A 144179-nucleotide genomic window follows, 5' to 3' on the forward strand; every position below is an offset into this window, starting at 1 on the left:
GCCGAAGCAGAAAGTATTGTTGAATGTATTGGCACATGTGAACTCCAGTTTCCAGGTGAAATGACCAAAGAGGTTCACCAAAGCGAACACATATTTTATAAACTCTAACCTTAACCCAGACCCCAACCCTAAACTTAACCATCAGTGCAGTAAAACTTACATTTTAGAGAAAAAATGCAACCACCGAATCATACTCACCATTGTTTATGTGAACATGGTTTCTTCCTGGTCACCGTGGGATCAGAAATTGTGTCACGAAGGTTGCTTGCGCTATCAGTAGCACTAGGGGAAAAGTGTGTTCACACTTCAATTGATGAAAAAATGATATGGCGTAAGTAATTTGGCAGAATGGGGTTGATCTCAGGGTACATGAACTTTTGCAAGCTACGTGTTGATTTCCTGTGTGATCAAGTTGGAATCAAAATAATCCCTATCCAGAAATCAAATTTAACCTATCCAGTAATCTCTTATTCTACCTAGTTCATGAGATTCGACATCTCCTCTCCTGAAACTCTGCATGGTGCTTTGGCAAGATGAAAGTCTAGCGTCCACATATCCTCAGTTACTCAGACCCATCAGGACCTGTGACAGCACCCTGGTCTCCTGGTCTCAGCTGATTAGCACCTATTTATCTGATTCCTTGACATGGATTTTCTGAAGACAAGCTTGTGGTGTCAGCCTTGGTCCTCTTATTTTGAACTCAGCAAGAGATTCCTGGTAATCAGAGGTGAGCCAAACCACGTTTTTTGAAGAAGTACCGAGGTGCATGTGGTACATGTGGACAACCTCAGCTGCTGAGGGAGCTCGCCAAGGGCACTCGTGGCTACACATGCTGTCATTACACCCAATCAAGGTGAAATCCACGGAGGGGAACATTCCAGACCTATTTGTGTCATGTCTGCATAGAGAGAATGAAAAGAAAGAATAGACAGTGAAGAGACAGGAATGTATAATGTTTATTAGTAGGGAAAAGGAGAATTCGATCTTTCTGCTCTAACAATGTCAAAGTCAACCCAGCAAAGTGGTTGTGTTTATATTATATAAACTTTCCTGGACCAAATTCATAATCTCATCTTTCTTTTTTCCATTTCTCTCTTGCCCAATCTTTCTGTCTCTCACACACACATACAGTAAGTTTTCAACTCCTGTATAGGTGTGTATCCATTTTATTTGCTGTCTTATTAGTGATGGTTGCTATCATTATTACTATTGCTCATACTTGTGCTATGAACATGAATGATACCTCAAATTGTGTGGCTTGTTGAAGACAGGTGTACTTTTAGTAATCATACTAACGATTTTTGCCTTTAGGTGATAAAATGGGCAAAAAAATCCCATAAACTTACATTGAATGAGAATTGTGAGCCATACTGTATCTAGGGATCAGAATATTACAGAGACGTTGGGGTGCCCATAGAGCGCAACAGTGTCCGCCCACTTTTTCTAGCCCTCTGGCTTCCGAAGTATTTTTTCCCTTCATTAAAGAGGTCTTATCCATGAACCAAACCAGCTAGCTCCGAGGTGAATCACAACATAACAAACTTTGATTAAAAGCAAAAAGTATTTGAAAATCTGACAAAGGTACAAGACTGAGTACTTCTTTCACGAGGGCACAAACTACAATGACGTAATTGAATAAAAAAAAATTATGGAAATATATAAAACTATTGATTTTAGGTTATTGATTATATGTATAGAAACAATATATTTTTAGTTTACTGCAAAATATTCTGATATATACAAATATTGTATATAATTATTATGTACTGTAGTTTGAGGGTGTAGGGAGACTGGAAGTGCACGGTTGGCTGCTGATGGAGTTGTTTGGCAGGCTTGTTGGCCACGGCTCTCTGATTGGTGGTTCTCTCTCTGCTGGATCACGGATAGTGCAGTTGCTCACAAGGAATTCCATTACTAAACAAAAATTTTAAACAAAGTTGAAGTAAAGTGAACTGATAACTTCAGCTAGGGCATATACCAACGATGAGCAACTTCGGAGCTAGTATCATGGTGGAAAGTTTTGCATGGGTAGGCGCCACTCAGATTTTCTTCAGAAAGTGTAAAAATCTAGTTGTTTATGTTGCATCCATGAGACAAACAACCATCAATACATGAGTCTGTCTTACATGCTCTTTCTCTGTATGTTTCTGGGACAGTGTTCCTGTGATTCCAAAAGATTATCAGTCACTCCTTGCTGGGCCTTCTCCAGGGAGTGCAAACATCTCTATCCAAACCAATCACACAGTCAAACCTCCTGCTCGAAGACACACTCAAGTAGCACAGGAATCAGACCGTGTATGTGTGTGTAACCATCTAGAAACTTCACACCCTGTGAGAGCAGAGAATGTGAGAATGCATCCGAGTTCTGGTGGGAGTCTGCCAAGCAAAGATAGACATGTAAATAATTGTGCATATTATAACCATGCTGGCTTCTGCCGCACCTTTTGTTTATTGCCATTTTATCCCCTGGTTGCAAACAGTCTCAATGATAAGCATTAGAGTGATCTCTCTCTCTCTCTCTCTCTCTCTCTCTCTCTCTCTCTCTCTCTCTCTCTCTCTCTTTGGCTCATGGGGATCCTTTTATGCTTTTATTAAAAAAGTCCATGGTGGCTGGAATGAGGGACTACAGATTAGCAGTAACATATTCAAAATCTCTCCATTTGTTTGTCCAAGGAGCTGTTTGATGACTGCGCAGGAGAGGGCAGTGTGTGTGAGTGCATATGTGTGGCTGGGAGCTGCATGGTTGTTAGCAGTTAGCCCTACATGCTCAATATTACTGGTATCAGAGCATGCAGACCCCCTAGGGGGAAGTCTGATTTGTCAGTAACACACAAGCTACTGTAGTGCGGCCAATCCAGAATCTTGACCTGCTAAAATAACACATCCTGATGAGGTGTGGAGGATCACTGGACACTCACTTAAGAATCTTCCAACATATCTTGGATCAGCTAAGCTTAAATGTTTAGTATGGACAAAAAACACTAGTGAAATGATTAAAATAATCATAACAATAAAAAAATAAAAAAGTCTCATAATGCTTGTATTATATTTATATAAGCATGCCCAATTTATGGTAATGTATTATTGGTAACATGCTAATCATTTGAGGTGTACTATCAAATGTTGTCTTTTAATCTTGCATCAAAAAAATTATGTAATGTAGTAACAAATGTATTAATGGAGTTTTATAAACTAGGTTCGGGAGGAGCAAGGTCATTTAATCTGACCAATCACATCACCAGGGTAAGCGTATATAAACAGCCGCTTACCTCTGCATGGCATCTTCATGGCTGAGAAGTTAAGTTCATTTACAAAAAGTAAATTACAAAGTAAATTTGATTCTGTGTTACTAAAGGTAGATGATTCATTGCTCTCTGGGTTGTTGGCAAACATAATATTAAATATCTAGTTTAAAACGTGTCAATCTTTGTGTCCATGTTGGTTTCATACATTTATGAGAAACATTTATAGCATTTTAATAATGAAAAAGAAAGATTTAATGACATAAAAAATGTCGTGTTTAAAAAAAAAGATATTTTTAATGTATTTTTCATGTAAGTTTTGATTCACATATTTCAAGAAGTTTTTTAATTGATTACTCCATTTGACCTGAACAAACATGTGAATTTTTCATAAACATTTTGAAATTATATTTAACGTGTGTTGAGCTCCCTTTTGTGCATTGTCTTTCCATGTACACTCTTTGAGGAATATTTCAAGATCTACTTATCATATTATGTTGTGTTTGGGTGCGTTTGAATGGGGATAGTCTGCTGTAAGTTACATTATGTCATTGTCTGTGTTATATGTATGTTACAGGAAGTAATAAGGAAAAACGTGACAAAAAGACACTCCTGTTTATTACAGTATATTTATGTGTGTCAGTGGGAATTTCATAAAATAATACTCACTGCTGTGGTGAACAATTGGACCAGATGACATTCCAGGAGCCAGTTTATGGCAGAGCCCCTCCCTAACTTTCAAGGCAAAGAAGAGTGGCTCCATTTTGATTGCATCATGGCAGGACCAACACAAACAAATGTCAAGCACAGTCATCAGATAATCTGCTCAGACAACTGCCATACACCCCTCACAAGGAAGTAAGGACCTACACATGGAAAGAGACTTCTCATTGGTTCATGACTGATTTTCCAGCACCAAAATCTGAAACCCCATCCTAGCTAAGATGGTCATAAAAATTCCAGAGGCAGCGTTTACGTCCTGTGTGTTAGAAAAGGCTGAGAAAAAAAAAGAAAAAAAAAAAGAAGCCAAAAAGACACATTTTTACACACAAACTTTACTCCTAAAATGGACTTCAATTGCAAAACATCTACTCCATGTTTGTTCACAGAACTGTTTATGTAAATTGTAGTTGTTTGATTAACACAATAGTTCACATAACTTGAACTATTAAGGTATATATGAATGCATGCAAAATATTTAATCTTTCAATATCATGTTTGGTCTCTATATCTTAAGAAAAATGCCAAGAGTATTTTTGAAGAAGTTTGAAAAAGGAACAATGCATAGATGAGACTTTAAAGACATTGGTCTAATTATGTGCTTTAAAATATGCAAATGTTCCACACAGAGAAGGGAAGGTGAGCCACACTGTGTCTCCAATGTTTGCAGCCAATCATAACGCTGAAACAAGAAGCACCAAACTGAAATCTCCTCCTCATCAGGAAGGTATAATGCATCCTTACAACAGCCACACCTTTGTTCTTGTATCAATCTATGAGAGAGAGGCAATAACAGAATAATGATCAATGTTTTGAGTTCCTAGCTGTTCGAGTTTGGGAGCAATAACAGAATGATAATCAGCGTCCTAAGTACCTGTTCAGAGGGTCGTTAACAGAATTCAAACCATCCAACATGCTAAGTCTCTCTCCATGAGAGAGAGGACAACAGCTCATCCAACATTCTTAGTGTCCATCTGAGAGACCAAATCTCACTACAACAGACTATTGCAATGCCAAGTTCAGAATCCCTATACCAGGGAGATAACTACAGCAACAAGGTTTAGATCTGACGAGCAAACCCTCTCTTCAAGTTTCGTGCATCTCTGTGTTCCAGATGATGAATCTTGCACCAACATAAAGGCTGTATATCTACATGTTTCAGATGGCAAGAACCCTCTCTGTGCTTCCAGGAGATCAGCAGTCCTCAGCTCCTTCGTGTCCAAGGCTGTTAAAATGGAATCCAGCTCCTTCCCCACTGTAACGTGGCTCTAAGCCCCAGTGGAAGATGTCGCTATCATCGAACTCATTAATTGATCAAGGAGAATGTAAATATCATTACTAAACCTCTTTCCAGAGACCTTGGCATTAGTGTATACTATCAGTTATTTAAGTAGAAATAAGGTTTTCACCTTATTAATTAACAGAGAAACAGCAATGTATCTTTCCATAAGATAATAGTCATATTCTTCATCCAGTTCAACCTCTTGCATCTTTCTATCCTATGCACTTTTATTTACCTATTCATTTATATTATTCTTTTAGCATATTAATACCATTTTATAGTTTTGTACGAATCTTTCAGATTAATCAGATAAACAACTCCCTCCAATTTACATATTTATTTTACTGTTAAGGTGAAACTCCTTAGCTGGTGCCCCGAGGATGGAGGGAGGGGCCGTTTGATATTAATAATCACACACACATACACCTTAAGTGAAGTGTGATAAAAAATCCCCACATACTTCGGTGTCTTGTGTGAGGCCCAGTACACTTCATTTGGTGCCATCGTGATTCAGAATACACTACAGTTTGGCCTCTGAGTGAAACAATTTGCTCATTGCATTTTACCAGTTTTGCTAAATGAGGGCCATATATTTGACAGTGTCCTTATACAAAACCTCTAAAAACAGGCCCTAACTAGTAAAAAAGATTTGTGCATGAAACATGTTTTAATTAATATCTAAAAATACTAAAAGGTGTCTAGGGGTGAGTTTAAGAACAGGGTGTAGTAGGATGTAGTCATTAGCATTAGCTTACTTTAAAGGGGTCATGTCATGAGGAATATAATTTTCCTTGATATTTTGACATATAAGAGGTCTTTCTACTATAAAAATACACTGTAAATTTCAGAACTCAAAACTTAATCCCCAATTCAATAAAGCATTTATTTAAACCAAGCTGCAAAAACGCCTCGTTCTCTACCTCTGGGACTACCCTACGGCACCAGGGGTACATTAATTCATGACTGCCTCTACAGTGAAAAAACATCAGTGCCTACTAAAAATCATGCTTGTGAACCAGTCATCAAGAATGGGGCAGTTAAAAACACTTGAACTCTATCAAAGACATAAGTAAACTGTTTCATTCATGAAAACTTCAAATGTCATGACTGTTTGATAGTTTATGGTGCTGTGTGTTAAGAGTTGTGCTTGAGATGAACAGTTTAATATAATCTGATGCAATGTGTTGGGTGTGCATTATGTGTAAACCCTGAAATGTAGTTTTATAATGTTTTGGTGCTTGTTCATTCTCTTCCGATTGAGTTTAAAATATGGCTGATTTCGAGGGGCAGTACGATGTTAGCCAGTCGTAAAAGTGGGCATTTACGTTGAAGTTTTAAGATGGCGCTTAGGCCAAAACTGAGCATTTCAGACAGAGTGCCAGAGACAGTGTGAAAAATTATCATATATTACAAAATTATGGTTTTGGTGCAAAAAAAAAAAAAAAAAAAAAAAAACCTTAATAATATTATCAGTAGGGGCCTGGGTAGCTCAGTGGTAAAATACGCTGGCTACCACCCCTGGAGTTCGCTAGTTCGCTAGTTCGAATCCCAGGGCATGCTGAGTGACTCCAGCCAGGTCTCCTAAGCAACCAAATTGGCCCGGTTGCTAGGGAGGGTAGAGTCACATGGGGTAACCTCCTCGTGGTCGCTATAATGTGGTTTGTTCTCGGTGGGGCGCATGGTGAATTGAGCGTGGTTGCCGCGGTGGATGGCGTGAAGCCTCCACACGCGCTATGTCTCCGTGGCAACGCGCTCAACAAGCCATGTGATAAGATGCGCGGGTTGACTGTCTCAGACGTGGAGGCAACTGGGATTCGTCCTCCGCCACCCGGACTGAGCGAATCACTACGCCACCACAAGGACTTAGAGCGCATTGGGAATTGGGCATTCCAAATTGGGAGGAAAAGGGGAAAAATCCCACCCAAAAAAATAAAAAAAAATAATAATATTATCAGTAGACCTCAGGGAAGATAATAAAACTATTAAAAAAAAGAGCATTTCATGTCCCCTTTAAGCACAATACAAGTGCATGGGAGGTCCCCACAAGTAAATTTGTACAACTTTAAGAGTGGCATGTGTGTGTTTTGTTCACCTGCACTGTTGTCAAAGCTCAGGCACACCTGTGCTAAAGCGTTCCGCCTAGTCGCCGCCACAGAGGTTTACTGAGCAGTCACTACGCTAATACCTGGTGTCACTCTTACATACAAACACACACCCTTTCATTCCTCCTGCATCTCTGTCCAACACCTGTAGCACAGTCATTCCCCTCTAAACGTGCCGACACAGGGATTTCACTATGATCACACACTGACGCTAATCCTGCTGTTAGGATGAAGCACTCCATTGAGATGCTATCACATTTGTAGAATTGCGTTCATTCCCTCGCATTAGCAATCAGACATGCCATTAGTCTAGTGTTGTCAGAGGATTAGATTCAAAGGCAGACTGCAGTTCTGTGATACTCTGTGGTGTTTTAAAGTGATGGCAGCCATGACGTGACACCGCACACACTCAAAGTAATGCTACTCCAGCAGGCCTAATGGATTTCAATGGCGACCAGGAACGTATTTGAAATGTCTGCCAAAGACGACGCCAACATCAAAAAGCTATAAGCCATTACAGTAATCTTCCATTTTGTCATTCTTTTCCACTGCATGCTTGTTTTGGGACTGTTTTGAAAAGTTAAGGAGTTGAGGACTAAGTGGACTGTATACCTACAGCCTAATGCATCTCTCCCTCAATGACTATCTATCATTCCACACTTTTTTATTTCAGTATTGAGTTGTTTTTCTATTTGAGTGCGGCCACGTCCTTGAAAACCAGAGGGTGGAACAAGCCAGTGATCAAAACATAGCTTATAAATCATTTCAATTGACTTTTGGAGTGCATTACTCTCTTTCTTTCTTTCTTTCTTCTCTATCTATCTTTGCATTGTGAGATGAGTACAGTTTAATAGCTTTTTAATGCTTCACTGCAAGAAGAGTGAGAGTAGGAAAGAGTGACGTGTATAGGGGCGTCAGAAAAGCCCCGCAGACGAATTTGTCTGATCAACAGTGCAGGAAAGGTTATTACCCATAATGAAAGCGCAGAAACCATTCCAGATGAACTTCTGTAGCTTTTTCATTCTATTTTTCTTTCTTTTGTTCTTTCTGATTCTCTCTCCTTCTCTTCTTATCTCTATAATAGTTTCTTTCTTCCTTCCTTTTATCTTTCTTTTTTCTTTCTTTTTCAAACATGCCGATTTCAACGGAAGCAAAGCAGAGATCACCGCTGGTGTGAAATGCCATCCACGCACATCCATTCACACTCTGGGGACTGTACACAAAGAATGTCCTCTCCAAACAATGCCACATGACAAACAACTCTCTTGGTATCAACACAGGATGCTGCAACTGTTCAAGCCGATCATCTCATCACAAAGGGAAGATCCACAGCTGTGTACAGTTACCATCCAGCTCGATATAAATATTCTACCTGCCATAAGATGACACTTCAAGGAGTCTACCTGTTCTTAACCGGTTTGACTTAGCCTGTTTGTGCATTCTTTCTCACTCTCTTTCTCATACACTTACATAAAAATGCACACACAAATCTAGGAGTAATTGAGGATGGCAGTAAACAGATGGCCCAGATGACTGAAATGACTTATCATAGCAGGGTGGGAGGGGTGTTTACAGGGATGGGCACAGGAGACAGACCCACAGATAGTGACAGGAACACAGACAGACCTGCAGAAAGTGTGTGTGTTGATTTTAAATATGAAGTTTGTAATTGCTATGCCACTCATTCTCTCGAATGATAATTTTTTTCTTCAAAACATTAAGTTAAAATCTCTGAACAAATAATTTCTTGTTCACACCAGATTTGAATTTCTTATTCAATTAAGCAAATTGCATGTGCTTTGGCACATAAGTGCAAAAGAGTAAGTACAATTGTCTACAATTTGCACAATAACTAAATGCACATGGCTTGCTGATCGAAACTGATGAGTTGATTCTCAGTGAAACTGTCATACTCTTCACAACTTCTAAAAAATTTTTCATCGTGTGAGCCATCACAAGCAAAATTATCCATTCAATTATCAAAATCTGTCGGACATACATGTATATTCCACAGATATCTATGACATGGAATGTTTTTTCATTGTTGTGTTTTTTTTTGTTTTTTTTTTTTTGCATGGATGTTATTATGTGGCAATTTTCTGTTCACTATATATGACTTTACATGTAAGAAATGTGTAAAAGTGGACATGCAAATGTGAAATTTCTGTTTACATTGCTACAAAAATAAATTTACTGTATATATACAAATGTGCATATCCTTTTTCTGTGTACCACAGTATTGTACAGTATTGACCTTTCCCAGTAAACTTTTACCTACTGTTGAAATCAGTATCTAAAAAGCTCAGTGTGACACACAACAGCATTCAGCTAGACAAAACTGACATTCTTGTATAGTACAGTAAGCAGTCAGTGACAACAAAATGTAGAACAAAAATTAAATTTATATATAACAAACATTTCCAGGGTTGACTGCCATGGTGAAAAAACATCTAAACATTTTGACCAGTACGGCTCTCATGATGACTTTTCATTTTGGTGCCATTGGCCAAATTACTGACACAATAACTAGGTTTTGAAGCATTAATTAAATGTTTTGGGTGAGTTACTACATTTTGCAGACATGCAATAGAGTTGTGATGTCCCATAAAACAGATGTGACAAATGCACTTACAGTTTAGAGAATGTTAAGACTATTTCAAATAATTAGCCAAAGCTATTGAGAAAAACTGTAACTGGCTTCCCAAACACTCTTCCCTTCTTCAGTTGGTTGAACCAACATGGAGTCCCATCCAAAACTCATGCCATTGGTTGAGCTAATGTTGGGCTGGTCGTGATGCTCAGACAAACAGAGCATTGTTTTGATGTTTCGCTCTATTTACAATTTTCAGGGAATACAGCCTACGAATGTCTTATTTATAGTTTTAACTCTCTGAGAGATTTAGCATGTTAATGTGGGTATAACATATTGATAGGATATTAGTCTCGGCGAAGTAGATCTGCTACACTTCTGCACAATTAGAAAAACACAAGACATGCTGCATCAAGCATATATAACATGCTGCTGCACAATTAGACATAAATGCAATCCCCAAGTAGCAGATCTATACAGTTGGAGCTCGGGAGGTGGAGGGGGTCTGAGCAGCGTTGAATGTATAGCAAAATACAGTAAAATAGGAAACAATAGTTTCCAGATGAAATTTTAAATAAGCATTTCAACCTGGCATGTGGGGTCCTTAGCATCCAACACACAAACCACAATGACAATGACACTCAACAACCACATATTCATGGAAAGAGATGCACGCTAAGCAAACACCACATGACACATAACTCAGAGTAACAACAAACACAACACCACCAGGGCATATACAGCAATAATTTGCAATTTTCATGCTGCGGTGCACTGAACATCACCGGTTCCCACAGGATATCACATGTTCATCTGGTTATGGCCAGTTATATTTATGTTGTCCCAATGCAAATGGATTAAGAGAACTTCCTTTTTACAAATTTAAATTAACAACAAAAATATTCAAGAATTGTTTTACATTAGCTAATTTTAACAGTTCAACTTGTTTAAAAAGTTGTACCATTGCTACATAGTCTCAGCTTATTAAGCATACGGTAACCTGATTCTTGAGTATACGAACTCAGTGACAGGAAAACAGACAAAAATGGCCAATGACAGCAATGCAGGAAGACAGACGCATGCATACATGTGACTAGTGGGAGGTCAGTAATTACTTTCACCCCCTCTTGGGGGCAGGCGCTTCGGTTATTGTACTTTGCTGGAATTAGTTATCAGTCTTTGCACTCACTTGATGAAGAAACAGAGTGACAGAGAAAAATAGAGAAGAAAGGGAGGGAGATGCAAAACAAAAGACGAGCTGTATGCACTGAAGTCACAGGAAAGGAAAGAATAAGTCTAAAATACATCATGTAAATAATGACTGTTCTTTTTCAGCTGTCTGCACAGAGAAACGGTCACATTTCAGCAGCAGTGTGAGGCATCTGTCACAATAATAATCAGCCTTTCACAGACATGAAAATCAGGTGAAAATTCTCCTCAGGACGCACTATCACTTTAATTCCGAGCAATCAGACCCAGGAGGGAAAACAAGATAATAGGTCTGCTCTATTTGAAGAGAAGGAAACGCTATTTACTATTTAGAATAAAGTGTACAGTTCAGATTCTAGCAAAATCAGTAATGACCCCTAAGAATGGCTGTGCGATCTTGGAAGGTATCAAAGTGTGCATTAGACAACCAGAGACATAGAGAAAGAAGGAGAAACAAATTGATTTCTAATGGAAGGTTGTTTTTCAGTGATACTGTGAATAAAAAAATAATAGACCTAAGTTCACCTATGTGAGGGAAGTCAAGGTGGTTTATTTGTCACATTCACATATACGTAGTGCATAGATAGATAGATAGATAGATAGATAGATAGATAGAGAGTATTAAATTAAATATATGACATATTTCAAGCTGCCCTGGTTATTTAGCAACTGTTAAAAACGGATTGTTAAATGAAAAAAGGGCCATGCGTGAAATAAACAGATATGTACTATACTCTATTGTTAGTGTAGAACCCCAAATCTTCTACATGGATCCAACAAAGGGCTATCATCTTTCATTTCACTTCCATTTGGGCAGAGGTCAGAGATCATTTTGCATTGAATTATTGCTGTTTACTTGCACAAAGCAGGCCAGTCTCTTCTGAAAACAATGTTCATTAAGTCTCTTTGATATATCTGTCCTAAAAAGTGGAGGTGGATGGGTCAGAGTATGGCATTGTGGGAGGATCTATGTGGACACACTGCACTTCATCTGGTCAGTTGGTATCTTGTCCCAGTGACCTGTGACTTTTCCCACAGGCATGCACAGATACACACAAAAAAAACATATACACACACTGTCAGCACCTTTTAAGTGCAATCAATCTCTCAATTACTACTCAGGTGGAGCCATTCATCCATACAATTAAGGCCTGTGGATACTGTCTCAGTGATCCACCTACACACACTCACCAAAGGGGCAAGGGGATGTTCCACATGATTGGGTTTCCTAATGTTGGGCCATTCCATTGTGCATTGAAACAACTGAACTGCCATATTGTTCTGAACCAGGAAAAGGGAAAAATCCCCGGGAATTACAAAATTTCTACCTGTGAGCCGTCCTGACCATCGTACGCCCATCCAGTGCCAATAGAGCTCCTAATCCACAAGGCCTGGATAAGCAAGTGTGTGTTGATGACTTTTTTTGCACCGTCATTAAGACACAACATCTTCAGTTTGTTTGTGTGTGTGTGTGTAATGTAATGGTTCAGAAAATGGTGAGCGATGCAGTATCAGTCAGGATTAAAGAGTAGCAATGAGGTTTTGGCCCATCACAGACACAAATTTACAGCTTCCTTTAGGAGCATCCAAGAGACACAGCACTTTCAGCTGCCAGCATTTAGAATGGTTTTACTACCTTCATGTGATGTGTGTTTGATGATTCTGATGACAAGAGAGAGAGAGAGAGAGAGTATGCGTATCCTTATGTGCAGTGTTGGGGAACATTACATAAGTAATTAGTTATAATAATTAATTGCGATATTCTTGATAAACATACTTTAATTATGCTAGTTACTTTGTTTTAATACAAAGTAATGGGTTAGCTATGTAGCTTCTGCATTACTTGTTCTCCCCATCGGTTGGCTGATAATTAAACAAATACCATTTTTAATTAAAAGAAGTATTTTTGCAGTTTGCATGCAATGACTATACATCTGTATACTCATCTCTACAATTACAGTAAAGACAGTAAAGTTTCACTGATAATGAAAGTGATCTAGTTTTGTTGTGTCGTGTCGGTCACTTCCAGCATAGACACGGGGTCACACATACTGTGTGGACCTACTTGAGTTTGTTAGGTTGAATTGAAAGGCTTAAATTTTATATTTGTTAGTGAATAAATTAAATAAATAGAAAATAACCTGTTTACTTTAAAAATAATTATTTATTATGTATTAAAATGTGTTTGGTGTTGTGGTGTAACAGTACCATATATCATATGTTGTCACACAAATTGTTTGTGTGTATGTGTATGTTAGTGTCAGAAACAAACTAGAATTCGTTTTTATGAATGTGCAATATTTGGCCCCGGAATTGATTTTTAGGGGCATTTGTGATTTCTGATCATATAAAACAAAGAATGTTTTCCAATTATGTCAAATACTTCAATTTAATCAATTAATTGAAATAAATTCTGGATAAATCTGGATCACAATAAACCCTCTGCTAAGATACAGTACATTTAAAATCATTGTCCAGTCCTTATGTTAGAATATACAGATCTCTACAGTCTACCAGCACATTAGATTTTGATAAAAAGATTTTGAGTCATTGGGAGTGTTTTCAGATATTTAGTGTTTTAGAGCTGATAGTTTAGTTTCAATTTTGTTTATATATATATATATATATATATATATATATATATATATATATATATATATATATATATATATTGCAAGGGGGGCGCGGAAGACTGACCTGTCCTCAAATCTCGTTCACTTTCACACATTCAACAAAAATAGTGAAAATACACATAAGAACCGATGTGCGCAATTTTGTTTCCTCTGCCTTTTCTCCTGCCTTGTTTAAACTTATGCCAGGCACCACAGCGTGTCCTGCGTGCACAGCTCTCGACAGCCCAAAGAGTTGATGTCAGGTGTGCTCATGTAAACAAGGTCATTCTTGCACGGCACCAGTTTCAAATGAGTAGTTTGACTGTAGTGTACAACTTTGTATGAAATCTTTTTCAAGCATTGTAAAGCCTTCATTCCTCAAAACAATGACTGACTGACTAGTTTCTTGAGAAAGCTGTTTCTTTTTTGCCATTTTTGACCTAATATTGACCTTAAGACATGCCAGTCTATTGCATACTGTGGCAACTCAAAAACAAACACAATGACAATGTTAAGCTTCATTTAATGAAACAAATATCTTTCAGCTGTGTTTGATATAATGGCAAGTGATTTTCTAGTACCAAATTATCAATTTAGCACAATTACTCAAGGATAAGGTGTTGGAGTGATGGCTGCTGGAAATGGGGCCTGTCTAGATTCAAATAGTGATGGTGCTGTTTTTTACATCAGTCATGTTCTGACTATACTTTGTGATCAGTTGAATGCCACTTTGGTGAATTAAAGTACCAATATCCTTCCGAAACAGCAAAATCTGTACATTATTCCAAACTTTAGGCCGCTAGTGTATATATATATATATATATATATATATATATATATATATATATATATATATATACAAATCATATTACCTACATACACCTAACAAAATAGTTAACACCTCTCAGACATTCAGTGCATTCAATGTAATGAATGAATGTGGCAGCTATGGGCTCTATTTTCGTAAGCACACAAAGCACAGTGCTACAACTGTGCACTACATCTTATTCAATTATCATGAGAGTGCTAATTCTAAGCGCAATTTTTGTGCCAGTGCAAAGCGCAAGTGGGTGTGGGTGGGAGTGTTTGCACCAACTGTGGGTGTATGCGTGAAAACTGTGGGTGTATTGTATGGTAATGAAGTGCCGCAAAGCGCAGTTGGCTATTTTCCTGAGAAATAGGTCATTGCGTTAAGACGTTTTAATACTACGTCTGTTTTACAAAGTCCAAATTCAGTTCCTGCATTTGCTATTTGGAGATTCCACTAGAAGGTGGTAATAAAGTTCATGTCCAAACTCTGAAAATATGGTGGAACATCAAATTATGTTTCTGACAATAGTCATTTTATGAAAGAAATTTTTATGAGATTTGTGTTAAATTATCTCTAGGTCTTGGTTTAATTTTCAGTTATAATTATGTTTATATTTACAATTATATTTATTATCTAATTTGTTTTGGTATTTTTCTAGATGTTGTCATAGAGTGATTTTTAAGTCACTGCAAAAGGGGACATTGGAAGAAGTTGGAGAGGGTAACATGTTTGGATTTGGTATGATTTTTTTTTTTTTTAACACTTCGTTATTTTTATTATGTTTTAGTTTGATTTGAAATTGTATTTAAATTTAGAAATATTTTTGGTTTTATGTTTTTGTGTTTTAATAAATACATTTAATTTTTCAAATCCAAAATCACTTTTATTGCGCTTTTCACAACACATATCGTTTTAAAGCAGGTTTACAGAAATTCATGCTTGAACAGAAAATGAAACTGTAATATCTATAAAGTCTTATAGAGTCATCATTGTATAGTTTGATTAAATATGATTGTAAATTGTGTATAAAAATAAACAATTAAATAATAATTGTATTTAGAACCCCAGTGATCAAGCCATAGTTGACTGTGGCAAGGAACACAAAACTCCATAAGATATTGGTTAATGGAGAAAAATAACCTTGGGAGAAACCAAGCTCACTATGGGAGCCAGTTTCCCTCTTGCTAAACAGCATAAATATAATGCCAATAGTAGTTATTTGTGTGCAGTGCAAGTCATGGTTTAAAATTTGTAAACTAAGTAAGTGTTAAGGGCCTGTGTTAAAAACAAAGATTTTGTATGAACTGTAAGATTAATGACTAATGTCTTTGAAGTACATCCTGAATTAGCTGCAGAAGTTCACATAGATGAATTGTCCTTTGTTAGTTGGCTGATAAAGGCTTTTGTTGGCAGTTAATTGATAGTATATGTTTTCCATTTCAAGAGTGTAGTCCATAAATAGAAAAAGGTGATGCAGGCAGAGATCAATGAGGTGCATCACAGTTCAACCTGCAGGTCATTTTGGTTAGGTTCGGTGGGGTCCATCCTAAGTCCAAGGTTCAGGCAGTGGCATATGAAGAATCCGATGTCTTACAGTTGGAGTTGGCAACTGTTCATCCTCTGAAGTCCATCATAAAAGACTGAAGTGATGTCTGGCTAGTACCTGCTGTAGTTTGACATCATCACTCAGCGGCATGTAGCAGTGGAGTCCAACACCAAGCAGAAACGGAGCTGGATCTGGCCAGCTCTGTTAACATCGGGATATGAATCCCGAGGTTGAGACAGGGAAACAAATAGAATAATATTAGCATAGATGCCATTCAATTTATTGCAGAGTTATAGATTATGAGAACTGTTTCTGAGAAATGCTTCTGATTCCGGCAGACATAACTAAAGTGGCCTAATTATGAGTTGATGGATAAATTAGGTGTATGCCTGGCTAAATAGATAAGTCTTTAGTCTAGTGAGTGTGTCTGTGTCCCGAACAGTGTTAGGGAGACTATTCCATAGTTTAGGAGCCAAGTAGGAAAAGGATCTACCTTCTTTTGTGGATTTTAATATTCTAGGAACTATTAACAGGCCAGAATTTTGTGATCGTAATGAACGTGATGGAATATAGCATGACAGAAGGTCACTTAAGTACTGTGGAGCTAGACTATTCAAAGCTTTGTATGTAGTTAACAAAATTTTAAATTAATAAGAAATTTAACAGGTAGCCAATGTAACAACGATAAAATGGGGCTAATATGATCATATTTCTTGGTTCTATTCAGCACTCTGGCAGCTGAATTTTGAACCAATTCAAGTTTATTTATTGAACTTGCAGTACATCCTCCCAGTAATGCATTACAATAATCTAGTCTTGAGGTTATGAACGTATGAATGAGTTTTTCGGCATCGGCAACAGAGAGCATGTGTCGTAACATAGCAATAATTCTGAGGTGGAATAATGCTGTTCTACACACATTGGAAATGTGATTTTCAAAGGACAGATTGGTATCAAATATAACACCTAAGTTCTTTGCTGTATAATACAATGTAACAGTACATTCGTCGAGAGTCAAACTATATTTTAGCGGCTTATTTTTAGAGGTTTTTGGTCCAATAATTAATACCTCTGTTTTGTCGGAATTGAGTAGAAGGAAATTTCTGGCCATCCACTCTTTGATTTCATTGATACACTCTGCTAATTTGGAAAATTGTGAAATTTTGTTGGGTTTAGAAGAAATATAAAGTTGGGTATCGTCGGCATAACAGTGGAAACTTATTCCATGATTCCTTATCATGTCTCCCAGGCGAAGCATATATAAGGAGAAAAGGCCCTAAAACTGATCCCTTTGGCACTCCATACTTAACTTTTGTTTGATTTGACAATTCCTCATTTACACATCCAAAGTGGTAGCGGTCTGATAAATAGGACCTAAACCATGCTAATGCAAGTCCACTAATACCAACATAATTCTCCAGCCTATTCAAGAGAATGTTTTGATCTATGGTGTCGAAGGCAGCAGTAACATCTAAAAGTACTAGAACAGAAATGTGGCTACGGTCAGATAATAAGAGCAAGTCATTTGTAACTCTGATAAGTGCAGTCTCTGTACTGTGATGGGGCCTAAATTCTGACTGACATTGTTCATCTATACAATTTCTCTGTAGAAATGAACATAGTTGGGAGGACACTACCTTTTCTAGTATTTTAGACAAATGGGAGATTTGAAATCTGTCTAACAATTAGCTAATTCTCCAGAATCAAGCTGTGGCTTCTTAATAAGCGATGTGATAACTGCCATTTTAAGTTTCTTGGGACATGTCCTAAGGATAGTGAGGAGTTAATAATATTAAGAAGAGGTTCTGAGATTACAGGGAATACCTCTTTTAAGAGCTTAGTTGTTATTGGATCTAACATACATGTTGTGACTTTTGATTTTTTGATAAGTTTTGTTAGCTCTTCATGACCTATGACAGCGAAGGATTGAAGTTGCTCATGAGGAAAATTATGAGACACTGTTTTCTGAGGTGCTGTGACTTTTGATTGCATAATTCCAATTTTATTTCTGATGATTAAAAAAAAATAATGAAGACATTACTATTGTGCTGCGACGGAATATCTGGTTCAGTCGAGGCTTTATTCCTAACTAATTTAGCCACAGTACTGAATAAACACCTAGGATTGTTGTGGTTATTTTCTATGAGTTTGCTAAAATATGCTGGCCTGGCAGCTTTTAGTGCCTGTCTGTAGCTACAAACACAATCCTTCCATGCACCGCAAAATACCTCTAATTATGTATTCTTCCACTTGTGCTCTATTTTCCAAGCTGTTCTCTTGAGAGCGTGATCATTGTACCATGGTGCAGGGCTTTTTTCTTTGATTTCCTTTAATCAAGGGGGAGGCAACACTATTAAGAGTGCTAGAGAAGACTGTATTTATATTTTCTGTTATTACATCAAGTTCTTCTAGACTTTTTGGCTTACTGAGTGTGAGACAATTCTGGAAGATTTTTAGTGAAGCTATCTTTAGTGGTCGAAAGAATAGTTCTACCTGAACGATAGTGTGGTGTAGATTGAGTGACACTAGCAGATCGCAGCAAACAAGAGACGAAGTAATGATCTGAGATGTCATCGCTCTGTGGTAGAATTTTTATAGTAGCAACATCAATTCCATATGACAGAATTAAATCTAGTGTATGATTATGGCGATGAGATGGTCCTGCCACCTTTTGTCTGACTCAAAAAGAGTTTAGAATATCGAAAAAATGCTAATCCCAATGTGTCATTTTCATTATCTATGTGAATTTTGAAGTCACCAACAATTAAAGCTCTATTTACAGTAACTGCTAAATCAGAATATGGCCCGGGTGGTCTATATACTCTAGCAAGTGCAAAAGACGACAGATTTTTTATTTGTATCTAATGGTGTCACATTAAGCATTATTAGTTCAAAAGACTTAAACTTATACCCTGTCCTCTGAGTAACACCAAATCTTCACTGTAAATTGTAGCAACTCCTCCTCCTCGACCCTTCAGATGAGGCTCATGTTTATAACAATAACCTGGGGGAGTAGATTCATTTAAACTAATAAATTCATCCGGCTTAAGCCAGGTTTCAGTCAAGCAGAGCGCATCCAAACTATGATCTGTAATAATTTCATTTACAATTAATGCTTTGGTTGAAAGAGATTTAATAATTAGTAGCCCTACCTTTATATGAATTTTATCTTCATTTTTTCTTTTTCAAGTTTGACCTTAATCAAATTTTTTCGAAATGATTTAGTGTGGGGTTTGTGTTTGGTAGTTCAGGGAACAGACACAGTCTCTATATGATATCTAGGTGATACAGTCTCTATGTGTTGTAGTTTATGTGACCTGTGTGACGTCTCAAGGCAGCTAGCAGACGTTTGGATTAACCAGTTTGTCTGCTTCCTGACCTGGGCCCCAGTTAGTCAAATACTACCACTATTAAGACTATGAGCCAAATTACTAGAAAGGAGAGCGGCACCTTCCCTGGAGGGATGGAGTCCATCTCTCTTTAGCAGGTCAGGTCTTCCCCAAGAACTCTTCCAATTGTCTATAAATCCTATGCTATTCTCCAGACACCACTCAGACATACAGCCGTTCAGTGACACTAATCTACTATAAACCTCGTCACCACGACAAGCAGGGAGGGGGCCAGAGCATATTACAGTGTCTGACATAATTTTTGCAAGTTCACACACCTCTTTAACATTATCTCTAGTGATCTCCAACTAGCGAAGCCAGACATTGTTAGTGCCAACATGAATAAAAATTTTAGAAAATCTATGGTTAGCATTAGCCAGCACTTGTAAATTTGATCTGATGTCAGATGCTCGAGCCCTGGAAATGCATTTAACGATGGTGGCTGAGGACAATAGAATCACCTATGACCAAGGCTCTTTCAAAATTATCCTCAGTGGGTGCATCACTGAGTGGAGAGAATCGATTGGAAACCCTAACAGGAATGGGAGAGTGGCGTTGCTTTGCTGAGCGAGTATGCCACCGAGATGTCACCCAAACACCCTGCTGTGTGGGCTCTAGAGCCAGAACCAAAGTGTGTGTGTTGCTCGCTGTACTATCCACATACAAAACAGTATCTACCGGCTTCTCTTTCTCACTGACCTCCACTAGCATTTGGATACGTTTCTCTAACTCATTAACCTTCTCCGTCAATGTAAATGCCTCACTGCTGACGGAGGAAGCTATAGTAAACATGTGGCATGCAATGCAGGAAGAAATAACATGAGCGGATGCCATGACTTACCGCAATTGTTTGTTGTTGTTGTTGTTATGGTTGTTCTTGAGCAGCGAGGGTTTGAGATAGATGTGGTTCGATGTCATTCCTGATCAGCAGAGATTGATGATGCACGAATGCACGCAGTCGAGATGTGAGATGTAGACAAGCAGGAAAAAATAAAATAAAAAAGAGAGAAAACAGGTGCGCAAGGTAAAATACACGCAGTTGAAACATTGGAAAAGCAGGAAAAACCGAAGCACGCAGTGAAATGGTAAAGGATAAAACGATGATTTATAAGAAGTATAAGAAATGTTAAGCAGGCTAGCAAGCTACAAACAAAGACTCATGTAGTGTGCCAGGAGCAACCGGGATTTGTGTCAGTAGATGAAAATGATTAATAAAACTTAAATTCTCTATAATTTAACGTAGCCTTCATCCATATCCTAAACCTCATTTTCCATGCGTATAAAATAGTGTTGGGTTTGAGTCCACCTTAGTCGAGTCCGAGTCAAGTCCGAGTCTTTAAACAATAGAGTCTGTGTCGAGTCTGAGTCCAAAAGGGGCCAAGTCGGACTCAAGGCCGAGTCCATAGCAGGCCGAGTCCGAGTCGAGTACGAATGAATCTGTTCATGAGTCTGAAATTTGTAACCGTAAACTCAACATCAATATTTTAAGCTAATTTAACCTTCACGATTAAGAAAAACTATTTGTCAATATAAATGTAACAAAAACCTGACAAAAACAAACATTGACTAAAAAAAGTGAAAGCTGCATTTGTCATTACAACAGGGTTATTAGTGTTTCAAATTTTAATTTAGTTATATTTCTATTTAATTTGTCCTTTCAATTTAGTTTATTTTTATCTGAAATTATCCCAACCTAAAGAAATTATAGATAATAGTCTATACTGATATTTATACTGAGTCTCTATCTGCCAACAGGTTTGGGAAAATATATACAAATGAGTCAACACAGTAGTAATTAGCACGCTCTAAAAGTTACATCTCATGATTTGACTGCGAATGCTACATCCACAAGCCCACTGCTAATATTAGGGCCATTTAACATGGACATAGTTAATTAGAGGAAAACAGCACAATGTGGGGCAGTTCTGCACACTGCTCATGCACCTAAAACCGTGATGCGTCCACAGCAGCTGACGCAGAACATATAAAAAAAAATATTTGATATTTGCTTGAGCGACAGCCACGTTCAATCAAAATGCAATCTTTAAATACCAAAGAAAATTTCACCGAGCTTTTCTTTAACCGCAAAAACATGTAACATAATCGTCCTTCAAAAGTGTCAGAGATATAGGCTAAAAAAAAATATGTGCATAAGTTACCAGGTGGTTTACAATTAAAATAAAAACTTTACAACTAAAGTTGTAATCATGACCATCTCATTACATGAAGTTTAGTTTCATACACAAACTCTGCCATCGAATAATAGATTTTACTGCCTATAATTAAATTATTGACAAAACTTTTCCTAACAGGAGTGTGGCCGGAAGGGTGGCAGCTTCCACCCTAAAAATGAGCTTTGCCACCCCACTTGCCACCCCAACTCGGACCCCGCTTGCGTCCTGGAGACGGTGTGCAATGGGTTAACCCGTCCGTGTCGCACATGGTCCATAAAAATCACCTCTAACCGCTGTTTTGTGTTGCAGTGAGAGCTGGAAAGGGGGAAAAGTGCAATCCAAACCACCAGAAGAGAGAGAGAGAGAGAGAGAGAGAGAGAGAGAGAGAGAGAATGAGAGAGACACGAAGCTGTGTGTGTACAGTGGATGGCTGAAAAGCCTTATTTTGTGTGTTTACACTGAAAAGTGTTAAAAATAAAGATTTGCGTGGAGTGTTCACCTGGGCCCGCTTCCTCCTTCATAGAAGAGCTAGAGGCTTGTCACAGGGTGACTTGACTCATTGAAGTTCTTGATTTAATGTTCTTAACCACGATGAAACCGAGATGTGAGCACCGTCTTGGCTGCACAAATGGCACGTGCAATTTTACAAGTTGTTGTTTCCCGTGCCATGCGAAACTGCCTTGTTTAGTTTCTAGTACATTGGCTGCATACCTGTCTTAATGTTTTCGTATTGCCAGCCACCTCAGTAATCGATGTTATACAGTAGTCTCCGTAGGAAGATTCAAGTGTATTAGTTGACTGATGAGTGTGTCTGTGCGCATGTGTATGTATGTGTGCTTGCTTAAACATGGTGAAACAAACTCTGGCTACATCTACGACATCAGGGGGTGCTACAGCTGCATGCAGACAGAGATGTGTTCATTTATTTCTGTTTCATTATTTTTTTTTATTGCATCACAAATACCATGGACAAATCCTGAGTCCCAAAGGCTCGATTACGAGTCAAGTCAGAGTAAAAATGCAGAGTCTGTGACAAGTCCAAGTCCATTAAAATTGGACTTGTGACTTAGACTCGAGTCCGAACTCGAGTACCCCAACTCTAGTATAAAAGGAGCGTGTCCCATTTAACAGAGATGCAGTTAATGCACAAAATAATGTAAGTCCATATTTCTATCACTGGTGTTTGACAGGGAATGAGTAAATAATTGGATAACCAGAGAAGAACCCGGTTAGAACCTTGCGTGCATGTTTTCGCCAAACCCACTTGTGCCTCATCTCGAATAATACCAAAACTTCATGGCCATGCCCACTGACTTTGCTCTTATGACTTATGACATAACGCTGCATTTAGCGCTAGTGCTCTTAAAATAGGGCTCAGTGTCTGCAGAGGCACTAAACACATCACTTCATAGACCTGGAATAGAATATTATGAAATACAGTATATCAAATGCCAGATAACAGAGGAATTCACTACGAGGGAACGTTTTAAAATATCTGGGGCATTTTGGCCTTGGTTAATTTCTAAACCTGCTGCATGCATGTGTGTATATGTGTGTATGTATGTGTGTGTTTGTGTGTATTTGTGCAAGTGGATGTGCAGACTTCTCTCTCATCACACTGCTGTCAGAGCAGGTGACTGCAGTGGAAGTAATGCCCTGTGTCAGTGGGAGCAGACGGACCTTTCTAAAATCCATACTGAAAAGCTCCACTTTTAAGCCTCATCTGTAGCCAATCTCCCCACCGGACAGACCTCGCCATGAGCTCATTGAGTTGTCAAAATCTCAAACAACCCCAACTGGGTAAAATAGAACAACTGCATTAATGTCTGTCTTTCCTTCACTCTGGATCAGTTTTCCAAATCTCTACCTTTGTCATCGCCCGCGCAGCTCAGAATCAGGGTTGCCGTGGGAACCCCCTAAAGCCAGGCCCTGGTAGGAGCAGCGGGCATTTAAATGGAAATGGGCAGCAGAGGTAGCTTTTTAAAGCCATTTCCCCTCTCTCTCCTTTAGCTCTTCAGCACACATTTGGATATGGCTGGCCGCGCAGCAAAGACACCCCACCAGCACACTGCGATGTTCAGGCTTTGAAGATTAGGAGATCCTTTTACAGAAACTAATCTGGTGATATAAAGGGGACAATGTGAGGAAAGAGAAAGGAGAGTGGGGCTGCTTCATTTCAAACTGTCCCATTCGCTCTGCAGTCCAAGTTATTCCATTTGCCCACCCCAAAATATGCTCGTAATGAAATCTAGACTGCTCTTCTCCGGCTGATTGTATGTCGTTCTTGCATGTCACAATCCATAAGGATCAACAGCAGCAAGAATTCGGCACAGAGGTGAAGCACGCTCGAATCACATGCCGAGTGAGGAGCGAGTGACACAAGGAGAGAGAACACAAGGGAGGGGATGATGGTGCCTGGATGTCATAATAAAATGGGAAGAATGAAAGACTGCTGTGTCTAACGTGGTTAAAGAGATCAGCTCTTCAAAGCTGCCACCCCCTTCGTATCTCTCTGAAGCACCCTGCACCCAAAGGGTTGTCTTTCAGTCTCACAGCAGTCCGGTCCAGCCTCATATGGTGCAGCTGTTTCTAAATTTCTCAGTTTAAAGGGATAGTTCACCCAAAAATGGAAATTCCATCATTTACTCATCCTCATGATGTTACCAACCTGTATGACTTTCTTTCTTCTGTGGAACCCATGGCAAAAAGATGCCATGAAAGTGAATGATGACTGCGACTGAACATTCTACCATCTTCTTTTGTGTTCCACAGAAAAAAGATAGTCAGGTAAATGATGATAGAAGTTACATTTTTGGCTGAACTATCCCTTTAAGTGTATTTGTATGTGGGCTGGGTTGGTATGCAAAAGCTGCATTGCATGAGATTGTGCATCACAAAGTACTGTGCATAGTGTGATTTGCTTGTCGTCTCTTTGCTTCCAGGAGCATCGCACTTTATGCAAATGATTGGAAAATGATGGCTATTTGAATGCTTGTTACAGAGAGTCGTGGCGGCTGTCATTGCTGTGACAGTGAGGTTTTTGGGTAATTGGGACAGCCTTTGCAAAAGCATCATATTTGACATTTCTCCTTATGCAGCAACAACAAAGAAAAAAATTGTCTCGTTCAACATTCTGCAAATCTCAAAACATATGGTTGAGATGAGCAACGTTCCAAAAATCTGCATCTAATTTCACTACTGTTTTTTGTGCCTGTGCCTGCGATTAGTCCATTTGAATTGTGACAAGTGAAAGTTACTCTCTTTCTTTCCCTCCGATCTGTCTCTGAAACATTAATTCATTCATTGGTTCATTCAGAGAGCTGCAATCAGGCAGAAAATCAAGCTTAAAGAGAGGGGGTGCCAGTACAGACAGGGGTTCCTTCCCCAAACCTAATCCACTTTTTGTTGAATCCTACTAAATTGCATTCCTGCAGGCGAGGAGAATGGAGTGGGACTTTGAATTGGGCAATACAAGGGCTGAAAAGACAGATAGATGCAAGTTTTTAGCTGCTGGTGGCAGGAGATGTCTCCTGACAGTGGCTGTAAAGATATGCCAGCTCAGTAATGCTGTTTGATATACTGCATTTTGAGCCTTGTTTTATGAGACATTCTCAGCTTCAAAATGCAATATATAAAAGTTTAGATATCGAATGGGATTGAAGAACAGTGTTTTTGACATGTTATAAACAGATTTTTCATGACAACACAAAAGTGAGAGAACCTAGATAGATAGACAGACGGACGGACAGACGGACAGACAGGATAAGATAAGATAAGATAAGATTATAAGAGTGAATAAATGTTAAAATCAGAAGACATTTGCAGCAGCATTTTCAGACAATCCTTAATTTTGTATGCGTTCTATGTAGGAGATACATTAGGTACAGGGCTGGCTCTAATCATTATTGTCACGACTCTCTTTTCCATTAGTCAACGCTTACGTCCACACACATACACAGACACCGGGCCACACTGATTGAAGCTGGGCGCTTCGCGTTAATGAATGTATGCACAGTGAATACAAATAAGGTTCCTGCTAAAGTCGATCTAAACAACAAACAAACAACATAGATATACGGCAGTCCTTTGATTAGGGAAAAATCACAAGAGTAGTGAAATTCTTCAGATATTTAAAAAGGAAAATTTTACTGTTCAAAGGTTACTCTTTGAGAGCTCAGGAGGATTCATAAAATTATCATTTCATTAAGTATTAACTTTAAGAGGATGTAGATAGCATAGCCCAAATAATTTAGTCTCGGAAGAATTTGATGAGAAATGTTTGAGAAATGTTTCTCTTACTTTGATTGCAGACTTTAGTATCTTGGAACATCTGAGCACAGTATGAGATATTATTTCGTAAAGATGGCTCTTCAACTGTATCTATCAACGGCTTTGTTTTGGAGTTTCAGAGAAAACGGAAAAAATCTTGGAGTTATATTTGATGCGAGTTTGACATTTGATCTACATGTGCAGAATACTGTTAAAACATCTTTTTTATCTCAGAAATATTGCAAGATTACACCCTATGCTATCTTTCTCTGTCGCTGAAAAACAGATCAACACTTTTGTTTTTTCACATTTTGACTATTGCAATGCACTCCTTACTGGGGTCTCTAAATTTACACTAAACAAATTGCAATATGTGCAAAATTCGGCAGCTAGAATCCTGACTAGGGCCAGGACAAGTGATCACATCACATATCTTGGAATCCTTGCACTGGCTCCCTGTCAGGTTTCGTGTTGATTTTAAAATCCTCATGCTCACTTATAAAGCTTTGCATGGTTTGGCTCCTGAGTGTTTGTCTGAGCTTTTAACCCTTTACACCCCAAAATTTAATCTCCAGTCCTCCCAATCTGGTCTCTTGGTTGTCCCTCAGACTCGTCTACATTCTATGGGTGACAGGGCTTTCTCTTCTTATGCTCCTAAATTGTGGAACTCACTTCCAGCTGATATAAGGGAAGCACAGACTTTAGGCATTTTTAAATCTTTTCTTAAAACACATTTCTTCAGGATAGCTTTTACCTGACTCTTTTATTTTTGTATTCCAATTTATTATTATCTGTGTTTGATATGTATGTTTATATACTATATTTGTTTTTATGCTTTGTATTATTATATGCTTGTGTTTTTACTGTGTCAAGCGCCTTGAGAAGCTACTTTTAAAGGCGCTATATAAAAATAAAGTTTATTATTTCTACACTGTATCACAAAAAAATATAATTAATGTCAAAATCTCAATGGATAGGTGAATTTTGGAGATATAAGCTGAGGGACACTGAATCAATGGTGAGTTAGACGTCATGGCACAGATGACCTGCTGCACTGCGCCTGTGAGATGCTGTTTCAGGCCAAGAAACACAAATCGAATCTTCACACAGAAAGACTATCCATGGTGACCTGTGAGCTGAACTCATCAACTCTCGCTACTAGCAGAGGATGAATGAAACAGACCCCTGCAGATCACAGTGGGGGTTTTATTTGTGGTCAGCTGAATGTCCAAGTACACACACATACCACATACTAAATGGGGACATACCATACACCTTTGGCTTTTTTATATTAAAATATTGATAATAATTACAGACTAACCCAACCCCTAAACCTAAACCACTTAAATAATAATTTTTGCATTTGTAGATTTCCATGAAGACGTTATTAATATTTTTTATGTTCTGTCTGTTCTTTTTCTCACCCCTTCCTTTTTTCCGCATGTTGGTCTGGTTTGCATCGCGGTATGTTATTTTAAATCATACCAAGGGCAAAGTTTTTCAAAAGTTATGATTTTACCTCTGATAGCACAGTGAGAGTAATTGTGGCAGGCAGAGGTAAAGAAAAAGAGAAAGGGAATGAGATCGGTAATCTGTTTGCCTTGGATCAGAAGTTTGTGAATACTCACAGGGCTAAGTGAGCTGGTGAGATACATAGTGCAGATACTTCCTACTGTCCCCAGACTGGACTGCCCACAGGCTAACAAACCCTCTTTGATTACACACTTTTACTCACACCGCAACTGCTCCCCTCAAATTCCCTCAACTTCCTCCTGCACAGATCAGTTCAGTGTTTGTTTAGCAAGAGAGAGCTGTGCCTGCTGACTAGCTTATGAAAAATACAACAAAACTAATTTTTATGTTACTCAAAAATTATGTTCTGATTAAAGGAATAGTTATACACAAAAATGAAAATTCTATCTTTACCCAGCCTCGGTGTCGTTTCAAACCCATGTGACTTTCTTTATCCTTGGAACACAAAAGCAAAAGTTAGCATTAAGCTCTTGTTTTAGCACTATAAAGCTCAGAAAATAACAAAAAAGCACCATAATATTTCAATGCAGTTCAGTGTAACTGACATCAAACCTGGCACGATGCATTTTCACTTGCCATATTTAAATTGAACATGAGCTGTCAAGCTCTGAAAAAATAAAGCTCCATTGAAGTTACATGTGCGAAAACTTGAACGCAAGCTCTAAAGCTCAGAAAATAACAAAAAAGTACCATAAAATGTATGACATGCACAACAAGTTATGCTGTTTGCACAAATGACATCAAACCTGGCACGCTGCATTTTCACGTGCCATATTTAAGTTGAACATAAGCTGTCAAGCTTCGAAAAAAAAAACAAAGTGCCATGAAACTAATGAACTAATGCAGTTTGCGCAACTGACGTCAAACTTGGCCTGATGCATTTTCACGTGCAATATTAAAATTGAAAACAAGCAGTCAAGTTCCGAAAATAACAAAAAAATAACATAAAAGTTATGACACATGCAAAAAATAATGTTGTCTGGAATAAATTATGTCAAACCTGGTTTGACACCTTTTCACGTGCCATATTTAACTGTCAAGCTCTGAAAAAACAAAATAAAAATCTCGAAATGCATGAAAACTAATGCCGTTTACACAACTGCCAATAAAACTGGTATTACACGTTTACATGTGCCATATTTAAACTGAACACAAATTAAATTTGAGAGCTACAGAGGAAGAAAGAAAATCATATGGGAAAAGAGATGAGGGTGAGTTAATGAAAACAGATAATTTTTTGGGTGAACTAACCCTTTAAGTGTTTCAATAATCGGTTAAAGCACAACAGGTTCCTGAATCTGTGGTTATCAAGCTGTTGGAATGTGTTGAGAATCTAAATTAAGTGGCTTCTTCGAGCAGCGAAATTGTCAAGCCCCATGTCTCTGCTACTACGGATGACATTTACTAATGTGAGGCTACTTTAAGACATTTTTTTGAGGCTACGTGATTTGATTTTCATCAATCAAAGCATCATGAAATGCTTTTTTTCACTTGGTCTACCTTCACACTCCCACTCTCCATCAGCTGGTAACACGGGCACTGATTAGCCCCTGCAAGTGGAGGCAGAAGGTCACATGTCCAAGTGCGGCTTCCTGTTTCTCTCACGCACTTGCAGATGGCGGTGATTATGGTGAGCAGGAGCGTGTGTGACAGCAGAGATGGATCAGGGACAGAACAGGAGATAAATAAACTGGGCTGTCTGCGTGCTGATCCTGTCAGCAAAGCTACAACTACCGATCTATCAGCAGAGAGAGATAGAGAGAGGTGAAGATAAATGCAATGAGAGAGAGAGAGAAAGTGAGATATATTGGAGGGTGGAAGAGGAACATTAGAAATAAAAAAGCAGATTGGAAAGAAAAAATAACAAATGCGATCTCCTTCATACCTCAATTGTTTCTCTTCAACAAATGGAGACGGATCAAGTCTTCAGTCCCTGGACCCTAGCAAAGATGTAACCAAATATTCAAGACTGGTTCAAGACTTGTGGTGGTGCGGTTTCTCACATCAATCTAGGTGGCGGAGGACAAGTCTCAGTTGCCTCCGCTTCTGAGACAGTCAATCCACGTATCTTATCACGTGGCTTGCTGTGCATGACACCGCGGAGACTCACAGCATGTGGAGGCTCATGCTACCCTCCGCGATCCACTCACAACTTACCACGCACCCCATTGAGAGCGAGAACCACTTAATCGCGAACACGAGGAGGTTACCCCATGTGACTATACCCTCCCTAGCAACCAATTTTGTTGCTTAGGAGACCTGGCTGGAGTCACTCAGCACACCCTGGATTTGAACTCGCGACTGCAGGTGTGATAGTCAGCGTCAATACTCGCTGAGCTTCCCAGGCCCCCTAAGACTTACAAATTCTTGAACTTTTTGTAAAATTGTAAGAATTAGTAATTGAAGACCTACAGTATACTGACAGACCACTATGCTGAATGTTCCTGTAGCTCAACTGGTGTAGCATGGTGCTAGCAATGCTAAAAACACACAAGCTAATGTTAAAATGTTTACCTTGAATGTACTACAAGTTGCATTGGATAAAAGTGTATATAAGTAAATAGGTGTAAATCCAAGTCACTAATCAAGAGTCATAGATTCAGCCTGGTCTCATAGTGAAAACGTGACTCTATATACGTTTTTGCAAAACTTGTTATATGTGTCTCCAGGGACAATTCCCTGCAGTTTCCAGGTGAAATGAACATTAGAGGCGCTACAACAACTGTGTATTTTAATCACTTTCACTCAAATCATGACTTCAGATTATGACTTTATAAACACATTATTTTTCTCTCTATTACTCAGACCCTGCTATGTTATAATTTCGAAACACTTTTACTCTAACGCATCTTTTGAAAAATTATACATTTTAACACTTGTATTAGAGACCCACCTACATATATACACTTATTCCAATATGATAAGCTTGCGCAGGAGTGCACCTCACAAAGCGTTGGAATTGGGACTTGGAGGACCGCAGTTCAAAACCAGAAAAGAACTCAAGCTGACACGTGACACGAAAGAGACATTTTAGTTTAGGGTACATTTTTAGATTTGGGAGGTCCATTTTATTAAAACTTCCATCTAAAATTCACCTTAAAAACCGTGTCTGATTACAACCTTATTTTGCTCGGTTTTGGTGCCGAGGACATTTCACTCGAAAAGTGCAGCCAAATATGTTATGAAGCACATAATTTCAGTTTTGCAAAAACTTTGTAATGCTCACGTAAATTTCTTAAGACCAGGCTGCATAGATTTCAATTTGGTCTTAAAAATTTCTCATCAATTCTTCCAAGAACAAATGATTTGAGTTCCACTAATCCACAAAGCTTTCCACTAGTGTTGGGTAAGCTATCAGTTTGCAATCATTTTTAACATCACCTGATAGTTATATATTTAATTAGGGTGATATTCCCTTAAAAATTACCATGGTTTCACTAAAATAACCATAGTTAGTAAAGCTTTAGAAAGCTTTAGTAAAACCATGGTTTGTTTTCATAAGATTAACACAAATAGGGTGACAAAATTAAATTGATAATAATTTTAAATTTCATATACATTAAAAAAACTTGAAAACACTCTTTATTCATTTTTATATTCAAACTGAATTGAAATATAGAGGTAAACAGGAATATTTCTTTAAACCTTTAAGCTCTGAAGGTGTTTTTAAAGATTTCCTGTTTCAGTGGCATACCCAAAATTAAAGCTTTAAAAAAGAAACAAACATGGAGGGTCAATTGTTTGGTATCATTGTACAAAACTTTTCAATTTTTTAATGATATATATTATGATACATTCTGAGACTCTCAGCCTAAGAAACTGCTGACAAATCACACAAAAATTTGAGCCAAAAATGTAGTTTTTCTCATTTTTCTAATTTGACATTAAATATATCTAATGTAAAAAAGGTGTCTCAGAACAACTGCTTTTGTTTTGTTCCCATTCATGTCAACAGTATCTGAAAATGTTTGTGTTGATATGTCAAAGCAATCAAAAGTTATAGGATTACAAAAATAACTTATCCTAGTGTACAAAAATGCCTCCATGTGTCCAAAGGCCTCTCCAAACAACGAAACATAATAACTGTACATAAGAACTAATTACACATTTTAACAAAACAATGAATAAAGGTTTGCATAGCATGCAGACATGATTTTAGTAACGAGATTTCACAGAATGAGTGCATTTTGACTCAATGAGTCTGCATCATTGAGACTGTGTCATTTACATGCTGTCTTGTAGTCCTGCAGTCAGCTGTGAGTGGATCAAGCTGTGGTCTCTAGGTGGAGAGGAAGAACATGAGAGAACTGAAGAAGCAGAGAGAAGCCTCAGGCAAAGAAGAAGATTCTGAGAGCATAGAGATTAAATGCTGAGGATATTTATATCTCATATTGCAGTTAGTCTGAGCCCGGGGGACACCGACTCGAGAGCAGAAGTCTGGAGCAAAGCGGGATAGACGAAACTGGGGAGGGGCAGGGCCGTACATTCCAAGATAGTACATTTTAAATCAAAAAAGCTTTGTTATAAATTGGTCGGAGGAAATAATAGAGGAATAATAAGAGAGAAAAGCATTTAGACAAAGAGAGAGAAAGCCTTCAGTCTTCAAATGTAGTTGGCGAGGGTTAATTCTGTCCTCATTTTGTATGCATAATCTTCTACTCTAAAATGGAGAGAAGCACTCCTCAGCAAGTTTCGTTTGATGATGGAAAGTAATAGAACTCCGCCAACTCAACTGGACCATTTATCATTCAACAACACAACGTGTGCAGATTTTCCCCCTCACTCGACCAAAGTCAGCCCCGGTTCGCCTGTGCCTCAGTTAATGGGAGGTAGATTGGTATTCACTCACGTATGTTATCTTATCAGTAAACTTGAATGTTGAATCAATTTGTTTTGTGCGGGCAGGGGTGGTGAATATTTATGCCAGTTCTGGAGCGCAGCAATTGGCTCCGTATTATCTCTGTTACCTGCATCGAATGGGAATGTCAATGATGTACTCCAAATAAAGCCTTCCCCTTGTAAACAATGGCCTTATCTCTGCATTTTTCATGGTCGATTGTGCCGTCGGTGCCATGTCGTTTTGATACTGCTGATACAGGGGCCTTGCTGTGATATAGGCGGCTGTTTCCCCTGAACCGAATGACAAATGTTCTCATTGTGAAGTGTTTTATCAGCGTTAATAACTGAAAAGCGTTGTGAAGGTAATTAGCGGTCAAATAGATAGCGTAATTTTTATTTGATTTGATTGTTTTTCTACAGGAAAGGAAAAATCACATGTTGGTGGGGGTTGGGGGGGGGGGGGGGTTTGTTGCCTGTAGTGCACAAGTGGTATGGATGACTTTTATGGTGCTTTTATGTGCTTTTGGAGCTCAACAGTCACAAAATATTTCTTGATTCAAAGGGGGACTTAACTAAAAACATTATTCAGAACAACTGGACTACAGCATTTGATGCCATTCATACCAAACATCATGATGTAAAATCTGAAGCAGTGCATCAAATGGTCCCTTATTTGATCAGTGCAACACAATGAAAAACTAACTTGCCAATCAAACAAGAAATTTCAAAATAAACATAAACATTTCACATCAAATTCTTCCAGCTTTTATAGATCTTTACTTTTACTGTACGTGAACATTTGTCTCATATGTCTATTTTTCCCACTCAAAAAAGATTTACAATTGTATGTTTTGTTTCAGTTGTATGATGAAGTCCATCAGATTGAACTGAGTAATCTTTAAATGTTATACATATTTTGAAATAAATTTGAAGTAATTATAATGAGTAGTATGAACATTTAAAACAAAATTCAAATTCATGAGTTGTAAAAAAGCAGTTTGATAAATGGTAAAGCAAGTACATTTGCTTTGGCATTAATTTAACTCATTTTATATTTAGCAAAGTTAAAGCTTAAGTATGTAACTTTTTCATTGTTAAAATACTTCTATACCAGCTTAATATGCAGAGACAACTATAAGTAAGCCATTCATAGGTTAATTTTCTCGAAAACTGTAAACAATTATTTGTCTCGGTGGCGCTATAAAAATTCCTGTGTTTGTTTTGAGACCCACCCCAACAACGTTACTCAACCAATTGCGTGATTTTGGGGCGGGACTATCTGACTGTTTGAACAACTGCAGACATATTCATATTGAGTGGTGGTGGTGTAGTGGACTAAAGCACTGAACTGGTTAAGTGGAAGGTTGTTGGTTCAATCCCCACAGCCACCACCTTTGTGTCCTTGAGCAAGGCACTTAACTCCAGGTTGCTCCAGGGGGATTGTCCCTGTAATAAGGGCACTGTAAGTCGCTTTGGATAAGAGCGTCTGCCAAATGCATAAATGTATTCAGAAAGCTGCTTTGAAAACAATGTTTATTTTTGCAATTCCTTGCTGTGGCGCTATCATCACAGAAATTACATACTTCAGCTTTAAGCATAGCCTATTTAAAGTAAATAAACCTATTTTAAACCATTTGTTCAAATCTTACTTTTGCCAGATTTTTTTTTTTTCGATACTTCAATGGATCATAACTGTGAATTACATTAAGTCTGTTGAGCTCAGAAAAAGCAACCTGTAAGTAATAAAATATTCCTCTGGGATGCAGTCATCTTTCAGTCAGAGTGTGTGCGTATAAGTGCTGTTTTGGCTGCATTTTTGTCACCTGTTCGAAACTGTCCAGTAGCAGATTGAAGTCACTGTAGCAGAATACCGTGTGCATTTGTTTCAGTCCAACCTGGGTGAGATCATTACCTGAGGCTCTACGCTACCGTGTTCACCTCTCTCTTTCCTGCAGGTTGCTGTAATGCAGCAGATGGCCTCCCTCCACTGCTGAACGTTTCAACAGAACGGCTCACAGCATCCCTCTCAATCCCTCTCTCGCTTGCACTCCCTCCCTCTCTCTCTCCCTCTCTTTCTCTCCCTACATTTGCCCCCTGTCCCCGCAGTCAGACATGGACAGCGTCCAGACCACTGGAGACCAGCGCAGTGTCTCTTACAAACTTCCTTTCTCCCTTTCTCTCTCACTTTGGAAGACAAATTTCAACAAAAACATGGGATGGAAATGACATATCATTGTTGTGTTTATGTTTTGATTAAGTGATGTTTTGCATGCTGGAGATAATGAGGATGGTCTGTGGATTACTTGTTCCATGTTACGTGTAATTTGTACATATTTGTCCTTTTGCGTAGGATTTGTCTATAAATCCCATTTCATAAGCTCCTCTCGCCGAAGACTCTAGAAGTTGATAAATATGTAGAGTTTTGTAGAAATATTAAAGCGCGCTCCAGTATTGGTCTTGGACCATGGCGAACCTGAAGAGTCTCAAAAAAAAAAATGTGTTTGCACTCGGTGCAGGGGACTTTTGGCATGGCAGTCTGTATGAATTGTCCTGTGGTGCACATGCAAACCAAGGTAATGAGCTCAGGGCCTTGTCCAAACATCTCCCTCTCTCTCTATCATTTTCTCTATCTCTCATTTCTGATGAATCACACCAATGTTCTTTATATCACACTTTGTGGTTGAAAAGGTTCCAGGGCTTTGTTGCATTATAGAGATGGATCTGTTGAACTTTTCCTAAGTTGAGGATTTCAAGATTGCTGGCACAGCCCGAACCCCTGCTCAAGTCTGATTTATACTGCTGGGTTTTTCTTACACAATCTCATAAATACTTTTCAAGTGGCAGAAAAAATATTTAAGTTGACTGCTTTTTGGCTGCAAAGGTGTCTGCAGTGTTTTAGGCTAATAGAACGACCAAACTCCTCCTGGTGTATTGACAAAGAAGGCTGCATATTTGATGCTGTGGAAAATGGCTGGGTATCAGAACCTACCATTGGATTTGCTGAGATTGACTCGATTTTGTTTTGTTTTTTTTACCCAAAGAGAAGGTGATATCTGTGAGTATAGTGTAGTACTGTGGACCCACAAACTAATTAATCACCTTTGTTTCCTTTGATCCTACAGTATACTACTAGAAACCTAGCTCCAAAAGCTAGAGAGCTGCCTACCTAGACAACATTTTAAGACATCATATGTGCTCCTGGCGGTTGGTCTAAACAGTAAACAGCATAATTAATACCATAATACTTTCTTTTGGACAAATTCAGAGGCAGTGTTACACGCATTCTTCATGGTGAAGGCAACCCCAGCATTGCAATGACTTCAGTGAAAAAAGCTGCATTTACCCCAACCACTGTTGGGTGTTATGTGATTACATAGTAATTAGATGCTGTAATCTCAGTATTTTTTTATTCAAAAAGTAATTTAACAGATTATATTTTAAATTCTTGTAATCAGATTACAGTTACTAACTTTCAAGAGAGTTATGATTACATTACAATTACTAATTATTTACATGGAATACGTTTCAAACATGAATTACACTCATGTGTATGATGTGCACCCCATAACAAGTCATTGTATGGCAGAAACAGTGGTCCTGAGTGTATGACTTGTGTATGTCAATGTACGAAGATGAAATATAGATATTATTTTGAAATATTTATTATTATTTCGTAAATAGGAATTATTGAAAGTAACTTAAAAGTAAAGTTATTAGTGATGTGATTACTTATTTCATGAAGAAATTTGATTGCGATATTAGAGGAGTAAATAGTAATCTGTAATGGATTACTTTCTTGAGTGATTTACCCAACACTGTTCCCAACTAGTAAAAACTGTTCACGTCTTTGTTTAACCCGTCATTACAGATTGGAAACTGTGACTTCTCCCACCTGGACATGAATCCATTTGTAAAGGTTTACATATTTCTGTTCAACATTTTGCTAAGTGGATTAATGACTGAATATTTTGCTGTCATGACTTTGGCATTATTAACATTGCTATAGAAATTGATCATAATATTAACTCTGTGAGATTTCGAGGACATGAACAGCTCAGAGTAGAAACTCCAGCATTTGTGTTTGCTTAGTGCTTTGTACGGGATGCTTAGAGTATCACATCATTAGCTTAGCAACATGATAACACCAAACTCTGCTGGATTCAATTGAGAGACAAGTCTCCTGTGTATTTTTTTACACAAGGTTTAATTTCAGTTAGTATGTAGACGCTATGCAGAAGACAACAAAACAACTCTCTAGGTTTTGGAACAGAGTTTATATGTGTGTTAATGCTTGAGAGTTTAGTAAAAATGATACATCGATAGAGTGAGGAAAGAGGCAAATGAGATGTAGAAGTAAAGAAAAATCAGCAAAGAAAAGACTCACTGACTAAATAACATTCAATGACAGTAGTGGGGAGACAGTAGGAATGGAAAATAAATTAAAAATTTAATTGCGTTGAACCCCCTCTGCTCTCTCTCTCCATTAGATGTGTGGTTCCGGTAAAACCTGTGGGTGAGTATGACACTGTTAAGCAAACCTCATTACCTTTGTCATCTCTTTCTCATTAATCATGCAGAGCTGTTTGGAGCTCACCACAGCATGTACACACAGCCAGAATCAATCACTCACACTTATACAATTCACATATTAATAGGCATGAAATGTTGATAGTGTACTGAACTAGGGTGACCAGACGTCCCCGTTTTCCGAGGACAGTCCCGGTTTTTTGGTGGTCATTCCCCAACTGGAGCTGTCCCTGGAAATGTCCCCGTTTTTACTTATTGAAGCCTACAGGCAACAAGGTTAATCATGTGCTGTTTATTTTGAACAACAGAGTCAATAGCAATAAAGCTATAGCAGCTTTATGTCATTCGTCTTCCTTTGCTGATTACTTGTTGCAGGGTAAATTTTGACAGCAGTGAATGGGAGATCACAGCACATATTATTTTAATTTACCCATTTGCTCCAAGACCAAAAGAAAAAATCCAATATTACGTTTGAATGACTTCCAGAAGTGTTAAAAAATAGAGAGCGGTGGATTAAGACAGTCAGATGGGAGAAGATGCCAAATTTACTGTCACTCTCTCAGCAGCTGTAATAGAAACCCCCTCGCAGCTGTGGTAATTCATTTTTTTAAAGACTTCCAGGGTAATATAACACATGGCATAATGTTATAAATTTACAATCAATATTTAAAAAATGTATAATATATAAAAAAAAAAAAAAAATCAAGAGATTCACGCTGATATATAAGGCGGAAACGCGTCATCACAGACTGTGAAAAAGGTCTATTGAAAAGAAACATCATCATACTAGTTATGTTATAAAGAAGTTATATTGTTATGTATTAAATAAAATTAATGCATTTAAAATAAGAATACAATAGTAATACATGGAAAAATAAATGAAATATATAATAAAGTATCTGCAAAGAACAACAATAAATGTAAATCATCACATTACAGCAGGGGCTGGGCCAGAAGGGTGGCACGGGGTGTCGAATCCTCCGCAAGACAACACCGTACAACCCTACAATAATAGTAATAATTATTATTATACAATATTGAATATCTTTGTGTCATGACTACAAAGTGGAAAAAATCCCCAACAATATGAGGCATCTAAAGGGGGCAATCCCCCCTTCAGAAATGAATTTCAGGCCCTGATATTGTCCATAGTGTAAGTGTTTCACATGATTTCAGTTGTAATGCTGAGGGAAATGGTAGTCAAGTTAGCTCATTTCTTTTGAAATTCCTCTGCCAGTTTGCCAGAAAGCAAATTAGAAGCCTACCGTCTTACTTTTAGGAAAGTGCCAGGTAAAAGTGAAGGAAAAGAGGAAAAGAGAAGGAATTTTAGAAAAGAGTAAGAAGAGTGATGTAAAGAGTATGTCCAAGGGCAGATGTCCCTGTGCTGTGGAGTCAGCTGCAATAGTTCCTATATTCAGTCATTGTTTATATATGTTTTTTTAAGTTCACTTTTTATGCCACAGTGTTATCTGCTGTATACAGTGCAGAAAAGAATGAACTCATGTAACAGAAGACAATTAAAAACTTTACCTCTGTATCGGGGTTAGGGCTAGAGACATATTCAACAGAGTATGATATACCATAGTTCATCACATTATCACATTCACCATGGTCAGAATACATAACATCCGAATTGTCCCCCTTTTTTAAATCATTTATTGATTATATTATTTATTGAGGAATTTATTTAACCACTCCGAGTGATTTAGTGAATGAATGAGCCGTATTTAGACAGATGAGTTCGAGATACATTTGTAAAAAAAAATTGATTCATTAAAAAGAACTAGCTCATAGTCACACTTGTATATTTGTTGCTGCATGAAACCAGTGAGGACAACGCAATATAAATTAATTGTACTATTTCAGGGAATCAACAGTGCAGGAAACACTTATGCTGCTCCATCAGCAATGGAAGAAGAATGCAGATGTTCAAGAACCATAAATGGAACCAAACAACAGGAAAATCATTCGATTCCAGAATGTATTTATTTTTTTAACAGGAATAAGAAGCGGTTCTCGATTGCAGACCCTACTCCTGTCTGATTTCCGTGTCATTCTCCTTTAGGCTTGACAATAATAGAACTGCTCTCAAGGATTTCTATGACTTTGTGTTTTGATTTGAATTATTAATCTGCAGTTTATCTTTGAACCATGTCCTATATTGATGTCTTGATCTACAGGCTGCGAGTTTCCTTTGGTTCAGAAGGAGGGCGAGACAACGGTCTTTACACAAACCAGGAAAGCTGTTTGCATAGGGATTAAGAGACCAGAGGTCTCGAACAGCTTATGGCTGATTATGGAAATGCAAAATGCTGAAGATTCCACCAACCATTCATCAAGAGCTAACAGACTGTTGTTTTAATCACTTATATAAAATTTAATCAGTGGTTAACCCTAAGAGTCAGGACACATCCCCCAAAATATTCAGAATAATTGTCAATCAACACTGAAAAAAGGGAAAGCAGCTCTATTAAAAATACTAAACCAATACACTTGAAATCAACTTAATACATTTATGTTTGAGATGAGAACATAATTATTCTCTGTAAAGTCCAAGTGATATTCAACACAGTCATCAGAATGTGATAAGATCACATTGCTGTGAAATGATCAAATGAATTCAGACTTCTAACGGATGGTGTTCACTCAACGTGATTCTTATCGCTTGCTCAATTAACTTATTTAAAATGAGCTAATGGAACACAATTCTTTAGCACTTAGTCTCAAGTTAATTTCATTGTGTACAATCCATCTATGTTCACTATGTCCCAATTGTGTTGGGACTATGCTAATAATATTTGTTGCATCCATGTATTGCTGAAACCAGGCAGGGGATTTAATGTATTTCTACGCAAAATTAAATGAGTATGGAACCTGTTAGTGTTTAATGTTCTGTTCTGTTGGGATTTAGAGGATATTTTCTGTCATGTTTCATTTTTTTGGAGGTTACCATTGTGGAGAAGAGTGGAGCTAATGGTTAGCTTGAGGTTTGGTACATTACTATAATAATAATAAAATAATAATAAAAACAAAAAACAGTGTGTACTACTTTTCTAATGAAGCAAATACTGAGGGACCATCCGTGTAATGACTGTTTGGGGATCTGTAAACGTTTGGGAGCACCATATTTGTAATACAGTAAAAAAAATTTCTTTTATATATGCTAATTTGTTCATATCTAGCTAGCAACAAGCTGTGAGGTTTAGAGTTATTTGAACAGATCTATTTTAAGATAGGATAACTCAGTTCATTTAGGTTTTTGCTACACAATGTATTTGAGTAGTGTATACATTTTAATTTAATAGCAAAGAAATTCATTTTCATAGTGTGGAACCAATATCCACAGTTGAATTAAGTTAAACCAACGATTATTTTTTTTTTTTTCCAGTGAATATGGCTTTTTTCCACATATAGAATGACATTCTTAAAGGGGTCATATCATGAGGAATTAGATTTTACTTGATAAGCACTTTTGCTCATTTCACATTAAAAGGGCATGTTTCTTTAAAGCACTACAGCAAAATAAATGGCCCACTTTATTCTAAGACTCAGAGAGATGGAAGAAAATGGTCACACACACACTATATTATGACTGTTGGCCCAAATAAACTAACATTATATGAAAGTATGATACAGTATGCCCCTTTTAAAATTGTATCTTTGGTCCCCCCAATCTGGAATATTTGGTTACATCCTTGTTAGCAGCAACTCAAGACATTTTCCAAGCTTGCTTTGGATAGGACAAGATGAAAGAGAGGGAACGAGTTCATTCACTGCTGCTGCTGCTCCAGATTTCGACTGTTAATCTTTTCCCTGTTCGACTCTTTCCTACTTTTTGTTAAATCCATGTGTTGGAAGCTGCTGAAAAAACCTGATAAAGTGACTATTGAAAAAGATTGATATCTAACTGATAACAGACACCAGCACTACAATACACAGAGATAGCAAAGGACAGATACAGGACACTTGAAAGGATCCATATAAATATAAGACCTGGCTTGTGTCCTGATGGCTCCTGAGGATGATTGTGCAATTCCAGGGCTAAGATTAAGGATTAAAACTAAGATTTTTCAAGGCTGATTGTTTAGCAGAACTCTCACAGACTGCAGTTGTCTGTGTCCTCAGCCATCCTCAGTCCTTCACCACACGCTTACCATTCCTGTTAAACCTCATGGAAAGCTATCAAAACACTCTTGCCTGCTCTCTCTGCTCCCTTTTTGTAACGGGCTCAACAATAACAATTGCACTGGGCCAGAGTGAAAGAGTTTGGGCCAGTCGAAAGGACTGTCACATCCTATTGGGCCAGTATAATGTGTTGTCACAGTGTCTTATGTTTGTTGAACATGTACATGTGTTTTTATGCCTTGCAAACAATTAGATGTTGTTTGGTTTGTATTTGGTTGATTATAATGTTTCCAAGGTAACATTATCTAGCTCGTTAACATGAAGCGCTTTTCCACCATCGGGCTAAACAGTTTGGAGCACGGTGAGGAATGGTTCCAGAAGCATGTCCACTTGAATATGGCTCGGTAAGGTTCCTGGTCCCGATTTCTCAGCACAGTTAGCTAACCTTATTCAGGAAAGTGGTGACTCACGATTGATCAGTTGCCCAGTCAGTCCATGCTAATTCTGATTTAGCAGCACCACAATTGAAAAAGAAACCATAACAGTGTCAACAAGCCCAGATCGGTGAGGAACGATGCAGTTCTGCAATGAGAACCAGTGGAAAAGGGGCTATAGATATTGCTGAAATTGCGAGAATGACTTGTGATAGTTCAGGAAGCATCAGTTAGAATGGGTTGAAATGTATAAATACATTTTTAGAATTGCATAAAATGTTTTGCACACTGTATGATATCAAGAATTTATAATGTAGCTGTCACAGAGTTACATAACTGTATAGTTTCCAGCTGTTAATGTAAATGCATTTTTTTTTTTTTTTTAAAGAAGAATAAAAAATAAAAAAATAAAAAAATTAATTGAAATATGTTGCTAAAATACAAATATTTATTTATTGTGGGACTAGTGAGAATAGTGGCAGCTAAGAGCAAGATACAAATCTTAACTCTACTCACAGCAGAAAAATAAATAAATAAAAAATTGTTGAGCACTCTTGTAGAAATGCTGCTTCTCTTCCTCATTAGATATCAACTAAATGCAGGCTGTTGAGTCTTTCCTGTGTGAAGTTTAATTCCTCAAACTTTTTTTGCTCCATCCTTCCTTTTTCATGGTGACGGGCATCTAAATACATGCATAATGAATGCATCTCTCGTTAGAATGATTGTCAAAAGAAAAACATAGCTTGGCTCACGGCGGGGTTTTCTGGGATTCTGACATTACAGTTTCTCCTCAGTTTTTTTCCCCCCTCTCTCCTTTATTTTTCAAAGGCTTTCCACAATCAGCACTCATCGCGACCAGGACGTCTGTGGGAAACAGATGTTTACTGATTAAGCAGGCACACCGTGCCAAAGCGGCTGTATTACAGCCCATTCAAAGTGCAGAAAGGACAGGAAAAAAAAGTTTAAAGAAAAAAGGGAGAGAAAAAAGAAAAAAATGGCTGACGAAACGCAGGCACTCACGGGCAGCGAACGAGGCTGCCTCTTCTTCTGCTGCCGCTTCATCATAATACGATTTGATTGTTGAAATTGTTCTTCAGGGGAGCATTTTCACATTTTTGCTTTTTTTTTTTTTTTTTTTGATACGGTTTTAATGTGTTGGTTCTCATTGCCAAGCTGCTTTTTCTCACAATCAGTGATAGCGTTTACACAAACTCTCACGTCAAGCTTCGATTCAAAGAGGCAAGGAGTAGCAGAGAAAATCTAAATAATCTGAATGCTGCTGGCAAGACCAACAAACCTGTTTATACCACCAGACTTGACTCTTGCCACAGTTTCATTTCAACAGCAGCCAAAATGTAATATGTGACCAGCATCACACAAAGCCAATTGTCCCATCTCACCCTAAGAAGAATAAAGTGCAAGAAACCATTTCTCTCCATGTGAGAATACCTCATCAGACCCTTCCATCCACCTAACCTGTGTCATGCCGATTTCTGTCTCCCTAGTATGGTTATGTTTTGGGGTAGGTGTAGGAGTGGGCTTTAAGGATAAGGACCAATGACTCCCAACTATGGTTAGGGTTAGGGGTGGGCTTTTGGGATAAAAACCAATCAGGTAGTGTTGAGTAAGAATCTGGAGAGGAGTCAGATTTCAGCACATCGGCAGATGGCTAACCTTTCCAGCAATTCGTTTTGGAGAATTAGCATGCTAGCGTTTAAGTAAATTGCTCACATAAATCATTTTAGACGTTAATTACAATGCACTTGGCAATCATTTATTTCTCTCATAGCTCTATTTTACAATTTACAAACTAGATAAAAAAAGACCATAAATAAATGACGTTTCCTGTACCTACATTTATGAAATAAAAAATGGAAGAGAGGGAAAACAATGACAGTATTCACACAATTATGCACAATGTTAAACTTAAATTCTAGATCAGCTGAGAAAAATGACTTGTTAGAGTGTTCCTCCAGAATAAACTACATTAAGAGACTTGGCACGGTACAATCTATTGAATTTCTCTCCTCTCACATTCATTGCATATTCCAAACAGGTCCTATAAGGCTGACACCAAACAGTGAGGAGGGAATATAGAAGGATGAAACAAAAAATGACAAAAAGAAAGAAACGTATTCAAGGGCAGAGCAGAGGCTTTTCAGATGAGAATGAATCACATTAAAAAGAACCCCCTTGGATTAAAGAGTCTCTCGAGCTGGACGGAATGAATCAGGTTGACGTGAAACAGAGCACACTTGAAATGTTAAGAGTTTTTTTTCCCCCTTATTATAAACATTCCTGTAATAAGTTTATTTTAGGTACAAATAACGTGCCTCTCCTTGCAGTCCACTTTCAGACCATTCAAATTAGCGCAACTCATTCCTGTTTGAGTCAAATGGCCCAAATAAATGTGCCATGTTTTAGTTGCAATCCCCAGTCTTGACATAAGAAGCAAAAAACAACAGTGGTGTACAAAGCAAACAACTCCAGTATGTTTATCTTCAGCGATTAGCGACAACTCAAGAGTTCTGTAGTTTTAGCACACATAATGAGATTTTGTCCTTTGTGTATGCATCTCAAAACAAACTGTGATCCATTAAAGAGAAAACAAACACTGCACTGAGAATGAAGAGCTTGAAGATATTCTGTCAAAATGTCTACACTGTGCAGTAGCGAGACAAAATGAAAAATTTTCATTGTAATCTCTCACTGAATCTCTTAGGAGACAACCGAAGGGCCCTGCATGCTCTTCGGGTTGTTTGTCATTTGTTTCCAATTTCCCATTTCGGAAAAGTTTGGCATTCAGCGGGAATCATAGGAATTGAAGTCCTTTGTCCTAGTGTTGGATAAATGTAGTTATTGCAACTGTGCTGAGTTTGACAGAGGATATCGCTGCGGAGAAGATGTATGAAGGTGAATCTGAAGAGAGAGAGAAAAGAGAAAATGACTAAGATTTGGGATTCAAAGACTATACCATAAACAGACCAGGACTTGCACAGATATACAGCATTAATTTAAGTAATCCTAAGAGTATGGAAACTAAAAATGCTCTGTTTGCTCTGTTGCTGGGGAGCATGAGAGAAAAATACATTTAACATTTTTGGCTCCATTTTCATTTTAAGCTCATCCCAACAAATGGAACTGAGCTCTGCCAATATATTCCCCCATATTCAACTGTGCTGGTTCTAATCCCACCTAATGAGTGGATAAATAACTGCAGGGGACAGAGGGGAAGTAGAGCAGATCTCATAAACAGTGGGTCAAACTTGTTATTTTGTGCTTACCTTAGCTCAGCTATGATGGAACTTCCAGTAAGGGAGACATGTGTTGATTTCACGGCCCGCCAAAAGTCTCCCGAGACAAAGAGACGAGGGCAAGAGTGAGGGAGACATAGATGGAGCGGGAGAGTGAGAAAAGGGGGACCGTTGAGACCGAGGTGGAGAGAGAGAGATGTAAACCGAGGGCAGCATTTTCTGTTCCAACCGGTGCGCATGAGTTCCCAGCCAAGTGGAGAAGTATGGAGAATTGCAGAGTGGAGACAGATATTCCATTCGGAAGGGTGGGGAGACCTGGAGACCCTCCAGAACTGGCTGGGAGATGTCTTCCTTTGTGGACATTGGGAAGATGAACACCTCTCAGAAATCCCCAGAACAAAAGCATTAACAAGTGTGTAAAATCTTTATCTCTGATGCCTCCGTTTTGAGTGTAAAAAAAAAAACAATCCAGGTGCCGCTGACTCTAGTAACCGTGAAATGGCAGAAGCGGATGAAAAAATTCAGTACTATTTATAAATTTACAGTACTTACAGACACATACATACAAAATAAAACAATCGAAAAAAACAAAACAGAGAAACTCTTTTGTAGTGTCATTAAAATGAAGGAACCCATGAAAAGCTTCCTAAAATTGTATCCAGAGCATTAGTACAGCGTGGGTCAATCCTCTCGATGGGCAGGGATGACGTTATTTAAAGAAAGTGCTGCATTGTTTCTCTGAAATAGTTTTCTGTTTGTTTTCTTTTTCGTTCATTTTCTAGAATTTAATTTAAAGTGCATGGATGAGGTAAATGGATTTTCTTAGAAACCAAAATAAAAAAAAACTAAGTCCAAAGTATGTTTTGAGTTTGTGTTCTGATCCCGTGGGTTCAGACAGGAACCATCCTGTCTTGCATTTGTTGCATCTGGGACAGCATTCCCTGCACGCTGCTGAGGATCTTTTCCTGGTGTGCGGAAGAGGAGATTCCTATCCGAGCCATGTCTCTGTTCAATGAAACACAAGATAGAGGTGATGAGAACAGACAGTCGCTTTATTCTAATTTGCTCTCTGCAAACAGAAAAGTTATCCCTCTCTCCTTATTTGCTTTTAACATGAAATCTAAGAACTCTGGCTGTACATTTGCATGTCAGAGTAGAATTTTCTCAGGAACTTCTCATGGATTGCCATCTATAGGGTTTTTGCATGGAAATGTGACAACTGAACCCATATGTCAAGACTGTGTATCCCAGAGTGCTGATTTAAAAGCTGTTTTTCCATCTCTAGCATTAATCAAAAGCACACGCAATGCCCTTTATGTCCAAAATACACACATAAAATGTCTCCTAAAATCTCATTTTTTGTTTCACGGAAGAAAGTAGGTCAAATGGGTTTGAAACATCATGAAAGTGAGTAAATGATCATTTTTGGGTGAACTATCACTTTAAGAGTGCCCAGTATTTGCTCATGTGACTCACTCTAGTGTCATATGGACCACTGCTTCTGGGGTGGTGTAGCCAGCAGCGGTGAAGTTGTCCCTGTAACGCTCCATGTTTATGGCTTGCAGCCAATCGGCAACTGAGCCAAGGGTGGAAGTGAATTCTGGACTGCTGGGCTCCAAGAGGGTGGTGTTGGGTCTACAAAAGAAAGAGAGACTTACTTAAGAGTCCCAAAAGATTGGGCTGGCTCTCTGTTGCCCACTTTTAACTTATAAAAGAACTATAAAAGACTTTATAGGTGTATGCATCACTTCATTGGAACACGTTTATATAACAGCACCAGTCATGCATGTAACATGCACTTATGTACCACATCTCAAAATGCTTTTATAGCTATCCATCACCTGTAAAAAATAAGACTCGGCCTGACACACAGTAGAGTGGGGTCCAAAAACCTGAGACTACTAGTTAAAATGCTTTTATAAGATTGAGTAAAATGTTTCTATTACAAAATATATGATCAGGATTGCAATTAAAGGGATTGTTCAACCAAAAATAAAATTCTCTCATCATTTACTCACCCATTTACTATGCCATCCCAGATGTGTATGACTTTTTTCTTCTGTTGAACACAAAGACTTTTAGAAGAATATTTCAGTGCTTTTTGGACCTTTAACATTTTGGTACTCATTCACTTGCATTGTATGGACCTACAGAGCTGAGATATTCTTCTAAAAATCTTAGTTTGTGTTCAGCAGAAGAAAGAAAGTCATGAACATCTGGGATGGCATGAGGGTGAGTAAATGATTAGATAAATACAATTTTGGGGTGAACTATTCCTTTAACATGAATTTAAATACATGTCCCCCTTTAGCATTCATGATATATGCAAAATGCAATTATGGAATGCACAAGTTTGTGCAAAAACCGATGATCAGTGTTTTTCCAGTATTATTAGAGAATGTTCCAAAGAGCATCTTGTGTGCTTCAATGGAGGCAAGAAAATCGGACTTTTGTATCTGACTTTACCTCGCCATCTCTCCCCCTGTCCTTTTCAGGCTGTTGGGGTTACGGATCAGTTTGTCCAGCATGTTGACTATTTGACTAAACTTTGGTCTCTCTGCTCGCTCTTTCTGCCAGCAGTCCAGCATCAACTGGTGCAGAGAAACCGGACAGTCCATTGGTGGTGGCAGCCTGTAACCTTCCTCAATTGCCTTTATCACCTAAGGCAAACAGGACGGCATACAAAACAGGAAGTTAAACACAAAAATTTAAAACAATTACAAACATTAAAGTTTTGAATCAAACACGTCTGTTCCCTGATGGAACACTTACATCCTGGTTACTCATGTCCCAGTATGGCCTCTCTCCGTATGACATCACTTCCCACATAACGATGCCGTAACTCCACACGTCGGAAGAGGAGGTGAACTTCCTGTACGTAATAGCTTCGGGGGCGGTCCAGCGAATTGGAATCTTGCCTCCCTGTGATTGATAGGTTCCTGTTAATTCCTTCCAAAAGAGATAGCAAACACATGCATGGAGGTTAATCACACACACACACACACACACGCATGCACATACACTCGCACATACGCAATGCTGGGGTTAGTTTCTATATCTAAACTACTTGAATAGATACTAGCACTCCTTATAAGCAAAGCAGCCACATACATGCAGGTTAAATGCTTCAGCGTAACTGGTTAGAAAGCTTGCGTTTGGGTTGTAAACACAAGCACAAACAAATTTAGGTTGTTCAGCTTACTCTGGTTGTATAAGCAGCATCCGGGTCTTCCTCCAGAACTCGAGACATGCCAAAGTCAGACACCTTACACACCAGGTTACTGTTAACCAGGATGTTGCGTGCTGCCAGGTCACGGTGGACGTAGCTCATGTCAGACAGATACTTCATTCCTGAAGCGATACCACGCAGGATGCCAACCAGCTGAATTACCGTAAACCGACCATCATTTTTCTACAGCAAAGAAACAGTTAAATCATGTTTAAATCAATACACTAAACCAGAAGGCTTCAATGCTTAAAAATGGCATGCTGGAAAAGTGGCTGGACTCACCCTGAGAAAAGCATCCAGGGATCCGTTTTCCATGTACTCAGTGATGATCATAACTGGTTTACCTGTACAGAGCAATATAAAGGTTAGGAATATTTGTATACTTAAAGTTTAAATAGCATTTCATCAGTGTACCAAAACATTCAGATCAGTTGGAGTTATGCTAATCTATACTAATCTGTTTTCATTTGAAACATTTTCAGTTTCCTAACATCAGTTGAGAATGTTGTCTCCATTTTCGGTGAGGAAAACGCAGATCCAGTGAGTATGAGAGGTGTAAACATAGCAAAATCAATGTGTTTTAAAATGAAAATGTATTAGTGTGAAGGTGGCCTTACTTTGAACCATTCAGGGTTGGATAATCATGTTTCAGAACCAATCGTATGCTTTAGAAACTCTAGAAACTTATGCTTTTTTCTCCATGTTTTGGAGACTATGAAATATTTTAATAATCAAAGGTACCACTTTTCAAAAAGTGATTTATTACCTACAGTGTGTCAATGAATAGCAAATAATGGTGCATTTTTGATTGTTTGTTAGTAGCTGCATGCATTAAGGCAAGTATGTAATGAAATATTCAAGATTAGGGGGAACCAAATGCAAAATCTCCAGAATCTGTGGTTACGGCCCTGCACTTATCAGCATGTTTGAATGACACTACCTAATCAAGCCTTAAAATACCCGTTCTCTAGCCCACCCCCTTTTCTCACACACTCTCCTCTCTTCCTCTCCGCTCCTGTTTGCGAGTGGGATTTCTGTGTGCGTTTGCTTACTGAATGCGGCCGTTGCTTGAGGCTATCAGGGCTGGATTCCCACATTACCTGCCAGTCACTACTGAGACAAGGCAACTCTATGGCAACAAGGCCCCTTTCATAGAGCCGAAAGGAAGGAGAGCAGGGGCTTTACAATAGAGGACAATAGCATCCGCACACACACACACACACACACCTACACAGAGCCGCTCACAAATGCATACACACATACACACTTCACCTCCGAGGAATCATTTTAATGTTTGAGCGGTGCCTTCATTATGCAAATACAATCTTGAATTTAGTGCCAGCGCATAAAAGACTGCGCCCACCATGCCCGTCTGTGAATGATTTCTGCTGAGACGGCTGGCATCCTCTCTCTCTAACTCTCACTCACTCTCTTCGAGGCTTAGGGGCATTTTGTCTTTATTTATTTAGGACAATTTCTACATCATTAGTAATTTATTTAACAGGTTTAATTGGCCCTGTTGGAGGCGTAGGCTGCAATGAAAGGGGGCTGACATTGTCTGTTTGTAATAACAGTTATCCTGAAGACACTACTCCAGCCATGCTGAGGATTATGGGAAGGGCTGCTACTAATAAACAGCACAATAATAGTGTTCACTGAGCTAGCTATAAGACAGTAGCTCTGTTAAAATATTTTTTAGTATGCTGGAGAATGTGTAGTCATAACTATGCTGAGCACGTTCATATATTTTGGAGCTGCCCAAAAGTAACCTTTTTCTGGAATAGTATTCAGTTAGAGATGAAACAGATTTCACATCCCAAGGCAATTTTTAACGATGTACCTTGGCAATTCAAATAATACTTTGAAGAAGGATAGTATCTTATGGTGTTTAGTCCATGTGTGTTAGCTTTAAGGTTTGTGTACTCCTCAACGTTCAGAAAATCCACTTTTAGTGTATATATGCATTTAATTTTTACAGCCTTTCTCTTTTGGGAAAACAGAACAAAAATATTGATGACTCATCTTGCACTACACAGATTTTTGTCCAGTCAAATGCTTTCTAGAATGAGAATGTCCCTCCTCCTTCCATCAACCAACAAGTAGCAAAAATGACGAAACTAAAGCCTAAACTAAACAGAAAACTATGCTCATCAAGCGATTTCATATGGTTTTTAGTGCTGAAAATTATTTATTATGATACTTGAATGATTTATTACATTACTGGGAGAAATGGAATAACGCTATAAAAATTAAGAATAGGAACTAAATATAGTTAGTCTATAATTTTATATGCTTACAGTATGTAATTGTCTAAGCAGATACCCAACCTTCCTTTTTTTTTTAGGTTTGTTTCATGTTTTTAAGTAATATATATATATATATATACACACACACACACACACACACATACACACACACTCACTGAGCACTTTATTAGGAACACTATGGTCCAAATAAAGTGCCCAATGTGGTCTTCTGCTGTTGTAGCCCATCTGCCTCAAGGTTTGACATGTTGCACAGATTGTCAGCCTTTCTGTCAGTCTCCGTTGACCTATCTCATCAACAAGGTGTTTCCGTCTGCAGAACTGCCACTCACTGGATGTTTTTTTTTTTTTTTTTTTAAGTAAATTCTAGAGACTGTTGTACATGAAAATCCCAGGAGATCAGCTGTTACAGAAATACTTATACCAGCCCATCTGGCACCAACAATCATGCCACAGTCCAAATCACTGAGATTAATTTTTTTCCCCCATTCTGATGGTTGATGTGAACATTAACTGAAGCTCCTGACCTGTATCTGCATTGCACTACTGCCACACGATTGGCTGATTAGATAATCGCATGAATAAGTAGGTGTACACGTCTTCCTAATAAAGTGCTCTGTGAATGTATATATACATGTATTTATCAACTTGTAAATTGGCAATAAAACTTCCTCAGGACATACAGTGTGTGTCTTCTCTTTTACTTTCTGTTTCACTCCTACTCTCTCTTTCTCTGTAACCCATCTGTTGGCATTGTCTTCACTCATACATCACAGAAAGGTCAGGGATTTGCTGGGGCTGTCTGGAGAAAAGATGTGACTCAGTGGGATTGTCACATGTACGAAGAAGCACCTTCATATAGAAGCAAAACTCTCCCACCATAACAACTCAAAAAACATCTTCATCATTTTGTTTCTGTGGCTGAGTTTCTCACCAGGGCTCCTCAGCAGTTTAACAGCGAATGAGCCATCACCATGAGGAGACACTAAGAGTGTTCTTCAGTCCAGCTGTCGAATGCAAAGCATACTAATGCAAATCACTGCTCTGAGTTCTCCACTAACACACACACTGTACCGGTTTCTCTGCATATTATAAGCTGTTTTGCCGGGTGAGAGCCAACCACAACTGGACCCCTGAGGGTTTCTCAAATATACATAAGAGAGTCAACTTTCAATCAATAATGCCATATTAAAAGGTTTGATGTCGGGTCTGCCAGTCAGCCAAGATTCCATTCTGGTAATGGGAAGGGTGCATTACAAAAGACAGGTTTGATTTTCATCAAATTGGAAAAATGGGGAATGCGTCATTTCTTTAGCACAGTTCCAAAAGGCATTAAGATGCAAATAGGAAGCAGGCATCAATGGTAAAAAATTTAGGAACAAAGTGCTCCAATTTTCAATCAAAGGCTTTTGATGCACAAGTAAAAAGTTGAAATGAAAACCATTAGCTTGTGAAAGACATTTCGTGAAAAATGATAAATGGTAGATGGTAAAGCACACTGCCTGAATTGTGAGAAGGACATGATTTGCAAAAGACATGCAAACGTAAGAAAAAATTCAGGATGAAAGGCTATGGTCACCAGGGCAGATACTTCAAATTTTACATTTGTTTCCCACAATCCATATATATATATATACACACACACACACTGTATATACTGTATATATACACACACACTTAAAAGACTCACATTTGGTGACGACTCCCTCCAGTCTGATGATGTTGGGGTGGTCGAACTGACCCATGATGCTGGCCTCGCTCAGGAAGTCCCGCCTCTGTTTGTCAGTGTATCCTGCTTTGAGGGTTTTTATGGCCACACAGATCTCTCGCTTTCCAGGCATCTTCAGGCGCCCGCTGCACACCTCCCCGAATTCTCCTTCAAATGGAAAAATCAAGTTTGAATAAAAAGATTCTGCAGTACGTAATGACGCATGTGACCTGTCTGGAACAGTACGCTTACATTTCACTGTAACAGTTGTGGTCTAGCTACATTCACTCTGACAGACAAAAACACGGAAGGAAAAACAGCAGGTAATTTGCTCACCGATGCCGATGACCTTTTCAATCTTGATGCAGGAGGCGTCGATTTCTTTGGCGAATTCACGGACGGCTTGATTGGGGTCCTCGTAGGTGAAGGGGTCCACATAGATCCGAACCCCTGTTGGGAGAAGGAGAGAAGGAGAGAGAGGTGACTATATGTTATATGGGGAAAGGAGAGAAGGAGAGGATAGCTGGCTGACAGACAACATGATGAAAATACCACATCTGTTTTTCATTCTCCTCCCTTTCTCTTGTTGGCTTCTGTCTATCCTTCAGCACATTGAGAATGAGAATACCTCATTGTCTGTGTGTTTATCACTGCATTACCTGGATGCAAATGCCTCTCCTCATCAGAGTCCTGTTTGGCTTTGCTGTATTTGCTTCTCCTGTTAACACATTGAGATAAGAGAGATTTTAAAAATCATTAAAAAATATATAAAAAAACAGTAATCTCACTCCTCTAGAGATTGAAAGTTGTCTAGAGTCAAATAATGTGCTTAGATTACCAAAGTCTGCAATCAAAAGTCTCAATCAATCAAATTCTTCAAAGACCAAATCATCTGGGTTTTGCTCTCCACATTTTAAGAGCTATAATTTTGTAGCTCTTACTGTATGTCTCATTTGTTTCTATTTAAATTTTACATTTTAAATTTAAGGAATTTCAGTAGAAACATGTGAGATAAAGTTGATATTTAGATGAAACATATTTGAGTACTCCATTAAGTCTCAGACATATGAAAGAGCAACCTATGAGAAATGAATTCTTCCTTTGGGATTACAGCTGAAGTATTTCTTCACCCAGACTAACTGGAACATCTGTGAGACAATGTGGACAGACTCATATACTGTTCCAAGCCATTGTAGCAGGTCAAATTTCTGAATGACCTTTCAGCCTTTTCCATAAAAGTAGGGCCGTAAAATCAGTCAGGCTAATAAAGCTGCAGAGAGAGTAGACCTTCAAAGCGGAGAGAAGGTTTGTTCACGTACCAAGTCCGCTGGCATTTTATCTGAAATCAGGAGGGCAGCAATCATTATTCGTAACTGGAGGGACTTTAAGAAATTCCAGTTTTTTGAAGACAATTATTATATTTTAAGAGTTTCATTCTGCTTGGCTTCAGTGCGAAGAAATAAAATTGTAGCTGGATGTGAAAAACAAGAAATGTATAATCAACCACTTGCGTTGGTAGTGGACTTAACGAGGACTACACACAGGTAAGCAGTTATCATGCTATGGCTTTTAAGTCATACTAAGTTTTATATTGTGCCACCTGCCCCCACTTTTCATATTGTTCATACACCCCTGTCTAAAATAATTAAGAGACAAAGAAAAAGCAAGAATGAGGTAAAGGAATGGAGAGTGAAGATTAAAATTTATCAAGTGGCCAAAAGAGCAACACAATCTGTCCCTCCACTAAAAAACATTCCTCTCTGTCTATCTACAGTAGAAGTAGACCGATATATCGGTTTTATGATTAATCGGAGCAGATAGTTGCTTTTTGGAACTATCGATTATTGGCAAAAAGCTATGCTGATAGTTGCCGATAGTTCTTTTTATTCCTACATGTTCCTCTTTGAATTATTTTTAATAATTGATGCGATTGCATGCAAAGAAAAATGTGACTATGTGGAAACGTCCCTCGTCAGCACATACATCATGTCTTCAACTTCATATATTGTGTATAATAATAATATGTAGGCTATTAAAAACTTAATTCAGTAAATATAAAAAATAGAGCATTATAACGGAGCCAAGTCTCAAAATAAGAATTCCCGATGTGTTTTAGGCTTGTTTAGTGATAAAGTTCCCATGTTGTGCACGTTTTTCTGATCACTGTTGGGATTTTGGTTGAAAAATAAACTACATCTGAGATTTTATTAATTTTGTACTCTGGCCTCTTTGTCTGTACCGACTAAGAAAATGTTGTAACATTCTATGAATCGATTTTAAAAACTATCTACTGATCAATCGGTTATCTTAGTAATCAGTATTGGCAAAATCCACTATCGGACGACCTCTAGTCTACAGTAATATAAATGCACTAGTATGCGCAATCTTCAAAGTTCCCATTTCACCCAATCACCTGCTGACCCCTTGGGGCCAAATGCTGACCATTTTGCATGGGCACACAAGGCACAACAAAAGCAATGGAACAGATAACAACCCAGCCCAGGACGCTGCCCTAACCGAGGACTCCCTGCTGGGGATTGGGTCACCTGCCTGTATATGGAGAAGAGGGGTGGGTTAGAACCAAAAAAAACCTCTCTGGAATGCACAACTGCTGTTATTGTTTTTTTAGTGCGTTCTGGCGTTGACAAAGGCCCCCAAGGTTCGAGGTTAGTGAAGGAACAAAAAGGAGCGAGGGAGGGAGAGGGGCATATCCACAGGTTGAACAGGAGGAGAGAGCCAGGCTTTAATGCCTGAGTGCTCCGCTCAAGCTGGAAATAGCTCTGCCTGCAGGGGGCCATGCCTTCCTGGGAGCAGGCCCTGCCATCAGCCAGAGCGCCCAGTACACATTATTTTAGGAACAAGGATATGATCAGGTGTGCTATCCAAGTACTGAAGCGAGTAACCTGCGGCTTTGTGTGGGGTTGTACACCCTACACCCCCCACGATTGAGCAGTTGGTGTCTGCTCAAGGTAAGAAGAGCAGGGCAAAGGTGAGAGCTACTGAGGAGGTGTAGTCTTGTCTCCCACTGAAGGGATCCAGTGAGGAAGTGCTTAATGGCTGCTTGGCCGAAACAAAAGCCCTATTCATTAGCTTTGATTGTTATTTTCACTGTGAACGAGGCTGATGCTGCTTGAAGATTATTATCACCGCTGATAATGATACAATGTCAACAATTGTAAGAATAGAGACTTTCACCGCTGTTTGTGAAAGTGTAAATGTGTTTAAAAGTAGGGTTTTCAAACCTTTTGACTAATTTCTATTGCATTTCCAGTCGATCATAATTATGTAGTATCCTCAAGATTATTCAGTAAGGATTTTTTATATTTCAAAAAATATATAGTTTTTAATCATTTTACAGTGATTGCACTCGGATAATTTCTAACCAAGAGTAATTTCTACTCAGTTAAATATTTTGTATAGTTGAGCATTAAAAAATAAAAATATAAGCGTTGTTGAAATTTTCATCAGTTTTCCATGACTTTTTAGGATTTTATCAACTTCAATGACTTTCCCAGAAGTGGATATCACAATTTTATACAATTTTAAATCCTTTCATCATTATCATTATATCATTTTATCAGTCCAGGCCTGGCTATCACAGTTTTATAGTTTTATAGAGATTACACTCATAGAGGAGTTCTATAAACCTCTATAAACCGATCAGCCACAACATTAAAACCACCTGCCTAATATTGTGTAGGTCTCCCTCATGCCACCAAAACAGCACCAACCCACATCTCAGAATAGCATTTTGAGATGCTATTCATCTCACCACAATTGTACAGAGCGGTTATCTGAGTTACTGTAGACTTTGTCAGTTTGAACCAGTCTGGCCATTCTCTGTTGACCTCTTTCATCAACAAGGCATTTCCGTCCACAGAACTGCTGCTCACTGGATGTTTTTTTGTTTTTAGCATCATTCTGAGTAAATTCTAGAGACTGTTGTGTGTGAAAATCCCAGGAGATCAGCAGTTACAGAAATACTCAAACCAGCCCATCTGGCACCAACAATCATGCCACGGTCCAAATCACTGAGATCACATTTTTTTTTTTCCCCATTCTGATTGTTGATGTGAACATTAACTGAAGCTCCTGACCCGTATCTGCATAATTTCATGCACTGGACTGCTGCCACATGATTGGCTGATTAGATATTCGCATGGATGATTGTTTGTGCCAGACAGGCTGGTTTGAGTTTTTCTGTAACTAGGAGAGTTTTGCTTTTATATGAAGGGGCTTCTTCATACATGTGACAATCCCACTGAGAAACATCTTTTCTCCAAAAAGCCCCGGCAAATCCCTGATCTTTCTGTGATGTATCAGTGAAGACAATTCCAACAGATGGGTTACAGAGAAAGAGAGAGAATGAGTGAAACAGAAAGTAAAAGAAAAGACACACCCTGTATGTCCTGAGGAAGCTCTTTTTAATTTATTTTTTTACTTAAGTTTTATTGCCAATTTACAAGTTGATATACGATTATCTGATCAGCCAATTGTGTGGCAGCAGTGCAATGCAGATACGGGTCAGGTGCTTCAGTTAATGCTCACATAAACCATCAGAATGGGGAAAAAATTTTATCTCAGTGATTTCGACAGTGGCATGATTGTTGGTACCAGACAGGCTGGTTTGAGTATTTCTGTAACTGCTGATCTCCTGGGATTTTCATGCACAAAAGTCTCTAGAATTTACTCAGAATGGTACCAAAAACAAAAAACATCCAGTGAGGGGCAGTTCTGCATATGGAAACGCCTTGTAGATGAGAGAAATCAACAGAGAATGGCCAGACTGGTTCAAACTGACAAAGTCTACAGTAACTCACATAACCGCTCTGTACAATTGTGGTGAGAAGAATAGCATCTCAGAATGCTATTCTGAGATGCGGGTTGGCACTGTTTTGGCAGCACGAGGGGGACCTTCACAATATTAGGCAGGTGGTTTTAATGTTGTGGCTGATCAGTGTATATTTAGGAGCTTAGCATAACTAGAAAAAAATAAATAAATACAGTATTCACTTTTAAAATATCCATGACTTTTTTTTAAATATCTTATCCATTTTGAAGACTTATCCAGGCCTGAAGTCACAATTTTTAAATTCCCTGATTAATTCCAGGTTTTTATAACCATGGGAATCCTTTAAAAGAGGCTCACACAAAAACAGGAGGCCGTCGATCAGGTGAATGTATCTGTGCTCTGATAATAACTGCAGTAGGAGTGTGGCTGGCCGAGAGAGTGAGTTTGACATGAGAAAAAGTTGTTTGATTAAGGTAAAGCAATCGTGACATTTTGCCTGTGGGAGTATGACAACCGTTCTGATTGAGTGTGGCACATGCACGTATAAGTATGCACACATGTGGACACGCACACGGCCATTCTACCACCTGTCCCTGACTCCCTTAGGAAGGTGAGCAGAGGACATGTTTCCTATGGATTAAAACATACACGGCACATGGACCCACTGTAGCACAGCAGAGACTAATCAGGCTGAGCTGCCAATGGCATGTCACAATACCACCAGCTACACCACAGGGAAAAAGAGAGAGAGAGGAGGGGAAAGAGAAGGATGAAGAGCCGTGAGAACCAGCAAAAAGAGATTGATGGACAGGTAGGGAGAGAGAAAGACAGCAGGGGCAAGACAGATAGATACAGAGATAGAGAGAGACTGATAGAGAATGACAGATAGGGTGAGGGAGAGGTGATGGAGACGCCCACAGGGACAGAGGGAGGACGGTTTCCTGTTGCAGAGTATCTGATATGATTGACGCATGGCTGAGCCAGGTGGCTTACCTGCGGCTGATGATGAAGACTCCGATGAAGATGAGCAACAAAATCACGCTGCCTATCACAGACACCAGCAGGACGGTGGAGTTAGCGCCGTCTCCGATGATAGGAGAGGGAACTGAGAAGAAAATGATTAATAAACAGAAGTTAATTATCTGAAATGTGTAATTCAGGGTTCCAACACTTTTTAATCAAGAAATTTCCATGACCATTCCAGGTCCATTTCCAGTGGTTTGCGATTACTGGATAAAAACTGTAAAAAAAAATTCAATTTCAGACCAATTTCCGAATTAATCATTCAGACCAGTTTATTACAAAATCAACACTAATGATTTGCTGAAATTTATATGGTTTGCAAGCCAATTTTACTCTACACAAGAGCAATTTTTAGTCAATTAAATACTTTAGAGCAGAGCATTACCTGAAAAATGTATAGTCACTATATGAATTTCCATGAATTTTCCATGACTTTTATTACTTTTCCAGGACTGGATTTGTTTTTATTTATTTTTTTATTCTCTAAAAGTTTCAGGTTTTCCATGACTGTGTGAACCCTGATAATTATCATAACGTTGTTTATTAAATTTGTCTGCATTTTTACATATTAAAATTCGCCCCTTAATGTAGCAAAATGTATTTAGGTGAAATACATGATTCTGTTTTCATTAAATGTTTTATCATTACAGAGTTACACATGCCGTTTCATCAGCAAAGACCAAATCCTGCCTCTTTCAAGTTGCTGTTTTGAAACAGCCTAGTATCAAATCTCCAAAACATTCCATCCGTTTTGGAATTTACTTTAAAGTGCCTTTAAAAATACCAGAGACTTTGTACTGAGCAAACAAAGAAACTATCGTAAAGAAAAATAAAAAATAAAAACATACACAGAGGCTATAATTATGTTACTTTAGAGAAAAAGTTTCCGGATGAGTGAGTGATTCACCCTAAAACTTAACACTCCAGTCTCTAATTGTGTGAACAAAGACTTGCCATTGTCAGTTGCAATGCCATATTAGTAACACACGTACACGTCAACCTACCTGAGTTGGTCATGAACTCAAAGGGGGCGCTAAAGTCTCCATAGCCAGCGGCTGTGCGCGCTCGCACGTGAAACACGTAGGAAGTGAGTGGGCTCAGGCCTTTGATCTCAGCGCTGCGGGATGAGGTCTTCATTATGCGATAGCTCCGCTCATTCTGATCCTGATTGGATAAGAGAAACAGGAAATGTTAAACAAGCCTCTGGGATTGGTTGCTGGGGTTTGTTTTATTTAGAATCAAAGCCTGATAAAACAAAAACGGAAGAGGGGTTTGTTTAAGGTCTGACAAAGAAACTACAGCCAGGCTTTTGTAGGGAAAACCGCAGCTTCATTGTTCAAAAACAAGGCTGCCATCTTTGTTTTCGCTTTCTCCCTTGGGTGTAACCAGAATTTGCTTGTTCAAAACTCCCGTTTCATCACTACATCCAAACCACTTAAACGCTGTTGAATTCGGACCAAAACAAGCAAAGGAAACTAAGTTTAATTGTTTTTTCTTCGATGTCCCCTAATGCTTGCCTTATAATTGTTGGAGCACAGAACAAGAACCTTTGTGTCCTAGTTTTGTGTGAATGTCAAGGCATGTAAGTGTGTGCTAATGTGTGTGTTTGAAATGGAAAACCTCAGAGAATGAGGAAAAGGAATCTGACCACGGCTGCAATCTGTAATCAGTCAGTCAGAGGAAGACACAGCAGGGGTAGAGAGAGGAGAATGTTGTTATCCTCTCTCTATCCCGAAACCTACAAGCTCCACCCCAGCTCTGTCCATTCACCCCATGCTCTTCCAACCCACCAGTTCACTGGACTCCTGGGAGTGAGTGAGTGAGTCTGGTCTGTCTATGAACTAAAATGCAGCTCTCAGGGTTCCACCTGACCTCATATTGCTCATGTTGAGGACTTAAGTAAAGACTGCATGTTGATTGCTACATTTTAAACTACAGTTTCCAGTGAGCAGCTTACTCATTTGCAAACCTGATCTCATGCTGTTAGCGTGTGATGTCACCATGGCTAATCTTGAACTATATTCTCAAAAGTGCATATCTACTACTTATATAGCTTGATCTAATGCTGTCAGTTTCAGGACCCTGCTAAAAAGACCATTTCAGACTAGCATGAATTTCCATAAAAGAAAAAGCTTAACTGTGTTAAGTTGGTTTTAGCTGGTTTAGGCTGGTCTCCAAGCCTGGCCAAGCTGGTCTATCTTGTCTCCCAGCCTGACCAGCTAATATGTGCCCAAAACAAACCAGCCAACAGACCAGTCTGACCAGGCTGGGAGACAAGTTAAGACCAGCTTAACTGAAAAAAAAAAAAAAAAAAACATTCAACATGGTAAGCTGGACAACCAGCATAGTAATGCTGTTCACCGGCAAAACTTAACCAGTAGAAAGCTTAAGCAAGTAAAAAGGCCTGGTGGGGAAACCAACAAACCAGCATTAAATTATATGAACCAGCATTCAAATCATAAAATACTGGTGTTGTTCTCCCAAGTGAAAAACACAGCTTAAACAAGCCTAAGAAGGCTTGCTGATCTTCACTGGTTTCAGATGGTCCCCCCAGCAGAGCAAGCTGGCCATTCAGCATAACCACGCTGTTTACCAGCAAAACCTGAAGCTAAATGGTGAAGCTAGTCGAACAGCTTGGCTCTTGCTGGTAGTCTTGCTGGTTAAGCTAGTAAGAAGCCTGGTTGGGACACCAGCACACAAGTTCCAATGCTGCGAGCCATTGTCTAAAACACAACATGCTGGTGACTACATTTCCCGTGACTCGTCTCACCTTTTCGTAGTACTTGACCTCATACTCAAGGATGACACCATTGGGTCTTTCGGGCTGTTGCCATGCCAAAGACACAGCATGTCTGGTGATGTCCTTGGCCTGGATGGTGGTAACTGGAGAGGGAGCTGGAGGAGGAACAATGCAAAGAGAAAGAGCTTAGTGTTGCTAGTAGCACTACGACCACCCAATACAGCTGTTTCTGAGAAACATAAACATGCTAGTGCCATAAAGCAATAGAGAACTATGAGAGTGGAGATATTTGTGTAGTCACACAGAGAAAACCTGAAAAACAACTATACATTTGAAGCTATACAGGTTAATGTCTAAAGAAGTAGCGGTTTTAACCACCACGCAAACCACGCAATTGTGTGGGGCCCCGGACATTGGGGGGCCCCCCGGCCCGAGTAGGAAAGCTCATGTTGCTCATATTGAGGTGGTGACATGTCTAGGTACTAGGTACACACGTGAATACGCTGTCTCAGAGTGGTTCATGAAGCCGCCGGGTTCGGGTCAGTAGGACTTTTGGTTCGGATTTGTAATTTATGAAAAAATATACAGGCCTTCCGAACTTGTTTCGCCCACGTGCGCTCAATCACACAGATACGCGCAAATGGATGAGTTAGGGGCCTTTCACACCGAAGTGTTTTTTGCGTGCATCTACTCTGTTTTCCCATTGTTTTTCTATGTAAACACGCACTGGACGAATGTCCTTGATTGCTGTACCGTGTCTCGCTGTTTCTTCAGTGTCTCACGCAGGACCGGCACATTTTTAGACACTGTGTCAAGTTAAAAATAACTTCAGGTTTCAAAAACGCATGTCGAGACACCTGCGTTCTGTTTCATTCATTGCACTGCGTCTAGACTGTTTTTAGCCCAGGTGTCACAAAGATTTAACGTTCAACATTTAAAGTTCAGTCTGCAAAGAGGTGACTGTTACAATTTTAAACATTATCCCAGATTATTCTTACACTAAGCAAAGTTTCAGCGCTTGATAAATGACAGTTTTTTTAGTTTTTCTTATGCTCTAGTGTGCTGAGGGGCCGCCGTGGCTTGTATGTTTACTGTTACTGTAACGAATGTTGCCTACGATGCTTAGCCTACATAAAATACAGCTTTTTGCATCATGATGAACAATACACTGCAGCACTAGAATATAAGCTCCAGGTGAAAGTAAATAAGACAGAACTATATTAATACTGTATACAACAAATCCTCAAAGTAATAATAACAATACTGTATCATATTATTGTAATGACAATCTGGAGAACAATAAATAATTGTTGGGTTATAATATTAATATATACTGTAACAACTGAATTTCAAAATGTTACTGGGTGAAGTAGTAGGTTTTGCACACCCTGTTCACACACACACACACACACACACACACACACACACACACAGTGTTTTGTAAACATATATGTAGGTAAATATTGCTTTTTAATCACTGTATTGTGGAAAAACTGGAAAACATGCATTAATTATCTTTAACTAGATTTATATTTCATTAAACATTTTGAATGTACTTGGCTACAATGGTTGATAGGAAGAATTTAAAATTATGATTTAAAATAAATTTTGTCATTTTTTTAGCAACATTTTTCAAAATGGGGCCCTGGGTTGGTTGGTTGCTTGGGGCCTCAGAAATCGTAAACCCGCCCCTGGCAGTAATTATAGCAAACAACTGTCCCAAACCCTTTCAGAGAACGGTTGTACCGCCAAAATGATGTGCCCTACATAGCAAATATATCAGCATTTTTTATCCACAATTGGGCCAGTGTTTCCAATACGATCATAATTTCACTTTGTTTCTACAGAAGGTTCATTGATGTCATCATCTAGCCAGTACATGCTTATCTGTAATCTTTAGGGCTTTATCAATGACACTTTGCAGTTGCCAAAGGGAATTTAAGCCTGGCTCCAAGACAATTCTGACTCCATTCCTCATTGCTGAGGAAAATTATGATTAGAAGCATATCAGTGTTTAATATACTCCTCCTATAATAATGATTGGTTAAATTAAGCTGATCTTAGCTGATCTGGAAACAGTGCTGTTGGACAAGGTCTGCTCAATATATGGGGCCATAAAAACCAAGAACAGACATTCAGGAGTGAAAGTCTGTTTGAAGAGTGTACTGACAGATGTGACAGCTATCAAAACCAGAGTTCACAAAGACAATGATGTGAGAAAGACACTTGGAAGGCCAAATGGATTGTTAATGAGGTCCCTACATATGCATGCACACAAAACCTCAAAAGCCAGACAAAAAGTCCCTTCCTGTCTCATACTTTCTCACCTGAAATTAAACACATTGTTAAACTTAACAGTCCACTCAGAACAAACAAATGTGACCAGCCAACAAATGTGCATATGCACAGTTTGACCCTGACACATGCTTAGTTACTGTCATAAAAATAAATTCTGACACACATGGCAAAAAGCAATTAAAAATTCTTCTGTGGTGATAAAAAGTAGAGTACTTTCACAGAGAGGAAGTTGATTACATAGTTGATGACTTTAGTGACAAATTTTACACATCAGCCTTACACCAGACCACATGAGGACATCATTCTGGTATGTAAAGGCCCCATGAACTCAAAATTGGATTTTTGTGGAATTTATGCCAGTGTTTTGTAGCTTTTATATGCTAGTATATTCATAAAAAATAAACAAAATTAGCTTTAATATATATTTTATTTAATTATATGTTTATAATATATATATCATAATGTTTTCTTTATATATAAAATAAATGTTATTATATTATTTATATATTATTTGAAAAAAATAAATAATATATAATAATAATGGCTATTAAAAAAAGACACAAAGTCCATACTACATGTTTCAATAGGATATATGTCAACACAGGAAGGAAAACTGGGCACTTAATGTCATTTAGGGGTCTTAAATAATGCAATAACTGTGAGACCATAATTTTCAACAAGACAAACCCTGTATCAGCAGATGGGAAGAGCTTAATTACCATCATAGACAGCCATTTTACTTTATTGACATGAACACACACACACATAGACCCTTACCCGCCTGGTTGGTGGTAACAGTCACAGAAACTGCTTGTTCTGGTCCGGGGCTTTGCTTGGAGACACCGTTTACGGCCCAAATCTCAAAGGTGTAGTTGGTGTGAGCCTGTAGGTCATTTATGGACACCCGGGTGGCTCGCAGGCCCAGCTGCTGTGGGGAAAAATGAATGCCATTGCCGCAGGGCTGACAGCGCTGGCCATCTGAGCTGCACCTCTTGCATATAACATTATAAGCAAGGTCCTGCCTGCCACCGGACGAAGCTGGGGCCGTCCACTCCAGATTTACAGAAGTCTCGTTCACATTGGAAATCAGGTGCTGAGGAGCGGACGGGGGCTCTAAGAGAAAAGAAAGTTGAGAAATATGAGAAAACCACAGCTCTAAGATATTATGACAAATATGCACATGATTTATGCTTTACTTTTGCTACAGTGAAGTTTGGAACAAACAAAACAGGATTATGAGTGCAGCAGAGATTGCTCTCCAAATACACCCTTGGCAAGAGAAACTTCAGTGACATTGAAATGACAAACAAATACACATCCGTACACACCCTTTTATTGCCACTGCAGGCAGATGATGTTACAGGCTATGACACATCCAAGTCTGTTTGTATGCTTTGTGTGCGTGTGTATTTGTGTACGTTAGCCTTGTTTTTCTCTGTGGTGTTTTCGTAAACCAGGCGCTGCTGAATTTAAAGATAATTACATTTACGACAAGCCAGCACCACAGGCGATGCACAGTGCTAGCTGTGCAAAAAGGAAACACACTCAACCCGCAAGAGTGAGGGAGAAAGAGAAATGATTACATCTCCATAATTGAGCAACTTGCTGATAGGAATCTCATAAATGCTAATTTGGTTGCCCTCACTGCCATCTCTGGTATAAGCAAACCTGTGACGTTTTCATGATAAATATGGTTCTTTGAATCAACATTCCCAGGTTCACTTTCTCACAAAGCCTTCCCGATATAATTTTTTATTGGTCAGAGGTTGCTCTTTCATAGCTTGGGAGACCTTAAAATGAGATCTCAGTTCATTTTCAGTTAAGCATGGAATCAAAATCCCGTCAAAAGTATTGCAGTCACAGATCCAAAAATAATAAGCGCAGATAAAAAAATTATAAGCTCAAAAATTAATAAAAATCGCAGATCAAAATATGCGCAGATCAAAATAATTAGCGCAGATCAAAAAGTAACAAGCATGAATCAAAAATATATAAACATTTAAAATATGCTGCAAAAAAACAACAACAGCAAATTAAAGCAAAGCCATCAGAATTGCAAACAAAATCATGTTTTCCTTGGTTATATTACTGTTTTGTGTGCTCTCTGACAAATTTGCTCATATTTTCTTTTTTTTTTTTTTTTTTTTTTGTACACTTACACTGTATTTTTCTTTGCTTTTGTTTCCAAGTTCTGCGCTTGGTTTTCCAAAACTTGTGAGTAGAGTTTCATGTAAATCAAGGGGCATTTTGCATCCCTACTGGTCCACTAGTTCTTGATCAACAGCTCCTCCTCTAGCCAGTCATTCAAAGTGGGGAGGTGACATCACTCCAATGCAACTCTGATGGCTGCTGTTCAATATTATATTATTTTTGGTTGATAGATACGCTGCTTGTGTCTGTTTTGAGTATTTTCTGCCAGCTCTGTGTGTGTGTGTGTTCAAACAAAGTTTTTTTCTTTTTTTTGCAACATATTTTAAATGTGTTTATATATTTTTGATTCATGCTTGTTATTTTTTAATCTGCGCTTATTATTTTGATTTACGCTTATAATTTTTGGATCCGTGACCACAATACTTTTGACGGGATTTTGATCCCATAACTTTGGCTCAGATGTTTTTTCAAAGTCATTAGGAAAAATGTAATTGCAAACAATTGAATAAATTGTTGACATGCAGTAAGAGTACAGTGCTGAATAGCTGAAAGCTCTATATAATTTTATTTATAAAAATAATTCTATAATGTAGAATTATTATTCTGGAATTTACATACAGTCAGGGAGCATGATTAATTGTGTACATTTTTTAACACTTAATTTTTTATATATAATTAATCATACTGAATTAATACATTTAATCGACAGCCTTAAAAATAATTACTGTTTTTAAACAGTTTTCTCAAAGACTCCCCCATCTATTATTGGTCAGTCAAACAGATAGTCCCGCCCCCAATTTACGGCCTTGGTTGAGCCAATGTTGCTGTATCAGGCTGGTTGGGATGTTCAAACAAACAGACCAATGTTTTGATACACTCACAGAGGCACAGAGGGGAATTCACTAAGAATTACTTGTGCCTAATAAAAGCGCCACTCTTTGCATGTGCTGTCTGCATTGGTTTAGCACTGAATTTACTAAAGGAATTATGCAGATCAGGCAATGGTGCAAACACACCCACAAAATCGCTGCTGAACACAATTTGCACATGCATTTCCTTGCGGTCCGATTCTGAGTGCTAGTGGAGGATGCAGCAGACCACTGCTATCAGACACACTTTGGCAGGACTAAACTATCAATGACTACTGTGATCCATACACCTGAATCTTCTCTTCAACATGCTGAAAGTGTGCTTGACTACACCTCACATCTGGATATATGCCAGTTTATAACGCTCTTTTACATCACTTGATAATTATTTGATGAATTATTGCTGATATGATTCATAGAAAATGTACACTAACATCTTTTTTAAATAAATTACTTTCATCTGGCAGTGATAGCAGTAATAGTGCCATGTAAATTGGGCCAGGCAATTTTTGTGATATATATAATAAGCCTAATATACATAGAAAGGAGGCATGTTTGCTCAGGAAGGAATGACAGTTACTTAATTTAAATACTCAAGACTCAATTTTCAGCGCTTAAACTAGATTGAGGTTAGTGAGTAAGACGCATCTTTTTGAAATATCATGCGCAAAAGTGGTGCATCTGTTTAGTGAATTCACCCCACAATACGAATGGCTTACTTAAAGCTGTCTCAGTATATTAAGATGGGATAGGAGGAAGAATTATAAAACATCCAAAAAAATTACACACTTCACCTTAAAGGGGATGGGTGGTATCAAGTACCGCACGACCGACATCAAACTAAGTCAAGAGGACAAACATACTCAAACAGGATGTGTCACATTATCCGTCTTTGAGGTCTCCCCATATGGCAAATGCCATTTTCAAATATCTCCATATCCTCAAAATCATTTTAAGACTTCAAACACATATTTGACCCGGGTCTGGATTAGACTGAATTCCTCCTGGCTGAGCTTTAAGTGTAAATGGTCTTTAAACTCTGTTTAACCTGTATTAAGTATGTGGCTGCTGTACCCACCCTGTAGACTGGGGTGAACCGAGCGCTCTCCCATGGTGGCAAGGTGCCACATGCTCTCTGTGATTGACAGGAGCTGATTAAGTTGACTGGCTTCGCTGCATTTCAAAACGCTAAGGTGAGAGAGAGGTTCCGCTCCGCAAGTGTAATGGGGTCATCTCTCTTTCAACTCTCCACTGTCTGTCTCCCCCTTTATCACCATTAAAAAAATTTCTCCCTTGCTACTTTGTACCATTTTTACCTTGTTTTTTTGTGTGCGGCTTTAGTGTATTGGGTTTCAGTATTTTGCAAGTTAATGTAATCCTGCATAGAGGATAGTGTAAACGTGTGTGGAATGCTGTCCTGGGTGAAGGGCTCGAGGCTCGAGGCTTGACCTGAGCTCGAATACTCCCTCGGACTTAGATTAGTTATTATTAAATAGACAGGAGGACAAAGGAGAGGTGGAGAGATGCCAGAAGACTCAACGCCATGTAGAAGTAAGCAGCTGTTTATATACGCTTACTCTGGTGATGTGATTGGTCTAATTAAATGAACTTGCTTCTCCCGTACCTAGTTTATAAAACTCCATTTCAGTAGTTCACAAGTTAATGTAATCCTGCTTAGAGGATAGTGTAAAGTGTGTGTCTTGCTGTCCTGGGTGAAGGGCTTGAGATTCGAGGCTTGACCTGAGATGAAATACCCCTTAAAAGATGACAGCAAAATGGGACAGCAAGCTGTCGTCTACAGATTCAACAGGAGATAGACTCGAGTGGGGCTGCTAGCTGAGGCAGCCTCACCCTAGGGCCTGTGTCGGGGGATGGGATATTGGGAGGTGCGGGACAGGAGGAGATTGGAGAGTGAATTCAGGTTGAAGCACTGAAGGGACAGCGGCGTTATCGGCCACAGGGAAATTTGCAGAAGGACACCCCTGTGGAAGGGCAGGGTCACCCCGGATGGAGGCGTAAATCCTAACAGCCCAGATTGACCTTAAGTCTCCCTCCAGGTTGTTCGACTGGTGGGCTCTTGCGGCGAATGGTGTGAGCCCCTTAGGAGAAGACTCTGCAGCCACTCGAGCAGGTGAGCCCAACCTGTGATCGAACGGGGGCTCTCACTGCATTCAACCGGGAGAACTCTCGCTGTGGTTTGAACGGGAGAGCCTATGTAGATTGTGCTGGGGGAGTCAGGCCCGCCCGAGTGGGAATCCTAGTCGTTAGGGCAGGTCATCCCGAGTCCAAGGTGCTCGGGACGACCTCAGTCTCTCCTCTGGCAATGGGGAGCCCTCATGGCATTCAAACGGGGGAGTCCTCTCTGCACTTCAAACGGGGGAGCCTTTGAGTGCTTTAGGCGGGCCCGTCCTGCATTGTGGGGACCCCTGTTGCATCCGAACGGTGGGGCCAGCCTGGTGGTCTGACAAGGATAAGGCATGCGTCCCCCTGATCGTGAATGAATTTTGGTTAGCTAATGAGGGCTTGTTGAGCGTGTTCGAATGGAATTGGTTGATGCGGAGGTGCAGGCTTTTGGTGAACTGTTTAGAGAAGACCTGAAACAGCCCGATTGTTGTCAGTTGCTAGGTGGGTGATGGTTCATTTGGTAAGGGTGGCATAATATGGGTTAAGGAGCCATGGAGGCTGAGACACATGGTCTGAATGACGTGCCACGGTTGTGGCATGTGAACGGTTGCGGCACTTGGATGGCGCATTTGTGCTGTTTGCTGTGTAGTGGGAGTTTGTCGTATGGCCCTAAAGATGCCACGATTGTGGCATTTGAACAGTGTATTTGCATTGTTTGCAGTGCAGTAGGAGGTATAGTCCTACAGCTCAAAAGACAACGCATTTGCTGCACTTGAACAGCATGTGCACTGTTTGCAGTGAAGTGGGAGTTTGTCGCATGGCCCGAAAGATGCCACAGTTGCGGTGCTTGGACAGCGCATTGCTCTGTTTGCAGTGTAGTGGGAGGTTTAGTCGCACAGCCCGAAAGACGATGCAGTGCTCTGGTGGAGCACCTAGACTGCACATATGTGCTGCTTAGGGAAGTGTTGAGCCAATAGGAAACATGGTAATGTGGTAAACGTAGTGTCTGTGGAGGCATAAACATAATAGTTTGCTAGGTTAAATGTCGGGAACATATGTGAAACAATGTCAAGAAACATGCTTATTGGGGATACGAAAAATAAAACGCTTAACATGGTAGCGATCAATACTGCAATAACATATGAGCTGCCGTGGCAGCTTCTGTTGAATAGCGAGATTGTTTGGATGGAAGAGCTGTTCTGATGAATGCGAAGTTGCATCCGATGATCCGAGTCACTTCCTGGGTCTCTTAGTGGGCAATGGGCGGGGCTGAATGCCGGAAGACTCGACGCAATATAGAGGTAAGCGGCTGTTTATATACGCTTATTCTGGTGATGACATTGGTCAGATTAAATGGCCTTGCTCCTTCCGAACCTAGTTTATAAAACTCCATGTTGAGTATGTGACGGGGTACTTCTGGATGAACACATACACAAATATAAAAGGCTCAGTTACAGAAAGCTTCAGTTAAAGATATATAAAGCGTAATGTTCTGGTTATTCAGATTTACCTGAATCATCACTCATTTTCCAACCCTGTATCAAGAGCCCCAGTACACATTTTGGACTTCTCCCTAATCATTTACACCTGATTCAACTCATCAGCTCATTAGTACAGATTCCATGACCTGAATAATGTGCGTCAGATAAGAGAGACATCCAAAATGTGGACTGTTGGGGAGCATCAATGAACAGGATTGGGAAACACTAGACACAATATGAATTAAGAACTGCATATTAGCTATGAAGAAAGATAATATTGATGTATGATACTTGATCTCTACTCTTAAATGCATATATTTTAAAGATGAATGTGGCTGAAAATTTCAGCTTTGAAAATTGAAGTACCAGGCCAGACATGGTTTAAAAGTTTATAAAATGATGCAAACGGGACGTGGCAACAATGTTGCAACAGCTTGTCTGTAACATTATTAAAACATGTATTTATGACATTAAAAACAACATCTAAGGTATTAAAAACATAGAACAACATTAAATGCATATACATGCGCATTCTTACACCGACTATGCTTAAAAAGCTGACAACATGCAAGGTCATGTAAACGACTTTCCTTTAAAGCTGCACTATGTACTATTTTTTGCTTAAAAATTAGCAAACCATTATTGATTGAGTACATCAACAACCAGTGTTCAAAACAAAGTCCTTACTTTACCTCAATGCACTACTGTAAGCCTATAAAATTATTTGTATTTTGAGCTGTCGGGTTCGATTTGGCATGAAATTGCTGGTTTATGACGTTCATCCTTGAGTCATTACATCATATCCGCACACACAGGAAAGAAGTGCCTGCTGTCTCATGTTCCGGCTGGAGAAACTAACTATGTTGTTCAGCTCAGTTCAGTAACACTCACACAGTTCAGGACAGCATTATTGCAGTCTAGATGGATGTTTATCTGTTATCCATTTGGCGAAGTTGTTTACCTGCTATAATGCTTGGATATGTTGTCTGGTAGGGTTGTTGTGGATAATATTGCTTGTCATGCTTTTATGAATCGAAAATTACTCTTGTGTGTCTATGTTCGTGATATATCTACGTTGTCTAGTTGAGTTACTGTGACATGTTTAATATGTATGAATTCTGAAATTGACTTCTAGTAATTGCTATATTGCATATTTAAGCATATTATTTTTTATATTTAATAAAGTATATTTTATTCACGTCATTATTGAATCCTCCTTTTATGTTTTTAGTTTACGTGTTATTGTGTGCATTGCATTGACATACTATTGTAGTAAGTGAGGCTGGACAATATACTATAAAAATAAAAGTCTTCTTAAAATCGTATCAGCCATATCATTGTAGTACAATTCAAACATTAATAATAGATAAAACACTTGAATAATCATATTAAGATCTACTGGTGTTGGCTGAGGAGAGTCCCCTGTTCTCTATTTAAAAGTGCTTTGAGTGTAGTGTCAGAAAAGCACAATAAATGAAAAATTCAATCAAATATAGAGATAAATAAAAAAGAGTGTTGTTTATCTTCATCAAAGCAAGTAATATTTCTGTTTCAAATGTTTAATCATATAACATAATATCAACATGAAAATAGCACGTTATGACTCTGGCTCCAGTCATGATCACACAGAGGCGATGTCAAGGTAAGCTCAAACTGGGAGATTCATCTGCCAGAAGAGCAGTGCCATAACATGACTGCCATAATGTATTCTCCTGCAAATTGCTTGCAATTTTAAGTTTTAACCACAGATGTCGCTAGAGAGCACAAATTTACGTAGTGCAGCTTTAAATGGTTTATGCATAAACCGATTGGCATGCTTATATTTTTGCCCATCACACGTCAGCACCTTTACCTATGTCCCTGTGGGCTTATCCAGTGTGTGCATGACTGTTTACAATTTGACTACAAAATCAGAGAGTAATCTGATGATTTCAAGTCTCACTTAAATGCGGTTTTCTTGCATTGTCTGATTTTTTGTATAAGCTGATTTCTAGTTGTTATCAGTGTATTGGTGTTCATGTAAATGTGTTTATTATAGCAAGCTTTTCATGACTTTTGTTTTTACAACATAGTTGTGTTTGCTTGAATGACAGATGGAGATAAGGGAGGCTCGGGTAAAAAGAGCTCCAATTAATGAAGGAAAGCTAAAATGAGGTAGAAAAAAGAGAGTGAGTGCATAAAGCAGGTAAGATGGCGCACACACTAAACAGAGGCTGATGGAACAGTGAGAAAGATGATCTGATGCATAAAATGGAGGAAGCCCAGGCTAGAGAGCTCACATATGTCGTCCCCTGCGTGAGGTCGCCCGATAGGTGTATGAGCACCCTTCCCCCCCACCTGCTGTCCGGCTGATGATTCAGATCTGGAAAACCCATTAAATCTGACACCATGAACACATCTGGCCAGGGTCTCTCTGCTCCTTTCCCAGAGATCTTTAATATATTTATCACGTAACGCTTTTTATATCACCCCAGAACGAGTGTGTGTGTGTCTGAGAAAATGTGAGTGATTTGTATGTGAGTGTGTGTGAGAAAGACTTGTGTGTTCTTCTTTACGATTAACCCTGTCATCTCGGCTCAGAGCTGTGGCATGTCCACTGCCTGTGCAGGTCTCTATTTAACAAGCTAAAACACTGTTCTCAAGTCTATGAGTCACCTAAGGCTCTGACAATCTTACAGTTGAAGTCAGAAGTTTACACACACTTCGGTTGAAGTCATTAAAACTCAGTTTTTAACCACTCCACAGATTTCATATTAGCAAACTATATTTTTAGCAAGTCGTTTAGGACATCTACTTTGTGTATGACACAAGTAATTTTTTCCAACAATTGTTTACAGTCAGATAATTAGGCAATTAGCCAATTAGCTTCTGATAGGCTAATTGGAGTCAATTGGAGGTGTACCTGTGGATGTATTTTAAGGCCTACCTTCAAACTCAGTGCCTCTTTGCTTGACATCATGGGAAAATCAAAAGAAATCAGCCAAAACCTCAGACTGTGGACCTCCACAAGTCTGGTTCATTCTTGGAAGCAATTTCCAAATACCTGAAGGTACCACGTTCATCTCTACAAACAACAGTATGCAAGTATAAACACCATGGGACCACACATCTATCATACCACTCAGGAAGGTGACACATTCACAAAGATGAACATAGTTTGGTGCGAAAAGTACAAATCAATCCCAGAACAACAGCAAAGGACCATGTGAAGATGCTGGAGGAGACAGGCAGACAAGTATCTATATCCACAGTAAAATGAGTCCTATATCAACATAACCTAAAAGGCTGCTCAGCAAGGAAGAAGCCACTGCTCTAAAACTGCCATAAAAGTCAGACTACAGTTTGCAAATGCACATAGGGTCAAAGATCTTACTTTTTGCAGAAATGTCCTCTGGTCTGATGAAACAAAAATTGAACTGTTTGGCCATAATGACCATAATTATGTTTGGAGGAAAATGGGTGAGGCTAACAAGCTGTAGAACACCATCCCAACCATGAAGCATGGGGGTGGCAGTGTCATGCTGTGGGGGTGCTTTGCTGCAGGAGGGACTGGTGCACTTCACAATATAGATGGCATCATGAGGAAGGAAAATTATGTGTATATATTGAAACAACATCTCAAGACATCAGCCAGGAAGTTAAAGCTCGGTCGCAAAAGGGTCTTCCAAATGGACAATGACCCCAAGCATACCTCCAAAGTTGTGGCAAAATGGCTTAAGGACAACAAAGTCAAGGTATTGGAGTGGCCATCACAAAGCCCTGACCTCAATCTGATAGAAAATTTGTGGGCAGAACTGAAAAAGCGTGTGCGAGCAAGGAGGCGTACAAACCTGACTCAGTTACACCAATTCTGTCTGGAGAAATGGGCCAAAATTCCAGCATCTTATTGTGAGAAGCTTGTGGAAGGCTAACCAAAATGTTTGACCCAAGTTAAACAATTTAAAGGCAATGCTACCAAATACTAACTAAGTGTATGCAAACTTCTGACCCACTGGGAATGTGATGGAAGAAATGAAAACAGAAATAAATCATTCTCTCTACAATTGTTCTGACATTTCACATACTTAAAATAAAATAGTGATCCTAACTGACCTAAGCCAGGGAATGTTTTCTATGATTAAATGTCAGGAATTGTGAAAAACTGAGTTTAAATAGGAACACACACCTCCAAATGGATGTTTTGTTAGATTTAGCTTACTGTAGGGCAAACTTTTGTCCTCTAAGTATATCTAGGTACACACAGCACATACACACTCAGTCAAACTGGTTCTAACACTTAAGCGTTTCCAGAAAGTTTTGATTAGAAAATGTAAAAATAAAATGGACTGTTAAATAGACCAAAAACACATGCATTGTTAAAAAGAGGTGCAGGTGGACTTCCAATAATTTGTCACTGTCACGTGGGATTTTATCTATAACTTCTGGTCGTGGCCTTTAGGATAACAGCCCCACTTGTGTGTGAAGTGAACAGCTGCAGTCTGATATAAATCCTGGCAGTACTGGTTCTCTTGAGTGATATGTGGTTTCTCAGTGCTCACCCTTCAAATCCCTGACCCGGTCTAATGATTACTCATGTCCAAAGCAGTTTGTTTACGTCTATGTTTTTGAGGTTGGAATCTCCGGGAATCTCACATAGCCTGACTTTTGACTATTGGCATGAAGTCTGGTCCACATTATAGGTTAAAGTGGCCAAGAAATGCCAACTTAGATAGGAAAAGGCTTGTCTGATTGATGTATAAAGTGACCAACCACAGTTAATATTTTTTATGTGATGTTAAGGGATGGGAAAATCCAACATCGGACATTTATTTTTTAACAGATCAAGCCAGCCAATTAGATAAATCTGCCGAATTCAACCAGCTATTGCCTTTTTGTGTACAATATACATAGTTTGGTCTGCAAACGGTCCGTGGTGGTCCATGGGTGGCCCATGTGGCCTGGTGAGACTTGAAGTGTAGCCTTGTCAGAGACTCATTGTGTAAGGTTGTAATGTGGACTACACTTACGTGTGCAGGGCATGGAGGCAGGATCCGTCTCAGACCTGAAGAATCCTTTGTCACAGACACAGGAAGTTGATCCCTCCCTCCCAGAGTAACTGTGCAGGGGACACTTCGAACAGCTGTCATCCGTAGCTAACGCTCGGTAGTAACCAATCTTACAAGCTGTAAAGTGAAAGAAAGTGTCATTAATAATCGCAAACTATTCAACATACAGCTACATTGATGTCATACTTTGCTCCTGAAGTCTCTGCACTTCAAAAAAACATCAAAAACATGTTTTCAATCAGCATTTTGTCGTATTTCCCAGTAAAAATATCTAAACATCCTTAAAACAAGTCACATTTAATTTTGAATCAAAATTTCATAAGGCAAAAAGATTCAGAGAATATATCTTGAATTAAGTTTATTTTTCAACCCCTTGGCAAATATTTTTTCTTGTTTTAAGCACTAATATATTGTATATTAGTATGCACTAATTTAGTTGTTGGCGTGTTGTGCATTTTGAGATGCTGTTCTGCTCACTAGAATTGTACAGAGTTGTTGTCTGAGTTACTGTAGCCTTTCTGTTAGCTTGAACCAGTTTGGCCATTCTCCATTGACCTCTCTCATCGACAAAGCATTTCCGTCTGCAGAACTGCCACTCACTGGATGTTTTTTGTTTTTGGTGTGAAAATCCCATGAGATCAGCAGTTACAGAAATACTCAAATTGGCCTGTCTGGCACCAAAAATCATGCCACGGTTGAAATCACTGAGATCAAATTTTTCCCCATCCTGATGGTTGATGTGAACATTAATTGAAGCTCCTGACCTGTATCTGCATTATTGCATGCATTGCTGCAGACACACGATTGGCTGATTAGATAATCGCATGATTAAGTAGGTGTACAAGTGTTCCTAATAAAGTGCTCAGTGATTGTTTATACACATATTAGTTTTATGTGGAAAGAAAGAAAGAAAGAAAAACATTTTCCAGTGGAGTAAGAAAAATCTACTTAAAATTAACTAATATTCTCTAAAAACAAGTCTAATGATCTAAATTTGTTTAGCAAGTAAATGTAGCTTGTTTTATGCACGCATGTGGTTTTTAGGCTTGTGAAACACACTGTATGGGAGTGGTGTGGAATGTGAATGAGAGACAGCACTGCATGGCTTTATGACACTAATGAAGAGAGGAAGTGATACCAGAGGAATGCACTGTCATTAATCCTAACACCCAAGCCAAGCCCTCTGTTTCTCTCTCTCCCTCTCTCTGCATTTGTCCTCTAGCTCCATTTTCTCTTTTCAAGTTTGTCAGCTTTCTCGACCATTTTTGTCCTCCCTCTACCTTCTTTATTCTTTTCTTCCTTTGTTAGTTTGTCTCTACTTCCAGCTTTCTTTTTGTCTTGCTTACTCTAATATGCCCACACACACAACACACAGCATAATTTCCTATTTACAGTGACAGAGACAAAGGAATGCTCTGAGGTCTTTTATTGACTTTGTTTTTCTACAAGGCCATCGATACCCGTATAGCACACAGATATCATTTGAACAAGAAAAAAGCCGTGCTACTTATGACATTTATCAAAGAGTTTATCGATCTGTAGATAGTTTACAGATGTGTTTCCCTAAAAGGCCCTATCAATATAAGCGCTCAACTCAGAATATCACAAATCAAAGTAATGCCCTTAGCGATAATCATACATGCTCTTAGCAAAGCATTATGGGGAAGAAACACCAGGCTTTCATGTGACAAATAGGACAAACAAGCTATGATGTGCTGAGAGAAATAAAACAACCTTGTTCCTAAGAAAATAGAGAGCAAGCATGTCTCACCGTGTCCTAACCAGCAATGGGCAATGAGACATTTTGTTGGTCGCTTGGTTTCTACTTTGTTATTACACTGATCTCTGGAATACTTGATTCTGATTGGTCAACCACGGCTTTCTGCCCTCAACCAATCAGAGAACTGCGGCAAACAAACCGCATCAGAAGAGCTCTGCAGCGATCGCACATTCCCAAGAAGCACTGCGAATGATGCAGTCGAGTCGGTCTCTCTACACTCTCAAACTACTTGCTTATTTGTATATATCTAAATATTTTGTAGTAAAATTAAAATGTATAATTTATGTACTTACAATCAACAACTTAAAATAAATAGTTGTATATATTTCCATAGTTTTTCAAGTGCATCATTTGCAATGCTTTAAAGGATTCTAGTTCAGTCCTTAATTAAAAACGGTAAGTACACAGTCTTGTACCCTGTTATTTTGTCCGATTTTAAAATCGTATTATTTATTTATTTTTTATTTTTTGTTGCTTCAAATCAAAATTTGTAATGTTGTGATTCACCTCGGTGCTGGTTGGTTTGGTTCATGTCTTAGAAATCTTTGAAGAAGGATTTTATGAAATCCCTATGGAAAAAAACGTAAAAGAAAAATACTCCCGGAACCAAGACAAAGAGGCCGGGCACTGTTGCACATTGTTTAGCCCTGCCCACACTAACATCGTATTGGTCCGCAGTTGTATATTAAAAATAAAATATATAATCTGATTGGCTGTAATTTTGTCACTTAGCATGGCATTTTCACTTTCAGTGAGGACAGAAAAATTACTCAACTCAGAAAACTTTTTTTCTATGACAAAGTGTTATTCTCTGCTTTTCCAAAATATAAAGGACAGACAGGAGGCAGAAGGTCAAGAGACACTTTTAAACACATGATACTTCAAACAAGTGTCTCCTCATCACGCTCTCCCTCATCCTCTCTCTTCTTTTCTCTTGTTTTTTGTCATTCCTGACCAATTCCTGTAATCTCACATAAGTGGCAGAAACCCTGTGGCAGCATTCGAGCTCGTCCTGGGGAATCGCCACATTCCACTCTCCTCCATTTCTCCATTTCATCTTCCTCTATACCTCAACATCTCTCCCTTCATCACAGTCTGCCCAGGGGCCAATCACTCGCAATCAGCCGCAATGGCACGCTTGATCAGAGGGGAAAGTTAACGTGGATCCTCTAAAAGGAGATTAACCCAGTTTTGTCATCTTCTAAACAGGTTCCATAAAACAACGGTGGGAGGGAGAGGTTTAGAAAGATAGGATGAGCTCAGGGAGAGGAGATGTAACACTGCAGGTCATAGCCTCCATGGGACAGTGTGCTTTAATGAGGTGCATTGAGAGGAAGGATGGGAATTAGAGATGGAGGCTTCATCTGATCAGCTTTGGTTCATCATAATGCCTGGTAGAGGACAGAATTAATTGAAAAGGGTTCTTGGGGAGCATAAACGTGACCACGGTAGGGGTTTGGAGGTGTGATTAAGAAATCAGAACACATTTAAGGCTTGTTTATAAGCAAATGCACTCATTGACTTGTACCACTTTTCTCAAGCACTTGAGACATCTAACACCCTCCACCTGCTTAAGAGTGTTTTCTCAGTCCCAGACCCTACGGAGGACGACCAGCTGTCCCGTCCCTCCCTATGTCCTTCATACAGTACCAGGTCCCCTTGAGACCTTTCTACCAGTTCCTGGTCTCCATTCCACATACAGCTCTAGTCCCCCCACAGATCTGACCTTTCCACTCTCACTCCATGGAGCCTATGACCACTGGGCTGGACAATCATTGTCTCATTGTTCACAAATGATGAGATGAGCTTACTGCCTGTCACATAATAGGGTCGTAATTACCAGCCAATGCCCCAATATTCAGGGTCAGTGCTCTCGTCCTACCGTCCACCACCAGGACAATGTTCTCCTCAATGGAGACACCAACTCAGATGGAGCTTTGAATGCTTTTTATGGGCTTTAGACCTTAAAACAGTCACCTGTTGTCCTCCATATAAAGAAAAGCACAGGATGGAATTGAGGACAAAAGCGGATCGGGGGTTGGAGTGAATGAATTATGGAATTCCACAAGGTATGCACACCAGTTTCTGAGTACTGAAAGATGTACACAGGACAAAAGGGCATACATTGGATGAACGTAATTCTAAGATATTTGGTTGGAAACATAAAAAGCTTTAAAGATACTCAATAAATAAAGACAATAAAGACATAAATGATATCCATTTAGACAATCACAAATACATAAATAGTGTACAAAGAGGTAAGACTGAAAGAAAAATAAATAGCAATAAAAGGACACAAATCAGAGAGAGAAATAAGGAGAAACTGGGCTTCAGCACTGGGTGGTCTCTGAGTTGTCCGCTTAGAAATCCTACACTGACTTAAATCTGCCAGGTTACATTTCACCAACACACACACACAAACGAGGTGAGATCTTTTTCCTCCACCACCACATTTTCTCTTCTCACACCCTGAGCCTCAGAGCAGAGTGCAATGAAAAATAATTCATCCAAAATGCACAACAATGATTATATTACAGCTCAGAAACTCAGTTTACAGCATGGGAAATTTGACAGAGAAATTGATTAAAAATTGTAATGACATTTTCAGCATACTGGACAGTCTGGCTGTTCCCCCAGAACAAAAGAGGGAATAGTCTCTCTTTCACACACTCAAAAGCATCCACCCACATACACTCACTCACTTGCTGATGGCAGAGAAAGTGAAATCAAGATTTGCAGGCTTTCCTGAGGCTAATGGCTAACATACTGTGTTTATGACACATTTATTAGGCTGGCTTATCTCTGTAGCCACTGCTCAGGGGGATCAACAGCTAAATCCACCTAATACACACACATACATTACCCAGGTTCCATTATCCAGTCACCAGGTTCATTTTGAAATTTCAGGGTCTTTTCATTACATATGTCTTTTAGCCTTTTCATACCTCCCTGTTCTCTTCACTACTTCTAGAACAGCGTTGTCCCAACCTTTTTTTGCCAAAAGTACCCCCACAGCACCCTCAGGAAGGCTCAAGCACCCCTTCGTTGACACACGCGTGTGTGTGTGTGTGTGTGTGTGTGTGTGTTTGATTGATCGATTGATGTTGATCAACTGTATACATTTATGACATTTAAAACACGTTACAAACTGCCCAGACGCCTGAACCACGAACCAAGGATCATGCTCTGAACTGAATTTCATGAAAAAACCTTTGGCTTAAGAACACCTTTAAACCTTTTAGTAAAAATCTGCCTTCATAATATAGTTGACCCTTGCCTTGATGTGTGCCTGTGTGGATTAATTATGTTCGCTTGTTTACCCAAGAGCTGTAACAAAAATATGATAATAGTAAAAATGTACTTTGGAGGCTAGAATTCACAAAAGAAGGTTTTCAATTTGTTTAAAACCAAATACAAAACCTCTGCAAGAAAAAAAAACACATATTTGTGCAATAGTACTTTTGACTCCAAATCTTATCGTTACTGAGATAGAGACTTTGTGAGAATTTACTCATGTGACAAGTAGCCCCGCTCCCCCTTATATATTATGATCATACTGGTCATCATCCACCCTACTCTACAGATATCAGCATCAACCAATATGGATAACCCATATTGATAAATACAGAAAGAGAAAAATAAAAGATGATTATCATTTGTGCCCTCCAGCACGAACACGCCAATTCCCTCATTGATCGGTGCCCGCCTTCATCTGTTTATTAATTACGTCTGCAGTGACTAATATACCTTGAGCCACTCGCTGCATGCAAACATTGCTCATCACTGCCGTTTGTGTGTGTGTGTGTGTTGACTGTGTGATTGACAGTGTCCCTAAACCCTGAGAAGCTCGTTTGTCACTAAGGGTGCCAACCTGCGTCAAAGCTTACTGGCTTTAATCTCCATACATTTGCTCAGGCTTTATTTATCGCTCTCTGTTGTTGACCCTCTTCTTTTCTGTTTCTGCTTTTAAGTACCCTTTTTCTGCCCTCTCTCTCCCTCTCAGATCCCCCCAACCTGTCAAAAGTTACCTCAAACTTTTCTAAAGACAGTCCCAAGGTCTCACTGAGGTGAGGTATGGCGGTACAGCTAGAGGCGAACATGCGTTAACCTTTATATGCGAGAGTTCCACTCTGAGGTATATTATTATGTGGCCATCTGCCGTACAAAATGTGTGTGTGTTTGTATGTGCACAGGTTTTGCTTTACTTGTGAGGGCCAGATTTTTGAGAAAATAATAATAAGGTGAAACATGTCAAAAAGAGCACACATTCACACACACTTTCTGCGAGGGCATATGAAGTGTTTCTAACTATTTGAAATGCTCAAAAATCATGCATGGATAGGTTTCTCAGTGGGTTAGGTTTAGCAAATATCATCACCTCAATATAAAAACCATGACGTCTATGAGATGTTGTCACTAATATAGTAAAACTAACATGCGTGTGGCAGTGTTTTTAATAAAGAGCTTTGTAAAACAAGGAAGAAGGGGGCAGAGCAGCGTAGACAACATCTCCAGGGTTGGTCTTTCTGCATCAGACAGGAACTCCACCAACACACACAGAAGACATTTCAGGAAGTTCATTCTGGAGAGTTGGCTGAGGCAGGTGACAAGAAAACCCTCTTTACTTTCTGTCTGTCCATTGTGGGGGCAGGGACAGCACAGCTGCAGGGATGTGGAGGTAAAGTCTCTGTGAAATGCAGCTCATTGTCTTGTCTGCTGTCCTCTGAGGGGAGCATGCAGCTGAGAGAGGCAGGGGGCCAAACGTCTCACATTCCAAACAATTCCAGCATAGCAAACAAGGAGGAGATGCCTTCCAATGTGTGTGCATGCGAGTGCGTGTGAATGTGCGTGTATATGGGAGAGCGAGAGTTAACAGTATAGACCTTATTCACAGAAGTGCCATATTACAATTTTTGGTGGGAACGACAAAAAGCCTGTGAGGGATAGCCGTACAGTCTCTTCAATGGGTTGTACAGTTGTTTAAAGTGTTTTTGGATTGTTCCGCTGAAGAAACATTCTTTCCAAGAAATTTCAATAGACAAAAAACTCTTTTATACAGTTTTATCCAGTAAAAGCAACTGAAGAGACAGTAAATGGGGTTGCACACTGGATGATGCTGGTGGACAACATGACAGATTCTAAAATTCCAAACAATTGTTTTCTATGAACGTATGCACACCGCCACTGCCACTCTGCAACTCTGGAAGCTGCTCGAATTTCTTCCAGACCACAGAGCGCAACTTGCATAGTTTTCCATTCAATTTGACCCAAATAATTATCAAAGGACATAGATTATTTACTTTAGCAATCACTGGATGATATATTGTGTATATGTTTTTTCATATAGCCTACACAATGTGTTTTCAATTACAAGTATGTCGTTTTGTGGTTTGACAGCTTGAATGAAGCCCATTCAATGCTACAGATAGAGACATTTTATAATTAACGTAACCATTTCTAATCATTCAGTTTGTGCAGTTACACTAGTTTCATACACTAACCTGCAAACCCATCAATGTTACTTTGATAATTCTTGAAGAAGGGAAAAACCTTGGTAACTTTTTTGTGTGCTGTTTGCCACCTGAACCACATTGTTGTGCCCTGTGATTGTGCCGTGTACTACCCACGACATGACAGGGTGTGGTGCTTCTCGTCCAATGTGTAACTGCCTTAAGTCTATCCCTCATAGCCTCGTTTTTTTATTCCCATCAAAAATCAAAGATGACGTTACAGTGAATAAGGTCTATAGGCATCAAAGGTATATACTCTGTTCCAAAACCTAGGTCTTCTATATAAGCCAATTCTTAGCTGAGGTCACATACACACTAGTCTGTTTTTGTTTGAAAACTTCATTTTCAGATTCCTAACATCATCGTTTTCCAAAGTATGTGATAATGGAGAGCGTTTTTCGAAACACTCACACACAGTTCTAGTGTGGATAAAAGGCATAAACATAGCAAAATGAATGTGTTTTCAAACAAAAATGGACGTGCAAGGCCTAGAATGGAACCTCATAAGTGACTGATTAGGAATGCTATACATTGGCAGCAACTTCATGCACCACACAAATATGTGTGATATGCACAGGAGACTCAACTTGCAATTGATTCCAATAGAGTCTGACATTTGCATGTTGCTTAGTTAACAATGTGATACCCTAATAAGCATAACAAAACATAACACACACAAACATTGAGCAATGTAGTCCATTGTTAATTAGATTAAAACTGTTTTTATTTTTCTGTATTAAATGAAATATTAATAAAGTAAAATATTTAGAAATGTAAAGCATATTTATAAACATTTCCCTCCACTCGTCCACCATCTTTGATTATGATTTTTTTTTTTTTTCTCTCACTGCTTGTTGCCATGTACTCTGTGATTGTCTGTCTATGAAGGCCACATTTAATGCTCACTTAGAATTTGTACAAAACAAGGTATCTCAGAAGGCAGCATAATTTTGCTGCCTACATTTTGGAACAACCCTCATGTCGGGAGCATAATGCTGTTCTAAAGGGATAGTTTACCCAAAAATATAAATTATATCATTACTTACCCTCATGTTGTGTTAAACCTGTATGACTTTCTTCTGTAGAACACAAAAGGAGATGATAGGTAGAATGTAAGCCTCATTAACCATTTACTGCATCTTTTTTTTTCCATACAATTAAAGTTAATGGTGACCGAGGCTAAAATATTTCCTAACAGCTCCTTTTTGTGCTCCATGGAAGAAAGAAAGTCAGGGAGAGTAAATAAGAATCAAATTTTCATTTTTGGAGTTATCTCTAGGTAGGCAGCTCACTACGTTTTGCAAACAGAGCTATATAGTTTCTCCCCACAAATTCTCACTGACTTTCTCCAGGACTCTCTCTCTCTCTCTCTCTCTCTCTCTCTCTCTCTCTTGCTCTCTTTCTCTCTCTTTCTCTTTTCATCACTTTCTCTTTCTCTCTCTGTTTGGGTCTTTTTCCATTGCATCGCTCAAGAGGGCACAGAATCATTGTCCCCTCATTGCACAGCCAACTCTTTTCCCTTACTGCAAAAGCTCTGACCCACACTCACATTTCTGGCACTCCATAAAGTGCCCCCCTCAGCCCTGTCTGTCTCTTTCAACACATCTCAGAAAGCTGAAGGCAGGATTACTCTTACAATCGTTAGCAAACAGCACTCTCTTCAAGCAGGCTTGGCAGTTGGCTCTCAGTACCAACGCAGGACTACTATATTAAATTCTGCGGAGGGGTCAGGGTGGGTCCATCCTGCCTGAACTCTGGCTAAGTGGTGCTCACTTGAAGAACTGACACCAGCGAGAACAGGTCGTGTCCCATCAATTAGTATTGTTCAGCAGCCAGACCGAAGAGACTGCAAAGGGCTACTTTGGGCTGGGCCACAGCCAGTACAAGCGGGACGTGCTTCGACAACACATGGTGATGATGAAAGAGAGAAATATTCCAGATTTATTTTATTTTTTTCTACTTTAAGCAATAATCCACTAGAGGCTGTGCATTACAGTTATTTCACTTTTATAATACAGCAGCAACAGTAGCAACAGTAATATCATAAACAACACATATTTTCAATAAACATTACATTTATAATTAATAATTAGCATAATAATTTTTTTCTTATATATTCATATAAAGTGTTATATTCATTACCCTAACTGTAGGCTGTTTGTGCTATAGAATATGCAGTCACAGGTGTGTGTTTATAATCAACGGCTTCGAATATGGGTCATCCAATCAGATTTTACAGTAGGAACTATCTGTTTTATACAGAAAATGTAAAGCTGCAATTTTATGTTGAATTCTTATCCCCTTTTTTTTAGAGCTGTGGTCTAGCAGCACATATGGTCCAATATGGCACTTGTGCAGAGGACGCAAGTACGAATCTGACTTCAGTATCATTTCCCAATCCCATTCTCCCGCATTTCCTGCTCTCTCTGTTCTGTTCCTTTCAATATAAGTCCCAAAATGGGCAAAATAACCAAGAAAACCTCTATGTAAAGCTTCAAAAATGACTGAGGTCTGTAAGTTATCAGAAGCAATCAGTTTTCCCATTTCTCACTCCCACAGTGATATTATTAAGGTAGCAGCTATGCTACAGTTGGTCTGTGAGGATCACAGTGAACACAGATAAATGAGAAGGTCTGTACGCTGCTAGTAGATGCCAAAGAGGGTCGTTGCCCCTGGGTAAGGATATAGAGGGAGGTAGAGAATGAGAGGGAAAAGGAGAGATAGAAAAGGCCCTTAGTGATTCAGGGAGCTTTTGACATGCTAATGTTTTCGCTGTCGGCTTTGGTCCCCCACCTCATCTCAGCCAAGGGCCTTCAAAGGGAGGCTGCCACACAAAGACAGGGAGAATGCACTGTGTTGCCCACTGAATGGACGCTCTTGCTTAGCGAGCAATCTGTGCCTTAAAAATGCCAGCCCCAAGCTCATGACATGGAGACCATTGCGTGCTGAAGAAACAGGCTGTCCCCTCAAAAATTACAAACTGAGTGGATTAAATAAATCAATAAGCCATGAGAGGCCATGCGTTACAGTGATTTTACCACTGCAAAGCAAATTGCCTAGTTTTTACCCGCGGTAAAATCTGTGTATTTATTGTTTTTATAAAATGGCGGCAACAGCAGTATGATACAATAAACCAATGTTCAATAAACAATTATAGAGCTGTTCAGCCGTTACATTAATTTGTAGGTGAGCCAAGTCTAATCTGTCATGGGTTTCCACGGATTTTCCTATGGGTTTTTGTAATGGGGTTTTTCAACTAATGAGTAAAATAAGTTCCGTGGTAAACATTACTTGACAATACGTGGATGTTTTGTTCTACAACATAAGTTACACACTTTCATACCTTCACTTCAAAATTCATGTTTGAGGTATAAAAGAGTATAATTTATTTTGTAGAACAAAACATCGACGTATCATCAAGTAATGTTTGGCGAATGAATGGAGAATTCCCTTCCGGGTTTTTGGACAACAACCTGAACAGCTCTATATTTATGAATAATGATCAGGATAAACAATTCTTCCGCCTAGCAATGTAGTTCATTAGTTTCACTGTAGGCTATTTGCGTTTGCCAAGCAACTTAATGCATTACTACAGTATAAGCCACGTTCAAATGTTTCCAGTTGAAAATGCATTAATTTTGTTTACGTTTATTGACGTTTACAACTCTCATCAACAATAGAACATTTTACACCCCAATTCTCATAACGTAAAGCGTCCAGACATTTTACTTTTACTATTGTTTTCAATTACGATTCCCATTACACATTTTTTTTTTTAAATGCATTTTTTATTTAAATCTGGGAAAATGAAAGACAGTACCAAGTGAGTACTAATACTATGGTATTTAAATTATATATATATATAAATTTTCATTGCAGTAATGATAATATTATAATGATCATCTTTTTCTGCATTACGGTAATGAGAACTGAGGGTCAAAACGTGCGTAACCTAAAAATAGACTTCATTTTCTTTATGCAAAAAGTTATTTCTTATTTGTTTCTTTTGAATTTTGGTGTAAAACTTTACCAGGAAATGTTTTAGACAGGTTTCATGAGAATCACTTATAGATGTTTGATGCTTCAAACACGTCTTGTTGAATAAGAACTCAGAGATGAACCTATCTGTTTAATCAAAACAGTTTGATTACATGTAACAAACCAGAGCCAAAGTAGTAAACTAAAATGACATTTATATTAGAGAATACATTGGCTCTCTCGCAGAAGTAGGCCTACAGTTGACACAGCGCAGGAATTTCTCAGATATACAGAATGGATATTCAAAGGGCTATGGGTTGTGGTTACTGTGAACGCCTGAGCCACAGGCTGAATGCGTGTCGTGCTCGCTGCGGTCACATACTTGTGCCTCAGAGTAGAGGTGTGTGTGAACGAGGTGGTGAGCGAGAAGGTGTTCTGTATTTTCAGATTAATTTCCAACAGGGCCATTTAAGGATAAATGTGTCAACACCATGGCAAAGATGACTGAATTACACTTTGCAACACACTCTTTTTCAAATTCATGCTTTTCTTTTGTCATGTATGTTAGTTTTTGAAGGTTGAGTAGTGCAAATATAAGTCTGAGAAATATGTGTGTGTGGATGGGTTGCGCAAGTCTGTGTGTACGCACACAAATGCATTTGGAGTTAAAAGGTTAGTTCTCCCAATAATTATTTTTTTAATCATTTACTCACCCTCATGTTGTTACAAACCCATATGACTTTCTTTCTTGAAGAGAAACTTTGAGACATTTTAAAGCTGCTCTTTTTCCAAACAATGAAATTGAATGGGGACTGAGGCTGTCATTCTGCCTTACATCTCTTTTTGTGTTCCATGGAAGAAGGAAAGTCATTCAGGTTTTAAATAGCCTGAGGGCAAGTAAATGATCACAGAATTTTAATTTTTGCTCGAACTGTCCCTTTAAGAAAACATACTTGGCATGTTTCAGTGAGCCACATGTGTAAGAGGACCCACACAACATTCGTAATCCTGTTAAGAGTCGTTCACACAGCAGAGGAGTGTTTTCTAATTATAAAATGCTTGAGCCTGGTTCCTTACTCGCATATTGGCTTAACCGTATAATAGCTTTCGGTGAAATATGGAGCAACTTAGTGAAGAAATCTTTTCATGAAGTGAGTGCTATGTTAATATCAACAACTGCAACTACTGCTAATGGAAAGTCACTTTAACTGCACAGAAAGAAAGCTCTCAGATTACAGTCTTCTTTCTACCCAACACTTGGTAAAAGATATCGTTTTCATCTTGTAGTACCTGCTCTTTACATGAGGGAACATACATTATTTACAGTGCAGTGTGGGGAACTATAGTTTGCCAAGCAAAGCTACAAAATACTAGGGGTGTAATGGTTCGCCACCCACGGTTCGGTAAGCATTGGCACCGCGGTTCACCTCAAGTTTAATGACCAATCTAGAGCACAAGGTTTGGTGAAGAAAACAAAGTGTCAAACAGGCACAGTTACAACCTCCGCTAATGCACCTGTACGGCTCTGTAGATGGACGCGCTGCCTGTGTTTCATGTGGGTCAACTTGAAGACATCACATTTGTGGACGCGTTGTGTCGTTGAAAATGGCAAGCGGAGAAATCGAGCCACTGATAGAGAAGCCCCCTGCATTTCTCCTTTCTGGGAACATTTACTTTTTGCAGTCAATAACAACAGCAATGGTCAAAAAACGTTTGCAAAACAGGCACTGTTTGTAGACATCGCTCAGCGCGATTGTCGTATACTGGTAATATATATCAATATTCCGCGCAAGGGTTAAAATGTGCACGCGAGTTCTTCCTGTTTCCTCGCGCGGCTGTAATCTATCACGAGCGTCAATAATGCCCTTTGATTAATGGCATTAAAATTCCGTTATAGTAATACATTGATACATTATTAATCATTTACGCCGACATCACCCAGGGAAAGAGCTGCAGGTGAGCCGAAACTGCACACACTCCCTTCCATTTTAAAGCAGGCACTCAGTGCTAATTTGGACAGACATGAAACAATAACTAAAGCATTTGGGGTGTTCATTGCCATATTAGGGATTTCCACGTATGATTAAAATACTCGAGCAGCATTATCACAACATCCCTTCTCGTATCCATTTTAATAGCAAGGTTATTCCTTTTATAGTGATGTACAGCTTCTGAATATTGAATATATGTTGAGATGAGTTTGAAGTGCACTTTATGTTGATACATGTAGTGTAATAGTGCAGGTATTAAGGTAAAATGATGATTTAGCAATTAGAGAAAATTATTTTTTTAAGTTAAGGACCCTGACAAAAATTAACCATAGTTTTACTATAGTAATATTGTAGTAACCATGACTGCTATCACCATGGTTTACTGAGCAAAAATCATGGTTTTGATACAATTAACCATTAGTTTCCATATAGTAACCATGATTTTACAATATATTGTAACCATGACAGTAACCATGTTGATTTTGTGGTTACTATGATTTTACTACAATTTCAATAACATGGTTAAACTATGATTACTGTTGTAAAACCATGATTTTTATTAAGGGCAAACCTATTGAAGTGAAATAGAGTATTCTTTGGATTTGGCAGTAATATTTTTTTTCTGAACAAAGCAAATATCGAACCGCACCAAAACCATGACCTTAATACCATGAAAAAAACAAGAAATTCGAACCGTTACAACCTATGAAATACTCATAATTTAAAGTGGTTAAAATACAATCAGGTCACCCATTTAAAATGTAGCTACATTACAAGGTATTAACAAAAAGTAGCTGACTAATTTGAAGCTATTTGATCAGGCAATACATTTTAAAATAATAGCTTACATGATATAGAACTAGAGAACTATTTACAAAACATATGCATGCTCAATACAATGTGATGTGAGAGACGACAATCTACCGTTTCATGCCGTTATGCCACTAAATGTAGCTTGTCACTGGAAAAGCTGTTTTAAAAACAGCTGAGCTACTCACTACTGAACATTGTTCACTATTATTATTCTGTGATGTCAACATTACTATTTGATGAAAACAAATTACCAAGCAACAATGTGTAGCTGCATTTTAATGCTGCTATATAAGGCTTGCATTCCTTTATATTTTCCGAAAAATTCTGTGAGATTTACGTTCACAGAAGTGTTTCAGCAAACGTTCTTCATCCTCCCCTCCCTCTCCTCTGCTTCTTTCTCTCAGTGCTAACAAAGACATAAAGTCAAAACTAATTGCATTCAGTGACAAACCAAGTGGCTTTTTCCACAGCAGCTGGTCTAAGAGAGACCAATCCAATCCAGCGAAACACCAGGAATGAAATAAACCCTTAAGTCTAATGGCGAGTATTAGATCGAGCCATGCTTCAACCCCTCCAGATAATTACCAGTATTAATGCGCATTGTTAAGTCACCGCTGTGACCCCTCCGGGCTGATCACTAGTGTTTCCTTGCATTGTGGGAACAGGTCTGCCGACCCCCAAAATAATCCCATTACTAAGTCTGTCTTTTCTCCAGCTCCTGTTCTTGTGGACACACTCTCAGCTAATTGACATCTGTTAACTGACGTCCTATCAGAGCTCTTTTTAGAAGTGCAGAGAGAGAGTTTTCCAAAGGGCACTCCAGTCAGGAATCCAAATGGAATCCAGTACAAATGTTTGCGCAACAGAGTGTCCACACAGTCGGACAGTTAAAAAACTGCTTTTGTGTGCTTTTATGAATAGCATTTCTTTTATTGATGTTTGCACATTTACCTTCAAGAGATAGTTCACTCAAGATGTATAATTCTGTCATCATTTACTAACCCTTACGTTGTTCCAAACCCTTATGGAACACAAAAGATAATGTTAGGTGGAATGTTTGCTTCAGTCTTCATTCACTTTTATTGAATGGGGGGGGGGGGGGGGTTATGCAATGAAAGTGAATATTGACTGAGAATGTCATTCTGACTAACATCTAATTTTGCTTTCCACAGAAACAAGAAAATCATTTGGGTTTATTGACAAGTAAATGAAGGCAGAATTGTCATTTTTGAGTGAGCTATCACTTTAAAGGTGAAGTGTGTAATTTTTTGCAACTAATCCCAGATTAATGTGCAGAGACCATTTGTAGGTTGATTTTTACAAAAAAAAGAGTAAACACTGACTTTAGTGCAATCAAAACATTGCTCTATTTTTTTGAGCATCCCAACCAGCCCGACACAGAAACATTGGTTCAACCAGTGTTGTAAGACTGGGGGTAGGACTATCTGTTTTTAGACCAATGGCAGATGGGGGATATGTACAGGAAAACAGTTTGACATTTTTTTGCAATTCCATTTGATGACATTAGTGGTGAAGAAATCACACACTTCACCTTCAAGGGCGAGAACAAAGAGTCACTTCAGTTCTTGTCATTCATATTGTAGAGAAAATGTTTGCTATTTAGTTTAAGCTGGTAGCACTAAGATTAATTTGTGGCATCCATCATCATGAATCAAACCATTCATATTTTGCCTTCATAAACACTTAAATAGTGGAAAAGAACAACTGCATTCATGGGATCCATCTGGTGCATTTGAACGGACACAAAATTTGGCAGCGTCAAAATCAAACCCAAAGACAAAGGCGCCCAGCAGCCGCACTGACTGTAAAGTTATCCATGCCCCCCTCGCATAAAACAGGTCAGCCACTTAAAAATGACTCTTTCAGAGGAAAATGATGGCTCTGGTATTCTTTGGTTTTGTCTCCACTCTGCCATCAAACCCCCCACTGACACCAGTTCAAGCTGACCTTTGAACTCTCTGGGAAGAAGCCAACTTATGGGAGTGAGAAGAGAAAGGATCCATGTACCAACTAACAAGGAGGTTAAAATAAGTAGATGGGTTGGGCGATCGTGAATGCAGTTGATGGATATCTTGTCAAATGAACACGGACTCTTTGGCATAAAGCATGTGCGGAGAGCAATGGTTAAATGGATCATGGGTTAATCAGGGAGAATGGGTGGACAGACTCTCATGCATTGAGTCACTAAGGCTCATCCACTCTAAAAGATATTTACCCTGGCAAGGGCACGCTGAGACAGCGCTGTCCATGGCGCTGTACTGGAGCCGCTTAAGGAGATCTGTGCTCAGCTCAGCTCTTCTGATCTAACGGATCCAGACTGCCGCTAATGAACAACGTGTGCCAGACGGTGTAATTAAAATATAATTAAACACCAGAGAGATGAGACTAGCGGTATCAGAATTTCTCAAAAGGCAATGCGGGGTAGTTTGCATTAGCAAAAAATGCTTAGCGTGTAGTTTCAATAGTCTTTCTTGCGAAAATATGTGAATTTATCAAGGACACTGAAATATATGAATTAAGTTTAAACTATCCAGAAATAGTTCTTTACAAAAAAATCACTAAAGTGGTCCCAGGGTACAGTGATAATATCAGATGGCAAAACCAAGCTTGATATAAACACTACATGACCAAATGTATGTGGGTACCCCATTCTAATTAACAGGTTTGGCTATTCCAGTAAATCCATTGAAAACAAATCTTAATGCTATGCCATACAATGACATTCAAGAGAATTGTGTGTAACTAACTTTGTGGAAACCGTTTGGGGAGGGACATTTTCTGTTCCAGCAAGACAATGTCCTGTGCACAAAGAGAAGTCAATAAAGAAATGGTTTACTGAGTCTAGAGTGGAAGAACTTGAATGGACAGCACAGACCTTAACCCATTGTACACCTGCGTGTCCATATACTTTTGGCCATGTAGTGTTCCACTGAATGATTAACTTATTCATATACCACAGTATTTACACAGTACTCAAAGTCAAACTTAAAAATGCCATTATATGTCTTTTTTTTTTTTAACTAATACAATTAATACATGAATGATGCTAAAATATTAAATGCCATGGATCAATATTTACTAGGTAATCATTTTATTTTATAGAAAGGGGTCAAAATGTAAATTGTCACCTGCACCTTTCTAAAGAATTTGTTTTTTTTTTTTTTTTTTTTTTTTTTATGTAGTTTTGCACCAAAATCATTTAGGACAATCAGAATAATTTATTTATTTATTTTTTTTTTACTTTTTTTTACACTGAGATAGGTAAGTCTTTCACAAAATTAAGTTGACTACAGCATCTCTTGTTGCATTATATGCCAGTGGTTAACAAATAATGATGCAACACGGTAAACGCTTTCAGGGATTTTATTGTGCTAATATCATGTTAACGTACACTTACTGAGCACTTTATTAGGAACACCTGTACACTCACTTATCCATGCAATTATCTAATCAGCCAATCATGTGGCAGCAGTGCAATGCATAAAATCATGCACATAAGTGTCAGGAGTTTCAGTTAATGTTCACATCAACCATCAGAATGTGGAAAAAATGTGATCTCAGTTATTCTGACTGTTGCATGATTGTTGGTGCCAGACAGGCTGGTTTGAGTATTTCTGAAACTTCTGATCTCCTGGGATTTTAATGCACAACAGTTTCTAGAGTTTACTCAGAATGGTGCCGGAAACGCCTTGTTGATGAGAGAGGTCAACAGGGAATGGCCAGACTGAAAGAAAGGCTACGGTAACTCAGATAACCACTCTGTAGAATTGTAGTGAGCAGAATAGCATCTCAGAATGCACAACACATGAACCTTGAGGCAGATGGGCTACAACAGCAGAAGACCACGTCAGGCACTTTATTAGGACCATAGTGTTCCTATAAAGTGCTCAGTGAGTGTATAATGTTTTTGTCTTGGCATGGGTGCTAACAGTTTGGTTGGAAGGGGGCAATCTCTCACCCTTCCCACCAGTTCTGTCCTTCAGGCCGATTTCTGCCCCCAGTGCATCCATCACAACATGACAACTGAAGAGCTGCGAGCTGTCAGGGGAGCTTCCGTATGGGAGCACCGAATGATGATGGGCAGGAAGAGGTCAAGGAAAACAACACACACATGAGCAAGCAATTGCACACATACAGACAGAGCGAGAGAGAGAGAGAGAGAAAGAGAGAGACGCAGGCACTCTTAAGTGATTGAACTCGACAAGTGAAGCGTGCTTTGTTGAAAACTTCAGGTCTCAGGCAATTCAAAAGATCTGGATTTAATCCTCCGAATCATATTACTGGCATCCAAATGATTTAAAATGTAAACAGTATTCTGCCATTACCACAGAGTGACCCAACCTTCACTCATTCCCCTGAAAGATGAGCCGCTCATTGTCTCACATTAATTTAGACTTTTTTTTTTTTAAATTACCTGACAAAACATGCAATGGTACTATTTGATTACCATATTACAGTATATAGAGAAAATGACAGAATTTTTATTTTTGGGTGAACTAACCCTATGGAGCTACAAGTTACTTCAAGGAACACCACAGTACTGTCCAAAAATAGATTTTGGTATTTTTTTATGGTAATACCATAAAACCAAGTTGGGGTGTATTGGTAGTGTGACCTATTTGCTAAGGGCTGAAAACTAACTTGTGCTGGATGAATTTTTTTGACATATCATTGTGCTGTCAATTGCCGGCAATATAAAAAAATCTGGATTTATCCATTCAAATCATATTATTTAAATTATTTCAAATGAATACTGCATGCTGCCATGATCACAGGGTGTAGAGGATGGACCAAACCTTCGCTTGTTCTCTCTAAAAGGACGATCCGCCCATTGTCTTTCAGAGACAAGTTTGCTGGCTTTGCATTTCATGGACACACAAAATATGCAAATGACATATTTGTTTGATATCAAAGGGCACCTCTCTGCATCTCCTCTCTCTTTCTCTCCATTTCTCTTTCCTGGAACAGCTGACAGTCCATTCACTGGCCGTTGCAGGGGCTCATAGGGGAGAACTGAGGAGGATTGTGACAGGAATCAACATATGTGCTTGCCATCAAAAGCAAAAAAGGGAAGCAATGAATATTCATAGGTAGAAGCGTTTTGGCAGGCACTGGCTATTGTTTAACAGAGAAAAGAGCAAAAACGATGCACAGCTGAGGAAGATGAGTCTCATACACCTGACCATAATTATAACAGAAATGAGATACACACGCAAGCTTTTTCTAATTAGGCACATGTACTGCCCTACAAAGGCAAAACACAGTAACAATGGTTTTAATGTTGAAATGATTTTGCAGTTGTATGCATATCTTTTAAATCTGAGCGCATAGTTGAACCAAACCCATCTTTCACAGGACAAATTATAGTCTTAGAGACCAGATTTTCGGTCATAACTCAAAAGGTGACAAAAACTGGATGATGGGCAAAATAACACTAAAGAGCAAAGTTTATACACAAGAAAAATCTGTACCTCAACAATAACACATGAGAAGACCAATCATTAGCTCTGCTAAAGTATGCCAGTTTGCTCAATATATTCGATTAGAACAACAATTTGCTTTTGTACAGTAAAGTCGATACATACACTGTTCTCTTAAGTGTTTATCTCGGGTTTCATTCATAAACAATGTCTTGACAAGCATAGTTTTTCTTCCAGTTACACAAACTGCTTATTACACAAACTGCTTATTCAAAGATCAGTGTTTCATATTATCACACTTTCCCATCATTCTCTAGTTTTATAGCCACTTTCCAAAACTGTTTTCTCTCTAATTACTTAAATACAGCTTATTAGTCCATTTTACATCCAGTATTTTGATATATAGGCTACCATGGTACTGTTTGATTCCCGTATTCAAATGCCATGGTACTTAAATGGTACTTTAAGGTACTTCAAAGAATACCATGGTATTATCATGATGGTAGTGTCATGTTGTTTTATCCATTTTATATTTTTGCAGTAATACCATTGGTATGTATATTTAATCAGGGTATCAGAAGTTTGGCTTGGTTTGCAGAGCCTTAGAGGGATAATTCAGCCAAAAATGAAAATTCTGTCATCATTTACTCAACTCATATTAAACCCGTATGACTTTCTTCCATGGAACACAAAATGAGATGTAAGGCAGATTTGTATGGGAAAAATAGCAATGAAAGTGAATGGTGACTGAGACTTACATACTACATATCTGCCTAAAATATCTCCTTTTGCGTTCCACAAACGAAAAAAAGTCATATCGGTTTGGAATAATATAAGGGTTAGTAATAATTTTCATTTTTGGGTGAACAGTCCCTTTAAGACTGGTTAGAAGGATTTTTCTACATGTTGATGTGCTGTTTCACTACAAACACTGAGAGTGGGCTGTCATTCTCCCACTGCAGCCTAGCACCTCAGCGGGCATTTACACATTTCCAGATCGTCAGACGCCCACTACCAAGCAGAGATTTCCTTTCTGTCCTCACCTCCTACACAACACAGCAGATGAGCAGTGAGAAAACAACAAACTCTTATAAAGAAGAAAATGGTGCAAAATCATCTGGCCTCATCTCCACTCAATTCACAGACCAAACGGCGGCTGTTTTGTGGCCTTTTCTCACTCCTCTATGCTTGAACCTGCCCGTCTAGGCTGCAGCTGTCAAAATTTTGACATCTTAATAAATCTCGGCCATGACCCCCGTCTCTCGGGATGGGGAGGTGGATAAAGCCAAGGGTCACCCCTGACCCTGTCTAGTGTTCCTCCAGTCTCGCCCCCATCCCCTATCCCGACATCCTAACAATTGGGGAAAGGGTCCCATTGATGCGTTCTGGGGTATGAGGCTTGTATCCCTTATCCTCAATGGGCTTTTTCTCAAGATCCTTGGGACGCCACATTGAGAAAGTTCTCACCCTCTCCTATACCCTCACATTGAAGGTGAACCTCGACGACCCTCCCCTGGCCTTAGCTGCACACATGGACTTATTAAACAGACAGTGACTCTCATCTCCATGCTGGGAGAGAAATCCACCTTTTGACCCCCTTGTATGAGGAAACAACTGCCTTTTGCTTAGCTGAAGACAGAATTTGATGGCTTAATCAGCCATTGACGACAGGTCTATGGATAAAGGGATGTTGCGGGTTCAATACAAGTTAAGCTCAATCGACAGCATTTGTGGCATAATGTTGATTACCACAGAAAATAATTTAGACTCCTTCCTCATTTCTTAAAATAAAAAATAAAAAATCGTGGCAACAGTAAGGCACTTACAATTTGCCTTCCTGTTTCTAATACATTTTTTTGAGCCAATCTGTAATGTTAATAAATTTTGACGCCTCGACAAGGTTACAAACAACTTCCATGTTTGTTAGTATTTCCACATTATTTTCATTTTGAAAAGACAAACATCTGGACATATTTGCCCAAGTGATCAGCACCTTTGCACCGGACAGCTCCCATAACAAAGCACTTAAGTTCTACTTTATAATGAGCAATCTACGTGCTGGTTTGGGAAACAGGTGTTACTATATCGTAAAATAACGAACAACGTCAGTTAAGATGATCGTAAAGGCTTAAGTTGCAATGTTATCAGGAAACCCAGCATTGGCTATTTCCCCAAAGATTGAATCTTTAAAATCTGACAACTCTACTTTGGCTTACGTTCTGGGATTCGTGGAGCTGCTGCAATGTTGCAAAATATTTCTTTTGATTAGTAGTCTATGTAAAATAAGAGGTCTGGTGAAAAACACGAGTGAATCAGATGTGCTATTTAACAGCTCTCCTATAGAGTTGGAGAATGTTACATTCAAATGGCGTCTAAAGAGTTGACAAGCACAGAAGAGAAACTTCTTGTTCAAGAACGATTTCTGAGGTTGTAGCTACTGAATTATGGCACATGACAATTCACCTGTTATCCCAATGTCCTTGCATCCTGAGATGGTATGAGATAATATCCAGTGTTCTCATAGACAACAATATTCCTGCAAATTGTTCCCAGATTACGAACAGGGAAGAAATAGTGAGAACTTGTCATATACTCGAAAATTGGCCCCAGGGCCCTTGCTAGTCATAATCCACCCCTGAATGCCGGTAAACCTTGTCAGCGATTTTTTTTACTTTTTTTATAAAGGAAACATGAGTCAAAATTATTTTCTGTGGTAATCAACATTATGCTACAAATGCAATTGATTAAGCTTAACTTGTATTGAACCAATAACTTCCCTTTAAGAAAGGAGGAGAAAAAGATGATGGTGGGATGGTACCAGAAGCGAGAGGTGGAATGCACAGGAAATTCTTTAAACCGACATAATCTTTTCTTTGAAGGCAGGCCCCAAATACTTCGTGGGATTTATTTTTATTGGTCACTTTTCATATTTAGCAATATCAAATATCAACCGTTTGCAAACTTTTCAATTTTAACAACATGTACGTGCCCAGAAATCTTGAAATATAATATCAGCTTTTGGGACTTCGTAGGGTTTTTTAATTGATGTGGAGAATTGGGAAATTAAATCTGTAAAGTTTGGTGACTGCAATTGCCAAAGCAGAATTGATATTTCAGATATATTAAAAAACGCCCTCTTCCAAATATCTCAAAGTAATGAAATCATCATCGCAAGCCCTAAAGTGATTTAGGTAGAATGTTCAACGAAACGTCTATGTGTGGAAACGGCACTTCTGTACTCAGTAAATTCCAACCTCTTTTCTTTATTTCATCATAGCTGAACAGCAAAAGAGAAGCAGAGGGAGAGACACAGAAAGCAAAGGAGTGAGTGGGGAACCCTGTCGCTGCCAGCTAGCTCCGCTAATAAAAGAGTGGCCTAGAAAAAATGTCCCGATCCCAGAGAATGGCCTTTCCTAGTGTACCCCACCCACACAAGCACATCAACTGTTTGACCGCCCGCAGTGAAAAACACCCACCCCCTCGGCCCACAGGAGCACTAAATTACAGCCCTTATTTGTCATGTAATTAGCCCGCTGAGATAGCGCTCATAAATAAAAGGCCAGTGGACTTGCCAGTCGGCCATTTATCACCCTGCTCAAGTGATGACCCTCTCCTGGACCAGATACTTTTTTTCAAGAAAGAAAGAAGGGGCTCTTCCTTTTTGCCTGCACTGACCTCAGCATTACCCCAAACACTATATCACCGCTTTAGTGCCGTATGGCTTGACTATGGACACTGTGAATCAAAAGCCAGCACACAGAGAGAAATGGCCCTCTGGTGACAGAAGAAATCTATCTGATACTCTCCTTTTCTTCTTTTATCACTCTATCTCTTTCAGGCTTGCACCAATTACGTCTTTTCCCTTTAATGTGAACTGAAAACCATCACACATGCTCTTGAGAGATGGTGAGAAAGCAAAAGGCTGCAAGAGACTTTTTGCCTATGATCTAATTTAGGGGATTCTGCACATAAACCACATGGCTGTTTCTCCAACAAAATAATTAGCGCTAAGGTTTTTTATGAGCAAATCTGTGGTAAGGTGTTTTGATATCAAACAAAGCAATTCATAATCATAAGCAGACCTTTTGAATAGCAGCACTTGCTTAATCCACTGTGATCCACTGAGTGGCCAGCTGTCTACATCTGAGTAAACTTTCACATACTTGCAGGGACAAGTGCATCCAGGCTAGCTTCAGTTACAATGATCTCATTGTTCTCTCACCTTGCAACCTTAAATTATAGAATATACTGCTGCTGGGTGATCTTTTCATTTTCTGTGCAGGAGGTGCATCAATCTCTAATCACAACAGACGCATTTCTTTAAACTCAGGCCGCAAGCAACTTAAGATTGTGCTGGAAAAAACTTGAGCGAGTAACTTATCCAAGCTCTTACCTTGGCAAGATCCACCATGTTCCTCATAGCCAGGGTTACACAAACAGTTTCCAATAGGCACCAGCCATTCTCCATCTGCTCCACAATACATTTTCGGGACCTCCCGTTCTTCTGAATTGTCCACGCAAGATCCACGTACCTCCACTAGAGATGAGGTGTCTGCCCCTGTGGTGGTGTCTGGAAACTGGGCCAGGTTGCGTACGGTGAGGGGGCATTTCTTATAGAAGATCCGTACGGACACAAGAGCAATGCAGGCCCCGACATCCTGGAAGGCCAGATAGAAGCCTTTCCGTGTCAAAATTCCCACATCCCGCACTTCCGTGTTCAGCTTCATAATGCGATCTCCTATGTCCACCTGCGTGAAGCTCTCATCGGCCGCAATGGTGTCGATTTTGGTGAATTGGTTCTCTCGGATGTACCTCTCTTTGTCATTGTTGGACTCATAGTAGTAGAGGTTAAAGGTCTCCTTGCAGGTTCCCATGACTCCGGGCAGGCTGTTGCAGTCACGTAATGTGAATTTGATCTCAATGTAGATGCGCTGGGCTCCACCACGGGGGATCCAATCTGTTCGGAGCCAGTTGTTCTGGTTGGGTTCCATAACATTGCATACCTGGTACGTCCTGATCGGCGTATTCTTCTCATCCATGATGCTCACCTCTTCCCACTGAGAAAAAGAAACCGTGAGAGAGAGAGAGAGAGAGAGAGAGAAAGGTAAGCAACAAGAGAGACTTTTGTCTCTGCAGGTGCACACAATTCCAGGCCCAGTGCTGGAGATATTCCACAGACCGACAGCTGCAATAATGCAATGAGTCCACTGATTACGGTATGATGATGAGAATTTAATCACACATCTGTCAGCTTCTGTTTACTTATTATCTGCAAGTGCTGCTCCAGTGCTTAACACAAGTAAAGTTTTAAATACTTAACCTTTACACTACAGTGCAGATAAACTCTGTTGTTTGGAAACTTTATAGCCACTCAAAAATCTTGTTGGAGATACTGAAAATTGTTAGAGAAGATCATTGTTTGATTACCAGCTGAACTAGTATAATATGATTCCTTAAAGCTTAGTTAAACATCTGTGTACACATACACATATGGAGTATACTTTACAGTCTACAGTCATTTGTGAATATTTAAAGTAACTTTTAAAGCCCCTACAAGTTTCAAAACCGTTGTTTTAGACAGTTTCAGATGTACTGAAGTACTGTTTTACATAATAATACAGCATTAGTAAAACCCTTGCACATATTCTAAAAAAATGCACAGCCTAACTTCCTGGTCACCATTAAGCCCATGTTAGTCCATTGTAATAAAGTGGGGCCTAAGAGTTTGATGCTTCCTGCTGGTGAGAGTTTAAAATGAGATTTGTGGAATGAAGGAGAGTTTTGAAAAGGCCTGTCATGATCTATGACGCTTTCTTCTCGCTTTTTTAGTCTTTGTAAGACGTAAGTGTAGAAATCCCATCTGTCATGTTGATAAAGCTGTACATCTGGCCGCGATTGCATGAGGTAGGGGGATCTGCCGGGATCCTGTCAGTCAACTGGGTTGATGAGATAAAGCAACTGAGGAGGAGGACCACATTTCCTCAAACACCAAGTTCGCCATTAAACCTGAAACCAGCCAAAGTGGACACGGAGAGAGAGAGCAGGCTGATTGAACAAGTACGCCTTATTGTGCTGTGATTAAATGACTTGCTGATCAAATAAAGCCCACAATTTGCTCCAAGATCAATACAGGTATTGCAAACATAGCTACATAATTTTCTTGGCATAATAAATGCAATTTTAGCCAATTTGTTTTTTTAAAGTTGGCAACACTTTACTGTGTCCATATTACATTTATTACATGTAAATATAATTTATTAATATAAAATATGGCCAAAAAGAAAAAGTAACCTTTTTATGAGCAAATGTGCTTTTGTTGGTCCAGTCGGACATTATTCTTTCAAACTGTAATTTAAAGCTAAAGTAAATATTTTATTTTTGCCTCTCCAAAGAAAAGTTAATATAAGGCCACGATGGTGCATGCACCGAAAACATCAAATTCTCAGCACGTAAGACATCAGGACAAGTAGGCCTATATGTTTCCATTATAGGCCAACTCATTCTTTGAATAATTTGGAAATGAATTATCCTGAGTACAAGCAATAATACTCGAGTCGTTTCTCAGCCTGCATAAAACATCAAATTATAAAGAACGGCGCCATTTCATATGTAGGGATTTGTAATTATGGATGTTTGTGTAGGTCTTAATTAGTCTTTGTGTGTCCTTTCAATCCTCTAAAAACTAATGCTGTGCCTCCTAAGCTGTTTTCCATCACTTTTCTGTATGGTTTTTGGCACATTGCAAGGCATCAATAATACCCTGTACAGTCCTCTGGTTTACAATCCAGTTCCGCTGTGGACAAAAAGGTTCTTCAGTTTGTCTGTATCACTTTACAGTTAGGTAAAGTGAACGATAAACAATACTTTTACAACACTTGAAAATCTGTTTTAACATCAATTTCAACATATAGGCCTAATAATATATTTATACCATTAAAAGTTGTCTTCCCCCCCCCACCCCCCCCCACCCCCAACTTAAAATTAAATTAAAATAAATAAAATAAAAAAATAAATACATAAAAGCAACATTTTATCTACTCTGTAGACTTACCCCTCCTTCCGTGGGACTTGCAACCCATTTCAGTTCGCCTTGTACAGTTCTCGAGTCCAGCAGCGTCACTGCAGAGAGACAAGATGTCATGAATCACTGATGATGGATGATCAACGTCTAGCATCCATTATGACTAGATCAAAGTAACTCATAAGTCACAACTTGTTTCTGTTGCTACACTATTTGTTCCGAACTGTATAAGTTTTTTTTTTTTTTTTTTTTTTTACACTTTACCACGTATTTCCATGAAGTAAACTGATTTAGGATTATGTTGTGTATTCGTCTGCTGTTTTACAAATGGGTTGTGAATAGTTAATTAATTCAGACGCATATTTGGCCTAAGTATAATGTATATTTTATAGGGTTGCTTGATAATGTAATGTTTTAATCAGTAAGCCGAGTTCTGCAGGCACAATTAATTCCTCTGACATAGGAAATATAAGCAGCGGTAATGAATGTCCAGCGCTATAATAAAGGAATGTGTAGAAGGCGTGTGTTTACAATACACAATAGCCTATCTTTTTATTACTTTCTATTTTTTTAATTATTATTATTTCTAAGCGTTTCAGAATTTATGATTCACTAGTAGTTTCGATAAGCAGTTAAATTTGGCTTCGTTGTGATTGCAGATGACTGTGCTAATTCTAATAGCTCTCTTAAATTTCGAGTGGTTTTTGTTTTTAAATATATGCTAATGCCCAAACAAATCTAGCTATAATATACTAGAATCCGGTAATTAAAAGCGTGCAGCCAGTGTTATGTGACAGTTCCAGGAGTTTAAGCGAGACCGTTAAATTAGTCTGAAATGCATGTATCATTTGTCTTTTGCGCGTATCTGTTGATTACGCTGAACAAATGCTGTGAATTTAGGTTCAACACTCCACAAAAATCAAACACTGTCGCGAAAACATAAGTGTCCGTCAATCCGTTAGCAATACGCTGAATGTTCCATAGTCATGCCTGTACATTATATATATATATATTAAATAATAAATTAAAATAAAATAAAAAATAAAGAAGTTGAACCAGTGCGTGTTTAGTGCAGTCTAGAGTCCGAGTTTGACTGAACTTCGTTTGATGAAAACAACGGCTCAGTCTTCGACTAGGGCTGCGGATCTGAGAACGACAGACAGTTGGAGATGCCCAAAGGAACTTTAAGTAAAATTGTTATAATTCCTTTTTCGTCATCGCGATAAAGTCCCGAAAAAAAGCAGATGGCATTAAGAAATAGTGGTCACTCTACACTGTTCCAAGTCATAGCCCCAACGAAAAAACAAAAACTCTTGCAGAATATTTTGCTCATTCGGTTTGGCAATACCTTACCTTCATTAGGAGGGTAGACCCGTGCGGATAATGCGAAAGTCGGTATCCAAATTGTTAGCGCAAAAGTCGCAGTGAATACAAGCGCAGCCATTGGTGTTATTTCGGTGTGCGTCTCCTTCGCTCCGCGAACGGACCGAAGTTGCGTCTATCCCAGTGGAATAAGCGTTTGAGAGTGATGCATAGAGCGCTCTGAACACCGCCAAGGGGCGGATCTTTTTTTGCCTGACGCGCCTGTCACAGAGAGACACCAAAAGTCAACAGACTGTCCGCTCGGGTAAATAGCCAGCCCATTTGTCGGGTAGCCTATATGGTAACTTAAGAATGTATAAGTATAAAAAAAAGTATTATTTTTTTCCAAGCCTTTGCGTTTTACATAAACTTATACGCGTGTAAGATAAAAAGAAGATAGGGGCTATTTTAATGCAAATTCTGTTTTAAATAGCCTACAGAACATGGTTAATAATATATGGGAAATACCCTGATCATAATTATTATTGCCGTATACGTCACACATAAAACTGCATTGGTCTTAAAAGTCCTGAAGTGAAGCTGGACGGTCTCAATAGTGGGAAGAGCAAGTGCGCCTTCTAGTGTTTGCAATACCCACAACACTCAACAAAAAGTGAAACGTTTTCAGTCTGTCAATCTGTAAATATTTGTATCAGTTGACATTTTACTTTTGGAAAACAAAATTAATAACTAAATTATTGCATGCTCAAGGCTGCGTTAAACGCCATGCAATGAGGAAAATGCTTAAAATGTAAATCGACTTTTGTTGCATCCTGATGTAAATTTTAGTGTTTGAGTTCTACAGTTTTTCTAAGTATAGATTTTTTTTTTTTTTTTTTTTTTTTTAAGAGGAGAGATAATTTAAATTTTTAACGGGAATAAAAAGGCATATTTTCATTCACGTCAAAAATCAAATATGGCGTTACTCTGAATAAGGTCCATTGCTGCAAAGCAAGACCAAAAGTTATCTTTGTAAATGTTTGTCCCTTTTATGCCTCCATCCTTTATCCACTGGACGCCTACACTTTACGACCCCTCCGGCCCCTGTCAATCAAGCGTTTACATGACGCCCACAATCAGAGTTTAGCATTAAACGCGTCTTTTTCACTGTAGAATTCCATCAATAGCGGCAGATGCTCGTAGATCGTTTTGGATTCACGCTCTGCGCTTTGACTTACTGCATGCTGCCCACCTGATGAGCCAATTCACATCCTGTAATGGGTGGCGGGGTTGACTGTGTGCTGACAACTTTGACAACAGTGTGTTTGCATATGGATGGCCTTCAAGGGAGAGTCTGAGTTATTGGGTGCCGCCCTCGAAGCTGACGGAGCTGAAAGAGCCAAGCCAATATTTATACTGTTAACATTAACAGTTGTAGCACTTCATTGTTTTGTCAGTAGAAGATTAACGTTCGTGCCTGGGATAAAGAGTGATAGTAGGGCAGTGTTTTTGTTCTGAAACGGCAATAATCTCTCTATCTATCTATCTTTCTATCTATCTATCTATCTATCTATCTATCTATCTGTCTGTCTGTCTGTCTGTCTGTCTGTCTGTCTGTCTGTCTGTCTGTCATTTGTAAGATGCTTTTGATAAAAATGTATGCTAAATGACTAAATGTAAATGTAAGTCTACCCATCCATCCATCCATCCATCTATCCATTCATCAGCATTATGTACTGTATACAGTATAACTTATGTATACATTGTCCGATCCTTTTTAACTGCTAGATAACCGGAAATAGACCTGCCAGTTCATGTATACAATGTAAATGTCTCAGTTTTACACATACACACACTGAGCACTTTCTTAGGAACACCATGTTCCTAGTAAAGTGCTCAACATGGTCTTTTGCTGTTGTAGCCCATCTGCCTCAAGGTTCGATGTGTTGTGCATTCTGAGACGCTATTCTGCTCACTACAATTGTACAGAGTGGTTATCAGAATCAGAATTAGAATGAGCTTTATTGCCAAGTATGCTTGCACATACAAGGAATTTGTCTTGGTGACAGAAGCTTCCAGTGCATGAACAATACAACAAGACAGAGATAATAATAAAAATAAATAAATAAATTAATTAAAAAAAAAAATAGAATAAAAATAAAAAGTGAATAGAAAATATAAGGATATCTAGAATTACACAATGAGACAATATATATATATATATATATATATATATATATATATATATATATATATATATATAGACTTGTGTACAAATGCAAATCTGTTATATACAGATGCGAGGGAATGTGTATTGCACACAATTTGCAGTTTTAACTGTTCATGAGATGGATAGCCTGAGGGGAAAAACTGTTCATGTGCCTGACGGTTTTGGTGCTCAGTGCTCTGTAGTGCCTGCCAGAAGGCAACAGGTCAAAAAGGTAGTGGGCTGAGTGAGTGGGGTCCAGAGTGATTTTTCCAGGCCTTTTCCTCACTCTGAAAGTGTACAGTCCTTGAAGGGAGGGCAGTGGGCAACCAATAATATGCTCAGCAGTCCGAACTGTCCTTTGTATTCTTCTGATGTCCGATTTTGTAGCTGAACCAAACCAGACAGTTATCTGAGTTACAGTAGCCTTTAGTCAACTCAAACCAGTCTGGCCATTCTCTGTTGTCCTCTCTCATCAACAAGGCGTTTCCGTCTGCAGAACTGCCGCTCACTGGATGTTTTCTTTTTTTTTCCATTTTATTTTGTTTTTTTTGGTATCATTCTGAGTTAGACTGTTGTGCATGAAAATCCCAGGAGATCAGCAGTTACAGAAATACTCAAACAAGCCCGTCTGGCACCAACAATCATGCCATGGTCGAAATCACTGAGATCACATTTTTCCCCCATTCTGATGTTTGATGTGAACATTAACTGAAGTTCCTGTCCCGTATCTACATGATTTAATGCACTGCACTGTTGCAGCACGATTGGCTGATTAGATAATCACATGAATAAGTAGGTGTACAGGTGTTCCTAATAAAGTGTTCAGTGAGTGTCTAAAGGCAGTGTAATATGTGCATATAGTTAAAAAAAAAAAAAATATTACATGATAATGATGTTTTTTTTTTCTAAACCATAGCTGAATTTAAAATTAATATTTATTCATTTAGAAGATGCTTTTATCCAAACACAAGCAATATATCATAAAGGATCCTTCAATATTAGCAATGGTGCAATGGCAAGATTCAACAGTAACCCAGAATACAAACAAAGCAAGAGCATCAAGAAAATGTAACAACAGTAGAAAGAAAATATAAGTTTTACTAAATGGTAAAAACATGCTTTTATTATGGTTAAGAATAAGTGCTTGAGGGAAAGGTCTTCAGCTGTTTTTGAAAGCTGTAATGGTCTCAGCTTGGGTGAAGGCTAGAAGCTCCTCATTGTAGCCTATTTACCCATTTTCTTAGTTGAGGAACTGGGCACAGTCTTTTCGTACTTTAACATTCAAGTTTCGTATGGCCACAGCTAGCATTTCCTGTTTATGTATAGGCTGGAGAAGTTACGTTTTTGTTCTTATCCATATGCGGTGGGGCCTCTTTGGGATTTCTCATTTTTAATAGCATTAGACTGAAGAGCAGGTGACGTTCAGGACTTTGTCTCTAGGGCCATAATCGAGACGCTTTGTGGCTCCGGCGTTGCTCCGGCGAAACCATCTCGCCAAGCATAATGAAGTCAGGCGGAGCATCTGGCGTTCCGAAATGAGAGCCCAACATCAGTTGTCACTCAGTTTGATGAAGAGAATGGTGTTTTATTTTCTTGATGTGCACGAAAGACTGCGCAATCATAAAGGCCCAATTAGCCAGCGAGGAGGCGGTTTGCTTTTAGCGGTCTCAGCCAATCCCTTCTGCTTATATTACTGAAGGCCTATTGATCATTTTATAGCCAGTGGGCGGGGAGTCGCCACAGGCAGCAGTGACAAGAGGGGTGTGTTTGTGCAAGGCTTTGCTCTGGGCCGCTGTGTTTGGTCATTTGTGTCACACTTTTTTGATTAATTACATTAAGATCATTTTCCATTCTTTTCCTAGATTCTCAGGTCTCCTGACTGAATTCCCTGAACAGTGCCCCCACACTCTGTTTTGTTCTCCGAGCCCCAGATGGCATCTGCCCACACATCTGTATTGTGTGATGCTAACACAAGTCTCCAGACATAGTACACCCAGAACCCCAAAGGGACACTGTGCGGTCTGTAGTTGCCAACTTCGAACAAGATAACGGTCATCTACTCTCTGTAAGCCCCACATTCTGGCCTTTCTCAGAAGCTTCCACACAATGTACACACATGTCCAATGGAACTCTTCTTTAATATGTACATCCTGAGCACATACAGTACAAACACTGAATGAGTGATGAATTAGTTAAAATGTAGTAGAGGATGTATAAAGAGGGTTGAATGCAGGCAGGCCAAATTAAAAGGACAGGCTCAGCAGTCTGGAGAAGCGTGTGGGTGTTTGTGATAGACGAACAAAGGAATCGAAGGAGAGGTTCAGCCTTTTCTTGGGGGCTACATCTCCCTTTTTTAACAAGAGCTTATAATACAGCACAGGTGGTGATTTCAGCCATAGCTGGAAGATTGAGATGTGACTGAGTCCAGTAAAATAAGAGATTGATTGGTTTTAAATCTTCAATAAAGATGTACGGTTACTACATGTTTCTATAGCCATTCAGAGGAACCAAATGTAGAGAGAAACGTCTTTGTTAGAATGTGCCTGTCTTTCAGTATATCCAAAAGACCTTGCTGAGGGTTTTGCATAAAACCCTCTTCCTCCTTCCGATAAAGATGAGAATTGAGTCATGGTCCCCATATCTCTTTTTCTTTGTCTCTATACATGATTCTTCCCTCGAGCGTGTGAATGGATTCCAGACTCTGCAAATCAAACACAAAGCTATCAGCCCTGCTCTGTCTTCTCAACCATTCATCCCTAGGTAGAAGAGAAATCAATGGATAGCATAGGAGCTTCTAATCACCAGCAGAAGAGGGTCCCTGATGTTTTCCCAACTACAGTATCAGATACTCAACAATCAATGTATTGGGCACTCGAATGGAGTTTGGGCAGTTTTTATGTAAATGTTACATACACAGCATTAAGGAAGCTACTTTAAATCTGTAGTTGTCCAAGCTATAAGCTTGTCATAATTGAAAGTAGGTAAACTACAGTCAAGCTACCCTTTTGTAAAATAGTTACGTAGCTATACTACAAGTTGTTACTGATAAGTAACCAACTACACTGAAGCTACAATTAACAATATTTTTTACAGCATACATTAATCTTTGTTAATTTCAACATATGCAACTACATTTTTAAACTAAAAATGTGTATAAGTTAACACCACTCAATGCATTATGAACTAACATAAACTAACAATGAACAGTTGTATTTTCATTAATGAACATTAACCTAGATTAGTAAATGCTGTAATACAATATTGTTAGTTGTTAGTTCTTTATACCTAATGTATTTACTAATGTTAACAAAAAGTACCTTAATATAATTATTTGAATGTATCAAATTATGTAATCTGACAACATAAACTTTAATTTACTTTAGTTTAAAAGATCAAAGCAGTATTGGGCACAAAAAACAATGGATAGCATAAATCTTCAAAACATAACTTTAAAAACGACTAGTAAAACTAAAAATCTTAATATATATACTTTAACTAAAACATATGATAATCAGTAGTAGTAAACAATTAATTTCAATCCAAAAAAAATAAAAAATACTTCTGTTTGGCAATTAGATTCATTTGAGTTACTAAAATGATTGAATTTTAGTTACTTACTGTAAGTATATAAACGATTTGTTATTTTTAACCTATTCACTGAAATGAATTGTCTGATTGAACCGAGTCGCTAAAATGAATCAGATTTCTCAACGTGGGTTGACACAGATTCGGTTGATGTGTGCTATAATATTACATAATAACAAAATATGTAGCATTTTGTCAAGCTACACTTTTTTAAAAGTAGCTGAGTGACTATCACGTTACTGAAAAATGTAGTTAACTATTCCCCAGCACTGATACACAGTCAAGCCCAGCTTCTACCACTAATTTGTCACATCTGCTTTGAAGAGCTTCTCCTACATGTCCCGATCACTCATTTCCCATTTTCTCAGAGCTTTGGAGAGTTTTCAAAACCCCATTGGCACTATCACACTTACAGAATCACCAATCCTGAAGTGTGACCACCTTTAGAATTGGTGCTTTATTTCTCCAGAATGCCATTGGTAAACATCCCACAGTGGTGTAGACTTAGCACCACACGGCCTCAAGGTTTGCAGTAGCATGGCTTCTGTTTGCTATTTGTTTTCCTCATAAGAGTTTTAAATAACAGCCTAGTGCCAGCCACAACCCCACAGCAGTAAAGCAAGCTTTAGATGTGGTGGAGTGGCTCCTAAGAAAAGACAGATAGAATGTGTAACATTAAGGTTGTCCTACAGCACGTCAAATATAAGTGGAGTCATTAGGAATGGCGAAGGCATCACAGTCGGTCCCATCACACCAGGCAGCTGTCTCGACTGGGTGAAGCAAAAATGTAGGATGAATGAGAAACGAAAGGGAAAGGGAGAGTCAGCCATGACTGTAAAACACATTACAATATTCTGAATATGATACTCCAGAAAGCTGCATAACCTCTCCCTCTGACTTATGTATACCATAGCTCAAAGAGCTGGACATCTGATCTCTCATGGAATACTGTATTCTGCCTTTTGTCATAGGACTAAGCAAACTGCCACAACCATTTAGTGGTAATCCTAACCTTGAATTAATCCATCCAGTCTCATATCTCTTTGTTTAAATATCCTGTGCCATTTGTCTGAGCCAGTTCCATGCTCAGTGGCGCTGATTGGTAAAGTTTGACGTGCAAACAGAGACTCAAACCGGCAGCAGGTGCTGGCAGAGAGGCAGGAAGATGGTGAGCCATTTTGTTGTTTCAATTGAATGAGTCTCAGTCCAACATGTGAAGTCACATTTATATGAACGTGCTCAGTTACGGTCATGCAAAGACATAAACATACACAGACATATGCACACAAAGACACCCAGACAAGCAAACAAAGACATACGGAAATGAATACAAATCTGCATCCACACTCATACATGCACACACATATACAGTATACATGCCAAGTAGCAAAGAGACATGCACGTGTACAGCACACACCCGCCAAGCAGGGAGGAAAGCAGCCAGGTAGGAAGTTTTGCCAGTGCCAAGAATGTAATAAATCATCATACGCTGGGCTTGAGGTCTTGAGACTCAAGATTGAATGGATCTTGGAGCATCAGCCACCTAGTTAGATATGTAAATATCGCAGGATGGCGTAAAGAAATCCATCCACAATGCCTTCCATCTGTTCATATTGGCATATTGATTTTTAAAGCAGGGCTTGGAACATGGAAGAGCCCTCCGCTTTTCAAATCGGTGCTTTCATTTGTCAGAAATTACAATAGTTACACTGTGAAAACCCCTTCATATATCATTCTATCTTTACATGGTTTCATATGTCCTCTTTTACTAGAACAAGCTGAACGCAGCACCTTAGCATTGCTTAAAGGCAGAAATACGGCTTAAATTTTAGCAGCTTAAACAATTGATTTCAGCATTGTAGAGAATGCGGGAGGGAGAAAGAAAATGAGGGATTTGTGCTTACAGTTTTAAACATGGTTCAGTAGCTGTGGAGGTGAGTTGCCCGTGCCTGGTCTTCTGAGATGAATGAGAAATCCATAATCTGTCTGAGTGTTTTCATTAAGAAAGAGAGAGAGATGGGACGGCAGTGTTAATTACTGACAGTAAGGCAGTGCTAAGCTGCCACAGACATGTGCGATCAGAGCAGTTTTTAATTACAGCTGTCGTGAAGTGAGCCACGTTTACAGTAATAACATGATTATGATATAAATATTGCAGTGCGAGTGGAGGCACCATCTCACACTTGGTAATTTTTTATGCAATGACTGCAGTAATTAGTGTGGTAATCGTGTTGGCATGCTTGCTGATAAACAAACAAATTATTTTGGTATTACTGTGAGCTTCAGAGAGGCCTTTAATATAGTTATCTTTGGTGGAATTGAGAGTGTATGTGTGTTTATTTTGCAGAGAATACATCAAAGTATGGGTGAGTTTATATTGTTCAGAGGACAAAGAGAGTGGAAAGTAATTTTTCTGGGATGAAAGTGATATATATGGGTATGTGCTCATGTTTTACTTTAAAGCAAAGTAGTGAGGTGGTGTGTGTGTGCGCGTTTAAGTGTGTGACAACAAGAACGAGTGAGAGGGACTGGTGAAAATAGACTTGCTGGTAGTCTTGGTTATGTCTGACTGTCAGCAGGACGCCCAGCAGCACCGTGAGGTCACCCCTCGACTCCGCCGGCTCCACCACTCTATTTGGTTCCCATGATGCCCGCCGATTCCCTTTTCATCACCTGACCTAGCAAGGTGAAAGACCGACTTTAAGCACACACCCGCCAAGCAGGGAGGAAAGCAGCCAGGTAGGAAGTTTTGCCAGTGCCAAGAATGTAATAAATCATCATACGCTGGGCTTGAGGTCTTGAGACTCAAGATTGAATGGATCTTGGAGCATCAGCCACCTAGTTAGATATGTAAATATCGCAGGATGGCGTAAAGAAATCCATCCACAATGCCTTCCATCTGTTCATATTGGCATATTGATTTTTAAAGCAGGGCTTGGAACATGGAAGAGCCCTCCGCTTTTCAAATCGGTGCTTTCATTTGTCAGAAATTACAATAGTTACACTGTGAAAACCCCTTCATATATCATTCTATCTTTACATGGTTTCATATGTCCTCTTTTACTAGAACAAGCTGAACGCAGCACCTTAGCATTGCTTAAAGGCAGAAATACGGCTTAAATTTTAGCAGCTTAAACAATTGATTTCAGCATTGTAGAGAATGCGGGAGGGAGAAAGAAAATGAGGGATTTGTGCTTACAGTTTTAAACATGGTTCAGTAGCTGTGGAGGTGAGTTGCCCGTGCCTGGTCTTCTGAGATGAATGAGAAATCCATAATCTGTCTGAGTGTTTTCATTAAGAAAGAGAGAGAGATGGGACGGCAGTGTTAATTACTGACAGTAAGGCAGTGCTAAGCTGCCACAGACATGTGCGATCAGAGCAGTTTTTAATTACAGCTGTCGTGAAGTGAGCCACGTTTACAGTAATAACATGATTATGATATAAATATTGCAGTGCGAGTGGAGGCACCATCTCACACTTGGTAATTTTTTATGCAATGACTGCAGTAATTAGTGTGGTAATCGTGTTGGCATGCTTGCTGATAAACAAACAAATTATTTTGGTATTACTGTGAGCTTCAGAGAGGCCTTTAATATAGTTATCTTTGGTGGAATTGAGAGTGTATGTGTGTTTATTTTGCAGAGAATACATCAAAGTATGGGTGAGTTTATATTGTTCAGAGGACAAAGAGAGTGGAAAGTAATTTTTCTGGGATGAAAGTGATATATATGGGTATGTGCTCATGTTTTACTTTAAAGCAAAGTAGTGAGGTGGTGTGTGTGTGCGCGTTTAAGTGTGTGACAACAAGAACGAGTGAGAGGGACTGGTGAAAATAGACTTGCTGGTAGTCTTGGTTATGTCTGACTGTCAGCAGGACGCCCAGCAGCACCGTGAGGTCACCCCTCGACTCCGCCGGCTCCACCACTCTATTTGGTTCCCATGATGCCCGCCGATTCCCTTTTCATCACCTGACCTAGCAAGGTGAAAGACCGACTTTAAGGCCTCTGGGAGTTTAGATAAGACCCGCCTCTAAAAAATACCTCTCAACAGCCCAGAAATGCTCTTCTGTCCCGTGTGTTCCTAGCAACAAGGAAAAATCCTACGTCCAAACCTGGAAAACAGTTCTCAGCGTAAAGTAATTTTTTGTTCCATACTGAAAGTAATCCTGCACAAAGCAACCAAATTATTTGATGTTTAAAGAGTTTGTTGACCCAAGAATGAAAATTTTATGCATAAATTCTACATAGCAATTTTTGAATCTTTAAATGAGTGCAGATTTGACTGTTGCAGTCACTACAGTGGAGGGAGATGAAGATCATTGAACAAAGAATTAAATTTGGATCTATTCCTCACAAAGTGCTTTCATATGGCTTCCAAAGAGTTAGATAATAGCGCACAAATATAATGAATTATTTTGTGATTGTTTTATAGTGCTATTAGTGTATTTTATGGTCTTTTTTAGCATCAGCACATTCTGAAAACTCCTTTTGTGTCTCACTGTAAACAATATATATATATATATATATATATATATATATATATATATATATATATATATATATATATATATTATAAATTAATGATTAAACGATTAAATAATTGTTATTTATTTTAACATTTAAAAGTTTAGTCTTGGTTTAAGAGATGAATACGTCACCAGAAATCCCACAGAACAGAATAAAACTGTTATAATGCCAACTAGGTCTATGTGTCAGTTGCGTCAAACAAATAATTATAATTTTCTTTATTTATCACACATTATACATTTGCACATATACAGTGAAATTCTTCTTTTTCACATATCCCAGCTAGGCTGGGGTCAGAGTGCAGGGTCAGCCATGATACAGTGCCCCTGGAGCAGATAGGGTCAAGGGCCTTGCTCAAGGGCGTAACAGTGGCATCTTGGCGGTGCTGGGGCTTGAACCCCCGACCTTCTGATCAGTAACCCAGAGCCTTAACCGCAGAGCCACCACTGCCCAAATGTGATGGCATTTAATATTTAATTAATCTAACTGATTGTAAATATAATAAAATCAACCTATTAATTCCAGGAATTAAAAAAATAATGGATTTATTAAGGATTTGTAAACATTTGCACGGCCTTTAATTGTTCATATGTAAAATAATTGTTTTAGATGCTGTCAATACTTTGAAATTGTACGTTTCAGTGTCTATGCAAATGTAAGCAAATGTAATGTTCATGTGCTAGAACCACATTTAACGTAAGAATACATACGAATACTCATAAGATCAGGTTGGTTCCACTGAAGAAAAAAGTTATGGGGGTTTGGAATGACATAAAGGTGAGTAAATGTTGGCAGAAATACAAATTTTGGTAAGACTCGCTGAATATTAGTCCTGCTCCAGAATAATTTTGTCAAGGAAATTTCCATTACCCATCGGCGTATCTACACAGCTAACAATAAATAACACAAACCAGAGTCGAAACAACAGCGAAAACAGGCAACTCTGCTATACACTGTAAGCTTATACATAGAAAAGCTCAAAAGTTCCGGAGGAAAATAGAACAGGACTTGTGTGATTTAAAGCGTCTCCAACTCCAAAGTATGACTGATGTCTCTTGCATCGTCTTTATTCCCCACCACAGCAATTTACTGGAGGAATGCAGTTCCTTCTGCTTGGACTTTAAATTCCACTGTTTCTTATGTGCTCTTTCCCTTCGGCTCTGTCTTAAAGTTCGGTTTCCATTTAATTGCTATAGTGGCTATCCTTCTCAGCGTGCCTTTTCCGAAACATGACTCTTTCTACAGTCCATTTGTTTCCCTCCACCTTTCCTTACCTCTACTTCGCTCCAATTAACTCCCATTTGCCAGAGTCCATTAAAATTCTTTAGTCCAATTTTGGGTGAACAGTCTACAGTGAAAGACTTTCTTTGCTTACTCCAGGCACTGGGGCATATTGCTAAGGAGTTAAAGGCTTGGCTTTATTTCATAAATTGTTGTTAACCTTTTTGTCTCCATCTATACTTTTTTATTTTTTTATATTACCATATTTTTTGGATATAATACTACAGTATTACCCTGCCATTTGGACACTACATTATAAAAAGTACCATGATATTGGTGTTTCATTGGCTATCACTGACTTTGCTCACAATTGCTGCCCAGTGGGTACACCTATATTGCTGGCACAAATTGGAAAGCATCACTTTATATTTTAAACATCATACTTGTGCACAAACATCTAATAAACATCTTAAATTTTATGAGTTGCATACATTCTAAAAAATAAATGTAGTGAAAAAGTCTTGAATGACATCTTCCAATATATGCTATCAGGCTTATCAGCATAAGTGCTAAAATAGCCTTTGCTAAAGGTGAGAAACACAATTTGCTATATATAGCAAGTAAATAGAGATTGTGGTCTGTCAAGAAAAAAAAAAAAAGAAAGAAAAAAAAAACATACACCACATTAAAATCTTTTGAACCTCAATGGTTCTTATTGTGTCTCGTGACCAAACTTCATGACGTCATGTAGCAAGAACCAAAGACGTTTGATCAACTTAAAGGAATATTCTGGGTTCAATGCAAGTTAAGCTCAATCAAAAGCATTTGTGGCATAATGTTGATTTCCACAAAAACTTTCTTTAAAAAAAGAAAAAATCGAGGATACAGTGAGGCACTTACAATGGAAGTGAATGGGGGCCATTTTGTAATGTCAACAAACTCTAAAACCCTAAAATGACTGTAAAAATGGTGATTTAAATGACTTTGCTGCTCAAATATTACACAAGTTTTAACAGAATAATTAATGCAAGTGCTTTTACAAAATTATAAGCTTCAAATTTCTGTTTAAACCCTCCAAACATTGGCTATGTTCACTTTCATTGTCCCCATTCACTTCCATTGTAAGTGCCTCACTATAACCCAGATTTTTGCTTTTTTAAAGAAAACATTATGCCACAAATTCTGTCAATTTAGCTTAACTTGTATTAAATGTGGAACATTCCTTTAAGGCCTAGCTATACTCACGGAGAAGTTCTTCTTCGTTCTTCGCTCAGAGCCAAAAAGAAGTTAAAAAAAGCTGTGCAATGGGATACTGTTTGAGAACATTTAGGCACAATTACATAAAGAGCAACTAGACTACATGTAAAACATCAACTAATACGGCATTAAAATATGTTATTATTGACTATATGCCTCATTCTATGAGTAGAATTCACACAAGATCAGAAGCTATTTTAACCACTCGATGATGATTTTAAGTAATATGTATGCTGTCGATAATGTGTTATGTGTCATAATGTGTTACATTCTGCATTCAAGGCGCTAATGTGCTAACAAGCTATACGCTGCTGTAATATTCGCTGGTTACACTCTGTTATTGTAATTAATGATGACACTGATACTATTGCAAAGATAGGTGTATAAAAGAGTGTTAATGGCCAGAATACAGACAAAAGTATGATAAGTGAGGCATATATCACTTTAGGCAGAATGGATGTACGAATGGATTTCCACTACAGACGGCACATGAATGAAGCAGCATATCAAACAACAGAGTGAATAGGCACTTAAGAGTATTTGAGTAGATTTCATACTTTTTGCAGATTTATTAAACAAAACAAAAATCACATATCTCTACAAAATGTCTCTTCACGAACGATCATAGAGATGCAGGTTAGTCTGCACCAGCTCGCTAATAACTCTACACGCCGGCACCAATGGCAGAAAGAAGCCGGTGCAAAGTTTTCTTGAAATTTCGCGCTGGAGAGCTGTTCCGAACCACTGAGATGAACTCAAAAACACCTTCATTTTGACCAGAATTTGATCGAAATGACGTCACAGCTGTTCGTTCTTCTATTTCGTATGAAGTATGCCGGGGCATCTAGCTGTCTTATTTGATTTACAGAGTTTATTAATGATTTGATTTGAGAGTGAATAGCAACTTAAATTTCATTCTGTTCATCACACAAATGTTTTGCATGGCTTCCAAAGACATTAAAATAAAATGTATGAGTCCCACCGATTATTTATTATGTTTTTTTGTTTTGTTTTATGACAAACCGGAGTCACCATTGACTTGCATTATATGGCAAATAAACTCACAGACTTAAAAAATTAAATAATGAGTAAATAACAGTGAGTAAATAATGACAGAATTTCCATTGTAGGTTAAATTATTCCTTTTAGTTAATCCATCAAAGTTTGGGCACAAAGTGGCATTTTAAGGGTTGTTTCAGGGCTCAAGGGTTCTTGAGTGAATTAAATAAACCAGATTGAGGCTATTTGTAATAGATTAGAATGCTAAATGTTCTCTGCTACACCAGAGTGTTTGCACTCTCCCTACGTACTCTTGAAGTCAAATATTTAACTTTTTCCCTGTTGTTACACATCTTTCTTCCGAGTATACACGCACACACACACACACACACACACACACACACACACACACACACACACACACAGTGCATTCATCCCCGCTGGCTAAAAGACTGTACTTTAATACTCATCTGTCTTGCTTGTTTGAATTGTGCCGATGATGAATGATATTTATTCAGCTCTGGACCTTGAGGTAGCCACATTTTAGCAGCCATTAATAATGTCGATGGCATGCCCTGGCCACAGTGGGGCTTGTAATCTGCGGATGGGTGTGGGGAAATGTGGTCTGGGGGTCAGTACGTTTTCCAATGCTTACTTCCAATCCGCACTCCGGTCTGACACCTTGATCTCCCTTTGGACGGAGGCTACTACGGAGTTAAAGAGGGGTGAAAGAGAGAAAGAGGGAGAGAAGAGGATCACTGTGGGGTTGTTTTGTTCTGGACAAAGTGTGTTTAAAGCTTTACCTGCTACCAAAGGGTGGATACAAGGGGTATTCAGCTGTCCTCCCACTCCCTGTCCTGGCTCTTCCTGATGGGAGGGGGGTAACAAAGAACTGCCTCCCCCCTGCGGTTTTCTTCAGAGTATGTGGGAGTACCTGTGAGAGGCAAGGCCTGGCTCAGCATGAATCTGTGCTCTCAGATCTACACACAATTTTCCACAGTTGTGTCATGACATCTGAGTAAATACCTCCATATGGAGGCCTAAACACAGTCACACACATATAAACAACTCAAACAAACACCCGACCAGAGAGTGCAGAGTCATATAGAATGCACTTGCTAAATTAAAAGCATAAAGTACACTGTTGCCACTAGACTGTTGTGTGTTGAGCCAAAACATACACATATGCACACAAACGCAGGCGTGGTCTAAGTCCCATATTTCTAGGCAGACCATGAACCACTTCCATCTCGACTGGAGCTGGCAAGCAGTCGAAAAATCAGAATGTGGTCTGAGGGGAACACACAAACCACAGTACTTCAGATCCAAAATAAACTCAAATGTGTTTAAACACACACACACACACACACACACACACACACACACACAAATGGACATAGAATCACAGAGAAAAATTACACTTTTACAGACCTTGACTACACTATATTTAATCAGTGTTTTTGTCTTGTTTTCCAATAAAAATACCTATCCATACTTAAAATAAGATAAACTGTATTAGGTAAATCATCTGCAATGTGACATATTATACTCAATATAAAACTATTTAAACATTTTTTGAATTTTTATATCATTATTATACAGAATATGCTGTTTATATGGCATATATATCATTTTACATTGAATGTCTATATGGAATATTTCTGTTTTTAAAGATTATATAAAAAAGTTAATATATGAAAAATAGGAATATACATTTTAACCTAAAATCTTAAATACATACATTTAAACCTAAAAAGTTGAAAAAAGAAAAAGTTATATATATATATATATATATATATATATATATATATATATATATATATATATATATATATATATATTCCACATTTCTCTCCTTCTTTTTTTTTTTTTTTTTTTTTTGCCAGATTTTTTGTTTTGTTTCAAAGGAATATTCCAGGTTCAACACAAGTTGCTCAAGTCATCCCTCCATTTCTTTAAAAAAAGTACAAATGTGGGTTACGGTGAGGCACTTACAATGGAAGTGAATGGGGGCCAATCAGTAAATGTTAAAATACTCACTATTTCAAAAGTATTGCCACAAGAAATAAACTGTGTGTTAACATGATTTTAGTGTGATAAAATCGCTTACTAATCTTTTCTGTGTAAAGTTATTTCCAATCTTACAACATCGTGGCCATAACAACGTAAAATTACTGTAAAAAATGACGATTTAAAAATTCGTACAGCTCAAATAATACACAAAGTTTGAAGAATGAAAGTAAGTGCTTTCATAACATTATAAGCTTTATATTTCTGCCTTTAAAACCTTCAAAAACTGGACCCATTCACTTCCATTGCAAGTGCCTCACTGTAACCTTGATTTTGGCTTTTTTAATGAAAGGGGGGACTAGTCGAAATAATTTTTTTTGGTAATTAACATTTTGTCACAAATGCTGTCGACTGAGTTTAACTTGTATTGAACCCGGAATATTTCTTAAGCATAAGCTTCATTATTTTGTATTAACATTTGTATTTGTATTTTTATTAACATTTTTAATTTTAATTTTCTGTGACTTTTTTATTTTATTGATTTATATTTCTATTAACCCATTAACATTTAATTGTATTTTTTTCTAACAGCCATTTTTGCCGAGTTTTACATACACACAGAAACACATTTTTGTTCTTTCTGTTGTACTTATAATGTTAACAAGACCTTAAAGTGGTCTTCTGTGCAGACTGAGTGAAATTGTCATGTTTCTGAGCTCAAAGATGACATTTCAGTCTCTCATTAGCACGTTTCTCTCCAAACCATTAATCCACTGTAATCTCTCATTTCATTTCAGATGATTGTCATGCGCCCTTGTATACAGGGTGGTCTCTTAGTGCTGTCATCATTCATGACAATGACTTTACATCTGCGCTGAGCAAACATAAATTACGACTAGATTACAATCCCTATTCAAACCCTGCGTAATCTCAGGGTAATCAGCATCAGGCTACTGCTTAGTCCATCCATCGCAAATCATTAGGCTTTAGGGTTTTTGGTTCGGTGCTTGTACAGAGGATGACCCATTGACAAACAGACAGATTGCATAGCAACTGCACCTCATCAATGTCATTTCCTGTCCTGTATGGAAGGTTTTTACTGTCCTATAGATTTAGCACCAGTACAATCTTTGAGAAATACAAACACACCCGAGTGAATCTCACAAAACCTGTCAAGATCATGTCTGGCTTATATTTCAATTAAAAGAAATAAAAACTATTTTTATTTTGCATAAAGAAATGAAACCTTTTTTAGGACTGTAATTTATTTTATTTTTTATTTTTTATTTTTTTTATTTTTTTGCATTGTGAAACCATTTTCATGACTAACCTTCAGAGAATCAATGTAGCAAAACTGCAACAATTGCCTAAAGCAATTAAATAATGTAACATTTTTAATAAATATGAGTAAAATAAATTTTCACAGAAACATATTCAAAATTTGAGTGTTCCAGCAATTCATGCCACAATGTCACTGTCTACTGACACAATTTTTGACTGTTTTGAATCATATATATATATATATATATATATATATATATATATATATATATATACATATACTGCATGTATACATATGGACGTCCCAATCAAATCCGATACCACACTCATGTACTTGTACTCCTGCTCATAAAAATGCTCCGATACCAAAAACTGATTCCATCTGACGTACAAATGTTATTACGTAAAATTTCAGCTCACAAATTAAAATCACATGTCCTAAGGAGATTATTTAACCGCAAAAGCTGCGTTTTAATGAGATAAATATATAGTTTGCATGTGCAGTGCGCTTCAAATGTGAGCGCTAATGTGTGGAGAGGAGACAGTTTTGTGCCGGCTGCACGTACCTTTTAAAGTTCCTCCTTGGCTTATACAGGGAAAACACCGTCATGGGCATCGAGCGCTCTGTTGGTAACAGATGACAGCAGGCAGAGCACTCATTCACTTTGTAGCGCAAGGCATACAGAGTACAGAGTACATACTTCATTAAATGCAGTTTAATAATCACTTTGAGTCACGTAGCAACCGGGTTTTCCGGACTGAAAAGCTATCATTGTAAAACAGAAACACTTAAAAAAAAAATTACATTTAAATGAAAAAAGGTATGACAGAAATATATCACTACTGTAAAGTTATGTAATATTCACTGTATTACTACTATAACTAATAATAAATAAATAGTAATTATATTATATTTGAGCGATATATCACATTTGTGATGCTCGTTATGCAGCACTTTATTTGACAAGATTGTGCTGTGAGGTTCTGTATATAAGCACTTAATTTGATAAAAAATAATACAATATTATGTTGAAAATTAATTTTAATATTTTCATTTGTTTAAAGTTTTAATGAATTAATTTATTTAAACACCATTTTGATGATTTAAATTTAAATAAACTGTTGATATGGAGTTCAGGAAAACTAAAACAAAAAATGAGGTATCGGACTCGGTATTGCCGAGTACCAAAAATTAAGTATCGGTACTTGTACTTGTTCTAAAAAAATAAAAATAATAATAAATAAATAAAATGGTATCGGGACATCCCTGATATATCTGTATTTTTGTGGGCTTTAGTGGTCAACATTTTTTTAATATTCCAAATATTTTTTGACCTAGAGAGTGAGCAGCTCTGAGATGAACTTACTGATGTTTCAAAAAAGAAAATCTCAATGCTTGGGTGTTCATTTTCCCATTACCGTGATGCAAAATCCCCATAAAAGTCACTATAGTTTAAAACAGTTAGGCCTATATATTATTTACTTTATTGCTAAAAAAAATTGTATGACAGTATTTTTTTTATTGAAATACTGTAAACATTTACTGTATTACAGCAATGAGAATCACCATTGAGAATAATAGGAATTGCAAAAAAATAAATAAAAAAATGCAAGCACATTACGATAATGCAGTTTTGGTTGCTTAATTGTCATGAAAACTTCTTAAAAAAAAAAAAAAAAAATCTTAAAATTGAGGTACTTACAAATGTAATTTTTTCAGATTTGTTATTTATTTTTGGCTTGAATTTGTTTTATTTATCTGTATATTGAAATCAATATATAGATTAGGCTGAAATATGATCTGTACCTGTTTTTGTGAGATCCATTCAGCCACTGCTGACTGCTAGTTAATGTACAGGCTTTCATATAGCCTATAAACACACTTCAGTCTGCTAACACACCAGAGACACATCCTCTATTTACAGACTGAAGGACTCTCTGTCTGTCTCTCTCTGTCTCTTCCTCTGAGCTTCAATGACACAAACACAAGATAGAGTGGCATCAAAAAATATACATTCTGGCATGGTCTTTTATACACAAACAGCTTCTTTCCTGCATACATAAGCAATACACATACTGTATATGTACACACACAGCAACCCAACTGTGGACACACATACACACAGACTGGAGCTGCCGCCTACACTGTGTGCTGAAAGGGGGAGGAAGTGACAGTTAGCTGTGGAATTCCTGCTGTGTGTCTCTCACTTAGCATGCATTTTTTGTTTCTCTGACATACACACACAATGACAAAAACCCATGGACTCTCACAGTGACAGGACCCTCAGAAGTTTCCAGCATGTATTCTGGAGAAGAAAAAAAAAAAAAGACACTGCGATGTAGTCTTCACTCCGTGGAGTATATGGGCACTGTTTCAGTGGGTTAATGTACATCGGTTGTAAATTTAGTCAAACATAAAGTCAAAGCATTTTCAAATATAGCCCTTGAGTTTTGAGTAATAAAACACAAAGATAGCCTGTGAAATATGTAAACGACCCCTTTGGCAGTATGTCTAATTTATGGATTTTATAATTGCACATGAATATACACCAGGGATATGATAATGAATGGCATTAACCTCTGATGCACTAATTTGGAGGATGATATTGAACAATCACATAATTGCTTGGCCCCTCTGACCATCTCCCAAACCATTGCTCATTTTTCTGGAATTTTGGACAGGATGCCCCATTTGTCCTCCTCCTCACACAAACATAAGCAAAGGGTGTATTTGTGTAAGCGTGCATGTGTTTCTGTGTGTTTCAGTGTGTGTGATTGTCTACCAAACTTTAGCTTTAAGTCTTTTTTAATTTATTTTCTACCTTCATGCTTTGTGCCTCGTCTGAGTTATGTGTGTGACCTCACATATTAAAATATGCACCAAATATAATTTACTGTTGCAGCACACTGAAGAATCAACTGTTTTGGCCACGCTACTTAAAAAATGTGTCTAGATAAACTTCTAACTTATATACAGAAAAACATAACCAAGCTGAAAGCTACCATTTAGAGAAAGTAGCTACACTACAAACTACATGACATACTAAAAACGCAACTTCATTTATTTTTTATAAATATGAAATACTGAAACTAGTCAGTTGTAATGTGACCTAACATCCAAGTGTTATGCTATGTTATGTACAGTATCTCCTAAAGAAGGTAAACATATGACATGACACAGCAATAGTTCAAGTTTCTCTAAATTTCCTTTCAGAAATGTAGCATAGGCCTACTGTGTCGGTACCATGGTACATTGATGGTATCAGATACAGTACTTTGATATATACCATGCTACTGAATGATTACCATATTCATGTACCATGTATTTACATGTACTTCAAAGAATAGCATGGGACATGTCCATCTTTTTTATTTCAAATGTTATATGTATGCATATCGTGTTTTGAAATTATGCATATCGTGTTTTCTGAATGGAACATGTCTTTCTCTGCAGTACAGAGTCATTCACAAGCTGTATATGCACGTGATGAACTTAAGAACTTCTTCATTTTTGGCAAACAACAGGATGCATTTGCAGGTTTTGTTTGAATGGATTGTAGATAAATATCCACCTAATCCAGCGCTTTGTTTGTTCTTTATGTTCTCTGTGTTGACTTGATTGCTGACATCAGAGAATCTATAATGTTATTGCGTGATAGACCATTAGACCATAGACCAGGGTTCCCCAATTAGTTTCATCAAGGGCTAAATTCTGTCAAGAACACAAAGCCAAGGGCCACCACTCTCGATGTTATGACAGTGTTTGTGCTACTATTATTATTATTATTGTTGTTGTTGTTGTTTTTATTCTTTTTGTTGATAAAAGAGTGACAACATAAATATTCAGATTTTTTATCGGTTCTTTTTCTCAGTATTAGTAGCCTGTAGTTTTTTTTTTATTTATTCAAATAATTATGAACATTTTGCTTGTATACAGATACACAAAACTACACAACTTTGGCTGTTGAAAAAAACAAAACAAAAAATTTTAATGAACAATCTGGATCTCCACGTCCTCCATGCGAGTCAACTGTTCTTGCTCATCTCCAAATGGGATCTCCTCCCTGCACTTTCCCTAATTGCTGATTAAATTATTATACCTATTAGCTTTTGTTACAGCTTAAAGCCCTAAGTATACTCCATTTTTGATGCAAACACTGAGTGTCTGCGTACAGCTGAACGCTCACCTTTCAAAGTAGCCTACAAATTCACCTGACTGTGCGCATAGAGAGGCGTTTGGCGCATGCACGCTACGACTGAGATATAGGACTATTTCTCTTCAGGAGTTTAGACACAAAGATGTCTTTACATTCCTTCAGACTCGTTATACAAATGCAAGTACGTCCTGACCTGCTCACACACACATTCATGATGTGCACATCCACTGTTGTTGTTTCCAACTTCGTCTCCTGTTGTTTTACCGGAGATTACATCTTTTAGCGCTTCTTCATGAAAGTGAGCGCTCAACAGTGAGTGTTTCCACCTTGTGGACCCTCTATTTAGTGCAAATAAATCCACACGCATACCCATTCTGCGCATTCAAAGACGCGTGGTTAGAAAAATCGGGCTGTGTGCGTTATATCTTTAAAGTATCCTTTATTTATTAAAGTTTAAATAATAGGGAAGCGGGTTATGAAATAAACTCAGAAACTGGCATTTCTCTGTGTGGTCAGTGGCGCGTCTATGATTTGAGTGAAGTGACCAAGGAAGAGATTAAATCCTCTCCCGGCCGATGCACACTCTGGCACTGGGACGCTCGTCACTCGCGAGCATTTGCTGCAGCTAGATTATAACATGATGGCTTGCGACATAGTGAATCATAATATATGTGTCATGTTCACTGTGTGTATCTTATCATGAAGAAAATCAGCGCTACGCAGCTCTATTAAGAAGAGAACGTTTGTTAAATTTGGATTGAAGTGAACATAAAGGTGAGAGTCTTAGCCCATTATACACTGGAGCAAAATACATTTTTGATTAGTCTTTTTTGGCTTGTTTTCCAAAATAATATCTAAAACTAATTTAAAACAACATACATTTACTTTAGGAGCTATACTGCAGAAGAAAAAAATTGTCATCAGAGAATGTTGCATACAATATTTAATCAGGGCTCCACATTAATGCTTGTCCAGGACAAGTGGATTTTTTAAGGGGCAGGTGAAAGAGAATTTTACTTAAGCAGACTGATTAAAATGTCAATAATCAAAAACATAACTGGCTATATTTGTGATGGCCTAGGCCTGTGTCACTTAATATAAAGTTCATATTCTTATTCTGCTGTTGAAAGTAATCCAGACTGCATAGTTTTATAATTCTCTGGCGATCTAGTAACAGCAGCGCCCTGTTTGATTGACAGGCGGTGTATGTGTGTGTGCTGAACATGCGCGTGTTCCGAAAATGCTTGTGCTAATGCGCGCCTGAACGGTCAAATACATTTCAAACTTCTTCCAAGCTGCCCGTCTTGCAGAGGTATTCATGTAAACACAGAGAGAGGTGTCTAAAGTGAATTTAAACAGCGGAGAAAAGTGGATTTGTATTAAAATGTCAGACTTGTTAATATAAATGTAAGATAATAGACCTGCTGCTGTCTAGTGTAGTGTGTCATTATAATAATCAAACAACCAGAACAAGAAAACGAGAAAACACTGCTCTTGACTGTGTAACTTTAGTAGCTTTAAAAATTATTAATGTATTATAATCATACAGTGAAGACCAGTAGTAGTTTTATGTTGCATTTCATTCTGAATGTTTACTTGAATGCTTGATACTGCTGTTAAAAACTTTTAAAGCTGTTAAAAAAGCACTGAATTTTCTTCATTTGTATTTTTTAATTTTTTTTATTTTTTTTTATTCATTGCTGTTTTTTATTGTTATTTTATTACTGACTGTTTACTAGTCTTGAATAATTACTTAAGCACTTGAAACCATTCTTCCATAATTAATAAATTAGTCAGTGTTATTATTTGTTGTGGTATTGAAGCTGGTATTGAGAATCGTCAAATTTCACTACCGACTACTGAAATTTTGGTATTGTGATAATGTATAGCCTATATTGTACATGGTAGATCTTGCTGCAATAACATGATGAAAAAGTAGATCTCACTGCATAGATGTGTGATCACCCCTGCTGTAAATGATGGTGATGGAGGCTTTCCTTTATTTGACTACCATACGTAACATAATTACCATAAGACAATAGCCTCCTCCCCTACCCAATGCAGTTTACATTTCAAGTTCAAATGTTAAAAAGACAAGTTTTATAAAAGTTCAATAAATGTATGATGTTTCCAAAGTCAATGAGTAATAGTGTTAAATAATCATGATCTCAGTATTGACCAAAATAATCATGATTATGATTTTTGCCATAATCGAGCAGCCCTATAGTTATATAATTATATTCATTATTCATAATGTATTATTTTCTCTAGCGATATTAATGATTTTATTAGTGTGAATATGTACAAATACCTATTTTGTATGTTCATATGGCATTGAATGAATAATAATAATAAAAAAGACAATTTCTGCATTTCCATTGGCCGTTTAGAAAATGTTCATAGACTCTCTTCAAGGAGCCCTATTTTAAAAAGACAAATAAGACAACTTTACAGCTCAAGCAACAAACTTGTTTTAAGTGCGTTTTAAGTCTGTTTTTCACAAACTGACGGACGAGTTGAAATTATTTTCTGTGGTAATCGACAGCATGTCAATGATGCTGTCCTTAGATCTTAAGTTGTAAATAACCCAGAATGTTCATTTAAAATGCAGAAGTCTGCAACTTCAGACTGGCCTGACTTAAGATATCTGATCTGTTTGCTTTCAGTTGTAAGGTTTCAAGTGCTTTCCACATTCTCTGAAGGCCAGAGGATTGTGATCCATCTTCTCTAAAAATGTCTAATGCTTCTTCCATTCTACATAAAGGAGATATCAACATATAGAATTGAGGATATACTGTACAGTCTTACATGTAAATATACACATGCAAAGACACTTCAGCAAAGACATCAGACTAGATTTATACCAAGCTAGCTTACACACATACTCACATATCCATAAAGACACACAATGCCATAAAGTGTTTGCATTAAATTTCCATATATCATGATGATAAATAACCCCATAAAATTCTAATAATGTCCGAATGATTCATTTAGAAGGGTTTGTACATTATGTAACTGCTAACACACACACACACACACACACACACACACACACACACACACACACACACATGTTAGTGCAGCTATCATTATGAGGACTCTCCACAGACATAATGATTTTTATACTGTACGAACTATAGATTCTATACCCTAACCCTACCCCTAAACCTAACCCTCACAAAAAACTTTTTTTTGTTGCATTTTTACATTTTCAATAAAACATCGTTTATTATGTTTTTTAAGCGATTTGAATTATGAGGACACTAGAAATGTCCTCATAAACCACATTTATAGCATAATACCCTTGTAATTACCAGTTTGTAACCTAAAAAAAAAGTCCTTGTAAACCACTTCAACCTGCCCACACACACACAAACACACACACTTTTATCTAAACTTGTTTTTATATCATTGTGGGGACTCTCCATAGACTTCCATGCATTGTATTGATTTTATACAGATCTAATGATAATTTCTATCCCCTAACCCTACCCCTACACCTAAACCTAACCCTCACAGAAACCTTTTTGCATTTTTACATTTTCAAAAAAACATAGATTACTATGCTTTTACTAAGCCATTTCCCTCGTGGGGACCGCTGGCTGGGCCCCACACTGTAGGTGATCTCAGGTTTTACTATCTTTTTGGGGACATTTGGTCCCCACAATGTAGCATAAACATGTATATGTGCCGCTGCTACTGTAGAGTTGCTTAGGCAAACACTTCAGTGATCTGTGCAGCATGCTAACATTTGCACAACACAGTCCTCCTGTGCAACAGAAAACAAACACACGCTGCTGCCCCGGTGGAGCACGGGCCAGAGCGGCACAATAAATCAAAGTGCCAGCTTTGACACACATACAGAATCTGCAAGCAGAATGCATCTTGACAAGAGCCTTCCCAGCGTGGGTGCTTTGTGTTTTGGTGTTGGGAGCTGAGGAGTAACACAGATAACAGATGGATTTATGACAGGGCTTAGGCAGGGATTAGGGCACCTCAGCCCTAGATGATTGCACAGCTTATCATGTCACCTTTAGCTTTATCACAGACATGCGCTTCTACAAAGACAAGAAGAGAGAAAGAGAGAGGGTGAGAGAGAACGGCAGAACAAGAAAGAAAGAGACTATGTTTGGAATAGAACACAAGCTTACTGCCATGCTTTTCAGAAGATGTATGTATGTATGTATATTGATTCACATACACACAATTAGGAGTTCCTGTAACTCAACTGGTTGAGGCATGGTGCTAGCAACATCAAGATCATGGGTTCGTTTCCCAAGGAACATACAAACTGATAAAAATTTAAACATTGGATGCACTGTAAGTTGCTTTGGATAAAAGCATTTGCCAAATGTTTAAATGTACAATGGAATGAGAGATGAGACAATGAAATTGAAAGAGAAAGTATAAATAAAAGAAACAGAAAAAAGAAAAGGCAAAATATATATATATATATATGATAATATAAATACAAATCTAAGTAAGGAGACAAGAGAATTGAATTGCCTGAGGAAAAGCCCTAGTAAACAACTAAATTGCTAATTGAATAAATTGCTCGTAGGTTGTCCAGTAGAGAGTTCCAAACTTGGGACCATATATAGACCAAGAGTAGTATCAAAGTATTAAGTAGTAGTAGTATTATTGTCACATGATCTCACATTTTTAATTCAGCGAGTGGTGTTCAGTTATCATCTCAAGGAAAAAAAAAATGACTGTTTTGTATTTTTAATTTAATTTTGCATAAAATTGTCTTTTGGCAGTCCAGTCAAATAAGTCAAGAAAGAAATCATTGTTAATATTGCTTATAGATTATTTGCTAGAAATGGAAGGTGTGCTCTGCTCGTTTACTGCACATTTTGGCAAATGTAGTAGGTCATCGGGGTATTCCATGCATACCAAAAATTCCCATACTGTGCAATATATACATAATGCATGCTGCAAGTAGTAGTGTAGTAGTGTGACATTTCAAACAAACCCATAGAGAGAGAGCAAGAATAATCTTGTTTCAGTTACACCACGATTTCAGTCAGACTAAAGCAATGATTTAATAATTAAAAAATTATTTAATAATTTTAAAAATGTTATGTAAGCGCTTTAGTCCGAATCGTACCAGTTTTTTTGTGAAATTGAACTAACAGACTTAGATAAGGCGATTGTAGCTCAGCTCCATCCAGCATATATACACATTAATCGGACCACAATTGGCCTCTGCGTTATGTGCACGCTCAAACAGAGACAAACAGAGGTGCAAGCGACGTGTATTTAACCCAGAAGTCAAACACAACACAAACCAGAGAAGAAAAGCAACGCAACGCAAATGTCCCTGCATTTCAAACAAGATATATCATCCTCCTAAGGGCACTTTGTGTCAGGAATAAGAAAGGCTCAGGACCCGAACGCAGTTTAAAAATAAATGAATTTATTAATACAAACAAAAGGGTAAAAATCAAACTAAAACTCCCACAAGAGGGAAAAACAAACATAAACATCCCGTAGGGGAAAAACAACAAAGGAAGTAATCCAGGCTGGGGAAGACGGTAAACGGGGCACAGGACCGACCGACCAGACTGAACAAGAACAAGGTAGGGGAACAGGACAGACATGTAATGTGACCAAAAACACATATAGGACCGACTAGATCACAAGATGAACTGCCACTGGAAAGAACACACGAGGAGACAAAAACAGGAAGAGAAATCAAACAACACACACTGAAGAGCGCATGGCAGGGAATACAACCGAAACTGTGCACTCCCACAAAGACAGACACTTTGAAGGGAAAACAATCATGCTGTGAGATCGCTTCAAACTGAATTTCCAGTAAAAATGACTTAAAAGGTGAGTTCCAAATAAATGTTATTTTTGAGCCCCACACCTTTCAGCCCTCCAAAGCTCTCACAGTGATTGGTAAAGTCTTCAAAGGGAATAGGGATTAATAGCATAGGGATTGGCATAGGGATGATCACTTCTGAATGGAACACTCCTTGTATCATGGTGAACGCTAGAAATGTTCATTAGTAGTCTGTAAGCCATACACACATTTGACACATTGATGTGCCTCTAATTATTATTCTTCTGCCCATTGACTAATCCCCTTATCTGTTTGCCATAGTAACGCCCATATCACCCAACATCCATCTTTGCAGTAGCATCAAATACCTTTCTTTAAAAACAAGCTTAAACATATTTTTTATGTAGTCATACGTGGCCACACGTATTAGTGTGGACATGGCCACACTAATACATTTTCATTTGAAAATGCATCTTTTTTGTTACGTTTTTGGCCTTCCGTCCTAACTGAGACAACGTTTTTGATAGTGAAAACTGAGCTTTTTGAAAACACTCTCCCAAGTGAATAAATTTGAAAAAGCTGTCTTCGCATTGTAGTGTGGACAGGGAAAATGGAGATATCTGAAAATGATGACGTATTTGTTGTCATGTGACGCAGTCATGTGATCCATTCAACCCAAAACAATCAAGATGGAGGCCCATGTTGTAGCACCATTATTGTGCCTGCTATTACTTTGATAGCATTGTTAAAGAAAAATGTTACTTTGATTTTTTCACGTGCAGTGAGGGGATTTAAGAGTTTCATGATTTGTGTGGACGAGCAACTTTTGGAAAACACTTGAAAATGCCGTTTTCAAATTTGTGGACGTAGCTTACGTGAACGATTTTACAAATTCCATCATAAAATACAATAAAAGACGGTAACAGGTGCATAATATGGCCAAGGTTAGCATGCTAGCATTATCATGCTAGCATTCCTCAGCTGACATCCGTCTTTCAGCTTTTCGATCACACATGGTGTCATGTATACTTGGACAGAGAGATGAAGACCCACGGCAGCTTGATTATAACTGCCCATGTAAACATACTCACTCAGTCTGTGTTTCCTTTTCACTGCAAATGAAGGACTGCAAAGGTCTTACAGGCTCTGATGTCTCTGAAAGCTAAACTTTTACACTGACACTTTTATAGAGTTAGAACTGTGCTGCTTCTGGCACAGGGCCCTCCTCACGAGAAACGGGCCTTAAATAATCATCCATTCTTTTCAATGTCCTGTACATCCTTCATAGCTGTCATCTTACTCATTTTACTGGGCAGAATTTATTACAAACTACAAAAATCATCCCCAGAATGAGAAATATTTGATTACTTTAAAGTTGGAGCGTAGCCCAAGTTTCAGCAAGAGTAGGAGGAATGTGTTTTGTCAGTGAAACGTAATGCCTGCTTTGATATTCATCTGCAGATTTACGGTTCTGCGTCCACTCTGTCTGTCCACATTGACAAATCTCCTACTTAAGCAGACAGGTTTTTGGCCAAAGCCTTTGAGGTGATTTTAATGTTAAAAGCATTTTCGTTTTTCATGAGATGACAAAAGTGCACAAATGCCACCAGGACATGGTTTTATTCAGCCTGATGGTAAAAGTGGTATCAAAGTGAATGGGAATACTGATGGCCTACAAGTTAATCTACTTAGGCTAGTGGTTCCCAAACTTTTTTAAACTACAAAACCCTTTTATAGTGTTTTCTCCCCACGGCACGCCAACCACTGAAAAGTAAATAAATTCAAGTTTTTTCAGTAACAGCAGCAATTAAACATTTAAAAAAAACATAATATAAAAATATTAAAAAAGTAATAAAACTACTTAAATTATTGACATAATATTTACTGTGTAATTATTAGATATACTGTACATCAATACTGATCCAATGCTGTTAGAGTTTGACTGAGAAACAGACCTGCCATTGAAATGTATTGTGCTTATAGCTACTTAATTATCCAGCCAAGGACAATTAGTGGTTTTCTCTTTTTTCTTGGATATTTTGAGATAAGATTTTCAACCTAGTCTCATAGAAAGAACGTTACTATAAGTACATTTTTGCTAAATTAGTTTTACATGGCGCTATCTATGTTTTGCTGCAGTGTCTTGGTGAATTAGCTTCACACATACTGTGCACGGAGGGATCCACAACTCGGACATCCGAAGTATACTTTGGCCTTAAGGATGTCTGTTTTGTTCACCTTTCATTTATCTTTTAAGACACTATTGGTTAGGTTTAGGTTAAAGTTTAACGTTAGGGAGGTATGTTTTACTCATTAAAAATCCATCTAACATTCACCTTAAAAACCTTGTCTGATTACAACATAATTTCTCTCGATTTTGGCACCCCTCACTGGATATTTCACTACGAAACTGCAGCCAAACGTGCAATGAAGCATGTAATTTTGGTTTGCAAAGATTTTGCCATTGTCTCGTAAATTTCATAAGATCAGTCTGAAGATTTTTGTTCAGTCTGCATAAGCCCAAAGTATACTTTGGTCAGATGTGAACGCTAAGTGTCTGCATACAGGACGTGTGACGCAAATTTCATCACCAGCAAAATGCTCGAGCACTGAACGTATACGGGCACGTACTCTGAACGTGCAGTATGCACATGCACCTGGAATTATTTGCACTAATTAGTGGGTCCACAAGGTGGCAACACGAATGGCTGAACAATTGCTGTCATGAAGAAGTACTAGAAGAATATGTAATCGCTGCTAAACATCAGGAAACTAAGGTAGAAACAAAAAAAAAGAGGATGTGAATGTCAAGAATGTGTGTGTGAGGAGGTCAGGGGATACGTGCATTTGTATAACCTGAGTCTGATGGAATATAAAGACATATTTATGGGTCTAAACTCCTATTTAAGAGAAATAGTCCGGTGTGCCATAGCAGTCGTAGCGCGAATGCGGAAACCGTTGTGTGTGCGTGCACAGTCAAATGAAGTACACATCGAAAGGCTAGCATTCAACTGTACGCAGGCGATAAAAGTTTGCACAAAAAGTATACTTTTGCGTTCACGTTAATACATTAAAAGCTTTGTTTACATAAATATCACGTCAAGACGGCGCAGATTTTTTCCCCGTCTGCTTACACTCTCATAATACATTAAAGGTTGTGTTTACATTAATATTGCGTCAAGAGGGACATTTTGACCAAGAAGTGCATTTTTCTGTTCACACGCGCGGCTGCGTGCACCACGAGATGCGAGCGCTCTATAGAGCACGCATAGACATACGCATGAGAGCGTTTGAAAGCAGCCGGCTGTAGTCAAACAGCTACTCAAACTGAATTGAGTCAGTACTCTGTACTGCCAGTACTTTTAACATCGTGAGTATTAAAATATTGAACTGAATAGATATTCTGCAGCAGCCCTTGCCAGTCGTGACGGCACCCCAGGGGGCCACGGCACCCAGCTTGGGCACCACATACTTTGACAACCAACCTTTGGAAATTTCAGTGTTACTTTTCCAATGTATAGCCATCAATCGTTGTCAAGATTTCCGTATGCGTCTTCAAAGCAAGTCTAGGCAAAGCAAAAAAAAGCAGCCATCTCAACATCTCTTTGTCCTCTAGCACCCCCTGAAGGTAAATATTGTCAGTTAGAAAAATGTTTGCACTCTACTACAATGACATGCCTGGAGTGTATCTGGAGTTAAGATTCAAAGAAAAATGACATTAGATTCAATTCTCCTTTAAATTTAAATATAATTAAATATTTGTCTAAGAGCTGAACACAAGTAGATGTATCTAAGGATTTCTTAATACAGCTGGCACATCACATCCCGGAAGTAGTCAATTTGAAATATGTCATCTTTGCTCATGGGTGCTCAGTTAAAACTGAGGTCGATCGATTAATCTGCACCAATAGCTGCTTGACCCCCATGGTCATTTTGCCGTCACAGTACCGGTACTTACCGGTATGCAAGCAGTAGGTCCATTTTGAGCACTGGTTTACTTTAAACTGTTTATATTGTAAGAGATTGTAAATTATTGTAATGAGATTGTAATAAGATTCCCTAGTTTATTGTTCAAAGTCTAGCTGTGATGTCAAAGACAGCAAACAGGGAAATATATATATATATATATATATATATATATATATATATATATATATATATATATATATATATATATATATATTTTTTTTTTTTTTTTTTTAAGAGCTGTCTAGAAAGAAACAGTCACTGGTAAAACATCTACTGCAATGAAATGATGTATAACAATGTAAATAACTGAACAATTAACCATTTATATTTTGCTTGCATAAATATTGTCTAATCAGAGTACATATACACTTTTGAAATATTAATACCTTAAATATAGAAAGATGCTTTTGGGAATCCATATGGTGTAGTTACGGCACACCAGCAGGGGCTAACCTGGCCAAGCTCACCAGCCAAGAAATCAACAACTTCTATTCTAAATCAGGATGTATACCAAGTCAAATAAGTAACTTTTGTTTATAGTACTTTTACAATAAAGTAGCTTTAAAGAAAATAGTGCCTGAAAAACTAGGTAGGATGAAAATTAAACTTTGGAAGGAAGCTAAACTCAGCAGGGGGAGCCCATCCAGGCATATTAAATAAATGTATGTCTATATGCTAAATATGCATCACCAAAAATATATGTTCTCATACATAATGTCTTATTTCAAATTTATGTGCCATTAGTCAGACATCTTATCCAGTGTAGAGGATTACAGTGGTGATTGTAGATGAACAGATTGGTCTTATCTTTCCTATTTCACAGATGAGAAGGGTCTGAAGGGTGGCTATTTTAAATCAACTCAGATATTCTGAATAAATAGTCAAGATTAATCCCATCCACACTATATAGCTGTATCATGTCTGACCTCAAGGTCAAATGAGGGAAAATACATGTCAAGGTCAATCACTGATTGTGCCAAATGATTTCACATCTATTTTCAATCGATGTACGAGAGGTCAGGCCTGAGTATACTCACTTTGACAGGTGATCTATCAATCTTCATGCTTTAGAGGACCCAGGTGTAACATTTACGGCAAGCATTTTAATCTCAATATCAACTATTTATCGCAGGAGAGCAATGAATGAGATAGTTGGTGACCTGACATGTCTTCTATTTCTCTCTCTCTCAACCCCCCCCCCCCCCCCCCAATTCAGATTAATCATTTGAGGTATTAATTTGTTAACCTCCCACTGGGTCATTATAAAAGAATAAAAATGAGTGAAGCTTACATCCACCCACACACAGTAATTATTCAGACTGAGAGCAAACATTTGAAAAGATTGAAGTGAACACGCAGAAATGGAGCAAAGTCCCACTCGCTATGACACAGACAAGAGGGGGCGTACAATATGATTCACGTGTGTTTCGGAGCAGAGTGCGGGGGAGAGTGGAGACAGAGAGAAAGGTCTCAATAAAAATAAAAAAGCAGCAAGATATTGAGAAGGAGAGAGAGGTGTCGCAGTAATGATTAATTTTGCTTTGTGCTGTATGTAGAGACAGAGCCAGACTGCTGTTTTGACAGAGGAGAATGAATGTGTTTACTCAGCATCAGCTTACACACACACAACACTCAACCCTGCTGCTAATGCAGCATGGAAGCACACCTCAACACTTAGCAGACGTTACATAAACATCTTTATCATGTTTATTGTATATAAGAGAAGGGCCATTACTGTTTGTCTAGTCAGGTAATGTTTGCTTTATTACTTAAGGTAAGAACCACATATGATATATGCATTTAAAAACATATCATATAGTGTATTGTTGGACATGAAGTCACAACATATTGTACGCTCACAAAATGATTTTTGCAGGTTGTTTAGTTTACTTAATTAAAATGAACTAAGGCAACACAATTCTAGATCATTTTGTCACAACTTGATTTCAAAGTGTTCTATCCAATTAAATTGGTAAAATTGAAGTTTACTTAATCCATTCGAGCTACATGAATCTTTTTTGTAGCATTGATGAAACTGGACAGGGGGTTTCCACTTTCCACCATGGAAATGGATGGGGCAAACAATTATGAAATTAAGTGTTATTTTATGTTTTTTTCAGCAAGATGAAATTGGAGTAGATTTGTTAATGTTTTATGTTCTGTTATATTAGTATTTAAAAGAGTGTATGTAAGGCTGGAGTTTTGGGGGTTACCACTGTGGTGAAGATTGGCGCTTATCATCCATCATCTTATCATCTATCATCCACCCACCCATGCAGCCATCCATCCATCCATCCATCTACCCACGCAGCCATCCATCCATCTATCCATCCACTCACACAGCCATTCATCATCCACCAACCCAAGCAGCCATCCATCCATCCATCTATCTATCTATATATCCATCCATCCACCTACACAGCCATCCATCATCCAACCACCCATGCAGCCATCCATCCATCCATCCATCCACCCATGCAGCCATCCATCATCCACCTTCCCAACCAAGCAGCCATCCATCCATCCACCCATCTGTCCATCAGTCTATCCACCCACCCACGCATCCATCCATCATCCACCCAACAATGCAGCCATCCATCCATCCATCCATCAATCCATCCACCCACGCAGCCATCCATCATCCACCCACCCACGTAGCCATCCATCCAGCCATCCATCCATCTATCTACCCACGTAGCCATCAATCATCCACCCTCCCACCCAAGCAGCCATCCATCCATCCATCCATCCACCCATCTGTCCATCAGACTATCCACCCACCCACGCATCCATCCATCATCCACCCAACAATGCAGCCATCCATCCACCCACGCAGCCATCCATCATCCACCCACCCTCACAGCCATCCCTCCATCCATCCATCTATCCACCCACGTAGCCATCAATCATCCACCCACCCACACAGCCATCCATCCATTTACCCACGCAGCCATCCATCATCCATCCATTTACCCACACAGCCATCCATCATCCACCCATGCAGCCATCCATCCATCCATCCACCCATCTATCATCCACCCATGCAGCCATCCATCATCCACCAACCCATGCATCCATCCCCCGACGCAGCCATCCATCATCCACCCACCCACGCAGACATCCATCCATCCATCCATCCATCTATCCATCCACCCACGCAGCCATCAATCCATCTATCTATGCAGCCATCCATCATCCACCCATGCAGCCATCCATCTATCCATCAATCCACCCATACAGCCATCCATCATCAACCCACCCATGCATCCATCCTTCCATCCACCCACGCAGCCATCTATCATCCACCCACCTACACAGCCATCCATCCATCTATCCACCCACGTAGCCATCAATCATCCACCCACCCACCCACACAGCCATCCATCCATTTACCCACGCAGCCATCCATCATCCACCCACACAGCCATCCATCATCCATCCATTTACCCACACAGTCATCCATCATCCACCCATGCAGCCATCCATCCATCCATCCACCCATCTATCATCCACCCATGCAGCCATCAATCATCCACCAACCCATGCATCCATCCACCGACGCAGCCATCCATCATCCACCCACCCACGCAGACATCCATCCATCCATCCATCCATCTATCCATCCACCCACGCAGCCATCAATCCATCTATCTATGCAGCCATCCATCATCCACCCATGCAGCCATCCATCTATCCATCAATCCACCCATACAGCCATCCATCATCAACCCACCCATGCATCCATCCTTCCATCTACCCACGCAGCCATCTATCATCCACCCACCTACACAGCCATCCATCCATCTATCCACCCACACAGCCATCCATCATCCACCCAACCACGCAGCCATCCATCCATCCATCTATCCATCCACCCACGCAGCCATCCATCATCCACCCACCCAAGCAGCCATCCGTCATCCACACACCAAAGCAGCCATCCATCATCCACCCACCCACATAGCCATCCATCCCTCTATCCATCCATCCATCTATCCATCCATACATCCACGCAGCCATCCATCTGTCCATCCATCCACCTACCCAGCTGTACGTCCATCCATCCATCTATCTATCCACCCATGCAGCCATCCATCATCCACCCACACAGCCATCCATCATCCACCCACCCATGCAGCCATCCATCCATCTATCCACCCATGCAGCAATCCATCACCCATCCAACCACGGCAGCCATCCATCCATCCATCTATCCATCCACCCACCCAAGCAGCCAGTCATCCATCCATCTATCCATCCACCCACCCACCCAGCCTTCCATCCATCAACCATTAATCTGTCCATCAAACCACACAGCCATCCATCTTCCACCCACCCATGCAGCCATCCATCCATCCATCTATCTATCCATCCACCCATGCAGCCATCCATCATCCACCCACCCATCCATCCATCCATCTATCCATCAATCCACCCACGCAGCCATCCATCATCCACCCACCCATGCATCATCCTTCCATCCACCCACGCAGCCATCCATCCATCTATCCACCCACGCAGCCATCCATCATCCACCCAACCACGCAGTCATCCATCCATCCATCTATCTATCCATCCATCCATCCACCCACGCAGCTATCCATCATCCATCCATCCATCTATCTATCTATCTATCTATCCATCCATCCACCCACGCAGCCAACCATCATCCACCCACCCAAGCAGCCAGCCATCCATCTATCTATCCATCCACCCACCCAGCCTTCCATCCATCATCCATTCGTCTGTCCATCAACCCACACAGCCATCCATCTTCCACCCACCCATGCAGCCATCCATCTATCCATCCACCCATGCAGCCATCCATCATCCACCCACACAGCCATCCATCCATCCATCAATCCACCCACACAGCCATCTATCATCCACCCAACCATGCAGCCATCCATCCATCTATCCACCCACGCAGCATCCATCATCCACCCAACCACGCAGCCATCCATCCATCCATCTATCCATCCACACAGCCATCCATCTGTCCATCAACCCACACAGCTATCCATCTTCCACCCACTCAAGCAGCCATCCATCCATCCGTCCATCCACCTATCCAGCAGTCCATCCATCCATCCATCCATTGATCCAGCTATCCATCCACCCATGCAGCCATCCGTCCATCCATCCATCCTCACAGCCATCAATCATCCAACCAACCACCCACTCACGCATCCATCCATCCACCCACGCAACCATCCATCCATCCGTCTATCCATCCATCTATCCACCCACCCACACAGCCATTCATCATCCATCCACCCACGCAACCATCCATCCATCCGTCCCTCTGTCTGTCCATCCATCTATCCACCCAACCACGCAGCCATCCATCATCCACCCACCCATGCAGCCATTCATTCATCCATCCATCTACCCACCCATGCAGTCATCCATCCATCCATCTACCCACCCATGCAGCCATCTCCCCAGCCATCCATTCATCCATCAATCCATCCATCCAATCTAAGCTAAGGCATGGAAAAGATAGCAAAACATAAAACTCTAATTCAAAATCTTGAAAGGCACTGGTTTACTCAGATATTAAGCCTGGTTGCAATTTCTTGGAAATACTGTGTAAATGATTTATCAGAATAAAATGTTGCATGAAATGTTTTCTAACCGTATACATTATGTACATTTCATGACATAGGCAGAAATGCCTCTTCATATTTATTTAACAAAAAAGCTCATTCATGATTAGATCATTATAAACTGTGTGTTACAGACAAAGACACACATTCTAGTGAGATTATTAAAATGTATAATATTTACAGTAAATATTATATTTTAACACTCTCCCTTTACAGTTAGATTCCTGTATTGAGATGTTTTCTAGGTCATGGAAGCTGTGCATGTTAATTTGTTCTTTTGCTCAGAGGGGAAAATTGTCATTCTCACCACTAAATGGGTCATGGTAAAGACAGGGTTTAGCTAATCCTTACATTGCATAATAAACAAATTTCCCTTTGAACACATTTGGTAGCTTAAGATAAGGTGCACATTTATGTCATCAATTGCAAATTGGTTAAGTTATACCTGTAATCATATAATTGCATCTGATACAGTGAATATCTCAAACAGTCAAACAAATGATTAAAAATAAATACTAGAGATTACATGCATCAGTTTTTCAATGTAGCCAACAGGGGAACAGAAATGAATAGAATAGAATAAAATAGAATAGAATAGAGGCTACAAGCATCATAAGGAAAATGTTGATTTACATCAGTGTTCCCAATTACAAATTAATTTATCCCAACTATAGAATCCATGAGAGGTGGTAAGCAACTGTATGATGACATCAGAAACTCTTCTAAAATAACTGTATGGGGAAAAAACAACAAAAAACAAAACACATGTATGCAAAAACCTTCTCACATGGGACGTGTGTAAATGCTCAAGATACTAAGAGGAAGGAGTCTTAGATCACTCTGCACCATGTCTGTGGTTGGGACCTGCTTTGTAAGCATTGCAATTTCTGTACGCATTGGCTTTCCTGTCCCCATTTTTGACCCAGCATCTGATTTGTTATTTCTATGATAAGCATGCAACCGATCTTATCTCTAACTTGTATATAAGGCACTGCACTGACCTAACAAACATTTCTTTCTGACAGAATCGTGTCCAATAATGTCTCTGGTCGCCGTCGCTCTCTTCAGCAGCATTGTCCTTAGCTTGATTCCTCAAACCCCAGCGGCATGTAAGTTTATCATGAATTAAATAAAATTTTACTGCTTTTTTCCCTGTTTTTGTCATTGATGTGTTTTATTATGCCACATTTTAACTGTACTGCCCTACAAAGCTAAAACACAGTAACTGCACCAACACTGAAAATACTTTTTTTTTTTTTTTTTTTTTGTCATCAAATGTGGATTATCACATTTCATGCTCTGATTTCTCTGAATCTTAGCATAGTTCAACCAAACATGTCACAGGACAGATCATAGTCTAAGAGACCTGATATCAGTTTTGACTAAATTTCTACTAAATTATCTGCATAGTTATGGTACAACAGGGAGAAAGACCCCCCGGGCACATTTGATTTTATTTTCTCCCAAAACTAAATAGCAACAAAAACTACCACAGTACTTTCCTTAACACCTGTTTCTTACTATGCACTGCAAAATTTTGCTGATCCATGAGATCATTGCATGCAATGTCTAAAGTATGATTTATTATTTAAACTGATTTGTAATAATTTTTAAAATTCAAATTACCATGGCTAATGAAAATCATTGAAATTATCACATTTATTTTGAGCCAAAATACATTTGTCATTTTCAGTTTTGTTCAAGAGGATCTATCTATCTATCTATCTATCTATCTATCTATCTATCTATCTATCTATCGTTACCAGACAAAAAGCACATTTTCCTTAAGGTGTGCCTTTAGCCCCATTGTATCCTACTGCAGTTTTTCTTTGCAGGGCAGTGTAAGCCTGTTTTAACTGTCTGGTACCATGTAGAAGATGCAATACTGTATGGAGCCATTGTATGTAGGTCTATGGCTGCTCGATCTGTAAGAAAGATATTTAGTGTGTGTTGTTTCATATCAGATGGGCCGCTGAACTACGCCTGCTGTGTGAAATACACTCGAAATGCTTTGCCCTTCGGTGTAATCAAAGGCTTCATCGAGCAGAGCTCCCGCGAGGTGTGCCGCATTGATGCCATCATGTGAGTCATCATTATCTGACCACAGTAATGAGTCGGGGTTCACCCACTTACACACACAAAGTGGTTACACCAGCACAGGCATATTTAACCACACATTTAAATATGAGCGTGCACAACCTAGACAAAACCCCAGCATTAATGATGTATTTGTACCAATGAAGTGAGTCCTAGGATGTCATACTAAAACATACAGGGACGGATTAACCACCGGGCTAATTGGGCCATTGCCCAGGGGCCTCTAATCCCAAAGGGCCCCGAGCTCTAAATCAATTATTTATTTATTTTGAGATACCTATTATAAATCCACGCCAATGTCAGCCTTATGTGAAATACTATTTGTTCGGTCGAATGCGTGCTGGATGACAGCAGGGTGAGCACAGGCACTCGAGTGCACACTCAGGGAATCTTTGTCTCCCAGGTGCAGCGCGTTTATTTGAAGGACTACAGAGGTGCAGTTTACCCTGGCTGTGTACAAAGCTGATGGTTTAAATTCATATTAGCGGCATAATTCGTGCAACAGTATAGGGGACTTTAAAATGTTAACCGTGCTTTTATAAATATGAAAGTTATTTTAAACTTTACAGTGAGTTGTGGCACAACGATCAAAGATGTCCATCCAGTGTGTGTTTACATGGCCTTGACGCACGTGTGAACAGCCCGTAACTCGCCCTATAGCCTAGTTGAAAAACGGACCCGAACTTGGCCCAAAACCTGTAGGTTTGTTGGATACCGTCAGACTCAGATCGGGTTGAAGACCTCTAAACACGTGCAGAATAACCGAATAGTGATTTTGGTATTTGAATACCATACACATCCCTATTAATAATGCATGATTTTGGATCGGTTCATAATTAAAAATTACATATAACTGGCCGTGTAAGACATTGCTCCATCAATTTGAAAAATCCAACCAAATCTGGCAAGTGTCCTGTTGCGCATAAAAGTGAACATAGTCACGTGACACGTCATGGGGGGCCTCCATGGTGTACCAGCGCATGGGCTTCTCAGTTCTTAATCCGTCCTTGATAACATATATCACAATAAGCTGCATTTAGAAGAACTTTTTTGTTAGCATTGCTTTGTCTCTGAAATTTATGTCATGGTCTTTCTCTTCCTAGTTTTTTTACCAAGCATAACAAGAAGGTGTGTGCTAGCGCCAAGGATGAGTGGGTGAGATCAGCACTTGCACATCTGAAGTAAGGAGGACAAAATTAAAGTGTGACATTTGAAAAAATTCACCTCAAATCACCATGGCGACATTTAATGTAACATTTGTTATCTTTGAAAAGCGAAGAATATAACAAACATGAATCCGCATTTGTTTATTTAATCTTTTATGGGGGTCAAAACAACATTAACTGACTTCTATTCTAAAATTAACAGATTTCTATTGTCTTTCCAGGGCAAAAATAAATAAATTGGCACAGTCTGGATCTCAACGCCACATCAATGTTAAAATGAAAAGTAAGATTCACACCAGCACCACCACTACCAGCAGCACTAGCACCAGCAAACCATGAAGTTTTGCAGAAAACTGTGATTTTAAGTAATACATTTCATTCCATTCATTATTGATGATTATCCACATTATACTATTCTGCTACATATATTCACCCCAAAAAATTTAAAAAAGAATAGAAATCTAAATAAAACTTCTGTCTTCTAAATAACTTTATTTTCTACTTGTATGTATCATGTATAATGATAATTCAGTCTGAAATAAAGAGATTTGTCCTACAGATCAATCCTGAAATAAATGAGTAAAACATTAAAGTCATTCAAAGGCCTTTTCTATATCACTTTAAAAAACAAACCCCTTTTCAGATAGGATAGTTAATGAATAAAACTGACAATCATTACATTTCATTTATCAAGACAGCATTCATCACTCTGTAATTTAGAATAAACCATAGCACATTTGTGAAAAGGGGTCTGCTTTTGCTACACCAGAGATTATGTTCATAATGGCAGGGTCTTTGTCATCCTCAGTCTTAGGAGCTCTGGGTACAGGTGTCCCAATTGTAATATTGTTCATCAGCTGAGAGGGAGAAAGAATAAATAGCATTAGATTTAAAAAGTTTTTGCATTAGTTCATTATAATGTTGTTCTTATTATAACCTGAAGATACTCCTCAAAGTTTATGGAGTTAGACTGATGGGTGTCTACACTCTCAAACATCGCTCTTCGCTGCTCGGGAGAGGACTGATCCTGAATGAAGTCTAGAGCCGTATTGCTGTCCCAGAGTTTATGGTGCAATAACACAAGCAAGGGAGAACAAGAGAAACAGAAAACAAAAGAGAGATTAATATTGATATATTAAACTAATCCAATGCACAAAACTGATCTATAATTGGTCACTTGGTGAGAATGACTGCTTGTAACAGTTTATGTTTGAGAGTGCTGCCACCTAGAGTTGAAACAATTAAAACACTTGATAAAACTTACAGATTACAGCAGTAGGACATTCTTTGACAAATATTTGTCTGTGTTTACATTTGCAATGCAAAAGTTTTGATACTGGTATTAATTTTTGCTTCAACTTACAGCTCATTATAATCAAGAAGCTGTTCAACATTTTTGTCAAACACCTCAAATTGATGTCTAAGGTTCAAGAGGTCTTCAGGTGTCCATTGGGGGGAATTCTCCTTTAACTTCATAACCACATCATTCCAGTTCTGCCTGTATTCTGAAAAACAAAATTACAATAATATGACTTTCTTTTAAATTTAATCAAATGTGGATTAACACTTAAGGCCATTCATACTACATAGTGTAAATACTAATGGGAAAATATATACTTTTATTTGGAATTATGTGATTTATTTTGAAATAAATCTTCCAGCATTAGTAACTAAACACAATGTGTGTTTAGAAAAGTTTAGGAACATACAAAAATGTCACAATGATGAAATTTACAGTTCAAAAGTAACATTAAACCACTCGTACCATCAAACCTGGTCTGTTCATTTCTGGATCGCATCCTCTTCCAGACCGTGTGTTTACAAGACCTAAGATTTACTTTATGTACTTCTGAAGAAAGATCTGTTTGATCTTCTGTAATGCACAAATCAACAACATGAATTAAAAATTATTAAACAGTAGCATCCATGATTGCAAATAAAATTCAAATTAGCAGTATTGCATGTCTTCATGATATTCTTGTCACTATATAGAGCGCAACAGTCTGGTTTCGGAAGTAAGAATCCTTTTTTCTTCATAGACGAATTGGTTTTCAACTACACCTTATAAACCTTTAAAGACA

The 144179-nt window shown here is 38.7% G+C and overlaps 3 protein-coding genes across 4 annotated transcripts in view; 1 reads left to right on the forward strand and 2 right to left on the reverse strand.

Moving 5' to 3' along the window:
• Nucleotides 1–43156: 43156 nt before the first annotated feature.
• epha4a (eph receptor A4a) lies at nt 43157–102417 on the reverse strand. 2 transcript variants are annotated; one of them, XM_051700441.1, is made up of 18 exons: nt 102270–102417; nt 100947–101014; nt 98289–98952; nt 74344–74499; nt 63490–63825; nt 60445–60569; nt 58679–58838; nt 57645–57756; nt 52519–52577; nt 52196–52309; nt 51842–52027; nt 48170–48231; nt 47861–48070; nt 47431–47580; nt 47125–47318; nt 46135–46293; nt 44689–45663; nt 43157–44323 (listed from the first exon to the last, which is right to left on the reverse strand). In XM_051700441.1, exons 1-17 carry the CDS (start codon nt 102358–102360, stop codon nt 45549–45551), a joined length of 2961 nt encoding a protein of 986 aa, XP_051556401.1. In that variant the 5' UTR covers nt 102361–102417; the 3' UTR covers nt 43157–44323; nt 44689–45548. The 2 variants fall into 2 exon arrangements, with proteins under 2 accessions (XP_051556401.1, XP_051556400.1); XM_051700440.1 differs by having other exon boundaries at nt 47431–47607.
• Nucleotides 102418–139860: 37443 nt separating this feature from the next.
• Nucleotides 139861–142468, forward strand: LOC127442423 (C-C motif chemokine 20-like). Its single transcript, XM_051700443.1, has 4 exons — nt 139861–139944; nt 140800–140917; nt 142036–142113; nt 142320–142468. Exons 1-4 carry the CDS (start codon nt 139875–139877, stop codon nt 142435–142437), a joined length of 384 nt encoding a protein of 127 aa, XP_051556403.1. The 5' UTR covers nt 139861–139874; the 3' UTR covers nt 142438–142468.
• A 340-nt stretch (nt 142469–142808) lies between these two features.
• The window catches only part of si:ch211-122l24.6 (uncharacterized protein LOC557261 homolog), a 7038-nt gene continuing 5667 nt past the window's right edge, over nt 142809–144179 (reverse strand). Inside the window, exons 2-5 of the mRNA XM_051700442.1 lie at nt 143864–143971; nt 143462–143603; nt 143036–143150; nt 142809–142955 (exon numbers count right to left, since the gene is read on the reverse strand). Of these exons, the coding sequence (XP_051556402.1) occupies nt 142815–142955; nt 143036–143150; nt 143462–143603; nt 143864–143971 (506 nt within the window). The 3' untranslated portion in view covers nt 142809–142814. The remainder of the gene's footprint in view (nt 142956–143035; nt 143151–143461; nt 143604–143863; nt 143972–144179) is intronic.

This window comes from Myxocyprinus asiaticus, chromosome 6, assembly GCF_019703515.2.
Source record: "Myxocyprinus asiaticus isolate MX2 ecotype Aquarium Trade chromosome 6, UBuf_Myxa_2, whole genome shotgun sequence".
In the NCBI taxonomy this organism is placed as follows: Eukaryota; Metazoa; Chordata; class Actinopteri; order Cypriniformes; family Catostomidae; genus Myxocyprinus; species Myxocyprinus asiaticus.

Coding starts and splice junctions, on each gene's coding strand:
- epha4a (XM_051700440.1), bottom strand. CDS start 102,360: ATGGCTGCGCTTGTATTCACTGCGACTTTTGCGCTAACAATTTGGATA. Junction 57,757..58,678: donor TGAGTTCATGACCAACTCAG/GTAGGTTGACGT, acceptor TTTTCTTCTCAG/TTCCCTCTCCTATCATCGGA. Junction 48,071..48,169: donor CCCTGGATGCTTTTCTCAGG/GTGAGTCCAGCC, acceptor TCTTTGCTGTAG/AAAAATGATGGTCGGTTTAC.
- LOC127442423 (XM_051700443.1), top strand. CDS start 139,875: ATGTCTCTGGTCGCCGTCGCTCTCTTCAGCAGCATTGTCCTTAGCTTG. Junction 140,918..142,035: donor TGCCGCATTGATGCCATCAT/GTGAGTCATCAT, acceptor TTCTCTTCCTAG/TTTTTTTACCAAGCATAACA. Junction 142,114..142,319: donor TCAGCACTTGCACATCTGAA/GTAAGGAGGACA, acceptor TTGTCTTTCCAG/GGCAAAAATAAATAAATTGG.